Below are 140261 nucleotides of genomic sequence, written 5' to 3' on the forward strand. Positions count from 1 at the left end.
GATGCTCATGTCCCTCCTGCGAGGTGGCATGGTGTTCACAGAGGACCTGCCCACATCCTTCCGCAGACCTTGAATCATCTCTGGATGACTTGCTGCTTGATGTGATGTAAATGGTACGGAAATTGTTGTCATCCTGTATTATTTAGGGACTAGCGACAAGAAAGTTTATACCGTACAGGACAGGTGACATTTATTTATTTACACACACACACACACACACGCACGCACACACATATTTGAGACGGGGGTCTCATTGTGTTTCCCAGGCTGGCTTCAAATTCCTGAGCTCAGGGACCCTTCTGCCTCAGCCTGGGACTACCTGCGTGTACACCAGGCATTTTCTAAGAAGGTATCTGTTCATTGCAGCGGGATGGAACCAGACCCCGCCATGTGAGGCAAGCGCTCGCCCACTGAGCTGGACGCCCCGCTCCTGCATCAGCGTTTCCAGCGTGTGGTTCAGTGGGGTTCGGTACATTCACGGTGCCGAGTCACCGCGACCTCCATCTCTCCCGTGACGGGATCCTGGAGATGGGGTGATCTATGACGAACAGGCGTGTATCAGCTCATTGTCCGCAGGCTGGGGGTGCCCCAAAACGAGCTGTTGGCACTGTTGAAGGTCTTCCTGCCGCACCCTCGCTTGGGGGCAGGTGAGAGAGCTGAGGGCACAGGTGGCAAGCTCCTTCCATGAGGGCACCGGTTCCCCTCCTGGGGGTGCAGCCCCCATGACCTAATCACCTCGTAAGGCCCCACCTCTTCCTTTTAATTGACACATTGTTGTGCACATTTTGCAGGAAGAGTGTGATAATCTGACACGTGCGTCACGGGTGACAGTCAATCAGGTGAGTTGGCATTTCCATCTCCTGCTCGCTCCTCTGCGTTTGAGCTCGGCTCTTCTAGTTCTTCAGGAAAGATAGAATAGGTTGCTGTTGGCTACGCCACCCTACTGTGCTACAGGATGCTAAAACTTATTCCCTTAAGAGTGTCACCATGGCAACTGCATTTCAATGAGCTTTGGAGGGGACAAACTCCAAAAGTGCCCCCAAAATCTTTGCATCATCCATAAAAGAAACCACCTGTCCCCAGTCACTCCCCGCTCCCCTCCCCCAATCCTGGAAACCTCACCTCCACTTTCTGTCCCTCTGGATTCTCCTGCTCTGGACATTTCATGCCCATGGGATCACACCCCAGTGGCCTTGTGTGTCTGGCTTTTACTCAGCATCATGTTTTCCAGGTTTGTTCATGCTGTAGCAAGCCTCAGTACTTGGTTTCTTTTCATGGCTGAATAATATTCCACGGTTCGGGTGGACCCTATTTTGTCTGCCCACCTGTCTGTTGATGGACATTGGACTGTCTGCATCTTTTGGCTACCGTAAATAGTGCTGCTATGAACATGAGTGCTTGTAACACCTGTTTTCAGTTCCTCCGAGTATAGATGTAGGAGCGGAATTGCTGGATTATATGGTAATTCAACTTGCTGGATCATATAATAATTTATCACATGGTGTTTAACATTTTTAGGACCCAACAAACTGTTTTTCCCTGGTGGCTGAAACACTTTGCCTTCCACCCAGTAACATATGAAGGTTAGATATCAGCACGTCCTTGCTCATGCTTGGGGTTTTCTACTCCCCACCCCAACCCCACCTTTTTGTGCTGGAATGGAACCCAAGGCCTTGGGCCTGGTGAGTAGGTGCCTCCCTACATTTTTAAATACTTGTCTTACTCAGTGGGAGGTGGTATAGTTTTGATAAGAAGATAAGTAATATTTTACAAGTAATATTTTTAAAGAATCAAAATCAAATGCAATCCAAATCCGTGATGAACAAAACATCAAACATTTTTAAAGAAGGCTCCAACCCTGCATTTGCCGGCTTACCCCACTCACTATACTTTATTTAAAATTTTGACATTTTATTCATTGTGGATTTTTGTGTTAATTTTGATTTTCAAAAATATTGCATTAAATATTATTTATCTTTTGTCCACAACTTAAAAGTTGAAAGCATATTATTTGTCTTTATTGCTATTTTTTTTGTGCCGCTCCCCCCAAACGCTGAAACCTGGCCTTCTTCCTCCCCTCCGCCCCTTCCACCCCGCCCTGGGTTCCCAAGGCTCCGCCCATTCGTGCAGCAGTTCCCGTGCTGGCCTCGGGAGGGCGCTGCTGCCCAGCTCACGCCCCGCCGGCTCTTGCCCGCTGGGAGGTGAGATGGGCTTATTAACGTATCTCAGCCTCGATTTCTTTTCTGTAAGGGGGGAACGATGACGTCAGCCTTGCAGAGATGGCCAAGAGCTATCGAAAGGCCTGAGGGCTCAGTGTCTACTCAACGCATAAGGATTGTCACCGGCTATTCCTTAAGAATACTAATTGACAATTATTCTATTCTTGGCTTATGGAGAAACTCAAACGCTCACAAAAGTAGACAGAACAACATACGGAGCCCCCAGCCCCAGCCAGGACCACCATTATCCCCTGGCCAGCCCTACTCACGCCCACTCCATATACATTCTATCAATTATTTTGAGGCAAACCCGGGTCATCTCATCATTCCATAAACGCAGTTTCTTTGGATATCCAAGGGGGGTTGGCTCTTGGACCCCAAGGATACCAAACTCCTGGGATTTTGGGAGTCCCTGCTATAAAACGGCAGCAATTTGCATACAGCCTGCACACATCCCCTGTGGTCTTGAAATACCTAACACCATGCAAATGCTCTGGATGTAGTTGTGACACTGTGTTGTTTAGGGAATAATGCCAGGAAAAAGAAAGTTCTATATATGTTTAACCCAGATGCACATTTTCCAAATATTTTTGATTTGTGATTGTTCAATCTGCAGATGCCAACCCACAGATATGGAGAACTGTGTTTTATTATGTGTCTCTAAAAGATAGAGACTCTTTAGAAAACTAACCACAATCCCACTATCACATTTCAAAACCTCTGCCAAGAATTCTTCAACGTCCGCGGATTCCTGTTTGGTTAACAAGTCAGGTTTTAGAATTGTGCTTCCGTTTGACTCTCAGCTTACCGCCTTTGCCATGGGCACTTGAGCACGTTATATAACTTCTCTGAAGCTTATTTTCATCATTGATCAATCAGAGGAGCAAATTGAAGTCCCCAAGTTTGCTGGGAGAACTGGAGACAGTATGTGTATTTGTACCTAAAACTTGAGTCCATTCAAATCATAGTAATGGTGGGCTGGAGGAGGGCTCGGTGGTAGCGCCTAAAACGCCTGAGGCCAGGGGTTTCATCCCCAGCACTGCAAAAACAAGGAAAAAAAGATAGTAATATTGGTAGTGATCAGTGGTTCTCAGCTGAGGGGGGGATTTTGCTCCCGAGGGCAGCCTTGGCAAGGTCAGGATACATTTTTGGTTATCACCATAGGGGGAGGCCAGGGACGCTGCCCAGCAGTCCACAAAGCACAGGACAGCTGCCCACGATGAAGAATGTTCTAGCCCAAATGTCATCCATGTCAAGGTCAGGAAACCCTGGTCGGGCAACTTAGATTCCATTTTTTTTTTTTTTTTTTTTTTTTTGTACCAGGAATTGAACCCAGGGCTGCTTAACCACTGAGCCACATCCTCAGCCCTTTATTATTATTATTATTATTATTATTATTATTATTGTTAATTATTTAATTTTAAGACAGGGCCTCACCAAGTTGCTTAGGGCCTCGCCAAGTTGCTGAGCCTGGCCTCCAACTTGTGATCCTCCCGCCTCAGCCTCCTGAGTTGCTGGACTACAGGGGTGCGCCACCATGCCCGGCTGCTGGAATGTTTTTGACATTGGTGGCCGAGCTGGGCTTGATTCCTAACTGCCACGTGGTGAGTGAAGCTGGCGGTGGTAATGATGGTGAATAATCATGGCCAACATCTGGCGGACCCTCCTATGACCCAGGCGCGGTGAGGGACCCAGGCACTCTCTCTCCACAAAAGCATTTCACTCTTACTAGCCCAGGAGGGTCAGAAAACACATGTGACTTCATTTCTCTGGACCTTGTTTTCTGCACCTGTGGGATGGAAACCTAATGTCTGCCTCTTGGGCTTGTTCTTCGGACTGCTGGTGCCAAAGGCCAACTGGCTGGCACCTCCCAGACCCTCAGCAGACGGCACCTGTTGTGGTGAGTGGTAACAGCCCGGCACACAACAGTTAACCACCGTGCCTGGCTGAGCGCCCGGCTAAGCTGGTGCCCGATTGCCAGATGAGTCTTTTCATTAACCCAGTTGCTGGGAGAATTGGGCGGGGAAAGACCCAGAAAGCACCTAAGACAAAAGTTACTAGGATTGCAGGAGCCTTGTCTTCCGGTGGCTCTGGGCCCAGAAAACTTTCTTCTCCAACCTGCTTCTCCAGAGCGTTCTAAATTGGTCTTTATCTCACCAGCAAGGACAGGAGGGAGGCTGAAGGCCCCAGGGAAACCAAGGACGGACATTGCAAAGGGTTTCTGCCTTTCCCGGGGAAACCCGGGCTTGCTCAGTTGTCTGCCACCACAAATAGGAGTCAAGAAAGATGGGCGACTGTGGATGGACCCACTGAGGTGACGGTCATTTCCTGAGCACCTACTATGTGCCAGACAAGATCCTCACACCATGCAACTCACATTCTTGCAGGACAGACAGTGTACAAGTAGAATCATATCAACTGGTGGTGAGTACCATGCAGAAAAATCAAAAGAGGGTGACAGCATTGGGACTGAAGTGACAAAAAGGGTCACTGAGTGATGGGACAGTCGGGGAGAACCTCTCAGGAGGTAGCATTTGAGCTGAATTGTGACTGATATGAAAGAATGCAGGCTGGAGAGTTTTGGTATAGCATGTGCAAAGGGCCTGAGGCTGAAATAAGCTGGATGTGTTAAACCAGGGGTTCTTAACCAGGAGTGGTTCTGCCCCTTGCAAGGCATTGGCAATGTCTGGAGATGGTGTATTGTTTTATTTTGAGACAGAGTCTCACTCAGTTGCTCAGACTGGCCTAGAACTTGTGATCCTCCTGCTTCAGTCTCCCAGGTAGCTGGATTCTGGGTGTGCGCTACTGTGCCCAGCTCTGGAGGAACTTTAAATCACCATGACTTTGGTGTAGCAGGGATTGCTCTTGACATCTAGGATGCACAGGACAGCCCTCATGCAGAGAATGGCCAGGTTGTAAATGTCCCTTACACAGAGATTGAAAAACCTGGGCCGGAGAACTTGCCAAAATGTGGGGGTGGATGTCAAGGTCAAAGGTCACTGGTCCTCCTAGGCTGGTTGGGAAGCAGTGATCCAAGAGTGTGGCCACCTGATGGAGTGTGAGGGGGCCCAAGGGACCTGTTGGGAACCAAAGGCAATGGAGAAAGGGACAGAACTGCAGAAGAGGTCACTTCAAGGTCAGGAGGCTGGCAAGGTGGTGGAAGGAAGTGGGGGATGGACGCTGGCGTCTGAAGCAGGGGCCTAGGAGGGTCCAGAGGGTCTGGGTGGATGGCAGGAGGGGGCTGGAGGGCCAGGCTGGATTTGGGGTCTCTGGAGAAGGGACCAGAGGAACTCTATCCCTGATGCTCCCTTTAGGGCTAGTGAGAAGTTCCCACTCCAAGCCTTGGTTTTCTCATCTGTAAAATGGTGACAGTCAGCTCTCCTTACTGGACTTCAGAGTTAACACGAAATCCGCAGGCCCCGCCTGTCCGCAGCTGCACAGTGACCAGCGGGCCACCCTCCTGGGCAGATTGCGAAACTCGGGACTTAACGGGTCAAAGTGTAGCCCCCAACCTGCTTCTGAGAGGTGACCGCAGAGCCCTGGGAATGTCCTGGCTGATAAGAGCACTTTCAGGGTCACACCAGACTGTAACCAGGTGACCGACGGTGGGAACTTTGCATCACTTGGAGTCAGTGGCCTCAGGAGGGGCCAGAGACTGTGGTGGGCCGAGCGGGTGATAAAGCCCGTCCCTGTGACCAACCTCCAGTAAACCCTGGGCACCACGGCTTGGGGAGGTGCCCCGCTTGGCGGGACGTCATGTTTATTGTCACACATTGCTCCTGGAAGAATTAGATGATGGCTGTCATCTTCACTGGGAGGAGAGCCAGCACCTGGTCTCTCCTGGACCCCGCCCCCCCGCTCACCTTGCTGGTGGTATATAGACGTGTCCCCCCAGCCTGGACCCCGCCCCCCGCTCACCTTGCTGGTGGTATATAGATGTGTCCCCCCAGCCTGGACCCCGCCCCCCGCTCACCTTGCTGGTGGTATATAGACGTGTCCCCCCAGCCTGGACCCCGCCCCCCGCTCACCTTGCTGGTGGTATATAGACGTGTCCCCCCAGCCTGGACCCCGCCCCCACTCACCTTGCTGGTGGTATATAGACGTGTCCCCCCGGGGTGCTGGGGCTGGAACCCAGAGCCTTCAGCCTGTTAGGCGAGTGCCCTGCCACCCAGCCACACACCCAACCATATCCATTACCTATAAGTCCCAGCGGACACCTGATAATCGTAGATATCTGTGAGGTGCGGTGTACTCCAACGCACGTGTGCCACGCCCGCGAGCAGACCAGAGTGATCGCGTATCCACACTCCGATGCCCATCACTCATCTGTGTCGGGAACATTCAAATCCTCTCTACCAGTTGTTCTGAAAGACACAATTCGTAGTTGTTAGCCATCAGCCGGGCGCAATGGTGCACGCCTGTCATCCCAGGGGCTCGGGAGGCTGAGGCAGGAGGATCACGAGTTCAAAGCCAGCCTCAGCAACTTAGCGAGGACCTAAGCAACTCAGTGAGACTCTGTCTCTAAATAAAATACAAGAAGGGCTGGGGATGTGGCTCAGTGGTTAAGGGCCCCTGAGTTCAATCCCACCAAAAAAAAAAAAAAAAAAAAAAGAATAAAGAAGAGAAGAAATGACCTCCCCTCTCCAGCTGCATCCCTGGACCTGCTAGCCTCCTCCTTCCATCCCTCCTCCCTCCACCTTCCCCTGCGGCTGGTTCTAATCCGTCCACTATAATAAACCCTAACCATACCTATAAGAGCTTTTCTGAAATCATAAGTTCTTCTATCAAATCATCGAACCTGAGCGAGGTCTTGGGGGCTCCTGAGTGACAGGCGTTCCTGGGTGAACCAGGCGGACTGGGGAGGCTGCGGCAGAGAGGACAGCAGGAGCGACCCGGAGGCAGGAGAAGGCCGCCCGGGCCGTGGAGCCGCCTCCTGTGCACCCTGCACTCTGCCTGGCGCTCACAGACCCAGCTGCCCATGGCCCTGCCCACCTTTGCACGTCGTGGAGAGCTTGGCCCTCACTTTGACCTGCTCCCACGAAGCTCCCGGGCGGGCCAGCAAGATGCAGCCAGGCCCGCGGGTGCCAAGGTACGTTTGTTCGGGAGGTGGGCGGACAGGGTTAATGGCCAGGGTGGCCTCAGTGATGTCACCGTCACCTCGTGGGAGAGTCTCTCTGCTCACCCAGCCTGTGCTTCCCCTCCCCGCCGCCCTGCTGATCTCCTCAGGTTCCAAGTCCGCCGCAGGCCAGGATACCTGGCTAGAGTCGGTTTAAAGCTGGTTCCTCAGTTTCTTGGCACTGTGACATTTGGGGACAGACCATTTAACCTTCAAGGGGAGGCCGTCCCGTGCACTGTGGTTTGTTTTGCGTCTCTGGCCTCCACCGCCTCAATGCCAGGAGCACCCCATTCATGACAACCAGAAGTGTCCCCGGACACGGCAGGTGTCCCCAGGTGAGACTGCTGGCTTCACCATGCCCAGGTGCCCGGACCCCGGGCGCGTCTCACTGGAGTCGGTGGCGAGTGAGGGGTGGGGTGGGCTCTACCCAGGCTTGTCCCGCCGGCCGCGCAGCCCGAGCCAGGGCCGGGACGCCTCCCTCTGCACACCTGGGACCAGGCTCAACTTACAGAGGCCCCGGGGGACCCAGGTGTTGGAGAGACTGGCTGGTCCCCGGGTCCCAACACCCAGCACCAGGAAACCGCAGTTGCTGTGGCGACCACTGCGCTCTCGGGCGGGGCAGAAGGCTGTGGTGCTTGGAGGCACCGCACCCAGGGACCTTGGTGGGGAGGCCACGGGCAACACCTCCGTTAGTGCCGACAGACTCGGAGAGCAGAGGGGACAGCAGCCCAGTGTCCATGAGGCTGAGGTGACCAGGGCTGCCGATGGCCCAGGTTTCCATGGAGGGTGAGACAGGAGGCCCCCTCCTGATGGCTTTGCCTGGCTGGCCCCCCCACCCCTGGCCTGAGGTTCCAGGGCCTTAGACCCCTTCCCAGGGAAGGACCAGCTAGGTGGGTGGGCAGCATGAGCGTGGAGCCCCTCAGCCCGGGCACTCGCCGGAGGCTCCTCCACGGTCAGGCAGGTCCCCTCCCAGAGCCTCCGCCCAGCAGTGTGGCCATCTTCGTCAGCTCCACGGTCTCAGGTAAGGTGCAGGGCAGGACTGAGGGCCCCAGGCATGTGGGCAGCCTTGGGGGTGCCGGGGCATGGACACGGCTCACAGCGTCCCTGTGAATGCAGCTCAGCTAGTGACCCACGTGGGAACCAGGGAGGGGGAGCCTCCCGGACCCTCTGTTTCCTCCTCTATGAGCTGGACTGAAGCGTTGCTCTGAGTGACATATGATATTGCAATGAACGTTTGTGACAAATGTGCTGTATACCAGGCTTCAAAAGTGCCACGGTCTTGCCACAGCTACACGATCCTGTGGTGGGACCCTGTCCGCCTCCCTAGCTGTATCCCATATGATCCTCAGCTTGTCCCCACGTTGCAGCCACACTGGTGTCTGACACGTCCTGGGAGCCACGAAGCCCTGAGCCTCACGTCGAGACCCTCATCCCGAGTTCCCTCTTTCCTTGGTCTTCTCATCCTTGGGTTTCAGGGTAAACCCTGCTCCTGAGAGTCCCTGGTGGAGTGGGTTTGTCCCGTATTCTCCAGCCCAGCACACTACGGCTTTTCAAACAGCACTTTCATAAGCTGCAATTATTGAATTTGAGTCCCCTGCCACCAGGCTGTGACCTTCACAAGAGCTACCGCTGCATAGAGTCATGTCCTGGCAAATGGTTAGTGTTCTGTTCTCCAAAAGAGAAGACCCACCAGCAAACCCAGCCGTGGCAAAACACCCAGTCCGGATTAGCTGCTGATTTCCGGGCTGTAAATACTCCCCCACAATTCCAAGCTGCCAGGTGAATCTACCAACAGTGCAGCAGCACACCACGAGCTCCCTTTCTGTATCCCAAGTTCACGTTCATAAACCACCTCAAGGGCAGAGTGCATAGTAAACGGAGTCAAATAATTTGGAGGTTTGTGTATTTTAGAGTCTCTGTTTTCAGTGTACTGTATTCCACTGTAAGTTCAGGTTTTTAAATTTTTTAAACAATTTAATTTAATGTTTAATAATGACTGTGTTAACAACCAGCTGACTTTTTTGATTTAGCAGCTTTTTCTAGCCAGTAGGGGCTGGCCAAAGCATTCCATGTTGATTCTCTCTCTCTCTCTCTCCCCTCCCAGTGCTGGGGGTTGAACCCAGGTTTTCTCACATGCTAGGCAAACACTCTACCCCGGAACTACATCCCCAGCTCTTTTAATAATTTTATTTTCAGACAGTTGCCCAGGCTGGCCTCTAACTTGAGATCCCCCTGACTGGGCCTCTGAGTCTCTGCGATTCCGGGCCTGCGACCCCACACAGGTTAATTGTGTATCTGCCTCCCTGGCTATTGTACCACTGATGCTTACCAAGGGTCTGGGCCTAACGTAAGTGCCTGATAAATGTTCTATGGACACATCTAAGTAGCCTGTGGCATTGGGCAGGCAGGCATGACCTTACTACTTTGCAGATAGGGACCATGACAGAAGTGGGTAGGAGGCATTTCCAAGACTGGACACCCGGGTCAGCTACCAGGCTAAGGCCCCGGACAGACTTTTTTTATCAGTAGTCTTGAGAAACTCCTTTCGTGGGTGCTAGAGAGACATCCCCCTGACCACACAGAAAACAAAAATCTCTTCGCTCAGAGCTACCCGGGAGAGTCAGTGACCAGCTACGCTTCCTGTGTTGAGTGCTGAGACTTCAGCAATGGCCAAGGCAATCCATGGTCCTTGACTTTGGGGAGATTGCAGCCCTGCAAAGAGAGGCATCACCCCCATTTTATGGAAAGGGAAACTGAGGATGACCTGACACTTGGCACAAAGCTACACAGTGTAGTCACTGGTGGGGACAGTCTTAGAGTCCAAGTTTACACTGGGCACAGCTGTCAGATATAGCAAAAAGGAAACCAAACAACCCCATCACCCAGATGTCCAGCTCAATTTGCATGTCAGATAAATTACCAGCCATCCTTTAGCATAAGTCTATCCCAAATACTGCATGCCATGGGACATACTTATGCCAACGAGGTATTTCATGGCTTATGTAGAATGCCAGTTCACCCAGGCATCCTGGGTTTTATCTGGCAACCCTCATCTAGGGTGGGCCGGCAATCATCCTGGCCAGCCCAGGACAGAGGGCTTATGGGATTTGAATAGTCTGTGCTGGGAAAGTCCCAGGCAACCAGAATGGTCGGCCCCCCGGGCTGACTGGCTGGCTGGTTGGTTTGTGGTCGTAGATGGGCACCTTTACTTTATTTATTTTTATGTGGTGCTCAGGATGGAACCCAGTGCCTCACCCGTGCTAGGCAAGTGCTCTACTCCTGAGCCCCAGCCCCAGCCCCTTCCTTGGGTTTGCTTGATGATGTTTGTATCTTTGATTTGCTCCGATGGGCTCTGGCCTTGCTGGGGACAAACGAGGCTGTGAGCAGAGATGTGGGCTGGGAGGCCCCGGGGTCTCCCGCTGACCCCCTCGGGCGTTCCTTGCACCTTGCAGACATGGATGCGGAGAGAGAGGCCCTGCAGGGCACCGCCTACCCGGAAGTGCGAGCCTTCTGCCAGCAGCTCGGCCTGATGTTCGAGGTAATGGTCTCCTTGAGCCGCTTGGGATGTCACCCGGAGCCCTTGGCCCACATGGGCCCGGCTTGATCTAATGACTTGTTGGGTCTTGAACTTCACCATGATTCTGAGACAAGAGACCCGCATCTGTTTTGCTCGGGGCCCTGCAAACCCTCCTGCAAGGTGGCTGTGGAGATAAAGGTCCTTGGGGAGGGCTAGGCCACACGTCTGGGGTTGGCCGTGCAGGCGGCACCGCACAGTGGTGAGGAGATCACTTTGGAGCCCAGCTCCACCACTGCCCCCCCCCCAGCTGTGACCTTGGGCATGTCATTGAACTGCCTTGTGCTATTGCGTTTACCCTGATGTGGGCGCCTGATGCCCTGGGGCAGCTTTGGGAGGAGGGGAGAGTGTCCTGGGGTTTCGGGGGTGGGATGGCGTTGGGCCGTTCTTTCTTCCCGGAGCCTGATGCTGTGCTCGCTGGCACAGTCGCCATGTCCACACACGGGGACTTCCGTGACTCGAGCCAATCCCAGCCTGGCTGGGATGCGGTTTCTTGAACTTTTCAATGCAGAATCCACTGAACCGTCTTTGGAGTTTCGGCCGACGCGGAGGCCACCTCCTTGGATTCATGACAGTGACTCATGGCATCAGAGTCCCCTGGATTAAGAGATGAACCACCCTTTATATAGTACGAAGAAAGAAGTTAGGCTGGGACTTCCACTCCGTCGTCGATTGGGGGATAGAGTTCAGTGTCAGAGGGGCGAACGGGAAAACATCCGGACCCTGAACTGATGAGACGCGTGTGGCTCTTTGAGGCCCAAGCCGTGCTGTGTGCTGGTCCTCGTGAGCATCCTCCCCCGGCGGTCAGGCGACAGTGGTCCAAGGCAAAGCCCTTGCCTAGGGCTGCCCGACATCTCGCTTCTCTGCACCCAGGATGCGGGATCCCGTCCGGTGCTCCAACCCCTTCAGCCCGATCCTCGTCATCCCTTGCTGCAGTTGGTTACGAGTCTGCGTTTCTCTCTCTGAGCTAAAGATTTTAGGGAGCAAGGAACCGTTCCGGGTCCCCTCTTCTCCCCCTCATTCCAGTCTTCCACAGGGTCAGCTTGGCCTCTTGAGTCGAACCGTCCTGCCCAGCCTCCCTCTGGAGATCGGGCAAAAATGGAACGCGAGCGTGCGGTCGCCAAGGAGACCTGACTGCACCCAATTTCGGTCCAGCTAAATACCCTCCTTTAGAAAGAAGGATCTGGAAGCAAGCATGGACATGTCCTCGCTTAAAAAGGAGCAGTTTGACAACACCCAGATGCCTTTTTCAAAAAGTTTTTCTAATGTTGTTTTCAAGTAAATCTTTGGCTTTGGAATTTAGGTTGGCGGGAAGTTTGCCTAGACGGTACAGAGAGTTCCCATGGCCTGCCTCTCTCGCATTGTTAAGATCTTTCCGACCTCAGACAACTCCATTACCATAATTGTGACATTCTTTACGACCACGAAAGCCACGTGGGTACGTTGCTATTAAGCAACCTCCAGATTTTATTCCACGCTGCCAGTTCTTTCTGGTGGAGGATCCCATCCAGGGTCCCGACCCTCAGGCTGCCCCCGTCTGTGACAGATAGTCCTCAGTCCGTCCTTGTTGCTCATGGCCGTGACAGTCTTACGGAGGATGGGCTGGGCGTCCTGAAGAACTCCCTTCTCCCTATTCGGGGTCCATCTGATGTTTTTCTCATGAGTTCACTGAGGTTATGGATTTTTTGTCTAAATTCTTTTAATCCAGAAATTCCCCTAGTGTCAAAAATGGTTGGAAGGAACTTAGTGGCTTTTGTCAAAGGGAGTTGAAAAAAATCACCCAGCATGTCACCTCCCTGACAAACCCCGCCCTTTAATCCCCAGGTGGTGGATCTGAGGTGGGGTGTTCAGAACACGGAGGCCACTGACCACATGACCACCGAACTCTGCTTGGAGGAGCTGGAGCGGTGTCGGAAGTCGTCCATCGGGCCAGCTTTCGTTGTGAGTCGTGGGGTGAGGGGCAGGACGTGGGCCCTGATCCCTAGCCAGAGCAGACAGAGGAGGGGAGTGTGTGGCATTTTCGTACCTGGTTCCCGCAGCCTGCCCAGGGCAGACATTGCTAATGGATCACGCCCCTGCAGCCCTAGCTGGGATCCAGGCATGACCAGTCAAATGAAGCAGCAGAGGAGCTGGAGACTAGAAGGTCAAAACTGTAAAGAATCTTAGAATTTGATGGAAGCTTCCTCCTCCTTCCCCACCCCTCCCCTTGATGGTGTGTGACTTTGGGATGGTGGGAAACCGCAGGAAGGTAGAAACCCACAGGGGTCGGGAACTTTTTTCTCCATGTAGCTGTGGATGGCAGGTGGCTGGCCTTCTCTCCTGGCGCTCCCTGACGTACCTGCTTTCCATCAAAACAATCTGCCCACTGGGAACTGTCCGAACCTTTATCACTGTACTTAATGCCCTATGAGTCCCACATACGGGGAAGGCTGGCGCTACCCTCACAGGCCCTAGAGCAGCGGCCACGAGCGAGGCTACCGACTTCGGTCTCTGGGACGAATCTGGCCACGGCTTGTATTTGTAAAGACATTTTATTGTCACTCAGGTGCTCCCCGCCCCCTCGATTTACCTGTAGTCTGGGACTAAACAGTAGCAGAGCGGAGTCTCCTTGACCTGGACCCTCTGACTGCAGAGACCCCCTAGACCTTCGGGCACCTTCCAGAAAGAGTTTGACAACCCTTACTCTAGTTAGCAAAGAAGGAAAAAGGAAAGTATCTTTGCCCAACAGGCCTTAGTCAAATCACGAAGAGGCTCTTAGCAGCTCCAACTAAGAGGGAAGAAAGTCTCCCGGAGATGAGGTAGAACGGAGGAGAGGGCTGTTTGCTGGGGAAATAAAAAGAAACGGACACAGGCTCTTTGGCTGCAGAATCGCACTGTCCAAGGCAGGGGCCGGGAATCACAGGCAGCCATGCAAGCTTAGGTGAACTAAATCAAACAGAATTAAGATTTCAGCTCCTCCTTTGCGCTGACTGATTTCCAACAAGAGCTGTCCTGTTGGTCACTGCAGATTAATATTCTCCCAGCTTTGCAGAAAGTTTGGTTGGATAGTGCCGCCTTATGGATTTGACCTCCCTTGAGAGCAACAAACAAAACTAAGACCCAGACAGGTGATGAGAGAAGCTTTCTTGAGTATATATTGCTTCAGGCAGGGTTGGTCCTGAGCATATTTTTGCTGGGTACTTCTCTTTGTGGATTAGCACTGATTTATTTGAATTACTATTGCTTTAAAATGTGTGGTAACATTTGGAAGGCTCCACAGCCCCGCTTATAAATTCCCTTCACAATTATTTTTCTAGTTTTTAAAAAAAATTTTTTAAAGTGTTGATGGACCTTTATTTTATGTATTTATATGCGGGGCTGAGGATGGAACCCAGGGCCTCACACGTGCTAGGCAAGCGCCCTACCTCGGAGCCCCAGCCCAGCCCTCTGGTGTTTTAAATTCAATTTTCAGAAAGAACTCTAGGATCATGCTGTTGAGTTTCCAAGGGGGAAAATTGTTTGAAAAAAGAAAACAGAAAGAGAGGGAAAAGGAGGATGAGCAGGGGAGAGAGAAGGAGAGAGAGAGAGAGAAACCCCAGGAGGAATTCGGTTTTGCAACCCAAATCACAGGCAGCAAAAAGAGCATCGAGGCGTCCAGCTGGCCTGGGGGATGGGAGGGTGATCTCCAGCTTCCCGGCTCTAACCAACCCGCCCTGGGAAACTTCCAGAAGGGCCTCTGCTCACTTCTTGCTTCCCTCTTGAACCGGGCACTGCCCTTCCACTGTCGGAGACGCACATCATTGTCCTCCTCCCTGGCTCTGATTTGGAGAATTTTCCACGAAACCCAGAGCTGAGCTGGGAGCCCCTGGAGAGGTGCCTCTGGTAAACAAGCCACTAGGCAGCATCGGCAGGCACGGCTCCCCACGGGGCTCCCTTTTCCAGGCCTGGTCTCTTGGGCCACCTGTAGCTCCCGCATCTCCAGAGCCCCAAGTCACTCCTGCTGGGAACTCTTCCTCTTTCCCTGCTTCCATCCCACTAGCCAGCCTCTCCTTACCCTGGTCTCTGTGGTGACCGGCCATGACTTTTCCAGTCTTTCTTGCTCCTCCAAGACCATTACTGTTGAAGGGACCCTGGGAGGCCTTTCAACACTCCATCATCTCAGATTCTGTTCACCCAGCTTTCCCAGGTACACACCCCTGGAATATTCTGGCACAACAACCCAGTGGAGTGGGTGATTGCTTCCATCTTACCATGAGGAAATTCAAGACTTTGGCACCAGCCTGAAGTCCTAAGCCTGCTCCAGGTTAAGTCTTTTGCATTCCAAGTGTGTTGGGGCAGAAAGGAGCCTCCTTTGCTCTTGGCATTAAGACCCAAATCGTGGCCTTGACATACCCTATAACATCTAGCACGAGGGGACAGCCTTCTCTCTCTCTACTGTCCACTTCTGTTGGTGCCTTAGCCTCCTGGCTTCCCTGCACTGACCATGTCTCTTCCTGCCACAGGGCCTTTGCACATACCATGACCTTTGCCAAACTCCTTATACTGTTCTATTCTGAACCAGATCCTCACTTTCCTGGGTGAGTTTCCTTGACTTCACAGTCCACATGGAACCCATGTATACACTCTCTTCCTAGAAATTTGTTAGCTGCAATTTGACATTGGCCCAACTCTTGGACTGATGCCTATCTGTCTCTCTCATTAAGACTCAAATGTCCAAGAAGGCTGAGACTGAGACTGGCCCCTATATGAATTTTGGAGGACAAACCATCATCAAGCCTTGGCACCAGAAGTCCCCCACCACCCCAGCCGTACTGGGGCTGGGACCCAGAGCCTTCCGCATGCTGGGCAAGCGCTGTACCGCGGAGCCCCGGCAAAAACTCAAAAGACAGAAGTGAGGAGTGATCTATCAGCTGGGCTGAACCGTCCCTGGCCACGATGGCTCAACCTGAGTGGCTGTGGTTCAAGGTGGTGCAGACAGTCACCAGCAGCCGTCCATGTGGACGCTGACTTTGAACCGGGTCTGTGGCGGCTCTGGGAGCTGCGACCAGGCAGAGCTGCAGGAGGGCTCTTCCTTCACGCCCTCTCGCTTCGCCCACCTCTGATACGGGATCGATTTCATTCTGACGGCTTTCACATTCCTTTCACAATGCCGTCGGGGGCTGTTGCTCAGCCACCCCGGGTGCTTCCAGGAGGAGGCGGTGATGCTTGGGGCCTCGTAGGAATGACCCCACCCGCCTGGAGCGGGTCTGGCCCACACCCACAGCCCAGTTACCTCGGAGGCCGAGTCAGGAGAATCGCTTGAACCCAGGAGTTTGGGGCCATCCCGGAAAACAGCAAGAGCAGTCTAAAAAGTAATGCACCACAGCCTAACCCTCCCATGTCCTGGGCCGCCTCTGCACTTGGGTGCAGGTCGCGGTCTCCTCCTGTGGATGGAACCCAGGGTGCTTAGCCACTGAGCTGCACCCCCAGCCCTTTTTTATATTTTATTGAGAGACAGGGTCTTGCTGAGTTGCTTAGGGCCTCGCTAAGTTGTTGAGGCTGGCTCTGAACTTGCGATCCTCCTGCCTGGGCCTCCGGAGCCGCTGGGATTCCAGGGTGCGCCACCGCGCCTGGCACGCCCTTCTTAGTACTTATCAGCCTTGGTTTTACCACCAGGCCCATGTCGAGGGGATCCGCGCGCTCCTCTCTGGGCACAGAGCTGAGCGCCACGTGGAGATTGGAAGCCCTACTCCCCTCTCTGCCCGTCTCTCTGCCAGGCCCTTGTAGGTGACCAGTATGGCCCCTGTCCAGTCCCCTCAGTGATCGAGGAGAAGGAATGGGAGGCACTGAGGGTCCCGCTGACGGCCAGGCCACGTGACCTGGAGCTGGTGGCCCGACGCTTCCGGAGGGATGAGAATGCGGTTCCTCCCACCTACGTCCTGCAGGCAGCAGGGGATGTGGAGGCCCCTGGGCCTGAGGAGGCCACCCTGACCTCTGTCCTTCGCTCTGGAGCCCAGGAGGCCTGGAGGCTGGGCCTCATCAGCCAGGAGCAGTGTCAGCGCCACCACCGGTCAGGTGAGGCTGCAGGGAGCCCCCCCATGGCACAGGCGAAGTACACGGCGAATCCAGAGTTGCATCTCCCGGTGCCCCAAATGCAAGCTTGCTGTCGGTGCCAGTGCACCCAGCTCCCGACACTGGCTCTGGACGAGGTCGTTAGCTGGTGCAAGACCGTGCAGGCCAGTCTGGGTGACCCTCCTCACTTCCCCTGGACCCTTCAGCCTTTCTCCCAGTAAGCATCCCAGAAAGGGTGGGGAAGAATTCTGGGGCGACCACCATCAAGACCTGTCGTGCTGCCTGCCTGTCATCTCAGCAGCTCGGGAGGCTGAGGCAGGAGGACCTCAAGTTCAAAGCCAGCCTCGGCAATTTAGTGAGGCCCTGAGCAACTCAGTGAGACCCTGACTCTAAACGAAATACAAAACAGGGCTGGGGTGTGGCTCACTGGTTAAGCACTGGGTTCAACCCCTGGTACCAAAAAAAAAAGATTTGTGGTGCTACAACCTAGTCAGTCTCGGGCAGATTAGAAGAGTTGACCCCCTGTGGCGGCCCAAGAGCGGCCCCTGCCGAGAGGCCCTGAGCTGGCCCTGAGCGTGGGCTTCTCCCACCTGCCTCCCAGGCTCACGCGGATGGAGGAGTCTTGGCTGCCCATGGGGGCCAGTCAGGGTTCACCCTTGGGAACACTAGAGTTTGTCCCTGGCGGCTCCAGCCTGGGGTGGCTCCACCTCCCCAGAGAGGGCTCCCGTCCCTGTGAAACCCTCCGCTGCAAAGGATTCCGGCCCCTCCCGCCCTCCCGGCAACAGGACCCCACCCAGGCCTCCCTCCCCCTGCTGCGCAGATGCGCGGTGACACTCCTGCCGTCTAACAGAGACGGGTCCTTCTTAGTGACGAGTCAGCAGGATGCCAGCATATGGATTTTGAGGAGGTTGACATATCACAGTAGCCCTCCCTTACCCCAGGGGGTACCTCTCAAGACCCCCCAGGGGGTGCCCCCAACTGCCGGTGGCGCCACACCCTGCGTAGGCTGTGATTTTTCCCGCGCAGAACTCGAGAGAGTTCAGTTGAAAGTCAGGCACAGCAGTAGCGTAACGCTACCTGATGAAAACAGAGCATTTGCAGCAATAGACTGTGTGCACTTCGGGCCGTTACTAAGGAAGATGGAAGAGACTTGAACACAGCCCTGTGCTAGCCCGGTGGCAACGGGTGGGTAGCGCGCACAGCGTGGATACGCTGCCAGGGATGGTTCATGCGCTGGGCGGGGTGCAGCAGGGGCACGCAAGGTTCTCACACCAGCTGGAACCGTCCAATTTAAAACAGGTTGTCTCAGGCCACCATTGACCTCAGGTTAGCAGAAACACAGATTAGGGGAGACTACAAAACCAAAATATTGAATATATGCATTTCTACCATCAATGTGTTCAATACATGAATTTATATCCCCAACATTAAATATATGCCTTTATATAAAGATATTGAAAGAAGGAATTTTTATAGGGTTTTACTGTACATTTGCCAAAACTAAGAAATTAACCTTGGTACTTAGCGTTGGGACACTACTGTGGACCAGACTTGAGAATGTATTGGGATTTCGACAGTTTCCCACGAATGTTCTCCAGATCCCGTAATGCATTAAGGAGTCTCCTTGGGCTCCTCTGGTCTGTGACAGTTTCACAGTCTTTCCTTGTTCTGGGTGACCTTGGCTTCCCTCTCGTTCCTCTTTCCTTTCTTCTTTCCTTCCTTTTTCAGAACCAGGGCCTCACACATGCTGCTAGGCAAGTCCTGTACCACTGAGCCTCACCCCCGGACCTTTTTGTTCTATTTTGAGACAGGGTCTCACTAAATTGCTGAGACTGGCCTCGAGCTTGTGATCCTCCTGCCTCAGCCTCCTGAGTAGCTGGATGGCAGGCCTGCACGGTGCTTGGCAACCTTGATGCTTCTGAGGAAATGTGGTCAGGTCTGCTGTAGAGCGTCCCTCGGTCTGCGCTTGTCTGATGTTTTCCTGTGCTTGGACTGGGGTTCAGGTCTGCGTTTTCTCTCTCTTTCCTGCTGCACCCCCTTTTCTCCTTTCCCTTTTCCCCCTGCTTCCCCTTTGTAACCACACTCACTGTGTCCCCCGAACCCCAGCCCTTGGCCGCCACTCAGGCATCGCCCTCTCTCTAATGTGTTACTTGAACAATACACAATGGAGTCACAAGATCTTAGCCTTTGGAGACTGGCTTCTTTCCCTCCCACGCGGAACGCTCAGATTTTCGAAAGCATTGTTCCATAGAAAAGTCTCACAGCAGCGCCCCCATCAGGGTGGACTAGTGCACCTGGAAGGAAATAGGCTCAGAGAGGTACAGATGTGCCCAAGGCCACACAGCCTGTAGGTGTCAGAGAGGGTTGTCTTAGATGAGTTCAGAGCAAGATGTGTCCGAAGGTTCCATTTAGGAGTACAGTCGCCTTCATCCCACCTTCCTCCCCGGAGGCCAAGGGCTCTGCGGTCTCTCAGTGGAGGACTGTGTGTGACTGTGTTGTGTTGGGACTGAACCCAGGGGCCTTCAGCAATACGCCCAGCCTCTCCCTTTTCTCTCCCTTTCTTTCTTTCTTTCTCTCTCTCTCTCTCCCCCCTCCCTTCCTTCCTTTCTGAGAATCAAACCCAGGGGTGCTTAACTACTGAACCACATCCCAGCCCCTTTTTAAAAAAGATTTTATTTAGAGACGGTCTCACCAAGTTGCTTAGGGCCTCAATAAATTGCTGAGGCTGGCTTTGAACTCGCGATCCTCCTGCCTCAGCCCCCCGAATAGCTGGGATGACAGGTGTGCACCACATCTGGCTAAGGAGGCCTTTGGGGCGGCTCTTAACTTGACTGTGAGTTAGTCCTACCTCCAGGGGCCTGGTTCCTTCAGCCGCAGAGAGCTGGGAACCGCCACCGCGCCCAGAGCAGCTTCAAAAATAACTCCTCCTGTGGGACTCTTTCAAAACAACGGCCTCCGCGGAGGAGTCAGTGTGGGCTCTGGGAAATGTGGCGGCGGCATGCTGGGGGCCGGGTCAACAAGCTGTGGCCTCCTGGCCAACTCTGGCCTCCCTCTTGTTTTGCAAATGAAGTTCTGCTGGCACAGACCCAAGTGCCAGGTTGGCTCGCTCTGACAGCAGCGCTGATGAGCAGCAAGTCGCCTGACCCGCGGGGTGGCCGGCGGAGGCCTCAGGTACCTCCTCGCTGGCCCTTTACGGTTAAATGCACCCACCCTGCTCTCACAGCAGAGTGGATAGCTGTCTTCCCCCGCGCCCCCGCCCGGGAAGCCAGACTCTAAACTCATTAAAAACTCTTTTCCAGCTTCCCTGCTTTTGCAGATATATAGTACATTTAAATAATATATTATCTAAATAATTTTTTATATATACAATTTATTTATTTTCTTCCCCTTCAGCTTCAAATACCCGCTTGCCCTTCTCGGTTAGGAAAGACCAACTGGTTCTTCGCCAGCTGTCTGTCCTTTACACTGCCTTTCTTTCACTTAGACAGGAATGTCCCCTCTGCCAGGGCAGGGACCTTCTGTGTCCCCAGCGTGGAGAGCAGCAGCCAGCCCAAGTATAAGTGCAACAAATGTTTGTTGATCGAATGTGTGAGGGGGCATCTGGAAACAAGACACCTGGATTCTTTTTCTCTAAATATATATATTTTTAGTTGTTGATGGACCTTTATTTTATTTTATTCATTTTTATGTGGTGCTGAGGATGGAACCCAGTGCCTCACATGCGCGAGGCAAGCGCTCTGCCACTGAGCCACAACTGCAGCCCCCCTTTTTTTAAATTGAGGTGAAATTCACCAGCATGGAATTCACCTTTGGAAAGTGAACAGTTTGGTAGCTTTAGGTACATCCACAATGTTGTGCAGCCAGAACATTTTCATCCCCCTGAAAGGAGACCCCCTCCCATCTAGCAGTTGCGCCCCACTCCTCTCCCCACACACTTGGCAGCCACTGATTCACTTTCCGGCTCTATGGCTTTGCCAGGTCTGGACACTTGATTTCAATGGATCACATGCCCAGTGACCTTGTGCACCTGGCTTCCTTCCTTCTGCCTCCTGTTTGTGAGGTTTGTCCACACTGCAGCAGGTGTCAGTGCTTTGCTCCTTTTCATGGCTATATAATATTCCACCACAGGGCTGGACCACATTTTGTTCCTCCCTTTATCTGTTGCTGTGCATTTAGGTTGTCTTCATTTTTTGACTGCTGTGAATAAGTATCTGTTGAATATCTGTTTTCGGTTCTTCCGGGCAGATTCCTAGAAGTGAATTGCTAGGCCCAGTGGGAACTCAGGGCGAACTTTTTTTTTTTAGTAGTTTTTTTTTTGAGATTGATAGACCTTTATTTTACTTATTTATTTTTATGCGGTGCTGAGGATCGAACCCAGTGTCTCACACATGCAAGGCAAGCGCTCTGCCACTGAGCCACTCAGGGCTCGCTCTTTGAGGACAGCAGGGTTATTTTATGATGGGCAGCTTCCCGCCATCTACCTGCTGCAGAGGTTATTTGATTACCAATCGTGGCTAAGTCAGTGCTGCCCTCCTGTGGTCCCTGCACCAGCAGCCCCTGCAGCTCGGCGGGGTGCAGACTCACTGCCCCCTGAGCTCCGAATCAAAACTTCTGGAGGTGGGTCCAGGTAGCTCTGCCACAGGCAGACTTGCGCCCCTGCAGGCCGGTGGACGGCCATGGTGACCGGCCTTTCTCCCCGTCCTCTGCTTTTGCAGTCATGGAGTGGGAGATAGAGCGGGGCCTGCTCAGCTCAGCGGACGGGCAGCGGGGCGCCACGGTCTTCCTCCGCGAGATCCGCGACCTCCACAAGCACATCCTGGACGACTGTGCCCTCAGGATGGTGGACCGGCTCGCCGACGGCTGCCTGGACACCGACGCCCAGAACCTTCTGAGGGAGCTCAAGGGACGCATCGCCGACGCGCACCCCAGGGCCCTCAAGACCCACTGCCTGCCGTGGAGCCGGGACCTGGTGAACCCCAAGAACAAGGCTCACGCCCGCTACCTGAGGGAGCTGGGGGAGCAGTTTGCGGCCAGGGCCAACCACCAGGTCCTCGAGCATCTCCGGGAGCTGGAACTGGCCAGGCAGGACTTGGCGTGGCTCTACCAGGAGATCCGCCACCACCTGGCGCAGAGCGCGGAGGCCGCCGGGACCTTCTGTGGACGCCGGGAGCTCCTGGCTCAGCTCGGGCAGCGGCTCAGGCGCGACGACGGCCAGCCCCACGCCCCCCTGGTGCTCTTCGGCCCCCCGGGCGTCGGGAAGTCGGCCCTGATGTGCAAGCTGGCTGAGCAGATGCCCGGGCTGCTCGGCCACAAGACGGTGACTGTGCTGCGGCTGCTGGGCACCTCGCAGATGAGCTCGGACGCCCGCGGCCTCCTCCGGAGCCTCTGCTTCCAAGTGTGCCTGGCCTACGGGCTGCCCCCGCCCCCGGCCCAGGTCCTGGAGGCGCAGGCCAGGCTGGGCCAGTTTCTCCACCGCCTGCTCCACACCGTCTCCTGCAGGAACTTTGAGTCCCTGGTGCTGCTGCTGGACTCTGTGGATGACTTGGACTCCGTTCGAGGCTCTGGGAGGGTCCCCTGGCTGCCTCGCAGGTGTCCCCCGAAGGTGCACCTCATCCTCTCTGCTTGCTCGGGGCAGCGGGGGGCTCTGGACGCGGTGCGGCGGACAGTCACAGACCCGGAGTCCTACTGGGAGGTCAGGCCCCTCTCTGGGGACCAAGGGCAAGAGATGATCCAACTCCTGCTGGAGGCGGCCAGGAGGACCCTGAGCCCCATGCAGAAGGACCTGCTCTGGGCCAGCCTTCCGGAGTGCGGCCACCCGGGGCGGCTGAGGCTGGCTTTCGAGGAGGCCCGGAAGTGGGCCTCCTTCACCGTGCCCGCCCCTTTGGCCTCCACCGCGGAGGAGGCTACACACCAGCTCTGTGCCCGCCTGGAGCAGACGCACGGGCAGCTCCTGGTGGCCCACGTGCTGGCTTACATCGTGTGCTCCAGGTAAGGCTCCCGTTTTGTGACTTTATACATCATGAGTGGTGGTGGTGGGGGTGCAGGGATGGTGCCCGGGTCTCGAGCGTGCTAAGCGCGGGCTCTTCCGCTCAGCGGCCCCGGCCCTTAGCTGTTCTGGAAATCCAGATACAATTCACCTTTGGTCTCCTAGGCTGCTGCGGAAATCGCCAGCTGGGCGGCTCAGCGCAGTGGGGAGGTATTCTTTTTCTTTCTTTCTTTTTTTTTTAATTTTTAAAATTTTATTTACTCTTTTATTTTTTTTTTTTACTTTTTATTTTTATTGTAAACAAATGGGATACATGTTGTTTCTGTTTGCACATGGAGTAACAGCATACCATTTGAATATTCATACATTTACATAGAGTAATGATGTTTGATTCATTCCGTTATTTTTTCCTCCCCCCCACCCCTCCCACCTCTCTTTTCCCTCTATACAGTCCCTCCTTCCTCCATTCTTGCCCCCCTCCTACCCCCCATTATGTGTGATCATCCACTTATCAGTGAGCTCATTTGCCTTTTGGATTTTTGAGATTGGCTTATCTCACTTAACATGATATTCTCCAATTTCATCCATTTGCCTACAAATGCCATAATTTTATTATTCTTTATAGCTGAGTAATATTCCATTGTGTATGTATATATATATATATATATATATATATATATATATATATATATCACACTTTCTTTATCCATTCATCAATCGAAGGGCATCTAGTTTGGTTCCACAATCTGGCTATGGTGAATTGAGCAGCTATGAACATTGATGTGGCTGTATCTCTGTAGTATGCTGATTTTAAGTCCTTTGGGTGTAGGCCGAGGAGTGGGATAGCTGGGTCCAATGGTAGGTCCATTCCAAGGTCCATTCCAAGGTCCATTCCAGTAAGGAATCTCTTCTACACTGCTTTTCAGAGTGGCTGCACTAATTTGCAGCCAGTGGGGAGTATTCTCCCGCAGCTCTGGAGAGTCCAGAATCAAGGTGGGGACAGGGCTGTGTCCCCTCCAGTGACTCGGGGGTAGACCTGCCCTGCACCCAACAGATTCTACTGTTGCCAGCCTCTCTTGGAGTTCCTGACTGTGGGTGGGACCCTCCAGTCTCTGCCTCTGTGCACACAGCCCCTCCCCCTGAGGGGACGCCACTCACTGCGTTAGGCCCACCCTGGTTCAGCACGCTGTCATTTCACCTTGGTTACTTCTCCAAAGAGGGAGGCCAGGTTTGCAAGTAAGCTCACAGTCACAGGCTTTCCTGGGCGCGGACTCTGGGGGGGACTCTCCTCAACCTGTTATGGGGTGCAACTTAAGAACAGACCGATCACCACTGAGAAGTCCAAATTTAAGAGTCTTTATTAAGCCAGCTGGCTGACTGTCTCACACAATGCCCCAAACATGGCTATTGGGAGAACAGCCCTGACCACAGGGTTGCAGGGGTTCTTATATCAAAAATCACATCAATCATAAGTGTCTGTTGCTATGATTCAAAATTACACATTAACATCATGAGATCATCGACAGAGGGGGAAGTGGGTCAGAATGACCCTTACCTAGGTACAAACTAAAGAATGGTTACTAACATCCACACAGTCACTGTTCACATGGTACATTGTTTAGGAGCAATAGGAATCAAAAGAGAGCAATTTTTCTTTACATAGGAATTGTCATTCTGTTTTGTTAAACATGTCACACTAAGTAACTGATGATGGGTACAGAGGCGGGGTGTTCCCATGGGAGAAGCTTATTTCCTACATAACATGGAGTCTCAGAGCAAAATGGAGTCTGTTTAGTCATTTCCCTTAGAGTCTGGCCTATCACATTCTCATGGAGCCAGATCTGTCAGCCCATCACAAGCCCAGTGCAATTCATATAATGTAAATTCATTCTTTTAAAAACCATTTTAAAATTTTGATTAATTTCTAGCCAGGTGTGGTGGGCAGGCCTGTAATCCCAGCAACTTGGGAGACTGAGGTAAGAGGATCCTAAGTTCAAGGTCAGCCTCAGCAACTGAGTGAGACCCTGTCTCAAAATAAAAAAAAACACAGGGCTGGGGATGTCGCTCAGTGGTAGAATGCACCTGGGTTAAATCCCCTGTGTCCCCCCAAATTTAATTAATTTTATAATTGACGGAAAATCATTGCACCCATTATTGGGCACAGTGTGACATTTGGCTACCTGTACACATTGCATAATGATCTACTCAGAATCCTTAGGCCATCCTTCAGCTCAAACATTGATCATTTCTTTGTCATGAGAACATTCAAAATCCTCTCTTGTGGCTATTTTGATTTCACGATACAATATTGTTAACTCCGCTCATCTTTCTACGTGACAGTACTACAGAACTCATTCTTTCTGCTGGGCTGTGCCTTCGGACCCATGAGATTGAATACAATTCGGTGACGTTTAATGCCTTCACAATGCTGTGCAAATGTCACCAAAACTTTTCCATCACCCAAAAAGGACACCCTGTCCCTGTTAGTAGTCACTCCCCATTTCCCTTCCCTAGTCCCTGGCAGCCATTTATCTTTCTGTCTCTCTGGATTTGCCTCTAGTATTTATTTTGTAAAACTTTTACTTAAGATAACTTTAAATTTATCGATGATTGCAAGGAGAGTGCAGAGAATTTCTACACACAGGGAATCTCGGGGCTCCGGTGGCTGAGCCCATGGTCCCCTGCAGTGGAGGCTTCCCTGTGCCTTGCATTTACTGAGCGACCTCCTGGGTGCTAGTCTTACCATGTGCTGTGACACCCAAAGCATCTCAGTACGTTGGCAAGTGTCCCCACAGGCAGTCGAGGCCTTGGTGGAGGACAGTCCCCCAGAATCACGAGTTTGCATCGATTTACTGCATGGCCTTTGTCCTTCCCTGTCACTCTCTGCTTGTTTCTCATCTATCTATCAATCATCTGTCATCTGCCATCTTTCCATCATGAATCCATCTCGACTAATCTTTCTAGCATCTTCCTATCATCCCTCTGCCTGTCCATCACTCCCACACGCCCCCATGAACTCACCCGCATTTTCCCTTGAACATTTTCCTCCTAAATACTTCACACGATCCCCAAGAACAAAAGCAGTCAGAATCCCACGTTGCCCCGGGACGGTCCTCGTGATACTGACACACAGCTCGCGATGGAAATCTGCCGAGAGCGCCCCAGTCTCCCTCCCGCGCTGCTCCAGAGTCGCCTTCTGTTGTCAGAACTCTTCGCTCTCTGCCTTGGTGTGTCCAGGCTGCTCGACTGGAGCGTCACAGACCGCGTGGCCTGCCGACCAGCCGGGAGCCACAGCTGTCTGGGTACGCGGGCTCCGCGTCTGCAGATCCGACCAAGGGCCGGTGCCGGGGGCATCCGTGCTGACCGTGCAGCCGTGTGCCGCCATCTCCTGGGCAGCCCAGCACTGTGACTACTGGGGGTGGCTCGTGAGCACCGCCTCGGGTTCCCTGAGTCACGCAGGGGTGGCTTACTGTCCCCGGGAGGAAGCACAGAGGGTCTGGCAGACTCTGTGCCCTGTTCTGGAAGGGACCCAGCAGGCACCTGCGGGTTTCGTTATCATGGGGGTCCTGGCCCCCGTCACCTGTGGCTCCCAAGGGACGACTGTGGTCCCTGCTCGAGAGGCTGCAGGTGGTGAGCGGGCACAGAGTGGTGGGGCTCTGGCGAGGGCTGTCCTCCTCGTTCACCCCACATGGCACCACGGCGGGGAGCGCTGGGGGTGCTCCCTGTCACGGGAGCCCCACGTCCCGGACTGTCACACTGAGGGTCAGGGTGGATTCGGAGGAGACACGGACGTTCGGTCTGCGGCCTCTCTATTCTGGAACATTCTTCCTCCTGTCTTTGTTTGGAGAGGATAGGCCAGTTAGTCTCCGACCAACCTTCTTCAACCCTTACTGGGCCTGCACAGCACAGGACACTGAGTCGGAGTCGACGCGGGGCCTGGGGAACGGTTTCTCCCAAGCTCTCTGGCGACACTGCGGATCCAGGGGTCACCCTTCTGCCGGGGAGACCGTGGAGCGTGCCTCACCCGGTGGGCCTGACACGATTCCTCTGGCCACCGTTAACCCTGAGGGACGCTCAGCCTTGCCTGGGAGGTTTGGTTTCTCTCTGCTGTAACTTTGCCGTGTCCCTCTTTGGAATGAAGCAGGAAGGTTTCAGGAAAAAAAAGTTTTTAAAACAAACTTTTCCAAAGAATTGACCCCAAGGATGTGTCTAAGTTTAATTTCAGGCTTGTAGCATAGGAACCAACCACAAGCAAAAAGAAAAGTCTGATTCCAGTGTATTTACAGGGTCAAAGAAAGGGGAAAAAATTAAGCTTAAAGAAGTACAGAGAAGAGTGGTGGGTGCCAGGAGCTTGGCTGGGGCCGGGGGTATGAATAAGGAGGTCAGAGGGTGTCAACTTTCTGACGTTAGAGGAATCAGGCCAGGTGCGGTGGCGCCTGCCTATCATCCCAGTTACTGGGGAGGCTGAGGCGGGAGGATCTCAAGTTTGAGGCCAGCCTTGGCAACATGGTAAAAAGGGCTGGGGATGTGGCTCAGTGGTAGAGAGTCCCTGCATTCAATAAAAAAAAAAAGACTCAGTTCTGAGAATGAGCGTCTGCTCTTCAGCATGGTCACTACAGTCCATGACACTGTACTGTTGACTTGAAATTTTGCTGAGAGCAGAACTCAAGTCTCTCTGTCTCTCTCTCTCTCTCTCACACACACACACACACACACACACTGGTAGCTCTGGTAGCTCCGCCAGCATTGGCTAGTTTGATTGTGATCATCATCAACCTTACCCAAAGCACACCGTGTCACATCGTCAGGTTGTGCGTCCTGAGTAGACACAAGTTCTATTTGTCAATCTTGCCTCCATCGAGCTGGAGAAAGAAACAGGTACAAAGAAGGAAAGGACTGTTCAAGTGGCCCCTCTGCCTGATGAGCATCGCAGGGCTGTGACCTCCCAGCACCTGGTCAGGACGCTCAGGAGCCTTCCCTGAGAGGCCAGGTGTGGATGGGAGTCAGGGTAACGAGCCACAGAGCCCAGGTGCTCATCAGAAGCACCCGGGCACCCCAGCTCCCTCCTGGGAGGGCCAGGGGCAGGCCAGTCAGCAGACACCCAGCAACAAAACTGCCTTTGCCGCGCCCGCCTACAGGACGTTCAAGTCCACGTCTTAAACTCTGTGGCTGGGTTTGCTCCCGGGCAGTTTTTCTTGCTGTCTTTGCTATCTTGGGTCTTGATTGCCACAGTTCCTCAGTATGGTGGGGGGTTTTTTGTTTGTTTGTTCACCGAAAACCAAAACCCACCCATGCCTGTGTTAAGAAATAAGGGGCTGGATATGGTGGCGCACGCCTGTGATCCCAGCGGCTCAGGAGGCTGAGGCAGGAGGATGAAGAGTTCAAGGCCAGCCTCAGCAACCATGAGGCACTAAGCAACTCAATGAGACCCTGTCTCTAAATAAAATACAAAATAAGACTGGGGATGTGGCTCAGTGGTTGAATGTCCCTGAGTTCAATCCCTGGTACCTCCCCAGAAAGAGAGAGAGAGAGAGAGAGAGAGTGAGAGAGAGAAGGGAGGGAAGAAGGGAAGGGAAGGAAGGGAAGAGAAGGGAAGAGAAGGAAGGAAGGAAGGAGGGAAGGAAGAAAGGAGGGAGGGAGGGAGGGAGGGAGGAGTTTACTCTAAGGGGAAGGTGGGAAAATCCAAAGCCAACCCATAGCTGATTCCTGGGGGTGTACCCTAGATTTCATGTTGTGGCCAGATGTCATGACTGACCCGAACTCTACAAGAGTACAAGAGAGGCGAATGTTCCCAGATAGAGGTGGTCCCTGAGGCCACTGTGATGAGTGTACATGGAAGAAGCAGTTGTCATGGAAGCCAGAAGGTCATGAGTATTACTTTCTCACCCATTCACTCTTGGGGTCCTCTTTGGACATTGGCTCTTCTTCCAGAATCTTACTTTCTCTCCCTTGGAACTTAAACTTGCCTCGAACTTCAGGTGGCTGCATAAGCTCATATTTCAAGGACCTGACACCATCTCACTGGCTTGATCTTTGTGTCCCAATGCTAAAATCCTAGGGGGATCGAAATTAGTTGGCCCATTTGGCCCCGTGACTGGTCCAGTCAGGAAGGCGGGGCATCTCACGGGGTGTAGGATCCCCCCTCCCAGGGCTGATGGGGAGGTGGTGCATGAAGGTGTCTGTAGGGGCTCTGATTTGGGTCCCTGCCGTTCCCTGGAAATGTGTTATGTTTCCCCACAAGGTCACTGTGGCGGATGGCCAGAGGTCCACAGCACAAATGGGAGTCAGCTCTGAACCAGGGTTCTCGCCCGAGGGCGTTTGAAGGTGCAGACGTTTCCAGTTGTCCTGCAACCTAGAGGAGGAGGTGCTCCTGGCACTGGAGGAGGCCAGGGTGCTGGTCAACACCCGACGTGCGTAGGAGCACAGCTGCCACAGAGAATTTCATAGGCCCACGTAAACAAGTGTGCGTGGCTGCGTGTCCCACCTCTGTCCACATACCCATCTGTCTCTTATCTCTATTTACGTACGTATCATCTATCCATCCATCTGGCCATCTGTTCATCCATCCTTCCATCTATCAACCTATCCATCTGTCGATCTATCTGTCTTCTTCCTATCTATCTTCCTAACTGCCTGTCTATCATCTATCTTCCTATCATCTATCTTCCTATCTTTCTGTCTATTCATCTTTCTATCTACCTTTCTATCATTTTTCTATCTTTTTATCATTCTTTTTTCTATCAATATATCTTTCTATCTACCTTTCTATCAACCTATCTTTCTATCAATCTTTCTGTCTTCTTCCTATCTTTCTTCCTATCTTCCTGTCTATCATCTATCTTCCTATCTATTCATCTTTCTTTCTACCTTTCTATCTTTCTTTCTTTCTATCCATCTATTCAACCTATCTTTCTATCAATCTTCCTATCTTTCTATCAATCTTCCTATCTTTCTATCTACCTTTCTATCTTCCTATCTATCTATCCATCATCTATCAATCTTTCTATGTATCTACCTACCTTTCTATGTACCTATCTTCCTACTTATCTTTCTATCTCTATCTCTTTCTATCTTTCTATCTTCCTATCTACCTATCTAGCTACCTATCTTCCTACTTATGTATCTCTGTCTATCTATCTTTCTTTCTGTCTTTCTATATTTCTACCTTTCTATCAATCTTTCTATTTTTCTTTCTTTTTTAAAATTTATTTTTATTGTAAAAAAGTGGGATACATGTTGTTTCTGTTTGTACATGGAGTAACAGCATATACCATTTGTGTAATCATACATTTACATAGGGTAATGATGTTTGATTCTTTCTGTTATTTTTTCCTCCCCCACCCCTCCCATCCCTCTTTTCCCTCTATACAGTCCCTCTTTCCTCCATTCTTGCCCCCCTCCCACCCCCCATTATGTGTCATCATCCGCTTATCAGTGAGATCATTTGCCCTTTGGATTTTTGAGATTGGCTTTTCTCACTTAACATGATATTCTCCAATTTCATCCATTTGCCTGCAAATGCCATAATTTTATTATTCTGTATAGCTGAGTAATATTCCATTGTATATATATACCACATTTTCTTTATCCATTCATCTATTGAAAGACATCTAGGTTGGTTCCACAATCTGGCTATTGTGAATTGAGCAGCTATGAACATTGATGTGGCTGTATCTCTGTAGTATGCTGATTTTAAGTCCTTTGGGTATAGGCCGAGGAGTGGGATAGCTGGGTCAAATGGTGGGTCCATTCCAAGCTTTCTAAGGAATCTCCACACTGCTTTCCAGAGTGGTTGCACTAATTTGCAGCCCCACCAGCAATGTATGAGTGTACCCTTTCCCCCACATCCTCGCCAACACCTATTGTTGCTTGTATTCTTGATAATTGCCATTCTAATTGGGGTGAGATGGAATCTTAGTGTAGTTTTGATTTGCATTTCTCTTATTACTAAAGATGTTGAACATTTTTTCATATGTCTGTTGATTGCTTGTAGATCTTCTGTGAAGCATCTGTTCATCTCCTTAGCCCATTTGTTGATTGGGTTATTTGTATTCTTGGTGTAGAGTTTTTTGAGTTCTTTATATATTCTGGAAATTAGTGCTCTATCTGAAGTATGAGTGGCAAAGATTTTCTCCCACTCTGTAGGTTCTCTCTTCGCATTGCTGATAGTTTCCTTTGCTGAGAGAAAGCTATTTAGTTTGAATCTATCCCAGTTATTGATTCTTGCTTTTATTTCTTGTGCTACGGGAGTCCTGTTAAGGAAGTCTGATTCTAAGCCAACAAGTTGAAGATTTGGACCTACTTTTTCTTCTGTAAGATGCAGGATCTCTGGTCTGATTTCAAGGTCCTTGATCCATTGTGAGTTGAGTTTTGTACAGGGTGAGAGATAGGGGTTTAGTTTCATTCTTTTGCATATGGATTTCCAGTTTTCCCAGCACCATTTGTTGAAGAGGCTATCTTTTCTCCATTGCATATTTTTGGCACCTTTGTCTAGTATGAGAAAATTATATTTATTTGGGTTTGTGTCCATGCCCTCTATTCTGTATTTGGTGCCAATACCATGCCGTTTTTGTTACTATTGCTTTGTAGTGTAGTTGAAGTTCTGGTATTGCGATACCCCCTGCTTCATTCTTCCTGACCAGGATTGCTTTGGTTATTCTGGGTCTTTTGTTCTTCCAGATGAATTTCATGATTGCTTTTACTGTTTCTATGAGAAATGTCATAGGGATTTTAATTGGAATTGCATTGAATCTGTATAGCACTTTTGGTAGTATGGCCATTTTGACGATATTAATTCTGCCTATCCAAGAACATGGGAGATCTTTCCATCTTCTAAGGTCTTCCTCAATTTCTTTCTTCAATGTTTTGTAGTTTTCATTGTAGAGATTTTTTACCTCTTTGGTTAGATTGATTCCCAAGTATTTTATTTTTTTTGAGGCTATTGCAAATGGAGTTGTTTTCCTCATTTCCCTTTCAGATGTTTCATTGCTTGCATATAAAAATGCTTTAGATTTATGCGTGTCGATTTTATAGCCTGCTATTTTGCTGAATTCATTGATGAGGTCTAGAAGTTTTCTGGAGGAGTTTTTTGGATCCTCTAAATATAGAATCATGTCATCAGCAAATAGTGACAGCTTATGTTCCTCTTTTCCTATTCGTATCCCTTTAATTTCTTTGGTCTGCCTAATTGCTCTGGCTAGAGTTTGGAGGACAATGTTGACTAGAAGTGGTGAAAGAGGACGTCCCTGTCTTGTTCCCATTTTTAAAGGGAATGCTTTCAGTTTTTCTCCATTAAGAATGATGGTGGCCATGGGCTTAGCATAAGTAGCCTTTACAATGTTCAGGTATGTTCCTACTATCCCTATTTTTTCTAGTGTTTTGAGCATGAAGGGGTGTTGTATTTTGTTGAATGCTTTTTCTGTGTCATTTGAAATAACCATATGATTCTTTTCCTTAAGTCTGTTGACATGATGGATTATGTTTATTGATTTACGGATGTTGAATTCTGCCTATCCAAGAACCATCCTTGCATTCCAGGGATGAAACCCCACTTGATTGTGGTGCACAATTTTCTCAATATGTTTTTGGATATGGTTTGCCAGTATTTTGTTAAGGATCTTTGCATCCATATTCATCAAGGATATTGGTCTAAAATTTTCTTTCCTTGATGTGTCTTTTCCTGGTTTGGGTATGAGGGTGATATTAGCTTCATGGAATGAGTTTGGTAGGGTACCCTCCTTTTCTATTTCCTGGAATACTTTGAGAAGTATTGGAATGAGTTCTTCCTTGAAGGTCTTGTAGAACTTGGCTGAGAATCCTGGATGGCAGATTTTTAATGGCTTCTTCTATTTCATTGCTTGATATTGATCTGTTTAAATTGTGTATGTCCTCCTAGTTCCGTTTGGGAGGAGCATATGTCTCTAGAAATTTGTCAATGTCTTCGGTAGTTTCTATTTTGTTGGAATACAGATTTTCAAAGTAGCTTCTCATTATGTTCTGTATCTCAGTGGTGTCTGTCGTGATATTTCCTTTTTCATCACAAATTTTAGTAATTTGAGTTTTCTCTCTCCTTCTCTTTGTTAGTGTGGCTAAGTGTTTGTCTATTTTGTTTACTTTCTCAAAGAACCAACTTTTTGTTTTGTCAATTTTTTGAATTGTTTCTTTTGTTTCAATTTCATTGATTTCAGCTCTGATTTTAATTATTTCCTGTCTTCTACTACTTTTGCTGTTATTCTGTTCTTCTTTTTCTTTGAGCTGTAATGTTAGGTCATTTAGTTGTTGACTTTTCATTCTTTTCTTGAATGAACTCCATGCAATGAATTTTCCTCTTAGTACCGCTTTCATAGTGTCCCAGAGATTTTGATATGTTGTATCGTCGTTCTCATTTACCTCTAAGAATTTTTTTATCTGCTCCCTGATGTTTTTTGTTATCCATGTTTCATTGAATAGCATATTATTTAGTCTCCAGGTGACAGTTCTGCTCTTGGCAGAGGGAACTGAGGCAAAGAGAAGATGGGTCCCTTTCCAAGGTCCCTCAGCCAGAATTGAAGGTAGACCTGTGTGACCGTACACATAGTGCTGTTGTGCAGTGCCAGCAAGGGGGTCCCGCAGGGCGGGGGGCAAGAGGGGCAGCTGTCCTGGGGTCCATGTTGTCCAGGGGTGCCTTTGGGCTTGGAGAAGGGCTGCCAACCTCAGGGTTCACCTGTGATCATGGGCATGTGCCCAATGTCTCCCCAGTACCACACAGTAGGACCTCGGTGATAAGGACGATGTTCGGCATTGTGTTGGCCAGGACGGCCGCTGTGAGCCACACACAGGCTTGGAGGGCAGTTCATGCCATCAGGAACTGAAGCTTACGTCCTATTGATTGTTAATGAATTTTACTGTAAATGTCCCCAGGTGGCTTCTGCACTGGATGTCACAGTTCTCCGTGTGGTAAGATACAGTATCAAGAGCAGAGCTGGAATCCGGCTCTCCTCTGACTTTCAAGATCACAAACATACAAACCTCAGTCTCCTCTTCTGGAAAATGGGGTGCGCTCCCTGCCCTGCTGAGTCTGGAGCCTCAGCTGCAGGTGTGGGTGGGGAGCGGATCCCAAGGTCACAGTCTGTGGAGCCGGGCAGGAATCCTCATTGCAGTTAGCAGGAAGGGTGGTTGTTGGTGTTGTAATTGAAGAAAAATTCACATATGAAAGTCAATCATTTGAGAGTAACACCTCGGCGGCACCAGGGTCCTGCAGCCACCACCCCTGTCTAGATCCGGAACAGTGCACCCCCCTCAAAAGGACGAAATCCACACCTGTTGAGTGATTGCTCTCTGTTTTCACCCCCCAGTCCCATTAATCTGTTTGCACCACAAGGTGTGGGGATCGTCCACAAAAGGATCAGCACATTTGTTCAACAACCACGGACAGAACGTCATCTCCCTCGGAGGCATGGTGTTGATCTCTGGGGGACAGAGGGTTAGACACTGTGATAGCCCATTTTCTGTTGCCAATAACATAGTACCACAGACTGGTACCTTGTTAAAAAAAAAAAGCCCACATCTGTAATTCCAGCGACCTGGGAGACTGAGGCAGGAGGATCTCAAGTTCAAAACGAGCCTCCAAAAACTTAGCAAGGCCCTTAGCAAGACACTGTCTCTAAATTAAAAATAAAAAGGGCTGGGGCGTGCTCAGTGGTTCAGTGCCCCAGGGTTCAACCCCTGGTACAAGGCACCACCTCTGGCGGGGTTTTGTTTTGTTTTGCTTTTGTGGTACTGAGGCTTGAACCCAGGGGCACTCTACCATTGAGCTGCGTCCCCAGGCCTTTTAATTTAAGGCAGGGTCTTGCTAAGTCATGGAGACTGACCTTGAGCTTGCGATCCTCTGGCCTCCGCCTCCTGAGAAGCTGGGATTAGAGGCGTGCACCACTGTGCCCGGCTGGTGATGGCCGTCTTGCTGGCAGAGGCCTGAGGAGGCACAGGGCATCACATGACCAGGGACAGGGAGTGTGCCCGTGGGTCCTGTTCTCTCTCCTAAGAAGGAGCGTTTCCCCGTGGGCTCCACCCTGACGACCTGTTTAACACTAATCACCTCCCAAAGGCCTCCGAACACCAGTCAGGTGAAGTTTCCAGTCTTTAATTCCACACAATGGGATTGAATTTCAATACGTGCATCCTTGGGGACACTCCAGCCACATCCAAATTGAAGCAGGTCCCTCCTTAGTCTGGACTGTATGAGAGACACTGTAGACTTGGGGCCTGAACCACAGACATTATTTCTCATGGTTCTGGAAGCTGGGAAGGCCAAGACCAAGATGCCGGCAGACCTGGCGTCTGGTAAGGGCCTGCTTTCTGGTTTATGGACGACATCTTTTTGCTGTGTCCTCGTGTGGCAGATGGAGTGAGCAGCTCTCTGGGGCCTCTTTTTTTTTTTTTTATATTGTAAACAAATGGGATACATGTTGTTTCTCTGTTTGTACATGGCGTAAAGGCATACCATTTGTGTAATCATAAATTTACATAGGGTAATGTTTGATTCATTCTGTTATTTTTTCCCTTCCCCCCCACCCCTCCCACCCCTCTTTTCCCTCTATACAGTCCTTCCTTCCTCCATTCTTCTGGGGCCTCTTTTATAAGGCCACTAATCCAATTCCTGACCTAGTCACCTCTCAACAGCCCCACCTCCCAATACTGTCACCCCAGGGGTTAGAGTTCTATTTGTGAATCGTGGGGAGACACAGACATTCAGACCATTGCAACATTCCTGAGGCTTATCTGCCAGGGCAGGGGCTGGCAGGAAACACGCAAAGCAGCCGGGCCCTGTAGCACATGCCTGTAGTCTCAGGTACTGAGGAGGCTGAGGCAGGAGGATCACAAGTTTGAAGTCATCCTGGGCATCTGAGTGAGACCTCATCTTAAAATAAAAGTTTTAAAAAAGGGGCTGAGGGCTAGAGTGTTTGCTGATTATATGCAAAACCTGGGTTCAATCCCCAGCAGCACAAAATCTAAAGGAAAAAAAACACTATGAAGAGTTTGAGTAGTACCAAGCACCAGGAGGAAGATGTGCCAAGGCCTGTGAGAGACAGACAAGGTGAGGGGCAGGGGTCAGGGGCTTGAGCAGGGGACCCGGTCAGGCTGGGAACAGAGGGTGGAGCAGCATGAGCAGATCTCAGGTCACAGTGCTCCAGGTTGGGAACAGGAGGCAGCAGGTGGACCTTGGGAAGGAGATTGGATCCTTTTCCAAAAGCACTGGGAAGTCCTGTTACTTGGAACAATCTACTCTAGTCCTAGCACCCAAATTTATATTGCTCAGCCCATTTAACAATGGCCCCTGCCTCTAACCCAGTGTATTAGTTAGCTTTCATCACTGTGACCACTTCATGAGGAAAGGTCTATTTTGGCTCATGGTTCCAGAGGTTTCAGTATGTGGTCAGCTGGCTCTGTAGCTTTGGGCCTGAGGTGAGGTAAGACATCATGGTGGAACGGTGTAGTGGACAAAAGATACTCAGCTCATGGCAGCCATGAAGCAGAGTCAGAGGAAGGGTGGGGACAAGAGATGCCCTCCCAGAGCATGCCCCCAGTGACCTCTTCCTCCCAGTAATGCCATCACAGTGTGACTCCATCAATGGATTAATCCACCGATGAGGCCGAGATCCCACAACCGATCACTTCCCCAAAGCCCCACCTCTGAGTGTTGCTGCAAGCCTTTACCATGGAGACTTTCGAGGACATTCCAGATCCAAACTAGAACTCTGGGCCTTTTCTTAGGCCAGGAAGGATGCAGTGGACCAGGGTGGGGTGGAATAGGGGCAAGTGTTTTCTGCCACATATTCCTCGGGACCCCGCCTCCTTCCCTCCCTGTGCCCCGTCTAGACTGCTCTGAGCAGGGGAGTAGATGGCCCTCAGTGGTGCAGGTGTGCACGCAGAGGAAAAGATCAGAAAACGCGCGACTAGGCGGTGCAGCCCGGCTGGGCTTCCGTACCTGCCGGGCGCTGTCCAAATGCTGATCCTCAGGGCCGTGCGCCGACGTCGTGCAGGTGGCTGCGCCTCTCCCTCCTGGCTTTTGCGTCCTCCAAAGGCAGAAGTCCCAGGTGTGTTCCAAGCCCTGTCCGGTCTCTCCACAGGCACGGTCTCTCGGAGGCGGAGCTGAAGGACGTCCTGTCCTTGGACGACGAGGTGCTGCAGGTGGTGTACCGGGACTGGACGCCCCCCAGCAAGGAGCTGCTGCGCTTCCCGCCCCTGCTGTGGGTGCGGCTTCGCAGGGACCTGGGTCACTGCTTGGCCCGGAGACCCGTGGATGGCTTCACGCTCCTGGCTATCGCCCACAGGTAGGTCCAGCAAGGCAGCATCGGCAACGCAGTCTGGTTGGGACCCTGAAAACAAGGACTTTGACCAGCTCCTTTTTTTTTTTTTTTTTTTTTTTTTTTTTTTTGTCATATATATTTTTAGGTGTTGATGGACCTTTATTTTATTTACTTATTTATATGTGGTGCTGAGAATCGAACCCAGGGCCTCACACCTGCTAGGCAAGCGCTCTACCACTGAGCCCCAGCCCCAGCCTGGACCAGCTCCTTCATACTCCCCATTCCCAGGGGATTCGCTCAGAATTCCAGGCCCTCCACCCCAGGGACTCAACAGAACCAGCGTCCTCCTCCTGCCTCTCCTCCTCCTCCTTTTATTTTTCTTTCTGTTGTTGTTGAAGTGCTGGGGGTGGAACCCAGGCGTCCAGCGTGGTAGGCAGGTGCTCTACCACTGCGGTACACACCCACCCCCTGGTTTTTTAAATCGAGATAAAACTCACATAACATACAACTCGCCATTTAAAAGGCACAAGTCACTGGTGTTTCGTACCCTCCCTGTGCTGGCATCCGTCTCTTCCATGTCCTGCTGGATCATTTCCATCGCTCCAAAAGGAGACCCCCAGAGCCAGCTACGGTGGCGCACACCTGGTATCCTGGCAGCTCAGGAGGCTGAGGCAGGAGGATAGAGTTCAAAGCCAGCCTCGGGGACCTAGCAAGGCCCTAAGCAACTTAGAAAGACCCTTTCTCTAAATAAATATAAACAAGGGCTGGGGATGGGGCTCAGTGGCTACGTGCCCCTGAGTTCAATCCCTGGCATCAAAGGAAAAAAAAAATGAAAACAAAAGAAGACCCCTGTCCCCGCCAGCAGTCGCTCCCCACTCCCCTGCCCAGCCCCTGGCGTCACTGACCTGTGTCTGTCTCTCTGGAGTCACCTGTTCTGGACGTTTCGGTCCCTGGAGTCACACACTGGCCTTTTGTGCCTGGCTTGTCACTCAGCGTCACGTTTTCAAGGTCCATGCGTGCTGTGGCCCGGGTCAGTGCTTCCTCCCTCTTACGACGGAGTGATGTTCTGCTGCGTGGCCGGGCCACGTCCTGTCACTCCCCATCTGCAGGTGGACAGCGGTTTCTTTCCACTTTTTAACCATTGCGAACGGCGCAGCAACGAATGCGCACGAATAAGCTTTCTTTTATTTTTCTTTCTTTACTTTTATGAGACAGGGTCTTGCTGTGTTGTCCAGGCTGTCCTGACCTTGAACTCGTGGGCTCAAGCGATCCTCCTGCCTCAGCCTCCCGAGTGACAGGGACCACAGGCGTGTGCCACTGTACCTGGCTGTTCGAGGTTTTGTTTGAACCCATTTTTGGTTCTTTGGGGTCCCTACCCCAAAGTGGGATTTTTGGGTCATGTGATAATTTTTTTTACCTGCCGATGTACCCTAAGCCTCCTTCTATAAGTAAATTTACTTAAGAGAAAACAAGACGGGCCAATGGAGAGATAAACACATACTGCAGTCACCGCCAGCACCCCGAGGGTGGGTTGGGATGGAGTGGCGTTTGGAAGCTGCCTCCTGGAAGACTGGTGGCTACCTCTGAGCTGGCCGTGCGCTCTGGGCCATCAGCCTGTGTCCCCTCTCTGCAGACAGCTGGCTGAGGTGATCTGGGCGCGCTACCTGTCTGGGCCTGAGAAAGCCAAGCGGCACGGAGTCCTGGCTGACTTCTTCTCGGGTGCCTGGAGCCAGGGCACCAAGAAGCTCATCACCCTGCCCCTCGTGGGGAAGCCCCTGAACTTGGACCGCAAGGTGAGGTGCCAGGACCCCTGCTCCACCCAACGCCGCTGGGCCATGCCTGGTGGGACTCGCCTCCTTCCCCCCACCCCCACCCCCGTCCTTCCCACTGGGAAGCCCTCTGCATCCTTCTCTCCCCTTCCCGTGGAGGGTGAGGCGCCTCCTCAGTCCCTGAGTATAATTTGGGGAGCAAAGGAGCAGCAGATGAGGGGGATACCCGCCAGGCCAACTTCCCGAAGGAGAAAATCACCGCCTTTAACAATGCCCCAAGGCCCAGCATCTCAGGGTTTAAACTCACTGCCCTTGGCTTCCTCATGAAGCCTAGCACTTCTCCCACCCATCGATCTACAGCTGGGCTCTCTATCTGCAGATTTGACCAATCACAGCTTTAAAATATTTGAAAATAAAAATTGCATCTGGGCCCACCTGGGCCACTTAGCAAAACCCTGTCTCAAAATACAGTATCTATTTATTTATGTTTGGTACCAGGGATTGAAACCAGGGGTGCTTAACCACTGAGCCACATCCCCAGCCCTTTTTATATTTTATTTAGAGACAGGGTCTCACTGAGTTGCTGAGGCTGGTTTTGAACTTGCAATCCTCCTGCCTCAGCCTCCCAAGCTGCTGAGATTACAGGTGGCCACCACGCCCAGTCCGGAATAAATCATTGAAAAAGAAGGGTTGAGGAAGTAGCTCAGAGGTAGAGTGATTCAATTTCTAGTACTAAAAAAAAAGAAAAAAGGCATCTGTATTGACCACGTATAGACTATAGACTTTATTTTCTTGTCATTATTCACTGAACAATTCGGAGTAACGACGGTGCACATTGCATTTGCATCCATTCGGAATTCCAAGTCGTCTGGAGATGACTCAGCCTGGGAGGATGAGTAGGTTGTGTGCTAGCGCTAGGGATTTTACATAAGGGACTTGAGCATCCGTGGATCCGGTACCCGCGGGAGTCCTGGAGCCACTCTTCTGTGGACACAGACGGACCACTGTGTCTATTTTTCTGTCTTCTTGTCCATCGCTTCTTGGGCATTTGATATTTTCCTCTGTGAATTCCCTGGTACAGGCTTATTTCCAGTCACGAGGTCCCCAAGTGCATCAGGCCCTTAAAAAATAACATTTGATTTCCTAGTTACCACGTTCTGTGTGATTATTGTGGAACACACAGAGAAGCTCAAAGTGCAGACTAAAAACCGCCCAGTTCCCACACCCAGGAAGACCTGCCCCATCGCTGCTCCTCTGTGCATTTCCTTCTGGTCTTTGCCCTCACGTGCCCAGGAGCATGAGACCTGGGCATCCTTGGCCTGGGGATCACGCCCTTCTTCTTGCTTCTCCAGCATCTCAAGGCTCAGCCCAAATACCCCTTCCTCCAGGGAGCCTTCCAAGATTTCATCTCTCTTCAGTTGACAGGCGCATGCGCGGTACCCAGCAATGCCTTTGTTTCCCGACACGCTTTTGCAGATAGAGTTCTACTCTGAGGCCCAGGTCGGACGGCCCCACCTTCGGGAAACCTTCCTTATTCTCTCAGGAGTGTTGCCTCCCCTGGGGCTTGGACTGCTGACCTCAGGCCCCTCCCTTTGCCCCAGCCCTGTTTGTGGGGGTGTGTGGCATCTCTGTCCCCCAGCACCGGGCGGCGCCTGACCTGGCCCGTGTTGGTGGAGAGGGTGTGTGAACTTGCCTTCAGACTCCAGCCTCCTGTCCCCTCCACCAGGTGGCCCCGCAGCCGCTGTGGTTCTCAGACACGGTGGCAAACCTGCGGAAGCTGAGGGAGCTGCCCCACCACCTGCTGCACTCGGGGCGCCTGGAGGAGCTGAAGCAGGAGGTGCTGGGTAAGGCCCGCCCAGGGGACCCCCACACGCTCGCCTTCTGGGAGGGGCAAGGGGCGGGGGACCCCAGCCGACTCTAAAGGCAGAGGTTCTCCAAAGGGGTGCTTCTGCACTCGGGGGGCCTGGCAGTGTCTGCAGGTGTCTCCGGGGTCATGGCTGCGGGGGAGGTGCTGCTCAAATCCAGCAGTAGAGACCAGGGTGCCACTGACAGGCAGAGGGCGAGAAAGCAGCCTCCGCGTGAGCGGCCCTGACCGTCTCTGTCCACCCATCCACCCAACTAGGTGTGCATGCGTCCTTCCAGCCAGCCATTCCCTCCTCCCCCTCCTCTTCCTCCCCCTCCCCCTCCTCCTCCCCCTCCTCTTCTTCCTCCTCCTCCCCTTCCTCCTCCCCCTCCCCTTCCTCCTCCCCCTCCTCTTCCTCCTCCTCCTTGTCCTTCTCCTTTTTTTTTTTTTTTGGGTACCAGGGATTGAATCTAGAGGTGCCTAACCACTGAGCCACATCCCCAGCCCTTTTTATTTATTTCTTTTATTTAGAGATAGGATCTTGCTAAGTCACTTAGGGCCTCACTAAGTTGCTGAGGCTGGCTTTGAACTCCTGATCCTCCTGCCTCGGCCTCCTGAGCTGCTGGGAGGACAGGTGTGCACCATCGTGCCTGGCCCCCTACCCATTCTTTTGCGTCTATCCATCCATCTGTCTGTCTGTCTGTCTGTCTATCTATCTGGCAGTTGGGATGTAGAGCAGTAGCTGAGCATCTGCCTAGCATGGGTGAGGCCCTGAGTTTGATCCCCAGCACCAAATAAAAGTTATCTGTCTATCCATCTGTCTACCAGCCAGTCAGCCATCTTTATGTAATGCCTATCTACCATTCTTCTTTCTACATGTCCCTTGCTCCATCCATTCATCCACTTACCTCTATCTATCTAGCCATCCATCCAACTAGCCACTCAGCCATCTCTCTATCTAACCAACCCACCCATCCATCCTTCTGTGGATGTGTGTATCTCTCCATCCATTTCCCAAGACTTCCGTCCATCTATCTATCCGTGCTTCCGTCTCCATCTGTCTGTCCATGCATGCATCCACTCACTTATTCATTCCCGTGACTCTGAACCAAAGGGCGTTCCGCCCCGCAGGAGACACATCTGAGGGTCACATTAGTGGCACTTGAGGGTAGAGATGCTGCGAGCTTGTGGTGGGCGGAGGCCCGGTTCTTGCTCTATAGCCTACAGTGCACAGCTCGTCCGACACCCAAGAGCGACCCAGCCCCAAGGCCAGTGCTGCTGAGCTTGGGAACCTGGGCGAAACCCAGAGGCTCTCCCAGGAGAGTGGGCGGACGGTGTGTGCTCCCCACACTCTACCCGCTTCTCCCCACAGGCAGCATGAGCTGGATTTGCTGCCGGGGCATCTCTGGGGGCATCGAGGGCCTGCTGGATGACTTTGACATGTGTGCCCCTCACGTGGACTCCCCTGAGGTGGGCCTGGTCCGGGAAGCCCTCCAGCTCTGCCGTCCTGCCGTGGAGCTCCGAGGCCTGGGTGAGTCTGGCTGCCCTGGCCGGGAGGGTCCTGTGGCCTCGCCTCCTGCAGCGTCGCCTGGGTTGTTGCATTAAGCCTGGGAGTACTTGGGAGCAAAACCCACCGAAGCTGTGGTGCCTTCCGCCGCACCTTTCCTCTAGAAAGATCCAGATAGGAAAGATTTCAAGGGAAATGGAGGAAATTATGTTTTTGTTTGTTTGTTTGTTTGTTTGTTGCTTTTGTTTTTTTGGGTTTTTTTTTGTTTTTTTTAGTACCAGGGATTGAATTCAGGGGCACTTGACCACTGAGCCACATCCCCAGCCCTATTTTGAATTTTATTTAGAGACAGGGTCTCACTGAGTTGCTTAGGCCTCACTTTTGCTGAGGCTGGCTTTGATGCGATCCTCCTCCCTCAGCCTCCGGAGCTGCTGGGATTACAGGTGTGCGCCACCTCACCCAGCCTGTCTGTTCTTAAGATGGGAAAAAAAGAATCCCCAAGGTTTTTCATTGATAAAATTCAAAATATGATAATAACCATTGGGCACAGTGATGACTTTTTTGTAACTCAGGTATACTCTTGTGAAAGAAGTGAATTATTTTGGGGGACATAACATCATTGGGGTTCGCTGTTTCTGGTCATGGGTTGCATAGCAAGCGCATGGATCTATAAGAATTGTTCTTAACTCTGCTGGATCGGGCTGGGTCTGGACCCCAGGCTGCAGTTTTTCCAACCTTCCCCAGAGCTTGGAGAAATTCTCTTAATCTTGTTGCTCTGTCTATGATGGTGCTTTGTTCGTGTGTTTTTATTTCACTTTGAATTTAATTTAATATTGTTAGTGCTGTGATATTGAAACCAGGACCTCACACATGCTGAGCACTATTTTTAAAAAAAATTATAGCAAGCACAGTGGTGCAAACTCGTAATCCCACCAGTTCGGGAGGCTGAGACAAGAGGATTGCGAGTTCAAAGCCAGCCTCAGCAAAAGTGAGGTCCTAAGCAACTCAGTGAGACCCTGACTCTAAATAAAACACAAAATAGGGCTGGGGATGTGGCTCAGTGGTCAAGTGCCCCTGAGTTCAGTCCCTGGTCCCAAAATAAAATAAAATAAAACAAAAATAAAAATTATAGCAGATCCGTGTAGTGAATTTGACCATCGTAGCCATGATGAGTGTTGCTTGGTGGCATGGGGAGTACACGCTCTGCCGACCGGCGTCTCAGGCCTCTTCTGTCTTCCCCAGCTGAAACCCTGTCTCCACCAACACTGGCTCCCCAGGCTCCTCCCAGCCCGTGGCACCCTGCATTTCTCCTTTTGTCCAAGTGGCTTTGAGGACTCTGGGGCCCTCCCTCGAGGGGAATCCGACACTGTCCTTTTCTGTCTCTGAGCCGAGGGCTAGTCAGGCTGGACCAGTTTAGCTTCCGGGACGAGGCGACCTCACAGCACGGGTGTGTGGCCATGGTCCACGTCCTTTTTCTGACTTGCTTCCTTGAGCGCAGTGTCCTCGAGGTTCATCCATGTCGTAGCACGGGTCAGAATTTCCCTCCTTTTTCTGGTTGAATGACGTTCCATCCTAGGGAAATCTGCATGTTGTGTATCCATCCATCCGTCCGTGAATGGGCGTCTGGCTTCCTTTGACCTTCTGGCTCTAGAGACCATGCTGACCTTGTAAAATTACAAATGCACGGACATCTCTCTGAGACCCTGCTTTCAGTTCTTCTGAGTTTGTGCCCAGAAGCAGGGTTGCTGGATGCTAGGGCGACTGTTCCGCTTTTCAAGGAGTTGTGTGCCACCTCATGTAGGGAATGTTCCTCAAGCTTATCTGGCAGCAGTCGCTGACACCATGGTCTAAGTAAGCCCAATGGTCTGCACAGAGAAACTGAGGAATGTTCCCTACAGCCTCTCCCGGGGACCGCGCCAGTTTACCATCAGACTCGACCACAGCAAAGCTTTCTCCCTACCCTTTGAGATTCAGAGCCTGAGGCCTGGGAATTAAACTAGCAAAAGGTGAGCAGGAGAAAAGACACACAAATATTAATTGTATGCGCATGAATGTTTCACAGAAAAGAAAGGGAAAAGAATAAAAAACCCAAGATGTGGTTAGTCCCGGGGGCTTATATACCTTTTTAACAACGGGCGATAAATTGTGGAGCGTGTGAAGGAAGGAGGGGTTAAAGGTGTTCAGGTCCCTGTATCCAGAGCTCCTCACGGTGGCCCAAGGCTGAGCAGGGGCCTGGGATCCCCTTGCAGAGCTGCTAATCTTGGTCTGGGTCTGCGAAGCATCCTTGAGCTGCTTGCTTCTTTCCAGATGGCGCTGGAAATGACCAAGCCTGGCCATAGCCCGGGACATCCGCAGGGTCCCAGGTTGGGATCTGCCAGTCCCAGTCCTTCCATGGCCCCTTTTGGAGCTCCACCAAATCTGCTCCTCAGTGACGCTTTGTCAATCATAGCTGAGCTTGACACCCTCCTGTCCCCTCAGCCCCTGCATTTCAGCCCCTGCTCCTGTTTCTGTCTCTCTTCACTAATTTTTTTTTTTTTTTTTTGAGAGAGGATCTTGCTAAGTTGCTGAGGGTCTTGCTAAATTGCTGCATCTGGCCTCTAACTTGCGATCCTCCTGCCCCAGCCTCCCCAGCAGCTAGAATTACAGGTGTGGCCACCACACCCTGCTTCACTCCTCATTGTCATTGTGATTGGTTTCCTCTTGCAACACATCTGCCATGCCAGACTCGGTGCTTGATGAGAGCAACGGTATCATTTGTTTGCTCACTGCCAAACTTCTGCCCCTGCCCCGTAGACCAAATCTGGCTGTGAACATGGATTTTGAACTGCATGGTGTCAGTTAAATCTTGGCTCTGCCACTCACTGAGGTCCTCTCTGTCCCTGCATTCACTTTCTAGTCCTCCATTTCCCCATCTGCAAAATGGGAACACTCACCAACCATTCCATGGGGCTTCGTGGAAGGGTCTGTGAGTCCATTCATTCAGAGCCTGTCCCTGTGGTGCCATTAGGGTTCTGTCACTGTCACAGGAGAGTGTCAATGTTGTTGATGTGAATGACCTTGGATGAGTCCTTGCTGCACCCAGCCAGGGATTTCAACAGCTGAAAAAGGCAGACTTGAACTCAAGTGTGGAAGACACTGTCTGTGCAATTGGTCACGCCTGTCGGGTGCACCCGTGCAATGCTACTGACCACCTGCTGCTGTCCCAGCCACAGAGCCAGCTCCTACTGAGGCTGCTCCAGGGACGGCTAAAATCTGTCCCGGCTCACATGCCACTCCCCTTCTCTTCCACGGAACAGCACGGGGGATGTCTGGAAAGAGCGACAATGTAAGAGGTGCTCCCCAGGAACTGTAAGCCTCCCTGGGCTGACTTCCTAGTTTAAGGGAAGATTTAAAGGGTCAAATCCCAGCAAGATCTTTGCAAACCCCTTGACAACCTGTGGCTCGCCCTGGACAGGTGTAGGAACAAGTATCACCACCAGGGGTCGCTGCGGGACAACCATGCGTTCACCCTGGACGGTCCACAAGCTGGGGACAGGGGTCATCCATCTGAATAACCCTAGGGCCATTCCTTTGGATTTCTCCCTTTTGCTTCAGGGTCCAACATGACTTGGCACAGAGTCATTTCTGATCTTGTGTGTGTTTCAGTAGACTTTATTTTTTTGGAGCATTTTTAGGCTTAAAGGAAAATTGAATAGAAGTTAGAGATTTCCAGTACATCCCCTGCTCTGATCTTATTATTGAAAAAGTTACCATTTTGTTAATCACAGGTTTGAGGACTATTGATTTTGAATTTTTAAAAAATGCATTAAAGTAGTATTTATCTTGATGTTTGAGTTTATTGGCTCTACCTTAAATTTTGCACCTGCAGTAAATTCACTTCTGGTCTCAGGTCTGCCTCCATTCCACCCACAAACGACCAGCATGCCAAGGCCCAAGGAATTCTTGTCATTTTTCCCAGACTCCATGGTTAGAAAGTGTCAACAACAGAATCAGAATGAACAATCTACCTTCAGCATGCCTGGTATATTAGTCTGTTTTTCATTACTGTAATTAAATACTAGAGACCGGCCACTTTATAAAGAAAAGAGGTTTATCTTGGTTCACAGTTCTGGACCAAGGTTGATGGCCTTCTTGCTGGCAGAATCCTGAAGTGGTTCAGGGCATCACATGGTGAGAGATGGGAAATGTGAATGTCTTCTGCTCTTCCTCCCTGTTGAATCATAGGGCTCTGCCCTGATGACATCATCTAATCCAAATCACTTTCCAAAGGCTTCACCTCTGAAGGACACAGTCAGGTTATGTCGCTCTGTTAATACCTCACAAAGGGGATACATTTCAACACGTAAAACCTTGGGGTTGTAGCTCAGTGGTAGAGCACTCACCTAGCACATGTGAGGCCCTGGGTTCAATCTTCAGCACCACATAAAAGTAAAATAAAGGTATTGTGTCCACCTACAACCAAAACAAAATATTAAAAAAAAAAAAAAAAAAACCTTGGGGGACACACTCAAACCATATCCCAACCCTAGCACCTGGTCTTTGTTATTCAGGGCATTGGAATTAAATTTTTGAGGGTCAGATTTCTTCCTCTTGCTGTCTCTGTGACCTTGTGCATGTCACTTAATCTCTCTGTACCTTAATTTCCCCTTTTATAAATTTGGAATAATAATGATGGTGCCTCTGTATAGTAGGCAGAGAAAACAGCCTCCCCCAGAACATACGCTGACCTCTAGTGGCTGCACCAGTCACTACATGTAGCTACCGCCAAGGAACAACTGGAGTCAGCAGACGGTGAAAGCGCAGAAAGGATCCTCCTTGGGGCCCACGGAGGGGGCGTTGCCATGCCAACCCCCTGAGCCAGGCTTCTGGCCCCCACAACTGTGAGGGGTCCGGGCTGTTGTAGGACCCCCTGGCCCTCCGGATGGTCCCTGACTTGTGACGGTTTGGTTTGACGATGGTGGGAATGTGATGTGCCTTCAGTAGAAACTGGACTTCAAACTCTGAATTTCCAACCTTTCCTCCAGTTACGGGAAGCGTCCGACGCCCTGTGAGGCTGGGCTTCAGCAGGCCCACGGTCACCAGGGGAGGTGCCGGCCCTCCCGGCGCGCTGACTTGCCTTTCCGACTTAGGGCGGGTTTCCCCAGGGTGCAGCCCATCCTAAGTGGGGGGCGCCAGACCATGTGCCCTGCAGGGGAAATGATCCCTATTTCCCTCCCAGACACTCGCTGGCGTCTGAGTTCTGGGTCTTTCCGAAGGCAGCCATGCGCGAGGCAGATGCCCTCTTTGTTCTGGGAGCTGAGGTCTAGGGTGGTGGGGAGACCGGAGGCCCAAAGAAACAGAAGCAGAGGAAATGTCAAACTGCAGCTGAGGGCCACCCGAGGGTGGGGCGGCGCCTGGAGGGTGGCGCCTGAGGAGGAGAGGAGAGGGGGAGGAAGCAGAGGGTGGGACGCTCCAGGCAGAGGGAGAGCACGGGCAGGGCCGAGGGGCGGCGGGTGGGAACTGGCTAGGCCTGAGGTGCTGCTCCCTGTTCTCCTGCAGCCCTGCGGGGCCAGGGCTCCCGGGCGGCGGGGCTCCAGCCGCGACCTCACGCACGGCCCCTCCCCTGCAGACAGGAGCATCCTCTACACCGAACTCCTGGCCAGACTCCACTTCTTCGCAGCGTCCCATCCAGCGCTGGTGGGGCAGCTGTGCCAGCAAGCCCAGAGCTGGTTCCGGGTATGCCCGCATCCTGTGCTGGTGCCCCTTACAGGATTCCTCCAGCCCCCCGGAGGACCCCTGCAGGCAGTCCTCACTGGCTGTCACAAAGGTGAGTGTCCCCAGCATAGGGACATCCCACCAAGCCCTTGCCTGGCACCTGGCAGCACACGGTAGGTGCTTGGGGCTGCTCTCCCGGGTGCCGTCAGGGCGAGTCCTGGCTGTCCCCTGCTGGCTCGGCTCTCTGTCCCCCAGGGCCCGGAGATTACTAGTGTAAATGCTGCTAATGAGCCCCAGCCAGAGGGTGCCTCAAGGGTCCCCTCCCCGAGAGCCCGGCGCCATTGTACAGAGCGTCTGCAGTTTCCAGGCCTGTGCTGGGAAGCCTGGAAGCTAGGAGTGGATGCCTGGTGGCCCCAGGACCCCAGAATGTCAGGGGAGAAGAGAGTCTAGGGTAGCTCATTCGTTTGTCTTCCTTCCTTCTTTCCTTCCATCTGTCCATCCATCCATCCACCCATCGTCCATGCATCCTTCCTCCCTCCCATTCTCCTCCCTCCCTCCCTCCCTTCCATCCATCCATCTGCCACCCACCTGCCCTCCCCGTTCCGTCGGATTCCACCTCCTACCCACGTGTCCACCCGAGCCTCCACCCATCGCCCCCTCCGCCGCCTTCCAGCCGCCGGCCTGCCCTCCACCAGCCACACTGGCGGCCAGTCCGAATGCCACCTGTGCCCTGACCCTTCCTCCGCCCGCCCACCTGCTCATCAACTCCGGCTTCTCCGCCCCGTATCCGTCTCCCTCCGCCCTGCCTGCTCCCGCCCGCCTGCAGCTTCTCGCTCGCTGTGACATCTCCATCCGCTCACGGTTCGGAGCCGCCGTCACCATGGAGGCTCTTTCAGGACCCAGTAAAGTCGCATCCCCAGGCACTTGGTTTCCAAAAGGGACGTTCTGAGATGCTGAGTGGAATCGATTCCGGGGCGGCGGCCCCGATTCAGGGCGCTGCACTGAGGATCCGAGACTGAAGTTGGTTTAGTTGGGAAAGGCTGTGCGTTCGTTAGGATACAGGTTCAGATGTTGTGACAGAGAGCAAAATAACAGTGACTTAAATAAAATAGGATTTCATTCCTCTCTCCTGTAATAGTTTAAGCGTAAACAAAATAAAATGGAGTCCCTAGGGCCTTGGGAACTCAGACTCTTCCAATCTGGATGCTCTGCCATTTTCAATATGAGACTTGTTGGCACAAGGTGGCTGCTGGAGCTCTTTCCATCACGATGGTATTCCAGTCAGTGGAACGGGGGAAGGTGAAGCAGATGTCAAGCCCCTTCCTTTGAAGAGAATAACCTAAAGGCAGAACTTATCATTTCTGCTTCTATCTTATTGACTAGCACTTGGACATTTCTGACTTTCAGGCCTGGGCAGCTACCTACTCTTTTATCAGCACCTGGCAATGTTCCAGGCCCAGCTTAGGTTCAAGCTTACTGGGAAAAGCCCAGAGCTGGCTGCATCACAGGGCCGTCAAGGCACCCTTACGTTTGGGGATCCTATGACGTTCTAGGGTTTTGAGCAGCATCCCTGATCTTCACTCCCCAGATGCCAGGAGCACCTTTGTTCTCAATGGTGACATGACCCACTGTCCCCTGGGGGACAGATCACCCGTGGATGAGAACCTCCAAGGACAAGCTGTGGCTTGGTCCTTTCTCCCACCTAACAGCAACACAACTGCCACAGCAAGCCTCTCACTCTGGCATCCGACAACGGCAGCTGCATAATCCTGGCTCTGCTGCTTCCCCGCTGCGCGACTTGGACGAGGGGCTGAATCTGTCTGTGCCCCAGTTTTCTTATCTGTGAGGTGGGGGCTCGCTAGCGGATCCCCTGTTTGGTCACCTGGACATGGCACGGAGGCCACCACTGTCATTTTTGCATGGCTGCAGGTATCACCGCCATGGCATGGAGCCTGGAAGAGAAGCTGCTGGTGGTTGGCACCCAGGACGGCATTGTGGCCGTGTGGGACATGGAGGAGCAGCAGGTGACCCACATGCTAACAGGACACACTGGTGAGGCTCAGCAAAGGGGCAGGTTATGGTCAGTATCTTCCTCGTGTCCCACAGGAGTCTCCCCACAGGTCCACTTCAGGCCTTATTTCCTACATTGATTAGCTAGAGTTGCATAATGAATCTTTGCAATGCACACTCAGAGGATCAATATTTAGAAATTTTGCAATATCATGATATATTGGTATTTCATGTTGCATTTTTGTGAAGTTAACCATCATTTTCAAATGTTTATTGTCTACCAGCAGTATTTCGGTAAAAATCCTGTTTCTTTGTTCAAATTGTGAGTAGATCATCTGCATTGTTCTTGATTATTTGTAAGAACTCTTTGTTTATTAAGGAGAGTCTCTTCATTTGTTTTATGTCATAAATATTTTCTCCATCTCTCACGTACCTTTCAACTACATTTTATTCTCCTGAAGTTTTACATATTGAGGTAATCCAATTGGTCAATCTCCCCCTTTTATTTCTTCCAAATCAATTTCATGTTTTGTTTAGGATATATCTTTCCAAGATTATAAAAATTACAGGTGAAGTCTATAACCTTCCAAGAATCTTGCACTATTCTTAAAGCATGTTTATTAATTTTAAATATTCTCTGGATGCTGAACCTTTGTAAAATTCAACTGTCTTTTTATTACAAATTCAACACCAGGGGCGATTGATTGAATCCCACCCAATTTTGTCACTCTTAACTTTCTCAGTTGCCTTCCATCAATTTCACGTTGGACGACTTCAAATCCACCCATCTTTTCTTTGGTAAACCAAGGGATTTACAAGCTGATGGGCACTTCAATAGTTATGAGGACAAAATGTGTCTGGCTAAAGACTCTCCCCTTCACTTTCTATTGCAGGAGAGGTGAGATGCGTGAAGGTGTTTGCAGAAGGGATTCTTGCCATCTCTGCCTCCAAGGACCACACGCTGCGCTTGTGGAACCTACTCTCTGGCCAGGAGAAATTTGCCATTTGGGATGGAGGCTCAAAAAATTCCAGTGAACCTCAGATCTGGAACCTCCATGTGGATGAAATGAATAAAATCGTGTATTCAGCCTCTGGCTCCAAGGTAATGAACACCTGCCCTGTTTGTAAAGGAAGGCGCTGGAACCAAGCAGTCAAAGACGGAGCAGGCTTTTCCACACGGAAGGGCTCTCTGATTTGGGGTGGGTCTGAACAGGGTACACCACCACTAGAAGGGACATCAGAAGAAGTTCAAATGAGAGAGAGCATTTTTCTCTCAATAGTTGTGACTTTTCATCTTCTCTAATAGAGTTCTTTAGGGCTATCTGTTTCCCTCTAAGTACTGCTTTACCTGCATCCCATCAATTTTTGTTTTTCGAGACAGGAGCCCCACTCTCTTGCTAGATTGGCAAAACTCCTGACTCTGCTGCTTGTGTTTCTTGAGAAGCTGGGATGAGCAGTGTGCACCACCACGGTGCCAGCTCCATGCTGTTAGTATGCTGTGTTTTCACTCACGTTCGGTTCAAAATACACTCGGATTTCATTTTTGATTTCTCGTTTGACTGTGGGCTCTAGAGAAGTGTGCTGTCAGTTTCCAAAAATGTCAAGAATTTCCAGTGTTCTGTTGTTTTTTCCTAGTTAGATTCCTTTTATATGATATGAATCCTCACAAATCTGTTGAGGTGTTTTCTGATCTTAGTTGCGTTCCATGTAAATCTGACGATGACGCATGTTCCGCTGCTTCATTCTGTTGCCAGCTCTGACCCTGTGATCTGACGGTTTCATGAATAGACACACAACAGCATAGTGGCTAGAAACTCAGTAACTGAAGCAAGGGGGAAAAAACCTATAAAATCATCCCTTGATATCCAGGGAGACTGGTTTAGGACTTTTTCAGATGTCAAAATTCACAGTTGCTCAAGCCTCCTATATAAAGTGGCATGGTATTTGCATCTAACCTGTGTGTATTTAAAATTTTCTCCAGATAACGTATATACCAAATACAATGTACATGCTACGTCCACAGGAGTTACAGTATTTTTTTAGGGAATGATGTCAAGGAAAGAAGTCTGGACATGTTCAGTGCAGATGTAATTTTTAAAAGCTATCTTGAATCTGTGACTGACAGAATGCACAGTGTGGAGCCAGCAGATCTAGAAGGCTGAGTGTCTTTAACAACCAGCTGAGCTTCTTGGGAGCCGAATGATCTCGGTCATGTCACTCGGCAGAAGTTCTGACTCCCTTTTCCCCATCTACTTCTTAAGATAATGCCTGCAAAACACCTCACATACGGGCTTTTGCATGTGTGCATATGTATAAGATAAAATTGGATTAAACCAGATATGCAATTTTATGAAGCTATTTTCCCACTTACTGTTTTGTAAGCTCATGAGCATTTGCCAATAACTGAACATTCTTTAAAACCAGTGTGCTGGGCTGGGGATCTAGCTCAGTTGGTACAGTGCTTGCCTCGCATGCATGAGGCCCTGGGTTCAATCCCCAGCACCACCAAACAAACAGACAAACAAGAAAAAACATAGCGGTTGCACAAGATTCCATTACATGACTCCGTATAATTTATTTAATCCTTTATTGTTGGACATATAGGTTGTTTCCATTTCTTTGCTCTTACAAATAACCGAAATAACTTTGCTTACTCATGTATTTTATTCATGTCATTGTGTCTGTCCTTCTTTGTGGAGGGGGGATCTCACTCTTGTCCAGGTTGGTCTTGAACACCTGGGGTTCAAGCAATCTTCCTTCTCCAGCCTCCCGAGTAGCTGGGACCAGAGAGCCTCCTGCCTCATGCACACCACCCTGCCTGACTCCCTCCTTAATTCCTTAATATAAACTTTGGAAGTAGAATGAACAACAAGTGTTTAATAATCAGATGATTAATGCTCACAAAAAGATACTCGAAGTGAAGTGGAATATATAAACTGCTTTAATCAAGAATCGCTTGTAATGAACACATAGGTCAAGGCGTGGGGTACTGCTGACGTTTTTTCTATGTTTGAAACTTTTAAACTTTGGAACAACTTCAGCTTCTTGTAACAGCTGTGTGGTGGCAAGAGTTCCCATAATCCCTCCATCCAGCTGCCCTCGCTGCCAGCATTTTCTATAACGAGAGTAAGTCTGTCACAATCCAGACGTTAATACTGATAATCACTGTCAGCTGAACCCTGACGGGATTTGGATTCCATCAATTTTTCCATGTGTCCTTCTGTTTTTACAAGATCTGATACAAGATCCATAACTCCTCTTTGTGCGGGTGGGTGTGAACTGCTAGTGCTGAAAATAAAGAGCATAAACTATACAAGAGAACGGGTCTAGTCAGGCGTGGTGGCTGTGCCTGGGGTCCCAGCTACTCGGAAGAGGAGGCAGGAGGGTGCTTTAAATCCAAGGGTTCGAGACCAACCCGGGCAACATAGCAAGGCCATGTCTTAAAAAAATATGTTAGAAAGAAAGAAAGTAAAGGGGGGAAGAAAGAATGGGTCTTGCATTTGACTCTGGAAAGCTTGCAGCTTAGGGCTTCTGCTGAGATGCCTCTTCCTTTTCGCTGTTGCATCAGATCAATGCTTGGAATTTGGAAACTGCGGAACTGATTTTCCGCCTCCTGGGAGATGCCTCGGATCCCTGGATGAGCACAGCCGTGCTGGTGTCCCAGAACAGGCTGCTGACCGTGTCCAAGGGCGGAGAGGTCACTCTGTGGAACTCGGCCACGGGAAGTCTGCAGGGCAAGCACCATTTGTCCAGTGTCAAAGAAGAGACCCCCACCTGTGCAGTCTCCGTCCAGAAACAAGGAAAGCTGGTCACTGGGTTTAGCAACGGCTCCATCTCTTTGGTAAGCAACTTTGCTGCTTATGATGCCAGCATCTATTCATCTCAAAAGTATGAAATATCCTAGAAGTTGGGAGAATGATCTCGTCTTATATCTTTCTCTGTATGACGTGCAGCTTCTTGATTCTGGGGATTTGCAACTCATCACAGTTCAGGAAACATCTGTGGGTGTTTCCCAGGGCCTAGGTGATATGGCAATGGTCAGAGCTCCATCCTTCCAGGAAGTGCTGGTAGGGAGTGTAGAATATGCTCAGAGTCATCCTCATGAGGGGCCAGCAGCTGAATGCTGTCCACAAACTCCACAATGGTGGACAGATGCTCCCATGGACATTTATATATGAACCAAACATGCTAGGGAAGCTGGGAGGGGAAAAGTTTGCAGCTAGAAAGCTTTCAGGAAGAGAGAAAACCATGAAGGGGACCTAAATCCCATTCCAAAAGCTAGTTACATAAGGAGTCTTAATGGAGAAGCATAGGCACTATGCTAGACAGTAGATGAACTGTAGAAATATAAGAGCTCCGTCTCAGTCAACTTTGCATTGATCTAGTAAAATACCCGAGGATGGGTACTTTATAAAGAAAAAGGTTTATTTTGGCTCATAGTTCTGGAGGCAGGCAAGTTCAAGACTGTGGTGTCAGCACCTGCTCATCTTCTAGTGAGGGCCTCAAGCTGCAGGACAGCTTGATGGAAAGCAGAACAGGAAGTGACTGTGTAAAAAGGAGGTATGTGTGTGAGAAAGAGACAGAGGGGACCTGCTTTATAACAATCCAGACTTTCAGTAGTGAATTCAGCCCTGAAAGCCCCAATCCAGTCTCCAGAGAACTAGCCCAGTCTCTCAAGAAAGACAGTAATCCATTCAGGAGGGTGGAGCCTCCACAACCTAACCACCTCCCATTAGGCCCCACCCCTTAAAGGTCCCACAACCTCTCAGTAGCATTACATGGGGGTCCAAGCTTCCAGCACATGGACTGAAGCACATGGACAAACCACACCCAAACTATAGCAAACCCTGATACTACCCTCAAGGAATGAAATCTAGGGAAGGAGATGAGTTTGTTGGCAACTTATAGTGACACTAAAACGAACAAAATCTGTTTTCTGTAGAAGTAGAGGCAGGTTGCTCTTGGTTAGCTGAAGGAGCAAATGCTTTTAGAAGAGAATCTGGAGAGGCTTCCAGGAGAGGAACCTTGGACTCTGAAGGATTTTCAAGATGGAAAAAGGAATAGAGAATATTGTGGTAGGGAGGTAAAGCTGTGGCTGGCATTTTAGGTGAGAGAGAGGTGTGTGGAGACAGATCACACATGCTCTTGTAAGACCAGCTGGGCAGGAAAGAAGAGAAATAAGGCCATCGAAGAATCAGCCCAGGCTAGGGTATAGCTCAGCGGGGGAGCTCTCACCTGGCAGGTTGCAAGGCCCTAGGTCTGATCCCCAGAACTGAGAGGGAGGAGAGAAGAATCACCCCAGAGCTCTGGGCCCCTGGGAGCCCCTGTGAGATCTCAAGTTACCAACACAGCAACCAATGATGATCCCAAGCCCTTTTCTCCAAGTCTCTCTGTTTACCTCTAGTCCCCCTTCACTCCCTGACGGCCTTCATGAAGCCCAGAAAAAACCTGAACTTGGAGGATCAGAGGTAGTTGAATTAAAACCCTAGTCCTGCCTTTAATGCATTGCATTCTGGGCTGACTTAGCCCAGAACTACTCTGAGCCTCAGTTTCTCACCTTTTGGTAAGGGAAAACAGTCCCCACTTCAGAGCTGGGGCAAAGGTAGACGCGTGAGCACCTGCCCAACAAGCAGGGTGCTACGTGAGCACCTGCCCAACAAGCAGGGGTGCTACGGTATCACTGGAGTGAGTTGAAAATGTGGCGCTAGCTAAATTGATTTCTGCACTCACCACGCCTGACGCCACTCACTGGTGACACCCTCTCCTAGCCTCTCAATGTTCCCCTCTTCCTAAGTGTTGCTTATTGAAAACGCTGCAAGTCTGCACCCGGGCCTCTTGTTTCCTGACGCCCTCCTGATCCCCAGCACACTTGGCTCACGTGTCAGTGCTCCTGGGAGCAGCTGCCGTCAGCCACCTCGGTGCGGACAACTCTGAAGGTTCTGTGGCCCCCCAGTGCTACTGAGCTCCAGCCGCCTGAGCTGGCGATGGCTTGACGAGCTTCATTTAGTCACCTCCTTCCCTTCTCTGTCTCAGTTCTCCACTCCCTGCCAGCATGTCCTGGGATCCGCTCCCAAATAAACTACCTGCACCCAAAGTCTCTCCATGTTTCTGTTTCCGAAGGAACCCAAACAATATCCCTGGCAAAATGCAAGTCAGTGTGGAAGGATGTCGGAGGACTGGAAGGCAATCCCTGGCAATGCCGAAAGTTGATAAGACAGTAGACAGAAATTCCATGATTGTTTTGAACTGGTGGTTTAACTACAAAGAATAGCACATGGGCCTCGCAAGGGCCCAAATCCCAGCCCTACTGGAGGGAGATTCTTCATGCGACCTGTTTTAGCTTTTTCACTACTGTGACTAAATGACCCGACCAGCACAGGGAGGAAAAGTTTATTTGAGGGCTCACAGTTTCAGAGGTCTCAATCTATAGACAGCAGGCTGCATTCCTCAGGGCTCCAGGTGAGACAGGAGCAACATGGCAGAAGAGTGTAGCAGAGGGAAGCGGCTTACAGGGTGATCAGGGAGGCTGAGGGAGAGGGGGAGAGGGAGAGGGGGAGAGGGAGAGAGGGAGAGGGGGAGAGGAAGGGGGAGGGAGAGGGAGAGAGAGAGGGAGAGAGAGAAGGGGAGGGGAGGGGAGTGGGAGAGAGAGGGAGGGAGGGGGAGAGAGAGAGAGAGAGAGAGAAAAGGAGAAGGAGACTCCACTCTCAGGATACAAAATACATCCCCCATAGCCACACCCTCAATGAACCACTCCCTCCAGCTACACCCCACCTGCCTCCAGTTACCACTCAGTTAATCAGTGATCAATTCACTGATTAGGTTAAGACTCTCGCAACCCGATCATTTCTCCTCTGAACCTTCTTGCATTGTCTCACACGGGAGCTTTTGGGGGACACCTCACATCCAAACCATAACACAACCCTTCATACTTTTAAAGACATTGGTAAAATGAATTAATGAAAGATGCAATAAAGCCTGAACCCAGTAGGAATACAAATTGAATTAATTTCATTCAATTCCACACCAGAAGCTGAAGAGAAAGAGTATATTCTTTTTGAATGTAGGCATTATTTATTTTAGGTACTACTGTTCTTTTATATATGATTTCCCTTGTATGAGAAAAATTACTATACCCAAAGAAGAAATGGAATAGTAGTCAAGAGCAAAAGTAAGCAATAGAAGTAGATAAGCAGATGACTCCAGTGTTTAAATGATCAGACAAGAACTTTAAAATGTTTCTGATAAATAGCGGGGAAAGCGGACAACCTTTGTGAACAGACGGGGAGATTCAGAACTTCAAAATCAGGGGCTGGGATGTGGCTCAAGGGCAGAGCGCTTGCCTAGCACGCATGAGACCCTGGGTTCCATCCTCGGCACTGAAGGAAGAGGAAGGTTACAGATGGGTGGACAAGAGCCTGGTGTTGAAATAAATAGACCTCCGAGCAAGGGCTTACAACGTTGAGTAGGGCTCCGTCTCGCTTTGAGAGAAAGAGATCCACTTCTGGCACAGCTGTTCAGGTGCACATGTGCGTCCGTCAGCTTCTCGTTGCTGTGACAATGTACCAAGAAAATTAACTTGAAGAAGGAAAGACTTATCCTGACTCATGGTTTCAAAGGTGTCAGTCCATGGTCAGCAGCTGGCTCCATAGCCCTGGGCCTGTGTGAGGCGGAACATCGCGGTGGAAGGATACAAAATAAGCAGAGCAAAGCCACTCACCGCATGGCAGCTGGGAAGCGGGGGACGGGAGACAAGGTGCCACTCAGAGTTCCCACCACTCCCTGAGGCTCATTCAGCTGTCACTCCATCGGTGGACCAACCACGTTGAGGCTGTGATCCACTCACTTCCGCAGAGCCCCGCCTCTGCACCTTGCTGCACAGGGACCGAGCCTGAGCACAGAGCCTTCCAAGGCGTTCCAGATCCAAACCACAGCAGGGAGCCAGTTGCATGGGGCCACTCCAGACGGAAGTACCAGCTCTGACACCAGCGAGTGACTGTGGCCGACCTTCAGTCACTGCCATCTGCTGAGCCTTCAAATCGGACCTATCCGTGGAGTGCCACTTTTTATACAGGAATGGCAGCTCTATTTTATTATCTAAATGTTCATGTTTTTAACACCTCCCAAGAATTATCTGGTCCACAAGAAATGAGCTTTATTTTGAACACAAAAGTGTATAATTTTTAAATATTCCATTTTTTGGGCTCTATTTTATCTTCTAGTGGAGGTATGACTTGGTGAAGCTCTTTTAGAAAGCAAGCTTCCAGTGTCTAGCAAGACAAAAAGGCATTCCTATGGGGCCCAGAAAATCTTTTTCCAGGAATCTCTCCTAACGACCTGTATATGTGCACACAAATGTAAACACAGAGTAGCTACATTTTCTATGAATTTGAAATAGGCAACTTTCAAATAAGACTATAAAAGTATTCAGACTCATGTGGAAATTTGAAATAGCAAAAGTGCAGAAACATTTAGAAACTTGTCTAGCTTTTCATGATATCACAGCCAGAGGTGGGGTGGGCAAATGGCAGACTGTGTTTACACTACTGCCAATAGCAGCAGCACTGGAGGTGATGAGCAGAAATACCTACTGGCATCTATCAGTCCTAAGGTGAAATCCTTCTTAAACCTACTCTATTTTGTGTTACCTGAGGTCCTCAGGAACATACCTGTCTTCATCTGCTATAACAAAATGCCAGAGGTTGGGAACTTTATTAAGAAAAGAGGTTTTCTGTCTCACAGTTTTGGAGGCTGAAAGTTCAAGGTCAGGTGACTCCCTCTAAATAATTTGGCCTCTGGTGAACCTGCACACTCCCCTCCCCACTGACTATATCACAACATGGTAGAGAAGCATAGAGAAATGACTAGATTCAGAAGGGGCCGGGTCCATGGGGTGGACTTGCTTTATAACAATCTGCTTTCTCTCAAGCTAACTCACTTCACCAAACCAGCATTAAACCCTGTGGAGATGATGCCTCATCACCTAATACCTTCCACTAGGCCCCACCTCTTAAAGGTCCCATGTCATCAATACCAACCCACCAGGGACCGAGCCTCCAGCACATGAAGCTCTGGGGACCCCTGCTCTGTATCCAAATGATAGCAACGTTCCTCCCTTGAAATGAGACAAGCCTGCACGATAAGATTTACTAGAGCACTCTTCTGTAATTGTAAAAGATATCATCTCAAATATTTATACATGGGAAGTATTAAATAAATCAAGGAACTTCTGTAGCAAGGAGATGATGGGATTGTAGGAAAATCATACAGGCTAGAGCAGAGGGCAGCGAGCCATGGACAACCACCTGTTTTGGCAGCCCATGAGCTGAGAATGATCTTCATGATCTTGCATGGTTGAAAAGAATATTTTGTGCTATGTGACAGTTCTATGAAATCCATATGGCAGTGTCCACAGATAAAGTCGGATCAGCACGCAGCCATGGCCATTTTTTAAAATGTTTTGGGCTACAGTGTCAGGGCTGGGACTTTCTGACCCACCAACCTAAAAATATTTGTTTTCTGGCTCATTACAGAAAAAGTTTGCTGGCCTCTGGGCAAGAGGTGCTTTCGTGAAATAACAACAAATTCTCCTGTGGTGCTCACTGTTCTGAGGACTCCATGTCTGGAAAGTTATTTAATCCTGCTGGGTGCAGGGGCGCTCACCTGTAATCCCAGAGGTTCAGGAGGCTGAGGCAGGAGGATCTCGAGTTCAAAGCCAGCCTCAGCAAAATTGAGGCACTAAGCAACTCAGGGAGACTCTGTCTCTAAATAAAATACAAGATAGGACTAGGGGAGTGGCTCAGTGGTAGAGTGCCCCAAGTTCAATCTCTGGTACCAGAGAGAGAGAGAGAGAGAGAGAGAGTTATTTAATCCTGAAAACAACATCGGCAGTCGGCCTGCGGTAGAGGAACCACACAGGGGCAGGGGCGGGGAGGTGACGCTCACACACATTCCAGGTAGTTCTTTGTTTTTGAATCTGATACAGAATTACTGTTGAATTTAAGAACTTTTAAAGAATCATCTAGCTCAGTGGTAGAGTGGAGAGCTTAGCATGTGCAAGGCCCTAGACCCAAAAAGAAGAAAGAAGAGAAGGAGGAGGAGGGGGAGGGAGAGAGGGGGAAAGGGGAAGATCACTTAAAAAACCTTGTAACAACCATGAAGAAATTCACTTTGCCCTGCCCCTACTAAATAAATATTGAACAACTTATCTTTAAAATATTGAACTGGTGCAAATGACTTACTTTTCAGGGCTACCTGTGCCTTCCATCTGCCCAAGATAATGAATGTAAAGCTTTCAATTCAGGGCCTGTTGTAGGTCAGGTGCCCAAAAATCAGTAGCTGAATTGGGAATGAATATCAGGATTGAGGGATAAAACTTCCTTTCTGGTGCGAACAAATTCAGTTTGTTTCTGTCACTCAGAGTATATGGTTTGTTGTTTTGTTGCTGTAATGGTATGCCTGAAGCTGGGAACTTTATAAAGAAAAAAAAAGTTCATTTAGCTCGCAGTTGTGGAGGCTTAAAGTCCAAGGTCAGGCGGCCTCATTGAATGGCATCCTGGCAGGAACGCAAGGGAGAGGAAGAGACGGCATCAACGAACAGAAAGGAGAAAGTGGTGTCTGCAGTCCCACAATACGTTAGTTCCTCTTCTGTTTCTACAACATGATACTGCAGACAGGGTAAGCTATATAGAAAAGGGGTTTATTTTGGTTCATGGTTCTGGAGGTCCAGCTTCTGAGGCTTCACGTGGTGATGGTCTTCTGCTGGCAGGGTCTTCAGTTGGTGCAGGGCGTCAGGTGACAGGCAGGGAGTTGGCATGTGTGTGTGCGTGTGCACGTGTGTATGTGCAAGATCTCTCCCTCCTTATAAAGCCACTGGGATTCGATCATGAGGTCCCCACCCTGATGACCTTACCTAACTCTAATGGCCTCCCGAAGGCCCCCCGTCTGGACACTGTGATCAGATTGAGTTTCCACTCTTAATGCTTCACAGGGAGACTAAATTTTAACACAAGGACCCTGGGGCCACACTCAGACCCACCCAGACGGTAGAGGAAGGCCTGCCCCTGCTGACCTGAAGACTGTCCACCAGGCTCCACCCTGCGGGCCTCCCTGCCTCCCAAGGCCACCAAGCTGCCAACACATAAGCCCTGGGGACACGCTCAAACCGTGTCCCAACCACGTGGTTTCCTGTGGCCCCAACTTGTGCTGATCTTATCTGAGATCCAGAGCTCCTGCAAGGGCAGAAAATGTGCTGGAATGTTCCCTGGGTCCCGAGTGGTTACGACAACATCCACGCCACGGCCACGTTGGCAGGGCGACTACTGGCCGGGAACCAGTTCCAGCACACCTCCGCCTGCCCCAGCCTTGCAAGGACCTCCTGCTATCGTCTCCCACTTAATAAGGGGAAACCGGGAGGCTGAAGGGTCGAGGATCTGCTTAGCATCACGGCTGGCGAGTGGCAGGGCCCTGGGCCAAACCCACGCTCTGTGGAAATGCTTGACCTTTCTCCTTGGCTCTGGACAGGTTTCCTCTGAAGGAGACAGGTTGCTGGAGAAGCTTCCAGATGCCTTGGGATTCCTGGTGGTCTCTGAAGACGAGTCCCTTCTGGCCGCAGGTAGCATTTTGACTTTCATTTGCAAGTGTTGAGGAAGAAGTCAGAATTGGGTGGGAAGTGGGGAGGGGCTTGGGGACAAAGGGGGTTCCTGGGTCAGAGGTCAGCAAGCTTCTGCAAAAGGCCACAGAGCAGACGCTTTTTGGCCAGGATTGCCTTCCAGGCCTGCCTGCCCCTGGCGTTCACCAAAGCCTCGTTGGTCACACAGGTAGAGCTGGTTGTCCGCATGGCTGACCTTAGTCTCCAACCTTTCCAAAGTCAAACTGCCAAAAGCTTTCCTTTGACTTATGACCACGCTGACTCAGTCTTGGCCTCTGTCTTCACATTGACTTCTCCATGTGGGTCTCTGTGTCATTTTCTCTGCCTCTGTTGCTCTTATAGCAACTTGTAATCTCCCTCCCTCTTTCTACCATTCCTTCCTTCCACCTCCTTTCTCTCTTCCCTCCTTCCTCCTTCCTTCTTGTACTAGCCAGCTTCATATCACTATAACGGAATACCCGAGTTGATTAACTTATAAAGAGAAAAGGTTATTTTGCCTCACAGTTCTAGCGGTGCCAGTCTAAGACTAGGTGACCCCATTGCTTTGGGCCTCTAGTGAGGACCCCAGATGGTAACAGCAGGGAGCGTGTGACCCAGTAAGCCACTTGAATCATGATCCAGGAAGAAAACAGAGAATGAGCCAGGGACCTAGTCCCCTCCAGGGGCTCTATTCCCAGTGATCAAGAGGCTCCCACTAGCACATCCCAAAGGCACCACCCTGGGGACCAAGCCTTTAACACATGGACCTTGGAAGACAGGCCCATATTTAATTTGTAGTGCTTCCTCCCTTCTTTCTTCTCTCTTTCCTCCTTCCCTTTCTCCTCCCTCCCTCCCATCCTATTTACTAGGGGTCTGCTCCTTGTCAAGCTCTATTCTACTTTGATGAACCCAGACAGACACAGAGACTGTCCTTTCCTCCACTACCATGTAGTAGGTGCTTTCCAAAATCTTTGGCGATTGTCTCAGCTACCCTCTAGACGCGTAACCCAGGCCCTGCTGTTTCAGGCTTTGGAAGATCCGTGCGGATATTCTTGGCCGACTCGCAGGATTTTCACCGTTTCATGGCCACCGACTTGGAACATGAAGACGTGGTTGAGACAGCTGTTTTTGGTGCTGAGAACAACCTGATTGTCACAGGGTCCCGGGATGCACTCATTCAGGTGCAGAGAGATCCAGGAATCCATATTCTCATTTTTTCCTCTGGAGTTGAAAATGTGGTTCTTTAGGAGTCTTTTGTCTGCACTGCAAGAAACTACAAACACGAGTTTGGGTGAAATAGGGCAGTTCACTGGGAGGATATGGAGGGGTCTGCTGGGCCCTAGGAGCAGGCCTGGGTGGGAACTACTACAATACTCAACCAAAGAGGCAGATTTCCTAATCAGACCTGGATCGCTGGGAGGACTTTGTCTTTCAGGGTAGACCCGGGTGGTGGCAAGGAGAAATTCTCAGTGAGTCCAAAGTCGTCAAAGCTGGTGAGGGAAGTTGTGGCCAAGTATCAGTTTCCCAATCTCTTGGTCTCAAGCCTTCTTTGTTATTTATTTATTTAATTGAGCGATTGATTTTGGTGTACTGGGGATTGAACCCAGGAGCGCTCTACCACTAAGCTGCATTCCCTTCCCTCTTAAAATATTGAGACAAGGTCTCACCAAATTGACGAGGCCGCCTCCAACTTGCAAGTCCTCCCGCTTCGGCCTCAGTGGCCAGGATTTCAGGCACATGCCACCGCACTGGCTCCTCTTTACATTCTTACAGATGACCAGGCGCCTCAGAGCGCTTATGTTTACGTAGAATTTTATACATAGATGCATATTTTACAGTTGCATTTTTTGTTGCTATAATGAAATTGCTGATGCCAGATACTTTATTAGAAAAAGAGGTTATAGCCAGGAGCCATGGCACATGCCTCTCTTATCAGATACTCAGGAGGTGGAGTGAGGTGAATCACAAGTTTGAGGCCAGCCTGGGCAGCAACGACACCCAGTCTCAAATTTTTTAAAAAATGTTTAAGAGGGCCTCTGGAGTAGAAAGTGTGGTTCTTTAGGGATCTTACCTAGCATGTGCGAGGCCCTGGGTTTAATCCCCAGCAGCACGCATGCGCACACAGGCGTACTTAGCTCAGAGTCTTAAAGACCCTTGTCTCTGGTGAGGGTCAGCCAGGCTGCCTCACATCATGGCAGGAACCTGTGGGAGAGGAAGAGGTCACATGGAGAGACCGGTGGCCAGAGCAGAGGCCAGGTTTGCTCTTCGATAGCCTCCTCTCATGGGAATTAATGAGGGTCCCCTGACTGTGACATCATCTTTTCCCAGGACGGTGCCTCCAATGATAGGCACCGCCACGGGACCCCACCTCTTAAAGGTCCCAAGCTTCCAACACTGAGGGGACAAACCACAGCACGGGGTGTGTGTGTGTGTGTGTGTGTGTGTGTGTGTGTGTGTGTGTGTGTGTTCTGGGCACACCAGACACATGGACAATGCCTTTTGGAATGATCTTAGGTTTGGGGAGCATCCCAGAGTCCCCAGTGTGAACACGTCACCTCACCTTCACATGTTTCTCATGACCAAGAGCACGACAAACATCAGCATGAGGACCATCCTGTTGACTGATCCACAAACTCTGTTCTGATTTCACCAGTTTTCCTACAAAGGTCCTTCTCCCATCTGGGATTCAGCCTGGGATCCCTCATTGCTTTGGGGTCTATTCATATTTACCCTTTTAAAAATGAAGGAGGAGGCAATGTGGAAATACGTAGCCAGGAATTCACTAGCATGACATGTTCACCTGTAACACTTTCATGAAAACTGTCTCCTGAAACAGATGTATGTATTTTTTATACATACGCATATTCATGAGGAAAGTGACATAATTTCAAATGTTCTCAAAACCTCTTGAACATTTGGCTTAGTGGAAGATAGCCTGGATTCTAATATTCAATTCTGCATTCTTATATTTGTTGTGGTGCCAAGTGTCACATAGCTTCTGGAATATTCCAAAGCTTATTTGCAAGAGGAAGGGAGTGAAAAAGACCCATACTCTCTTAGGATTATTATGAAAATCATTTTGATCTTGAAGACCCTCTGACAAGTTCTCAGGGGCACCCCTCCGGGGGTTCTCCAGAACACCCTTTGAGAACTGCTGTGACCGCGGTGAGGTGTGGAAGGGCGTAAGGAGCTAGGGAGAGGTGAAGGCCCTTTTTCAACTTGGGTGGGTAAATGGGCTTAAGGACGTTCCTGATCTGGTGGCGTGAGGAAGACGTCAAACCTGCCTTCCTGTTCTCTATGCTCAGGTGTGGAGTCTGTCGGAGCAGGGGACCCTGCTGGACATCCTGGAAGGTGTGGGAGCCCCTGTGAGTCTGCTGGTCCGGGGTGGGGCTCTGGTGGCCTCTGCCTCCCGGCAGTCTTCCTCCTTCAAAGTCTGGGATCTGACCTACACTCAGAAGTCCCGGGCCTCCGCTCCCTTCCTGGACCGCACGGGCCTCACCGCGGTGTCCCACAACGGAAGCTACATCTACTTCCCCAAAATCGGGGACAAAAACAAAGTCACCATTTGGGATGTGGCAGAAGGTGTGTAAGATATGGCTGTGATCGTTTTTGTGGGTAAGAACCGAAGCCCCCCCGCATCTCAGCTGGGCTGTGACAACAAACCACGGTGAACTGGGGACTTCAGCTAGGGACATTCATTGCCTACGATTCTGGAGGCAGAAAGTCCATAATCAAGGTGTCAGCAAATTTGTGCCCGATGGGGTTTTTCAGTTGGCCATTTTCTTGTGCTGTCCCCTGGCAGAGACCAGGGGAGAGAGCAAGCTTTCGTGTCTCTTCTTACAAGGACGCTGATCCCATCCTCAGGGCTCCATCTCATGGTCTAGTCATTTCCCAAAGGTCCCACCTCCAGATACACTCGCGCTGGGCGACAGGGTCTGAATTGGGAGGGGAGGACACAAACCTTCCGTCCATCGCAACCGTTGGGTTACATGCCTCTAAGCAAGACCCCTGGCTTCTGCACCTGACAGAGGCCTATCAGCGGTCATGGACTGTGGGCTGGCCTGGGGAGGGACAGAGACCCCGGATGTTTCCAGAGAAGTGGCTTCCTTCAGGAGATGCCAATTTTCAGTAGAAAAATGAGGCCAACAGTCCACTGGGTCTGGGTGGACTGCGGTGAAGGGGTCTCTGAGCGGGTTACCAGCAGTACCCCAACGCCCCACTGGAGTGCTGGAGGCGTAGCATCTCCTTGTTAACGAGAAAACAAACAAGAGAGCAACTCTGGCCCTGGAGTTCAGACTCAAGTCATTCATTCACTGACTTGGCTCTGACGTCAATGGGCCAGGCAAGGGGTGTGCGGGGAGCGAGTCAGGCGGCAGTAGCTCAGTGTTCTCGAGGTGCTTACCTGCTAGTTAAGGGGTGAAGCAGGACACAAGAAATGGAGAGGGGTGTGGGATGAGGCAGGAGTCCACAGACTACAGCCCCGGCCCAATCTGGACGCACACATTTGAGTACTTCCTGTCTGCAGCTGCTTTTGAGCGACGGCGGAAGGGCTGGCCCTGTCCAGGGGTTGGTGAAGGGCAAGTTTGGGATCAAATCCGAGTGGTCCTGGAGACTGTGGGAAGGAGCTCGCTCCGTGGTCTTAGGGCGTAGGAGAGCACGGGCGCTCTCAGCAGGACAGGGTCGCAATGCCATCTTCATTGTAAGAACCTCAGATGGTTGCGGAGCAGGAAGGGACTCAGGAAAACTTGCAGTCCCCACGTTGGGATTATGGGTAATGCGCCTTAAAATCCTCAAGGATCCGTTCTCCCTGTGGCAGGTGAGGAGCAAGATTCCCTGGATACTTCCAACGAGGTCAAGTGTCTGGAGGTCGCCGAGCAAGCCAAGCTCCTCTTCACGGGGCTTGTTTCGGGAACTGTGCTCGTGTTCCCCCTGGACTCCCGGCAGGATGTGATGTGCATCCCCCCACCTGAGGCCCGCAAGGCCATCAACTGCATGTCCTTGAGCAAGAATGAGGACCGTCTGGCCATTGCCTATGACAACATCGTCCTGGTGCTGGACATCAGCCCTGGAGACCCCTGTCCGGTCATCGATGGGCCGACATACACCTTTTATACCCAGCTGCCTGAGACCATAGCCCGTGTGGCTGTTTTGGCTGACCACCGAGTAGTCTATGGCATGACCAATGGTGACCTCTTTCTGTACGAGTGTGCGAATTCCAAGGTGTTTCCCTTGGAGGCCCACAGGAGCCGAGTCACCTGTGTGGAGGTCAGCCACAAGGAAGAGCTGGCGGTCAGCGGGTCTGAGGAGGCCCTGCTGTGCCTTTGGGACCTGCAGGCGTGCAAGTGGAAATTCGAGATGAGCTATACGGTGCGTGTCCGGCCATAGCACATTCCTGCCAGGTCTTGGCTGTAGAAAATCGGGGCACAGCTGTCATTTATTAAGGGCATACCATGTGCCACTGTCATGGGCGGGGACTAGGGTGCGGTAAGGGAGGCACTTTCTTTGTGAACAAAGTTCAAGGGGATGCCAAAGAAACCTCAGTCATCAAGAGAAATAGAAGTTAGGTGTCCCTCATCCAACATGCCTGGGACCAGAAGTGTTTTGGATTTTGGATTTTGTCAGATTCTAGAATATTTGCATATCCATAGTGAGATCGCCTGGGCATGGGACCCAAGTTTAAGCAAGAAATTCATTCACATATACCTGGTGACTTCATGTCAATTCTCACAAAGTTTCAGATTTTGGAATTTTGGATTAGGAATTCTCAATGTGTAATCCCCGCTTCTAGTTCTAGGATCTAACCTGGGAACCAGTAATGTTCTTAGCACAAATTTTAATTGAATTTGATCATAGTTAACACTTGTATAAGCAAGGCCACTTACGAAAGGAAATCTTGTAGTTTTCACTCTCCAGTGCAAAATGTCCATGACCACTCAATCTAATCTCGATGAAGATGTGCCTTGGTCCTGGGGAAATCTCCCCTCACTCCCGCCATCTCTTTGGGTTTCCTTTTGATCCATGCCCTGAGGAGGGCTTCAAAGCCTGCCTCCATGAGGTTGGTCTCCTGGCTGTGTTTCAGTCTGGAACCAGGATCACATGGTCTGTCTTCCACAGAGTTCCTTCTGCAGAGGGATCCAATGTGCTTGCTTCTCCAAGGACGACAAGTATGTGTACGTGGGCCTCAAGGACCGCTCCATAGTTGTCTGGAGTGTGCTGGATGGTGAGTTATTTTGCTTTTAGGTCAGGACTGAGCTTTGATCTGGACAGAAAGTGCCCTGGTGTGGCACCTGCATCTGAGAAGCCCTTGCTCTGGCCTTGTTTCACTGGGTCCCTCAACTTAGGGAAGAGTCTCTGGGCCGAGGGGATGGGCCTACAACCTCTCTGCCAGATACATGCTCTAGAACTCCAGAACACCCTCCCTGATGGACTTGACCCTTCTTTAGGGCCTATCCACAGTCCTGCTGCCTAGGGCATCCTTCTGGGGATGGACTGTGCCCCTCCTGTGTGCACACCTATGCTTGGGAGGTGACCAAGGGGTGGTGTGGATGGAGTTCGTATGTCGGCGCTGGGGTGAGGGATTCATGTGTGTATATGTGAGGCCCCTCGAGGTGTGGATGGAGCTGGGGATGGGAAGAGAAGAGGGCCAAGCCCACCCTGGGCGCTGGCTCTCCCATCCTGTTACAGCCCAGCAATGAGCGCTGAGGTGCCTGAACCTGACCTTCCAGGGGGCTCCTAAGGTACCTTCTTCAATGCAGGAGGATAGAGCATATTTTTATTAGTCTACATGCTAACTTTGCTATGCTTATATATTGTGTCTTATAGGAAGTGGGTCTTGATTCAATTATTCTCCAGCCCCAGACTCTATAAATGCTAGGGACAACCTATTTTAAGACCATACATTTTGAAAACCCCAATGTCTTTTGATCTTTTCTTTATTACACTAAGGTCATATTCACAAGTTATCATTTATTATGTATTAGGTGCTATTCCTGAGTGATTTAATTCTCTCAGGCAAAAAATGGAGGCTCTGAGAGGCTAAGTAACTTTCCCAGCATCACACAGTGACCAACAGGTAGGCTGCAGCCTGAAGTTGGCCCTCCTGATTCCAGTCTCACTTTTTTTTTGTACTAGGTATTGAACCCAGTGGGTGCTCAACCACTGAGACACACCTCCAACCCTTTTTTAATTTTTTTTTTTTTTTTTTTTGAGAGACAGGGCCTCACTAAGTTGCTGAGGCTGGCTTTGAACTCACAATCCTCTGGCCTCAGCCTCCAGAACTGCTGGGATTACAGGTGTGTGCCAACATGCCTGGTTCTAATGCTTGCCTTTGTCACTTTCTTATGTGGTCTCCTATAGAGAACGCTCACATCTCCTCTCCCTTATGACATCAGTAGGCACACAAGTGTTATTGCTATCCTTGTTTGACCAATAAAGAAGCTGAGGTTCAGTAAGGTTAGGGATCAAAAAAACAAGTAAGGGCTGGGGCAGTAGCTCAGTGGCAGAGTACTTGCCTTAGCACACGTGAGGCACTGGGTTTGATCCTTAGCACCACACAAAAATAAATGAATAAAGGCATGCTGTCAGTCTACAACTAAAAATTATAAACAAAAACAAGTAAGTGACTGAATCAAGATTAGGTCGAGTCCAAATCATTATCATCTGATATATTGGAGTGGAACACTGTCATCTGAGAACATTGCAATCTAACACACTGTAATCTGATACACTGTAGTCTAGCACACTGTAGCAAAGATACCTGGCAAAGAGTCACAGATGGCTCACATGCTGAGGGCTGAGGTCTGTGACCTTAAAAGCCCATCCTCATACCCTTTCTTTCTAGTCCTCCAACAATAATATCGGTGGAGCTTACTCTGGGTCAGAGACCTATACTAAATACCTTGCACGCATTATGTCTTTAAATATTCAAAAAACCTTTTGGCAGATAGGTTCTGTTATCATTCCCATTTTGCAGATGAAGTGAAGGGACTCTAAGAGATTGAATGCCATGTCTAAGCTAGTAAGGAGCATGGCAGCCATGCAACCAACTCTGGAATGTGTAGCATTGGCCTTTGCACCCCAGTTTTCTCATTTATGCCCTGCCCTTGATCCCCACAGGTACCCTGCTGGCTTTCCAGTTTGTCCATGCAGTGGTAAATAGAATCATCCCCACCTCCAATGGCTTTATTGCTCCCACGAGACATGGCTATCTCATCCGAGAGCGTTTCCACTGCCCTTCATCAAGAGCCTCACAGCAGGATCCTCTCAAGAACTTCAAGAAGGCAGTGTGGATAGTCAAATCCAGGCAGAAAGAAGAGTTGGCTGCAGAAACACCCCAGGACTTGACATCAAAGACTGGCCAGGGAAACAAATCCAAATCGAACAAACATTCGCAAGTCTGCCTGTTAGTGTAAAACCCCCCATGGGAGTGTGAGGTTCCAATGAGTTTACCCTATCAAATCTGCTTGAAGCAAAGAGAGTGCATTTGCTGGTGCACATGTGGACCCAGGGCCTCAGATCATGAAACTAGGCCTCACTTTTTTTCATCTTTCCATCTTTCCTTCCTCTTTTTTGGTCCATCCTCATATCTGTCACCCTCAGATTAGCAACAAACATGCTACCATCTCCAAGTTCAGTAGAGAAGACAACTTCCCTTTCCCCAGAGTTTAAACCTAGTTCTAGCCCTGGCTCTATTGGCTCCAATTGACTCAACACTCATCCTTGAACCAATTACGGTCTCTAGGAGAATGCAGTGCTCTGATTGGCTGGCTTGTATCAATCAGAGCTGAGGATGGAGATAATGGCTACCCAACCATGTTGATTGAGAATGGGAGAAGGTATTTCTGGGAGGGAAACTGGGATGCTAGGACCAGGATGAAGGAGGGATGAAAGAATGTGAGACTGACCAAAAACACTGATGTGGACCACAGAGGTTTACAGTCTATGAAGCAACAGATGCTGTTATCTGAGCCTCATCACAACTCATACTTTAGGGAGGGCAGGAATTTCTGCATCCATTTTACACAGGAGCAAACACAGCCTTGCAGAAGTAACTAGGATTTGCTTCAAGTCACAAGCCTTTTTGTACAAAAGCTGTGAGAAATGAGATCCAGGAAGCTTCGTTAGCAGTCCTCGTGGGACCACCTCTCCAGTTTTAGTCTTGGAAGTACGATGCATCCATTCCATGGGGTGGGTGCACACTCAAATGCCCACAAGGGCCAGTGAGTAATCTAGATGACTCCCACACACCTGAGCGTACCTCAGGGAATGACAGCCTGGGCACACGGAGGGTACGTGTTCTCTCTCAGGTGGGCATGAGCATCCCAACGTTAGCCCAGAATGGCCACAGCAAAAGCGCCCTCCCGTTGCTAGATCTTCTTTTCTGAAAGCCAGACATCTAGGCTTTTATGCAAAATGTTCCTATTTCTTAAAGTTGGCAATCGTCTCAAATTTATATCTATAGGCACATTTGGCCTGCCTGTCTCTAGTTCATGAGCTGACTTCATGATTCAAGCTACATTACAATAATAAACATGTTATAATTCTCCCAGCACTATTCCTTGGCTCCCAAGCATCTAGGATAAAGATGCTTTTTTTATCTTGAAAACTGGAGGCTCTTGGAAGCAGGCAGAGAGAGCGAGCTGTTGACATCTCTGCTCTGCTTTTGGACCATCTGCCTGTGCAGGTTCAGCAGCTGAACTGATTCATTTCACTGACATGGATCTTTCCTCTTTGCCCATAGTCTTCTAAAAAGCCCTGCTTGCCTCTGAAGCCTTTGCTGTTATGGTAGGGAGTCCAAACCTTTCAGGTGCTGCTCCTTCTCCCCTCCATTGGATTCTAGACGCTTTCAGTAAAAGCAACCTGGGAGGACCGGGTGTTCTTGTGGTTGGTGCTCAGGATGGAGGCCTCGCACATGCTCAGCAAGTGCTGTGCCACAGAGTGACAAGCCATAGCGCAGAAAATGAGGCTTTCAGGTGGAGCCTGACTATATTGCTCATTTGTTTCCCAAACCAGGGTTCCAAGGTGGGCTCTGGCAGTTCTGTAAATGTTAACATCCACTTCCACTTTAAAATATTTAAACTGTGATCTTAAAATGTATACTCAGGTGCACTGGGCATCAGCTTTCTTTTAGGTTTTTAAAAATTCTATTTTATTTTTATTAACATGTATTAATTGTACATAGTTTTGGTGTTCAGTGTGATATTTCAACACGTGTGTATAACCCACCCTCCCATCCAGCCTTCCTGACCTCTAGTAATCACCGCACTGCACTTGACACATTTATTTTATGTTTAAGCTTCCATATACGAGAGAGAACACACAGCACTTGTCTTTCTGTCTGGCTTAATTCACTTAACACGGTGTCCTCCAGTTCCACCCACTTTGCACAAATAAAGAACTTCAATCTTCTTTATGACTGAATGATACCCTGTTGTACATATATACCACATGTTCTTTGTTCATATCCATCATGGGCACCTAGGCCAAGTTCATACCTTAGGAGCAGCTTTTAAGGTGCTGGAAGTCACTAATTTAGGGTTGCTTCACCATCTCTGTTTAACTAAAGAGCACACTTAGCTTGTGAGGGGACCCTTAGGGCGGGAAGCAACTCTTTGCCAACATGTCTGTGCATCAGGTATTAACTCAGTACAGAAATAAAGTGGATGCTTAACACAGGGAGATCTCATCTATAATCTCTGCTTTAAAATTTCTGTGTCCATCTTAACAAAGTCAAGAAATCAAGATTGATTGATTCCGTGAGAAGCAATTACTCTGCGTTAAATACAGTCACGTGTCCCTGACCGACAGGCGCGCACTCTGAGACGTGTTGTTAGGTGAGTCCAGGCTTGTGTGAACATCATAGTGTGTGTTATGCAAATAAGACAGCTCTGATGTCACTAGGCCACATAATCTTTTGGGATCACTGTGGTGTATGTGGTCCATCATTGACTGAAATGTCATTATGCAGCATGCGGCTATATTAATAAGAACTAATAAAATGCCCCTCCAAATAGTTGCTTTTGTGTGTATACAAACATATATGTGTGCATATGTATATATATATATATATGTAAACATATGTAAACTATATGTAAACTTGCATCTATATGCTTGTGTATATATATACATATATGCATGTATATATCTATTATACTTATTTTATATATGTATATATATAATTTTTGTAATAGTTTTCATTCAACAAAGAGTCTGCTTGCTATGCACCTTTGGCATTCACTGTGCTTTGGAGAAGACTAGCTTATGTGAGGTCTCCCAACTCCCCAGCAGCCATGACAGCATGGTTATTAGAATGGAGGGGACACGTTTTCTAAAACCAGGGATTAAACCCAGGGGACCTTAACCACTGAGCTACATCCCTAGTTCCCCCCGCCCTTTTTGAGGGTCTTGCTAGGTTGCTTGGGGCCTCACTAAGTTTCAAACTCACAATCCTCCTGCCTCAGTCTCCTAAGTCACTGGGATTAAAGGCCTGCACCATTGTGCCTGGCTTCAAGGTGAACATTTTTAAAAAATAGACTTTATTTATTTTTTAGCATCTTTAGGTGAGTGGAAAGTGTGGATGTTTCTCATATCCGCCCCCCAGCCCACTGCTCCACACGTGCACAACCTCCCCTCTAACCAACATTGCCCACCAGAGTGGAACATTTGTTACAATGCAAGAACCTGCACTGATACCTCATTGTCACGGGCAGACATATTTCACAAGGACACCTTATGGTGTATTAGTTTTTAATTTCCAGATAACAAATTACCGCAAACTTAGCAGCTGAAAATAACATCCATTTATTACCTTATAATTTCTGCAGGTCAGAGGACAGGCACGGCACAAATGGGTTCTGTGTTGAGTGGCTCACCAGGTGCCAGCGAAACTGGCTTCTCGTGGGGAAGCTCGAAGCCAGATCCAAGTTCATTCAGGTCATTGGCAGAATCGAGCTCCTTGAAGCTGTGGGACTTGGACCTCAGGGGCTCCTAGAGCTGCCCATCTCCATGGACAGGTTGCCAAACAGCCAGTTCCTCTTTCAACACCAGCAGGACTGCACTTCTATGATCCTTTCAGTCTCTGATCTCCAGATTATCTTTTAAGCATGTCCTTTATTAGGACAGGCCCACCCAGAGTAATCGCTTCTGATCAGCTCAAAATCAACACTTACATATCTGCACATATACCTTCCAAATCCATTCGCCCTCACTCCTTGCTACCATGATGTTTGGATCCTCCAGGAATCATGAGCCAAATAAACCTCTTCACCTTACGTTAACTGGCTTTGGGTATTTTGTTATAGCAACAGAACATGGACTCATAGATTGACATGGGGTATGTGCAATACTTTGGCTCTTGAGTGTCCTCCAAAGGTCTATGTGGTAAAGGCTTGGTCCCCAGAGTGACACTAGTGGGACATGGTGAAATCTTAGAAAGGCAGAACCTAGTGGAAGGCCTTCTGTGTCATTGGGAGTGTGCCTGGGTCTTTGCTCTTCCTCTCTTTTTCACTTCCGGGTCAGTAGGTGAGCTGTTTTGTTCTGCCACAAACTCCATGGGGCCACAGGGCCAACCAATCTTGGATTGAACTCTCTAGAACTATGAGCCAAAATAAACCTTTTCTCTTTATAAGTTGATTTATCTCAGGTGTTTTGTTCAGTGACAAAGTTGACTGACACCAGCATGCATTCTGGGGAGTGGGAATCTTGGGAGCCACCTTAGAAGTTTCCCTACTGTAACACACAATCCCAACTCCAGAGAGTTGAGTCATCAAGTTTTCCATTCAGGAAGACTAAATCGGTTCATAATAGGATCTTCTGATCTTGTCTTTTCAACTTTGCCAAAATACTGTTCCACTAAAGACCTACCTAAGAATCTCATCTTAATGGCACATTACATGTGTCAAAGGCTGGGGAAATTTGTGTTCCAAAGCTGGTATATCTAAATTGTCAAGTCCTTTCAACTTAATCTGTGTAGATGAGAATAGTAGAGAAAAAAGAAAAAAAAAAAAGCTAAAAAAACCAATTTTTTATTTTTTGGTACTAGGGATGGAATCCACTGAGCTGCATCCTCAGCTCTTTTTTTATGTTTTATTTTCAGATGGGGTCTCACTAAGTCATTCAGGGCCTTGCTAAATTGCTGAGGCTGGTCTGGAACTTGTGATCCCCCTGCCTCAGCCTCCTGAGTTGCTGGGATTACAGGCATGCGCCACAGCACCTGGCTTAACATAACACTTTTTCATGTTTGTTAAAAATAAGGATTAAAAGATGTGTGAGTACAACTATGTCCCACCTGACAGCATTGGAATTAACGGAAGAGAGCATACATGACAGTGGTGATGGGGTGGTCTTGGATTATATGCCTGGTGACACCGCAGCCATCTCTGTGTAAGTACACACCATGATGTTTGCACAATGAGGAAAATCACCTAACACCACATATCTCAGAACACATCTTCCCCATCAAGTGACCCACGACTGCTTTTGTCTGCCTGGTGAACACACATGCACACACGTAAGTACACGCATGCCCCCATGTGTCCCAAATGGAAGTGACTTGTGGCTTCCTGTTCTCTGAAAGAGTGACCACTTGGGAGAAAACTGAAAGTCATCCTTGAAATATACGAGAAGAGGGGGCACCGTGGGCTGAGCCTGTCAGCATGTCCTGATAGTAGGCAAGCTGTTGGTCCCGAGGACAGTGAAGCAGCAGTGTTCAGACATCTGGTGGCCAGAGAGGGTCCAGGCTGTCTTTGCTGCTGTTCCCACGGAACTCCCTGAAATCGATCAGAATCCCATTCCGGGTCGGAGACACTATCCTTGAGTTTCCTTTCCCCTCCTCCACGCGTCTCCCCTGCTGTACCTTCTACAGACCCCTCCCTTCCACCCCGCTCTCCTTCTTCTAAGTGACCATCGTCTTTTGCCTGAATGATGAGATCAGCTCCCTGCACCCTCCCTGGGTCCCCTCCAGCCTCTTCCCTTCTGAGCAGCCAGACCATCACTTGCAGAGCGACCCTGGTGGTTCAGGCATCTCTGCTCAAAACACACGCTCGCTTCCAGCACCAAGGCTAAGACCCAAAGCCTAACTCATCCCGCAGCTGCGCGGTCTGCCCACTCTTGACCACAGATGGTTGATTTTCCTGCGTTCTCTTTTTCCCCCTCCTGCTCTGCAGTTGAGGAATACAGATCTTTTTCTTTTTCTTTTTTCTTTAAATGTGCCCTTCTCCCTCCTGCCTCAGGGGCTTTCGCCAGCTGTTCCCTCTGACTTTTGGCAAATGCCCATGGGTCTTTCAGGCCTCACTAAAATACCACCTTCTCTGGGAAAACTCCTTCGAGCCCTACTAGACAGGGTTGAGCCTCCTGCATGGCAGGTGGTACTTCGTAAAAATAGTCACGGCAATATCCTGTGTTCCACAGGATATTGACATGGCTATTTCTCAAGTTCTGAAGTATGTTTGCCTTCCTCTTGAACCTGGGAGGGATCTGTAATGGCTTTTAAGGAAAGAATCCAATGGAAATGATTGATTCTTTGTGACTTCCAAGTCTGGATCAGAAAAGTTGACATGGGTTCCACCTGGCTGGCTCATTCACTCACTTTCAGGACAATTGTTCTCGGACCCCAGTGGCTATGTTGTAAGGAAGCCCAAGCTGCACCTGGAGATCACGTGCAGGTTCCAGGCAACAGCCCAGCAAGGGGCTCAGCCACTGAGACATGGGCGAACAAGTTTTCAGGTGACTCCAGTCCACAACCTTTGAGACATCCCAGGGGACACCTAGGGGGCGAAGGATGAGCTATACCCACTAAGCCTGCCCAAACTGCAGAATGGAGAATAAAATAAGCATCCCTGTCCCCTTAAGTTTCTTATTTTTGAACTGGCTTGTTACACAGGCATAACAACAAAAAATTAGTAATTGTTACCCTTTGGACCTTCTATTTGAAGCATTTGAAATTCTACTTTCTGCATGTGATTGATTCCTATCTATCCTGAAAGCTCTGAGGGTAAATTCCACATTGATTTTCACAGTTCTGTTCTGGACACCTAGCACAGTGCTAATTTATTCTCAACCTTCCTGCACCTCTTCACATATAAAAAGACACTTTGCTTACTCACTGAATGATCATTTATTTGATACTTGCTCACTGATGAGGCTCTGGGTCAGAGATTTGTGTTGCAGATGAACCAGGCAATGATTCTGTACTAGGACTAGGGACTGTGGGAGGATCAGAAGTTTCTAATGGGGAGTGGTATTTGGTTTGTTCTTTGAAGGATGCATATGTGTTTTCTGCAAGATGAAGAAATGGGAAAGCACTTCTGACAAAGGGAATGTTTTGTGCTGATGCATGGGGCCAGGAAGAAGGGAACAGGGAGGAGGGTCTGCACCAACAGAGGGTAGTTTTTTAAGATGGAAAATCCTGCAAAAAAAAAAGTTTGCAAGGGTCAGGTTCTGGTGACCTGCAATGTTGCATGTAGATGCACAGCTTTCTCTTATAAGAAATAGGAAGACCTTGGATATTTGGAAGCAGTGGGTGAATGATCTATGTTCTTAATACCACCTGGTCTGGGAAAGCTGGTTGGGAGGCCCATGATTCCCTGAATTGGTCCTTTGGGATGGAATGGGATAAAGACTAGGGAAGTGAAGATAGGAGGAGTGGGAATAAATGAAGGGCCATTTAGTAAAAATTCACATGGCATAGGGCCCCATATTAGGGTGTTGATGCTCAGATTCCATTCTCACATCAACCTTATAAGTAGGAGTCTAGAAAATTCTTTCCATAAAGGGCCAGACAGTAAATATGTCAAGATATATAGGCCCTAGACTCTCCCAGTTATTCACTCTGTTGTAGCAGAAAAGCAAGTTGGGCTGGGCTGGGGATGTAACTCAATGATGGAGTGCTTGCCTGACATGTTGAGGCTGTAGGTTCAATCCCCAGTATGGCAAATAAAATAAAGAATATAATAAAAGGCAAAAGCACCTAGAATTCCAGTTATCTATTAGGGCTGGGGATATAGCTCAATGGTTAAAACAATCGCCAAGCATGTGTGAGGATCTGGGTCCCATCCCCAGTACAGAGAGAGAGAGAAAAAAAAGCAGACTGAGATGCTTGATAAACGGGTGGGTGTTCCTGTGTTCCAAAAAAACTTAATGCAGAACCCCTAAAATGTGAATTTAACATGTCATGAAATAAGGTTTGGATTTTTTTCCCAACTATGTAAATATATAAAAACTATTATCTGAGCTTGCAGGACCGTACAAATTCAGGCAACAGGTCTAGGTTTATCTACCCCAGTTTTATGAATCATTAGTTAAGTTTCCAATTATAAAAGAGAATGGCCTCTAAGGAGTCCTTCAGAGAGCCCCGCCCATCTCCTGACGTAACCAGGCCCCACCCCCGGGGCGGGGACTGCGCATGCGCGGACGACCCTCGGGCGGGGGCGGGGCGGGCCAGGGCTCCGACTTCCAACATGGCGCACGCTGGTAGCGGCGGCGGCGGGGGCCCCGCGGGCCGGGGGCTGAGCGGCGCCCGCTGGGGTCGCTCCGGCTCCGCAGGCCACGAGAAGTTGCCAGTGCACGTGAGTGGCGTCCCCGCGCTCTTTCTGGGGTCCTGTCCTCCAGCCCCCGCGGGCCGGCGTCCCTCACCCGGGCCCCGCCCGGCCCTGGCGCGGCTCTGCCTCGGCCTCACTTCTGCGCACCCCGGAGCCCGGACCCTTCACTCCTCACCTTGTCCCCCTGAAGGCCCGCTCGGTCTCCTCAGCCCACCAGGGACCCCGACTCCCTGTCTCCTCCTCCCGCGATCCGTCTAGAACCCTCCCCCTCCCCGCAGGTCGAGGACGCCCTTACCTACCTGGACCAGGTGAAGATCCGCTTTGGCAGCGACCCCGCCACCTACAATGGCTTCCTGGAGATCATGAAGGAGTTCAAAAGCCAGAGGTAGCCGTGGGGCCTTCCCCCATCCCCGGAGAAGTACCCCCAGGGCCTGAATCGGACCGAGCAGGGCGGGACTCCTCCCACCTCCTATAGAGGATGCCCCCTTCCCCTCAGCTGGGTGACCTTGTGCAGGGTGTGGAACCTCTCTGAGCCTCAGTTCATTCTGGTTAAAAAAAAAAAAAAAAAAAAAAAGGAGGGGGGAGGGGGATTGGATAGTACTCACCTTATGGAACTGTTGGGATTCCTGGAAGGAGGGGCAGGGATGGGGGAGACCTGGATGGTGAGTCCCAGAAAGGAGATCCTGTCTTTATTTAAAATTCTGAATTTTAAATAAGTTTTGTTCATCAAAGAATCAGAGGGATTAATTTTGAAATTTTTGTTTTGGAGCACCGCATTAATATGTTATTTACCTTGATTGAAATTTTGGGGGCACCCTCTCACCTTTAAATGTTTCCAAGGTGCCTCTTTTGGCTCTCTCCAATCCCAGGCCTACTTGAGAGGAGGGGGCATAAAATGCTTAGTAAGGGATCTGGCCTACAGAGAGTGTTGAAACACCTGAGGTGTGTTTGGAAGGATGGAATCAGGGTGAGAGAGAGGTGGGGAACCTCAGAATCATGCCCTTGTTTTACAGAACACATACTGGGGCTTGCAGTCAGTAAAGGACCCACCTTAGTGGCAGACGTAGAACTAGAACTCAGACCCTCAATCTGTTCGATCCTTGTAGTCACATACCTACCACAGTATTGTCCTCTCCTAGGCAGTGTTTTCATTCTGTGGATGTGAAGTACTAAGGCTTGGGTGGTAACCACAGCCAGAGAGAGATCCCATTTCTCCCCTCTGTTCTTAGCTATGTCCCACGCTCGTACCACCTTTGATGTTGCAGTCCATTGCTCAGATCAAAACCTGTGTCATCATTGATCCTGGTTCATAGAAAATGAAGGAACTTATCACATCAGTGAGAGGATTTTGGCATCCTGCTGTTTCTTGGGTTCCAGGACTTAATGGTCAGCTCTCCTGACATTTTCAGAACCAAATGCATGTGCTTGGGATGTTTGGGAAGCTGTGCTGTGTCAGTATCCTATAGTTCTCGCCAAGAGGGCCCAGGGAGCCCAGGCCCTGGCACTCAGGAAGCAGATGATTATCTGCAGATCATGCCACACTGGTCACATTTTAGACTGCCTTTCTGCCAGTTGAGAAACCTGTTGAGATTTGAAAGCTCCTTGAAACCCTTTTGCCCACCGGGTCCTTCTTTCTTCCAGCATCGACACTCCTGGAGTCATCAGACGTGTCTCTCAGCTCTTCCATGAGCACCCTGACCTCATTGTTGGATTTAATGCTTTCCTTCCCCTCGGATACAGAATAGACATTCCCAAGAATGGCAAGTTAAACATACAGTCGCCTCTGACGAGCCAGGTATGCCGTGTGGTGGTGGGTGAGCTGGACCTTAACGTGGTACACCCTGTTACTCAGTTTGGGCATTGCGTCTCAGTTGTGTCATTGCCAGAACTCTGTGGAAGGCCCGTTCTTTTTCTAGATGTGCTAATTGCTTCTAGTGCAAATCAAAATAGATCAAAACAAGCAGGCAGCCTCTACCTCCCAAACTGATCTGTTTGGAAGACGTACAATCAAAAGTAGGAGCTGGAGGTCCAGCTTAGTGGTAGAGCATGCGTGAAGGTTCCAGACCAACTGGAAAAAAAGAGTGGATGTCAGAACATCATCTTCCTAACACAGAATTTTTTGTTAAGTCAAAATAACCGCATCAGTAGTTGCTGAGGTCTTGGCTTGAGGCTTCCTGGTGAGCGTACCAGGCAGGCTTATCCTTGAGCTGGGGCATTTGCTTGTCTGCATTAGATCGCTCTTAGTGCCACCAACAAGATAAAGTGGATGAGCTGTGTAATGTGTGAATAGTTATGTTTATTGTTACTGTGCTTCGTTTAATTGCTGACAGGGTCATTGACTCAGCTCAGGTGTGTGGCTTTGATAGCTTTTCTCTCAAGTGACAGGTTGTTGCCCTTTCTATGTCTGCAGTTCTTTCTTGCTAGAGTTCATCAGACTGTTGGAGAAAAAGAAAGCGCATTTGCATTTAACTTTTATAAGGTAACCAATGTCTTTTTCTCTCTCAGCACAGTTGCCTCGTAGGCCACAATTCTGTGTTGTGCGGGGCTGCCCAATGCATTGTAGGATGTTTCGTAGTGTCCTCAGCCTCCACCGCCAGACTCTTATCCAGTCATGACAGCCAGAATGACCTGCAGACATCGCCAGATGTCTCCTGGGGCACTGTTGCCTTTGCACATTGCTGGTCTACGCGAGCCAGCGCTCCCATCCTCCGGTCCATGCTGAGAGTCTTAGCAGGAATGTGACAATGCCACCGCCAGAAGCTCTGTTAGGGTCCCCTTTGATGGAGGAGGTGCAGTGCCAGACCGACTGGGACTGGGAATTTGGAAAGGGAACCAGGAAAGGTGATGTGCCTGTGACCAGTCTGTCGAGTTTGGCTCCTGTGTGGATTCTGCTTTTTCTCTGTGCGCAGCAAGGCCCACTGTTAGCAGCTTGTCTCACTGAAGCCAAGGAGCTTCAGTTTCACAAGGGAAACTTGGAAACATGTGGCCTCTGAGTTCCGAGGAGCTTCCATTTCATATTTGCCCCAGGATCCAGGTGTAGGGCTCACGTCTCCAGATCAGAAAAGCCTTAGCAGGATGAATCTCTGGAACAGTTGCAGCCAGGGCTGAAAACCAAGCTCATTTGCAGGTGCAGCAGCCACGAGAGCCTTTCGTAAAGTCTGTCTGCAGGATGAATGAAATGCTGTATAAAGGCAGGATGTTTTCACCATCACTTGCTAAGGAAGAACTGGAGTTGGAAGAGCTAAACCATCCACTGTCCCTGTGGAATTGCCCTTCAACAGTCCCCTGACCATGGGCATAACCTGCTTTCCAGACTGGATCTTAACAGGAACCATGTGGTTGTATTCGGACCAGCTCTTCCCTGAGGTGACGGAGGGGTCCCTGCTGTTCCCCATGCACCACAGAGGGATGTCGTACAGATAATGACACTAAACAGAGTTTTGTGTCCCTGGCAGGTAGCTTAGGTGACCAGAGTGGTCCATTGACTTGAAGAAAGTTGCCAAGGGCTTTCGTTGAATAGCCGCAGAGCAGGGTTTGCAGTCTCGCTGCAGCCAGGAAGCACCCTCTGTAGGGCCTCGTCCCTCAGCTGGGTAGGGCCTGGAGCCCACACGCTTCTAGCCACCAGTGAGACCCATCAGTGTTGCCTTGCTTCTCAGCAGTCCAGGCCGTTATTTGCGTCTTCATAAGAGATACATACAAGGTGTTCTTTTGGCTTCCTGGAGTCCCATGAGAGGCCCGAACAGGCAGGAAGCTGTACAGGGCTCCCCACATGCAGATGCACCTGTGATTTTCTTTTTTGATTTGTTTTTCTAGTTTCATATTTTGAAATACAGCTTTTGGTTGGTTTCTTTGTTTTTGTTTTGTCCTGAAGCCTGCCACCCAGGGACAAGGAAGAAGTAGCTCTTAGGTGCTGAGGATGATGGTCGGGCGTCCCTGCCCTTGGGAAGCCTTTGCTGTGGGTTCCTTCACTTCCGTACCATTGCCCTTTGGGGGCTTCATCTCCTTCTCATGGGGGGCCATCCTGCGCACTGCAAGGTGTTGAATAGCATCCCCGGCCTTCATCCACCAGGTGCCAGGAGCATCCGCTCCCCTAGTTGTGGCCACCAAAAATGTTGCCAAGTGTCCTCTTGTGAGCAGGACTGCCCAGTTGAGAACACAAGTCTCAAGGCACAGACACACCTGACGTGACCAGCAAGGACCAGGGGCCGTGGTGGAGGAGCATTGTCTTCCAGGGCCTCAGCCCCCAAGCTGGCGTCATTTGGGATCTGGTCATTCAGGCCTCAGTTGCAGGGTCGCCTCAGAGAGTCGCTCCCTTCTGCCCCCTAGTCACTCCCACCACTCTGGGTTCTGATTCAGAATGGCAAAGCTAGGAGGAGGTTGGGCTCCGTGCTTTCTTGTTGGTTCGCCTTCCCTGGCAGATGGGCCTCAGGGAGGCAGAGGCCTCCTCTGTCCTCACAGCTGTCTGCACTGCAGAATGTGCTGGGTGGGGAAGGAGGAACGGGATTCAGTGGGAAAGCGGTGGCACTCAGCCCCGGGTCCTCAGGCAGAGCCTTCCCTGGGAGGTGACAGCCCTTAGAGAGCAGCCAGTAAGTGACCTGTGGGCAGTCAGGAGAGGCCACCCTTGCCTCCTGTGGGGGTGGGGTCGTCCGTCTTTCCCCGGCTGGTGGGTTCTGCAGCTCGTCTTACTCCAGCAGGGGCAGGGGTTTGGAGTCCAGCTCTCGCTGTACCTGCGTGGTCCCGATGGGGATCAGCCGAGGAGCAGGAAGACGGACTGCGGGAGGAGCTTCAGTGCGTGGAGCAGGGCTGGCAGGGCCAGGCCGAGCAGAAGGGGCTTGTGAGGCACAAGGGGAAGGGGAGCCGAGTTGTGAGGGCATGTTTGTGGCAGGTGTCAAGGGCTCGGTGGAGTGAGTGGGTGAACTGGGGGGCCAGCGGGGTTGGGAGCTGAAGGAGAGGCTGCCGAAAGTCAGGCAGGGGAGCCACTGAGAGTTCTGGAAAGCACCTCTTCTGTGTGACAAGAACAGACCAAGGGGACCTGGGCTTGTGGCACAGTGGTGGAGCCTAGCTCGTGTGAGGCACTGAGTTTGATCTTCAGCACCACATAAAAATAAAATAAAGGTATTTTGTCCATCTACAAGCTAAAAACATATTAAAAAAAAAAAAAAAAAAAAAAGACTTATCTTTCCAAAAAACAAAAATGGGCCAAGGGGTCAAGAGATCCCTGAGAAGTCAAGGAGGGAACCCTGAATGATCTGGGCCCAGTGAACAGTGAGGACCAGCAGGGCCTGTGCGACGGGACGAGGACCAGAAGTGGGTCCTGGGGAATAGGGTGTTTGGTGAGTGCAGGGTGCCTGATCCTCTGGGGACGGTGGTGTCCCCTGCTGAAGGGAGTGAGGCCAGGTGGCATCTAGGGCCACTGGTGCTTAGTGCTATTGAGGCGTTTCTTAAACACCCAGGGGGCTGCCATGGACACTCAGGCGGAGGGCCCAGCCATGCAGTGGCTCAGTGTGTCCGAGGCCAGAGGCCTTGCTGACTGTCGAAGCTGCCCAGCCAGGAGGGAGAGAACGAGTTGCTTGTTCCAGAAGTTTCAGGACAGCGTCCATTTGATGTGGTTTGTAAACCAGAGCCAGTTTGGCTTTGAATGGCTGGTGGTTTTTATATTTTCCAAGGATTGCATTAAAATATTTTTTTTAGAATGTGGTAGAATTCATGTAACCGTTTTGAAATGCACAATTCCATGGTATTTAGTATATTCATACTATTGTACAACTGTCACCACTAATTCTAGAACATTTCCATCACCCCAGACAACCCGGTTCTTCTAGTTCTTACCTCCCTCCAGCCCCTGGCAGCCTCTAGTCTGCTTTCTGTCCCTGTGGCTTCCCCTGCTCTGACATTGTGTGTCAGTGGACCCCCACACCGATGTGGCCACATATGGGCTGCTGTCATTCGGCCCTTGAGGGTCCCCCACACTGTAAGCAGTGTCAGCGCTCCATTCTCTTTGTAGCTGACTAGTATCCACTGTGTGGATGGGCCACGTTTCGTTCATCGTTCATCTGATGGACATGCGAGTGGTGGAGTTTGCGCCATTTGGCCTTAGTGAACTGTGCTGCTCTGCATGTTCACGTATAAGGATTTGTTTGAGTTCCCGCTTTCATTTTTTTGGGGGTCTGTCCCTAGGCAAGGAATTTCTGGCTCCTGGGGTGATTGTGTGTCAGATTCGTTGAGGAACTGCCACGCTGTTTTCCACACTCTCGCCCCTTTTGCCGAGCACTGATCTAGAGGGGCAGTTTACCATGATGCATGTGGAGCTTCAAAATGCCCCCTTGGAGCGGTGGGGACTCCCAGTGAGCCCACAGTCTCCTCAGGAGCAACCCTTGGTCCCACAACTGCTTCCTTCCAGCCCCTACCCCTTCCTGGCTCCTCCGACTCCTTCCCTGCTTAGGAACACAAATGCTAGGGCGTGGGCAGGCACGTGCCCGGAGAGTCTTGGAACTTTGGAATTGTGGCGGCTCTGGATCTTGCGTGTGTCTGTTTCTCTGCTCTGGCTCTCGAGAGCTGTCCCTGTGCCCTCTTCTGGGGGCTCAGTCGTGCACCCCCTTCATCTGTTGAAGCCTCACACTCCAGTGCTTCAGTGTGACCGTACTGTCCGCCTTCTGTATCTGTGGGTTCTGCCTCAGATTCAACCAGCCACAGGTTGAAAATATTCAGAAAAAACAAACTGCAGCCATACTGAGCATGGACGTTAGTAGGATGGAACCAGGGCCCACGGTTATATGTAAGGAGTACGCCGTTTCTCTCCACGGACTCTAGTGCCCTTGGTTTTTATCACCTGAAGGGGGTCTTGCAATTGCCTGCAGATATCAAGGGACAACTGTTTTTGGAAGCAAGCGCTTTAATCAAGAGAGGCCATCAGAGTGGACTCAAGTTAAATCTGGTGTCCTGTAAGGAGTGTTTGGAGCTGGCGTGCACAGGGGAAAGACCCGTGCGTGGAGGCAGCCCTCTGCAGACCCAGAGGCCGACCTGCCAGCACCTTGATCTTGAACTCCCAACCTCTGGTACTGTGGGAAAATAAGTGTCTGCTGTGTAAACTCTCCAGTCTGTGGCGCCGTGCTAGGCAGCCTGAACTTCTGCCTACCCAGGTGGTGGCTTGTGTCCTGCAGAGGTGCCCGTTGCAGTGACAGTTCTGCCACGGGCAGCAGTTGGTGCCAGGTGCAGCGTTGGGTACCACGGGGCAGTGGGAGCAGTGGTCACATCTTTCATTGCTTCATCCGTTCACCTGGTCACCCCAGTGGTGGACTCAGCCGGCTCTGTTCCAGCCTGTTCCAGGCACTGGGGATGGAGCAGTGAACAGAACCAGAGCCCTGCCCTCATGGCCTGTGCCACCCAGTCAGGGCCGGATGGACAATAAAGAAAGTGTCACATAAAGGAAGGTGATAAGTGCCTTGGAGGAAAAGGACAGGAGGAGCTTTCAGGGTCATTTCACTTTGGTTATAGATGTTCCAGAAGATTCGCTGAGATGTCGTCTGAGCCAAGACCGCCAGCCAGGCTGGCCAGGGAACCTGACCCACCCCAGAACTGGCCGCCTCATGCTGGGGGCTGTGCAGGATGATTCTGGTTTAGAGGCTTGACATCCCCTCCTTCAGGGGCGTGATGTGTCCCAACATGAACCCAGGTTCTGCATGTACCAGAGAGGCGTATTTATTGTCTCTTATCTGTCGTGACAGAGAAGTACACTAAAAAAAGTACACTGAATGGTTGATCAGGGGCATCTCTCTTCTCTAAAGTGACCAATGACCTTGATCCCAGAGTTCTGGGTGTGGGAATCCCTGCAGTCCTCAGGGTGGGGGTGCCTGTAGCCTCCAGGGTCCCCACCTTATCCATTCTGACTTTCCCACAGGAGGGGGGTCTCTTACCTGAAAGCAGTCTTCGTGCCCTGGGATCACAGAAGGCATGGGAAGACTTTTTTATACACCACCTGAAACCAGTCTCTGAAAAGGATTTAACATCCAGGTTTTGTAAATTTCTCTCACATGCTGTTTTCAAAGCGTTAGGGCTCATTGAACTCATCTGTTCACACGTAGATTGGAAGGATCAGGTACAGGTGAGTTAGTGAGACTCACCTGGGGACCTGCAGACGCTCAGACACTGAGCAGAGCTGTCGGCATGTTCTCTGTGTGCCCTGCTTGGCTTCCTCCCATGAGGCCCCAGAAGTCCCCCTTCTCTGCATCTAATAAAACAGCAACTTGGCTCTGCTGGGTTTTGTCTGCCCTGGCTTAGACCGCAGCCAGGCCTGGTGTGTCTCAGAACCCGGTGTTGACTCGGTGGTAACTCAGTGTCATGTTGTTGTCAGGAGAATTCGCACAACCATGGCGACTGTGCAGAAGACTTCAAGCAACAGACGCCATATAAGGAGGACAAACCCCAGGTGCCCTTGGAGTCAGATTCCGTGGAATTCAACAACGCCATCAGCTATGTGAATAAGATTAAGACCCGCTTCCTGGACCACCCGGAGATCTACAGGTCGTTCCTGGAGATACTTCACACTTACCAGGTGAGAGCCTCCAGGCTCACCCGGGCCATCCTTCTTGGTCACAGGCACTGAAAATGTCTGGATTTTCTTGCCTGAATTCACGTCCCATGAAATTCTGCCCTTTTTTTTGAGTTGGAGTCTTATTACGTTGCCTTCTGGGCCAAGTGATCTTCCTGCCTCAGCCTCCCCCGGAACTGGGACTGCAGGTACACTGCATCATCACACCTGAGTCTGCATCCATTTTTTTAGTATGGTAGTAGTGATCCATTTACATATCAACGATAGGATACCCTGCTGTGACTGTCTTGAAGTGTTCGACTTAGTGCCACTAAGTACACACACATTGTTCAGCTGTCACCGCCAGCCATCACCAGAGCTCTTTACGTCTTGTAAAACTGAAGCTCTACATCACGTATAACCAGAAGAATGAGATGTTATACTCCATTATTATGATGTATCAAAGTGCCTTTTACTGTCATGTATAACTAATTAAAGCAAATTTAAAAAATTTTTTAAAACCCAGAAATTCTGCATCTAGAAATTACTCAGATTCAGAACTCCCCCCACCCCAGTACTGAGGATTCCAGATTGAATCCAGCAGTGCTTTACCACTGAGCCTCATCCCCACCCCTTTTTATTTTGAGACAGGGTCTTGCTGTGTTGCTTAGGGCCTCACTAAGTTGCCAAGGCTGGCCTTAAACTTGTAATCCTCCTGCCTCAGCCTCCCAAGTCACTGGGATTCTAGGTGTGCACCACTGCACCTGGCCAGATACAGAATCTTATTCTTTTCTTTTTCCATTTTTGGTGGTGCTGGGGATAGAACCCAGGGCCTCACACATGCTGGGCAGGTGCTGTACCCCTGAGCCACACCCCAGCCTGAAACTCTGTGTCTATGAAACGCTCACTCCCCTTTCCTTTCTCCACAACCTCTGCCACCCACCTTTTTCCTTTCTATGAATGTGACAACTCTGGGGACCCCACAGAAGTAAAATCACATGATGTTTGTCCTTCTGTGACTGACATGTCTCACTGAACATAATGTCCTCAAGGTTCATCCATGCTGCAGAATGTGTTAGGATTTTCTTCCTTTTTTGAGGCTGAATGATATTCCATTGTGTGCATGGGCCACTTTTGACCTGTCTACTCTTCCATTGATGAACTCTTGATCTCTTCTACCTTTTGGCCATGAGGAGTAATGTGAACAAATACAGTGGCTGTTTAATTCTGATTTTGCTCCTTGAGGCATCTTTGCATCCAAGAAATTCTGGGAAACACACATTAGGGGAATTAAAAGGAAAAAAAAAACAAAGGCAATCTTATTTTTATAAGACAACTTTGTTGTTGTTTGAACATTGCAACTCGCCTTTATTTCTGCTGATTACAGCTGGGCCCCGTGCCAGAAGCTGGAGTGACAGGGACAAATGGTGGCTGTTGCTCAGAATTCAGTCTAGTGGTAGAGGAAATTCAGAGACAGCCTGGGTTGGGAAAGAAGGGATGTGTGTAGGAAAGGTGTGTTAAGGTTAATAGCAAGCCCACGGCGTCCCAGAGGGATCGCCAGCCAGAACCTTGGTAAGCCGATCAGAACCATTGGGCAGATGAGCATGGATGGGGGACGGATTGTCTTATGCCAAGAAGACTTGTGGAGAGTCCTGGGGCCATGGACCAGAGCAGACGACTGGCATCTGCAGGGGACTAGACAGGAAGTGCCAGCGGGCTGGTGGCAAGCAGGGGTCTACATCACATGCAGGCTTAGATGTCGTCCTCACCCAGATGTGGAGTTTCTGAAGTTTATTTTTTCAAGCAGCAGAGCCCACTTTTAAAAATGAAAGCTGCATGACCTTGACATTCAGATGAAGAAGTGAGATTCTTTTTAGCACACATTTATAAGATTGACAGCATTTGCTCCATGTGAACTCAGCAAAGCCATTTTGATAGACCACAAGTTTGCCCACATGGTATGGGTGATCTGTTGGGTCCTGTCAATGTGGGGAGGTAGCAGGTTTGAGTTACACAAGGGTCTTTTAAAATCCAATGGGTCATTGTGACCTTGTACAGTGATAGGCGGCAAGTCACCCAGTATTACTCCTGGACAAAATCACACGTGTGTAAATGCAAAGTTCACACTGTGCTGAAATATTCCCTGGCACAGGTATTACATTCACACAGATTCGTGTGTTCAAAACAAGCTCTGTGGTAAGAGTGTTTGTTCCTGCAGGATGAGTTCCCAGAAAGTGCATTCCAACATTGAGGATGTGCACACGTCGCCAGTTGCAGCCACAAATTCCCCTCCGAGAGCTTGCACTGATGTCTTCTCTGCCTTGTGTTTGAGCACCAGGTTCCCAAGTCCTCCCGGGAAATTACCAGCCCTTTTCATGTGTCAATCTTGGGAGCCAAAAAGATATCCAGAGCAATGTTTAAAATTGTTTTTCTTTGAGCATCAGGCAGTGTGGGCATTGTTTGTATGCAGATCATTCACGTTCAGTCTCTGAATTGAGTGGCCTTTGCTTATTGTTTATTTGGTTTTCAAGTGTACTGGCAGCTTTGTGGGGAGAGATTAGCTCGTCTTTCCTCTTCCTGAGTAGGTGCTATAAATGCCAAGACTTCAGCTTCTTTCCCTGGGCAATGGGGGTACAGCTTGGTGGTAGAGTGATTTCCTGACATACGGGGTCCCATCCCCAGTACCTCTGCCCCTGACCAAACTTGTTTTCCTTCTTACAGGGCACAGTGGGCCCGGTGGGAGGGAGCTGCCACCATGTAAATCATGCCACTTGGCAGCCATGGTGGGAATATAGAAAGCTATGCCCTGCACTTCCGGAGGGTCCCCAGCGCTGCTGCCTCTTGCTGTGTGAAGTTCTCAGGAATGAAGTTGACAGGGACATATTTCTAAAGGTCAACCTCAGTTTTGCGGGCCAGATTCTGCCTTCCCACCTGTGTCTCCTGTCCAGTCCTCCTCTTGTTGCTTTGGTCTCCAGGTCAGCCTGTCTTCTCCAGCACCTCAGTTCTCAGCGACATTGAGCCTGCACATTTCTCGGCCTGGAGTCCCCTTGCTTTGCTCCTCGCCTCCTTTCCTGCACCTCTCTGCTTCTGCTGGCCCTTGGCAAACTTCGGATCCCCCGACCTCGCACTTCCCCAACCTGCCCCTGATTCAGCCAGGCTCGTTGTTGCCCTGGCCCCCCTGCTTGGTGACACACATAGCCTCCCATGTCCCCTCCACACTCCATGACCAGGGCTCAGACCGTGCTGTGCAGGAAGCTCCAGATGCAGACACATGGGCTGTCATCTGCAGGCCGTTCCTGTTGTGAACCACCCTCTGTCCCTGCACAGCGGGATGCCCGTGTGTCCCTGCCCTGGGTGTCGTGGGTCTTGCCTAAAGTCTCCTTTTTCCTTTCCCCAAACCTGCAGAAGGAGCAACTGCACACGAAGGGCCGGCCGTTCCGAGGCATGTCCGAAGAGGAGGTCTTCACTGAGGTGGCCAACCTCTTCCGGGGCCAGGAGGACCTGCTCTCTGAGTTTGGGCAGTTTCTGCCCGAGGCCAAGCGGTCCCTGGTGAGTACAGAGCCCTACCAGTGCCTGGCCAGGCTTGCCTGCCCTCTAGGACACACTGGGTTTAGCCTGGAAGCCACATGGGGCACAGGCACCCAGCAACCCCCAGAGGCAGTTTGTGGGAAGGGGAGCATCCTCCCTGGGAGACGAGGGGACGGTGTTGGGGCCCAGGCATCCCACCTCCTGTGCCCCCTCAAGAGCTACCTCCCCACCCACACCTGGCCCACGTATGGGGAACACGTATGGGGAGTTGGGCCCAGTGCCTCTCCCTCTGTCCAGTGGGACTCTGGTCTGGATGGGAGGGTTGGGGTGACCTGAGGCCTGCTGGGCTGCCTTTTCCATTTCCTTTTTTTTTTTTCATGAACGTAGACTTTTAAAGAGAAATTACATGAATTTCATGTAACATAGAGCTCACCGTGGACAGGTGTTGGTTTAGCACATCATGATGTTGCACAGCCACCACATCTGCCTAGGTCCAGGATGGTTTCGTGACTGCCAGAGGAATCCCTGTCCCCCTGAGCTGTCACCCCTGCCCTCTCCTTCCCAGTCCCTGGCAACCACTCATCCACTTCTGCCTGTGGATTTGCCTGTTCTGGACATTTCATATAAATGGAATCACACATGATGTGGCCCTTTGTGTCTGGCTTCTGTCACTCAGTGTCATATTTTCAAGGTTCATTCATGTCGTAGCAAGTCAGTGCTTTGTTACTTTTTGTGGCTGAATAGAATATCCCACTGTGCAGCTGGACTGTATTTCCTTCATTCTCTCTTCTGATAGACATTTGGATTTTTACCATCTTTTGACTATTGTGTGGACAATTGTGTATAAATATTTGTCCGAGCTCCTGAGTCCAATTCTGGAGGTCTGTACCTAGAGTGGAATTACTGGACCATTCGGTCATTCTGTTTAACTTTTTGAAGACCTTCCACCCTGTTTTCCACAGCAGCTGTACCATTTTACGTTCCTACCAGAATCGTCCTGGAGTTCCAGTTTCTCCATGTTCTCATAGCACTTGTAGTTTTCCATTTTTTGTTTCGTAGCTGTCACAGTCAGTGTGGAGTTATGTCATGTTACAGTTGTGACTGCATTTCCCTGATGACTAATTGCGTTGAGCCTCCTTTCGTGTGTTTATCAGGCATTCGTGTAAGTCCTTTGGAGAAATGTGTTTGTTGAGTCGTAAAAGTTCTTGACGTGTTCTGATACTGGATTCTCCCAGATAGATCATTTGTAAAGATTTTCCTCCATTCCATATGTTGTTTTCACTTTCTTTTTAGTGTCCTTTGGTGCACAAAAGCTTTCAGATTTGTTGAAATTCAATTTATCTGTTTTTTCTTACATTGTTCTTATTTTTAGGGTCAATTCTAAGAAACCATTGCCAGTTGAAGTTATGAAGCTTTTCCCTCATGTTTTCTCCTAACAGTTTTAAAGATTTAGCTCTTATGCTTAGGTCATTCTCCTATTTCAAGTTAAATTTTGGCATAAGGCAGGGCCCAGCTTCCTCCTCTGCTGTGGAGCTGTCCGGCACCATTTGTTGAAGAGATCACATTTGCCCACTGATGCTCTGGCACCCTTGTTTCTTGTTTCAAATCATCTCGCTGCGGTTGTATAGATAGATCTGTTGTGAAGTCTAACTTCTTACCTGTTGACTTATAAGTCTGTTCTTATGTCAGTTTGACGCTGTTGCTATTACTGTTGCTTTGTAGTAAGTGTGAACTCGGGAAGTGTGAGTCCTCCAACTTTGTTCTCTCCAAGATGATTTTGGCATTCAGGTTCCCTTGCAGACCTTTTCCGTTTCTACAAAACAAAGGCCACTGAGATTTTGATAGGGATTGAGTTGACTTGAGGTCACCTGAGGGATGCTGCCGTCTCAGCAGTATCAGGTCTCCAGTGGACACCTACCTCCTTCCACTCACTCGTCCTCAGTTCCTTGCGGCTCCGGTCACGGTTCCCTGGTTCTCCGTGTTCAGGTGTTGCACACTGTGCTCAGCTCCACTCGTGAGTATTTCTTTTTGATGTCATTGTAAATGGAGTGGTTTTCCTTTCTTTAATTTCTAGATCGTGCATTGCTGACCTGTTGAAGCACCACTGGTTTTGTGTGTTGATCTCGTATCCTACAACTTTGAACTTGTTTATTAGCTTTGATAATTTTTATCGACACTAAAATTTTCAACATATTGATCATGTCATCTGTGGAGAGAGGTCATTTTCCTGCCCCTTTCCAGTGTGGACGGATGATGCCGTTTGTTTCTTTTCTTGCCTCACCACTGTGGCTGAGATTTCTGGTGCTGTGTGGATCAGAAGGGGCAACGCAGGCCTCCTCCCCTTGTCCTGGCCTTTGAGGAAAAGCTTTGGTCATTCATCAGGAGTGTGATGTGAGCGGTGGGTTTCCTTCCACTCTCTTTCTTTTTCAGTGCCTGACGCGGGTCCGGGGCTTCACTTGATGGCCGAGCTCTGCGTCGCTGAGCCACACCCCAGCCCTGGTATTGGTTGCAAGCCCTTTATTAGGTTGAAGGAGTTCCCTTCCATTCCTGGCTTGTTGAGGGTTCCGTTTCCTCTTCTCTTCTTCCTCTTTGTCCTTGGTGACCACAGGGCTTGTGAGCACATGAGAGTGTCCCTCTCCCCCACCCCAGCCTACATTGTCAATGCTGCCTGGTCCTTCCTCTGAACGGAGATGTAGTGGAATGGATAGGGCTGGGGGATGCAGGTCTGGAAGGGAGGGGCTGGAAGTGACAGGGGTCTGGGTTTATATGACAGGCGTCAAGGTCCTGGTTGAGTCTGGGAGATTTCCACTGTGTTTTCTTGGATCTCCCCTTCCCACTCCCAGACCTCCTCTTCCCTTGGCCTTACTCAAAGTCTCTTCTAGCCTCTCCAGGCTAGTGGGCCAGAACTTGTCCTAGGCGTCACCATCTCTAGGATCCTGAGCACCATCCCTAAGCAGAGGTGACACTGGGAAAGACTTCTTTACTCCGGCTCAGAAACTGCTCCTGGTGGGACTAATGTCCCCTCTGGGACTGTGACCTGTCACCTGGTCTTCACCCCAGCCCAAAGCCTTGGTGCCCTCAAGGTTGTGGGGGCTGGATAGAGTCCTGAGACCACCGGCGCCTGGGCTGGACCTCAGCCCGGTGCTTAGGCAGGACGAGCAGCCATGTCATGTCACCTCTTACACAGGAATGGCCGTCCCTCCTGCTCAGGTGGGACCCCGTGAGCGCTACCCTGGGGGTGCTCCATGCAGCACCCACACGTGCCCAGCGCTGTAGAAAGGGCTGCTGCATTCGTTTGGGAAAAGCAGGTGTTGACTCCAGAGGCTGGTCCCCTCCTCCCCCTCCCCAGTTGCTGCTCCAGGAGGACAGACACCACCTCCCCACCCCGTGTCCCGTGTCGCCTGGCTGGCAGGAGGCCGGTGCGGAGCCTTGTCTGGAATCCTGGTGGTGACGGGGAGCCCTCCTCTCCAGGCGTCTGCACTGGGCCTCCCTCACTCCCAGCCGCTCGAGTCCACTCCGCCCGTGCGTCTCTCTCAGGGTCAGTCTCCTGGATTTCCCCTTCCTTTCCACTTCATGCTTACCAGAGATCCTCCTAACTTTGGTTCCAGGGGCCAGGGGCCCATGCAGAGCACAGGGGCCAACCCAGCGACACCCCTTCTCGTGTTGGCTCCTTCTGAGCCCCCTGGCAGCTCAGGCTAAGTGCTGACCCACACTGCCCCCTGCCTCTCAGTGGCTTGTCACTGGGTGTCATTGTCTGGGACCTGGGGCTTGGGGTATACCCTTTCTCCACGCCCCCCAGAGCTCTGGATTGCCTCTCAGTCCTGCCTTGGTTCATGTCTTGACTGGTCACCTTCAGGAACCTGGCGGGACCTTTCCTGAGTCTTATCCAGGAAGTGGCAAGGAGGGAAGGAGGGTACCTCCCCCTAGGTTAGTCCAGAGATTCCTTAGGAAAGCAGCTGGCCAGTGAGCCTGGGCCTTTTACACTGTAATAGGCTGCCTGAACTCAGTTCAGCCAATCCCATTCTGGACCTGAGTACAGCCAGTGGGGAGCCCCATCTGCTGGGGTTGTGGGTGTTTGTGGCTAGCAGCTACTTGGTAATTGATGAAGCTGGCCATCTATGCTGCTCGCTGGTGCTCTTGGTGGTTTGTGGCAAGGACAACCTTATTCCCATGACTTCGCATCCTGGTGGTACTTTTTTTTGGTATGAGGGATTGAACCTGGGGTGCTTAACCACTGAGCCACATCCCCAGCCCTTTTCAGATTATGTTTAGAGGCAGGTTCTCACTGAGTTGCTTAGGGCCTTGCTAAACTGCTGAGGCTAGCTTTGAACTCACCATCCTCCTGCCTCAGCCTCCAGAGCAACTGGGATTACAGGCATGTGCTACCATGCCTGGCCCTGGGGGTAATTCTTAAGTCACTATGAGGCCTGGTCATCTTGGAGGGGCCTGAGTGGGTCCTCCCATCCTCTAGAGGCTGTGACCGCAGCGCCCTCTGGTGAAGTGACTTGGCATTTGCTAAGTTGGTCCTTGACAAAGCTCATCTTCAAAAAATAAGCATTTCCCTCTGAAAAGTGCTCCCAGCCACCCCTCCTTTCTTCCGCTATATTATGAGTGGCACCAGGACCTCATCCATGCTGGGCAAGCGTTCTAGTATTCTCCGGCTGTACAGTTTCTTTAAATAGCATTTGTGATCAAGTCAGCAATGTTTTTTTGGTGTCTTGAGTGATTAGAGCTATCTTGTGAGAGTAGTTGGATCAGTTTTTTAGATTCTTAAAATCACCCACTACACATTCTGTGATATAGTATGAGTTAACCTTATTGTGGTGCTTTCCCAACCTTCTTTGTATAAAGGTAAATGGTTCTGTTACCAGGGGTTCGAGACAGCCTAGTTTTGTTAGAGGCTGTATTGTCGGAAAGCCTGCGAGGGTGTGTCAAACGCTGAACCATTCTGAAGGACTCAGACGCTGTCCCCAGAAGAGCAACCTTTATAATCTTTATATTAAATTGTGGACACCTATTAAAATGGCAGGAAGAAGGAACCAAAGATGAAATTTGCCACTTTCCTAATTAAGTTTGATTGATCAAGAGTCAGCAGCTTTCTAGAAAGGGCCAGATATTAAATCTCAACCTTTCTGGTCATTTGACCTCTGTTACAAGGCTCTGCTCTGCCCTCGTAGCTTGAGAGCAGCAGTGGAGGCCATGTGGCTATGTGCCAGTGACACTTCATGTATGAAAGCAGGCCGTGTGTGACTGATCGCTTCGCCTCTTGTGGCCCTTGGGGTCCGTCTAACCCAGGTGCTCACAGTTTAGGACACTTAATTGAAGAGTCGGAACCACGTGAACCGGGAGGGTTGGTGGTACTGGCCTTGCTCTTTCCCCTGAGGAACTCAGCTGGGTGAGTAGAGGGTCTCTCCTTCCGGTTCCCTTTTCCCACTCAGCACAGATCATATTGTTCCCTCTCTGCCTCTTTCTGGAATTGGTGTTCCTGTTTGGGAATCTACAAAAAGAAAAACCAGTGGAAAATTGTCATGTGGGTGCCAGTTTCTCCACTTCATGGTTCTTGGAGTAGCATAGAATTTTTCTTCAGTTGTTCTCTAGGTTTAATCCTTTAATTCTAATCTATGGCTAAACAACAGGTCTGTGTTATTATTATTGTAAAAATAGCACACATACGTGAAAAATAGTAAGCGTTAGAAAGGATGTCCAGTATGAAAAGTAGACTTCTTCCCCCATCTCCACTCCCAGTCCTTCTCTCAGAAATAATTCTTACATCTTTCTAGAAATTTTCTCTTCTCTTGCACTTATTCTTAAAAAAAAAAAAAAAAAAAAAGTAACAAATGGCATCCCATCAGCTCTGCCCTTGGGTTTGGGGTGGGGGGAGTTGGCCTTTGTGTTTTTCACTTAGTTTGTCAGGTACGCCTTGTCGTGACAGCGGCAGAGCCAGCTCATCATTTCTCACCGCCGTGTGACTTGTCCATCTTGCCCATGCTTTGGGCCAGCAGCACATCCTTTTTGAAGTATCTCTGTGTCCAGGTCCTGTAGGGGTGTGATTGGTGGCTCAAAACATCGTAGGGCCTCTCTGGCCTTGCCCACGGCCTGCAGAAAAGCTGCGATCTGTCCTCCCCTGCCCTCTCTAGCTTAACAGTGTGTTCATTCAGGTGCAGATCCTGAATAGGTTGTTCCAGAATCATTCTCCGTGGGTACCTTCAGCTCCCTGTAGGTACCTTGCTCAGGAGAAGCATCCTGACTTATTAGTCAGTGACTGACATAGAGCCAGGGAGATGAGCCCCAACCAGCCGTGAGCCACCCACCCCACCCCTGCAAGTGCTGACGTCACCCCCAGGACACATTTCATCACTCATCACAAGGAATCCAAAACCTGGCTCAAGGCCCCCTTGGTGACCAAGCAGACATCAGCCTCTTCTTGCAGCCAGGGCTTTGCACAGCTGCCTGTCTCTCTGCCCAAGATGCTGTGCCTCTCCGTGGCACTTGCACGTGCAGTGAGAGACCCCATCAGATGGCTGGAGGTCTACAGGGTGGGTCCCTGCGCAGGAGGATCCACCTCAGGTGTCTCCCTGCTCAGGTGTCTCCCTGCTCAGGTGTCTCCTTCCTGAGTCCCTGGACCCCTCTTCCTGCCTGTGCCCATCAGGTCCTGGCCCATTATGGCCTGTGTGAGCCTTCTCCCTGCCTTGCGGTGTTTAATGATTGGGTACGCAGGTCTCGTCTCTAGAAAACGGGAGCATCTAGTGAACCGGTGTCACCTTGTGCACAGAGCCCCTGCGTGTGGCAGACAGCACCTGCTTGGGCTGTGGTCTGGGCCAGAGCAGCTCCGTGTGGCCAGTTGTGCAGAGTCAGCATGGGCAGCCCAGCTGCCTGTCCCCACCAGGACTCACCTGCTTCCGTGTCCTCAGTTCACAGGCAGCGGACCGTGCGAAGTGAACAACGTCCAGAAGAACGAGCATGACAAGAGTCTGGATCACAGCAAAAAGCGCTCCCGGCCCTCTCTCCTCCGCCCCGTGTCTGCCCCAGCCAAGGTACCCATTCACGCACGTCAGTCACCGCGTGCGTCACCCAGCAGCCTGGCCTTCTCTACTGTGCAGAGGTCCAGGCAGCAGGCCAGGCGCTGAGGCTGGGCCCTGTTGTGGTTCAAAATTCTCCATCAGTGGGACTTGAGAAGTTTGCCACCCCTCAGGTGCTTACCTGTTCTCCTTGTTTCACGAAATTGTGAAGAGGAGCATTCTTCCTCCAAGTCCTGAAGAAATGGGGTGTAGCACTGTCTACTTTTTACAGTCAACCCTTGTGGATGGGGCTGCCAGGTGCAGTTGGTTGGGTTGGTCACGGCACAACTGCAAAGCAAGAGTGACTGAGATCCGGCTCCTGTCCCACTCCTCGCCCCATGATGGTAGTCATCTAACTCCATCATTCTCGTGCAGTTACTGGTTGACTGTACTGCAATACGTCACCATTTATGGTCACACATCCTGATGCAGACTCTGTGAGCGCTCCGTTACTATCATTGTGTATCTTTGTGCTGAAACTGTCCCAGCTTTGGCCAGTGGGGCCCCTCTGGCCAGCTCCTGCACCCTCTTGACTAGCCTCATTGTTTTCCAGGCACTTTGGAGGTGGTTTTGGCAGCACAGTAATGTCCTTCACACCATGGGTGAGCAGCTGAGCTCAGGTCCAAGTCCATCTTGGAGACAAAAGTCTTCACACAGATGTAAAAACTGACTTCTCCAGGATCCTTCCAGTGCTGTCCCCTTCTTGTCACTATCTCAACCTGCAGGATAAAAGAGGCACAGGGAGAGGTTCCCCATGTCAGAGTATCCAGGACCGCACTCCCTGTTGCAGAGGGGCCACCGTGGGATGCCCAGAGTGCTAACTGCATGGGATTTCTCTCCACAGAAGAAAATGAAGCTCCGCGGTACCAAAGACCTGTCCATCGCGGCCGTGGGGAAGTACGGGACCCTGCAGGAGTTCTCCTTTTTTGATAAGGTGAGAACGGGCCCTGGCTTCCTACCTCGGGTTGCCATATGCTGCTGGCCGGTCCATCCAGTGCTGCCTGGGCCTGTTCCCATCCAGGCAGGGCTCGCTCAGCTCCCATCTGCAGGGGGTGCTCCTGGGGAAGGGGAGGCGGTCTGGGGAGAGGGCTGCCTCCTGCTCTCAGCACAGAAGGGGTGGGCCGTGTGGACCCATGGCCAGCCAGTGGCAAAGCCATTGCTCCTTCCAAACAGGGTTCAAGGACGTGTTTGCCACTCTACCCCTGTATGGCCTTTTCTAAATTCAGGGTGGCCCTGGGTTCCTCCAGGGTCAGTAGGCAGAGCCGCTGAGATGGCCGTGTGCATGACAGAAGAGCCCAAGCTGAGAGTCGCCCGGGTAGTGTTCACACCCAGGCCACAGCCTTTCCTGCAGGGCACCTGCTGGAGTGGGTGACTTGCAGGAGCGCCTCCTTACGTTCCAACCACCCGCTGGCAGAGGGACGGTCCCCAGCAGCCCCTGACCGCTCTCTCCACAGGTGCGCAGGGTGCTGAAGAGCCAGGAGGTGTATGAGAACTTCCTACGCTGCATCGCCCTCTTCAACCAGGAGCTGGTGTCGGGCTCTGAGCTCCTGCAGCTCATCAGCCCATTTCTAGGGTGAGTGACGGGCTTCCCAGGGACAGGGGTTGGGGGGTGGTGTTCCTGCAAGTTCCGTCGGATGCATGCGTCTTATGGTTTCATTTTTTAATTGAAATTGTCATGGAGTTTGTTGTAGCTATACATACTTTTGTCAAAAACACCGCAGAGCAAGCTAGGGTACCCTATCCCCTGTCCCCCTGGATACTGTTACAACCAGGATATTGACAACTAAGCAACCCACCAAACCCCATTGTACCCATTTTTGTGTGTACAGAGGGTCCCACTTAATGGTGGTTCTGCTTACAAATTCTGACAGTTTGCTAGTCTGTAAGCAGTACACGTTTAGTGGAAACTGTGTTTGGGACTTTGAATGTGGTTCTCCTGGACTTGTGGTACGTGTCCCGTCTTGTGATGCTGGCAGTGAGCACCGTCCCCAGGCAGCCCTGTGACCACAGGGAAACACTGGTACGGCACTGTGCTCTGTGGCGAGGCTGGGGTGCATGGCAGGTTATGCGGATTCCGTTCATTTTTTCCATTTAATAAGCCCGTTGTAACTTGAGGAGCAGCTGGATTATTCTCACTGTTTCTCCCCGTGACGGTTTGTGTGTCCACTGCAGTCTAGACACTAAGCCAGGTATGCACCTCGAGGTTCCTTGCCCTGGCTCGTTACGCCCTCATCCCCATCGCTCTTGTCCCCTACCCTAACCCGGGGCCATTTCCTTCACCTGTTCTCCACTGTAAATAAGTGCTTTTGAGATGGAGTCTGGATGTGTTGTCCAGGGCGGCCTCAAACTCCTGAGCTCAACCAGTCCTCCTGCCTCATCCTCCAGAATAGCTGAGACTGGAGACGTGTGCACTACCGCGTTCAACTTCCATCTCTGACGTCTATGACAGCCAGGCACAGTGATGTGCACGGGTAATCCTGGTGGCTTGGGAGGCTGAGGCAGGAGGGTTACAAGTTCATAGCCAGCCTCTAAATAAACTTAGCAAAGCCCTGTCTCTAAATAAAAAAATTTTAAAAGCGGGTGCTGGGGAAGTGGCTCAGTGGTTAAGTACCCCTGGATTCAATCCCTGATGCCAAAATGGAATAAAGTTGAATAAAATTAAATTTATATGACAAAAATGTTACATAAATGGTACCATGTACAGATGTAACCTTCCAGGGTGGACTTTTTTTTTTTTTTTTTTTAAACCCAACAAAATTTCCTGGAGATTCATATTGTACATGGAATAACAGCATACCATTTGCATAATCATACATTTATATAGAGTAATGATGTTTGATTCATTCCGTTATTTTTTTCCTTCCCCCCACCCCTCCCACCCCTCTTTTCCCTCTATAAAGTCCCTCCTTCCTCCATTCTTGCCCCCCTCCCACTCCCCATTATGTGTCATCATCTGCTTATCAGTGAGATCATTCGTCTTTTGGATTTTTGAGATTGGCTTATCTCACTTAACATGATATTCTCTAATTTCATCCATTTGCCTGCAAATGCCATAATTTTATTTGTGGCTGAGTAATCCATTGTATATGTATACCATAGTTTCTTTATCCATTCATCAATTGAAGGACATCTAGGTTGGTTCCACACCCTGGCTATAGTGAATTGAGCAGCTATGAACATTGATGTGGCTGTATCTCTGTAGTATGCTGATTTTAAGTCCTCTGGGTATAGGCCAAGGAGTGGGATAGCTGGGTCAAATGGTGGGTCCATTCTGAGTTTTCTAAGGAATCTCCACACTGCTTTCCAGAGTGGCTGCAGTAATTTGTAGCCCCACCAGCAATGTTTGAGTATACCTTTCTCCCCACATCCTCTCCAACACCTATTGTTGCTTGTATTCTTGATAATTGCCATTCTAATTGGGGTGAGATGGACTCAGCGTAGTTTTGATTTGCATTTCTCTTATTATTAAAGATGGTGATCATTTTTTCATATATTTGTTGATTGCTTGTAGATCTTCTTCTGTGAAGTGTCTGTTCATTTCCTTAGCCCATTTGTTGATGAGGTTATTTGTATTCTTGGTGTAGAGTTTTTTGAGTTCTTTATATATTCTGGAAATTAGTGCTCTATCTCAAGTATGAGTGGCAAAGATATTCTCCCACTCTGTAGGCTCTCTCTTCGCATTGCTGATAGTTTCCTTTGCCGAGAGAAAGCTATTTAGTTTGAATCTATCCCAGTTATTGATTCTTGCTTTTATTTCTTGTGCTATGGGAGTCCTGCTAAGGAAGTCTGATCCTAAGCCAACAAGGTGAAGATTTGGACCTACTTTTTCTTCTATAAGATGCAGGGTCTCTGGTCTGATTTCAAGGTCCTTGATCCATTGTGAGTTGAGTTTTGTGCAGGGTGAGAGATAGGGGTTTAGTTTCATTCTGTTGCATATGGATTTCCAGTTTTTCGCAGCACCATTTGTTGAAGAGGCTATCTTTTCTCCATTGCATATTTTTGGCATCTTTGTCTAATATGAGAAAATTGTATTTATTTAGGTTTGTGTCCATGTCCTCTATTCTGTACCATTGATCTACCTGTCTATTTTGGTGCCAATACCATGCCGTTTTTGTTACTATTGCTTTGTAGTATAGTTGAAGTTCTGGTATTGCGATACCCACTGTTTCATTCTTCCTGCTAAGGATTGCTTTAGCTATTCTGGGTTTCTTATTCTTCCAGATGAATTTCATGATTGCTTGCTCTATTTGTGTAAGGTACGTCATTGGGATTTTAATTGGAATTGCATTGAGTCTGTGTAGGACTTTTGGTAGTATGGTCATTTTGACGATATTAATTCTGCCTATCCAAGAACATGGGAGATCTTTCCATCTTCTAAGGTCTTCCTTAATTTCTTTCTTCAGTGTTTTGTAGTTTTCATTGTAGAGATCTTTTACCTCTTTGGTTAGATTGATTCCCAAGTTTTTTTTTTTTTTTTTTTTTTTTTTTTTGAGGCTATTGCAAATGGCGTTGTTTTCCTCATTTCCCTTTCAGATGTTTTGTCGCTTGTGTATAAAAATGCTGTAGATTTCATATGGTGAATTCTTCAAAGAATTCTCACGGAGCTGGGAATGTGGCTCAGTGATAGCATGCTTGTCTAGCAAGTGCAAGTTCCCAGGTTCAGGCCCCAGCACAGTCCGTCAGTCAGTCAGTGAAACAAAGATTGTGCCCCTGCTGCCAAGAGGGGGGCAGCCGTGCACACACACTTCCACACTCAGGTCCGTGTGTACATGTGTTCCCCCTCCCCCTTCACACACGCAGGCAGGTGACTGAGGGCCAGGTGAGTCCCAGGAGTCAGGTGGGACCAGCATGGCTTCCCATGGGATGAGTTACTTTGCCGGTCTGAGCCTTGGTTTCCTTATTGTACAGCAGGCATCTACCTAGGCAGGGTTTCCAGAGAGTTCTAAGAAGGCTCCGCATGGACACCCTTAAAAAGCATCTTTAAAAAAAGAAGAAGAAAAAGAAAAAATGGTTTCTTTAGGCAGAAGGAAAATGATGTAAGTAACAAACTTGCATCAACCTAAAACAAGGAAGAGCATCACAGAAAGATATAAAACATATAAATATGAAAATGTAAATGAACAAAGTTTTAGCTAGGTATGGTGGCCATGCCAGTAGTCCCACCTGCTCTGGAGGCTGAGGCAGGAGGATCTCTGAGTTTGAGACCAGCTTGAGCAACATGACAAGATCCTGTCCCAAAGAAAGTTGTTTTTAAAGGGCTGAAGATGCAGCTCTGTGGTCGAGAACTTGCCTGGCATCACCACCCAAAAAAAAAATCCTACACATGGTGGGTGCATATGATACGTTGCTATTCTGTTCGGCTCTTAAAACAACCCTGGGGGTGCTGCTATGTGAGTTCTTTTTGTTAATTAAAAACAAACTTCACACTTCTTTCTTCCTGTGAAGTGAAACTCGGCCCAGGAAACCTCCAGTGGTAAAGAGTCATTATTAGGCAGACCCTCGAGGACCCACCACTCAGGTCGCAAACAGGTGCTCCAGCGCCTGGGGCTCCTTCAGGCCACGCGGTCCCTGCCTGCTCCTGACTTGGCGGGCACTGCCTCCTGGGCTGCCCCCAGCTGGGCGTCTCTGAACACGGCTTCGCCTCACCCTGTCGCTCGGGGTTTGTTTTCTAGTGGAGACACTCTGAGACCCCCCAGCGAGAGCCTGAGACAGCAGAGCAGCAGATCCCATGTTGTTGACCCTCGGTAAGATGGCAGTATCCCCCTGGCACCTCCGCACCCCCCCGCAGACGTCAAACCTCTCCAGAGAACTTAGGAGATCCAACGTGACGTGCAGGCTGCGCACATGACTGCCAGACCTTGTCATCTAGGAAATAATGACAAGAAAACGTCTATACTTGTGCAGACACAAACTTTCCTGGGGTGTTTTAATACATTTTCTTCTTTTCTTTTTCTTTCTTTTTTTTTTTAAGCTTAGGAAGCCAGAGCCCAGATAAATACTTACCCAGGACAAGCACTCACAAGTGAACTTGGTGTGCTATATTAGGCAGAGTCCCAGGTGCTCCAGCCCCGGTGCCTTGCCCTTTGCTTCTGCTCTGTCTTCTGGATATGCATGTGGCCGTGGAATTTGACATAAATGGTGTTACACGGTCAGGCGGAGCCATGGTATCTTTTTTTTTTTTTTTTTGACGGTGCTAGGCAAGCCCTCTACCACCAAGCTACATCTCTAGAGCCCTGTTATTTACTTCATTTTGAGATAGGGTCTCCTTAAGCTATCTAAGCTGGCCTTGAACTTGGGATGCTCCTGCCTTAGCCTCCCAAGTAGCTGGGATGACGGGCTCCACCGCAGCCAGCTCACTGTGTCTCTTTCAGACTCATTTCTTAGACTTCTCTTCGTGTCAATTGTGAGTCCACATCCTCACTCTCACTGGCTGGTGGCATCACCTTACCTCTGTGAACCAGCAACAATGGGCATTAGTCTGCCCTGCACCCACAAGCAGCATTGACCGCGTACGCCCTGGGCTGCGAAACTCAGGGCCGGCCACGGCTGCGGGAAGATGCTTCCCGGTGTCCCACAGACAGTAGGACGTGCGAGGGTGATCCTTCACTCCCGCGAAGGCCTTTGTGCTCTGAAGAACAGTCCAGAGCAGGACGGCAGTGTTCTGGCCTCAGCTAAATCTCACTGGCTTTCCATGTGGACATGGAACACATTCGCACTCAGGCACCTCTCCCAGCTCAGAGTACACTGAGCCCAGACCTGATGGGGGGACAGACCGTGCTGTGGGTGAGATAGTCAGCTGCAGTGTGTGGGGACGCAGGAGGCACCCACGCATAGCTAGGGTGTGGCACATGTGTGACCAGCCCTGTGCCTGAATCAGGACCCTGCTTCCCACCAGGAAGGTGACCTCTATGTCTGCATCTGTCAGATGGTCATACCCCTCCTGGAGAGGTCAGGAGGATTAAAGGAGAGGAATGAAGGACTGTGAGGTGTGAGGCGCTGGACAGACGGGCACTGCTTGGCCAGGGCCACCTGTTTGGTTTCCATGTCCCTGCAGTAGCAAGATATGTATGAGGGAGGGTATCTGGGGTTCTGGTGGGGCAGGGTCCACGAAGAATGGAGCAGGCCTCTGCTCGCTCGTCTTGCCCCGGGCCAATGTGGCTGGAAGTGTGTGCCAGCTCCAGTCAGGGGGCAGCTGCAGCTGTGCGTGACCCAGGAGCTCCCACCTGCTCCCTACAGCCACACAGCTGGAGGGGGCGAGGTGGTTTGAGCGCTCCCATCTGAGGTACCTTTGTCCAGTGACCTCCAGGCACCCTCTGTGCCGTTTGCCTTCCAGTCTTTCCTCCCCACGTTGCCATTTGCCTGGGGATCTCCCATGAGCAGAGTGGGATATGGGGCCTTCCCACAGGTGGGTGCAGTGCACAGCAATGTCTCTGAGGGGAATTGCCCAGCTAGGTCACAGCAGGATCACCATGCAAATGAAGTGACCACATCCTTTTCAGTAGGATTTGGTAGTTTAAACCGAAAGTCAAGTGGCATTAGGGTTCAACTGCAGTAAAATCCTCCTGGTGACTGCATGGTGGTTACGTCTTGGCTTCTGAGATTGTGTCCCTATAGGGACTCTCAGGGAGAAGTCTCCCCATGAGGGAGGAAGGCTCTATATCAGGAGCAGCAGACTTGATCTGTGAAGGGACAGTCACTGTGGAAATTTCTCCACTCTAGTCCTACAAAAGCAGCCACAGGAGTAGTAAGCAAATGCACTAAACTGTGTGTCAATAAAACTTTATTTACAAAAGCACAGTGGCCAGATTGGCATCTTCCATCCAAGGAATGTGACTGGTTCCTGGGCTCCTGCCTTTTGGAGCCCCAGTTTCTGCCTTGTTAGGTCATTATTTTATACCCACAAACCTGGGACCAGATATGCCTCAAAAGCAGCAATAGGGTCCCACAGCAGGGCCCCAAACCATCCCAAGATTGGACCAGTTGGGAATCCAACCCTGGGGTTATCAGTCCAGAGCATCTGTTAGGGACCCTGGAGTGCTGTAGTGTGTCCCTGTGGAGCAGGGGAGTGTCCCACCTGGGCATGTGTAGCTTGCCCTGGGGTGGAGTTTATGTGAGGGCTTCCGGGGCTTAGCTCAGGACTGGGGTTGGCTTCCTCCCATGTTTTGGGCAGCAGTCTGGACACCGTCTCCGTCCCTGGGAGTGTTCTGCTGCAGGTGGGGCTCAGTCTGCCGTGAGGCCTGCAGTCTGCAGGGTCGGTCACAGGACCAACAAAGCACTCCGTGGTTTCCTCAGTCGCAACACAGAAAGAAAGCGAAGAACTGGGAGACCTGTGTCTTCTCCAGTGTGTTTCAAGGCCCCCCAAGAGTGGCAGGGTCAGTAGCTGCTTTTGGGTCTTTGACCCAAAAGGCTGGGGGCAGATTTGCTTGCACCCCCAGGGTGGATGAGAGACCTTATGGGCACTGAAGCTGTGTTCTGCCTTCTGCTCCCAGCCCTGTGTTCAGTTTGACTCTCTTTAACCTCAGGTGTCCCCACGAGGCCACTCAGATCTCTAGACCACTCTGAGATAGCCCCAGGGATGCCAGCTTACATTTTATCTGTCTTTGAAGGAAATTTCCAGAACTCTTTGCACAATTCAAGTCTTTCCTGGGAGTGAAAGAGCTGTCGTTTGCACCGCCCATGAGCGACCGATCTGGGGATGGAATAAGCCGGGAAATCGACTATGCATCTTGCAAGCGCATTGGATCCAGCTATCGGGCTCTCCCCAAAACCTACCAGCAGCCCAAGTGCAGCGGGAGGACGGCCATCTGCAAGGAGGTAGCGTCCAGGGCTCCCTCCCAGCCCTCCCATGCCGCAGATGAGGGACCAAGTGCTTGGCCCCCAATTGTGGGAGAACAGGTGGGGAAGGTTTTGGCCATGGAACCCCCCTGAGCAGAAGTCACAGTTTCCTATCCCAAAATGCAGATCTGTGGTATCCGACTTACTCCTCCATCTTTCAGACTTGGGTTTATTGCTGCTGGGATCCTGCTGTGTCCCTGGATCACTGACATCAGTATGGCTTAGCTTGACCCTTAAACACTTCTTCAGAGTTTGTGGACAGAGGATTGCTGCATTTCCAGAATTCGGGAGTACCTGCTGGTTTTCAGAATATTTATAGTCCAGGGGTTCGCAAAGTACCATCAGCCGAATCTGGCCACCTGCCTGTGTTTGCAAAGTTTTGCTGGCACACAGCCATGCCCATTTGAGGGCCCGATCCCGATGCCTGTGGCTACCTTCTCAAGGCACGGGCAGAGCTGAGTGTTCAAGGCTGAGCCAGTGGCCCTCAAAACCTAGAATATCGATCATCAGGCCTTTCGACAAAGTTCGCTGACCCCTGGAATAGAATAGTATGGCCAGTTAACAAAAGTCCTGCGTTTCCTTAAAACCTACTAAAAGTCAGTTTTACCAAGTAATTACCTATAAATGAGAACAGTGTCCACCTCTTCTGTGCCAAGTAGTGTAGTCAGCACCTGGCTGCTGGCGCCTGCCTTGCCTGTCACTCGTTTCCTCCTGGTGCAGGTTCTGAATGACACCTGGGTCTCCTTCCCGTCCTGGTCAGAAGACTCCACCTTCGTCAGCTCCAAGAAGACGCCCTATGAGGAACAGCTGCACCGCTGTGAGGACGAGCGGTTCGAGGTGCGGGCACCCCTTCGTGTCCTCCTGGGCTGCATCCCTTCCTCCTCCACACCTCTGTTGGCTCTGGGGGCAGGGACGCCAGCACTGCCCAGCAGGGGGCAGCTCCCCAAGGCTGCCCGTGTCTTCTGGTCCTCGATGGCTCCCTCGCCGGCCACACAGTGATCTCTCCCCCGTAGTAGTAGTAGGGCTGGAACCCCGGGCCCCACCTGTGGGTGGCTGCTCTACACCATGCTGCACCCAGGCCCTTGTAGTTCACTTTATTTTGAGACAAGATGTGCTCGGTTGCCCAGGCTAGCAGTTAATTGTATTTTCCTCATGGACATTCTGGTGAAGATCGTCAGCGTCATAAGCAGCTAAGGGAGAGCCAGTCCAGGTTCTTCCACCTTCCTTCCCCGCGGCAGCCGACTCATAAACCTCCAGGACGAGACCACAGCCTGGGCCCCGACATCGAAACGACCTCCCGTCTCCTTCAGATCCCCAGCTGGACTTGGGCTCGCCACGCGCCTGTGCGTGTCTCGGAGCTTCCCCTGCTGTCCCACCCGGTGGGGGTTGATAGCCAGCAGACACGCGCGGGCCTGGGGTTCCGCAGGCTGAGAAGCCCAGTGTTGGATGCCTGAATCTGGCGAGGGCCTTGCGCCATCACAGGGAAAGGCAAAGCAGGCAAGAAAGATGAGGGGTGGGACGTGGCCTTTGGCAGCACACCCACTCGAGTGACGCCGTCCACCAGCCAGGAGGGCGGAGCCCAGGTGCTCATCCCTGCCTGGCGTCCCGCTTTGTGGCACTGATGTGCTGCAGTCCAGCTTCAGCGTGCGTTTGGGAGGGGGCATGGAGACCGTAGCGGAGCGCGCCTGTGTTTACCTGTGTGCCTGGCGTGCACGTGCTAGGCGCGTGTGCAGTCTTCTCACCTGGGGCCTCCCGTGTCCACCAGAGTGAGATTCTAACCGTTCAGGTCCTGCCTAGACCCCTCCTTCTGCCCTGATTCATAACCACGTCAGCCCTTTCCCATCCCCACCCTGTCCCTAACCCTTGGCAACTGCCAGCCTGTCCTCCCCTCTGTCCCTTTGTCATTTCAAGAAGTCGTGTATCAACACAGTGTCCCGAGTGTCTTTGGGGCTGTGCCTGTGGTCCTTTCCTGTGTATTGTTGCGAGTGACCCTGCTTTTGATGCCCTGGAAGTCAGCCTTGGGGACCATTCCTCCTCAGATGGGTCTGTGTCCTGGCTGCTGGCTGCTCATGCTGTGGTGGTGCCACTGCTGGGGTCCAGAGCCAGCCGGGCTCTCCTCAGCCCTCGTGAGGAGCACCACTTCCCCGTGCCAGGCCCCTCCCTGGAGGCTCCCCGAGTGCCTGGTGACCGACCTTTCCTGCCTTCCTCCCCGTAGTTAGACGTTGTCCTGGAGACCAACCTGGCCACCATTCGTGTGTTGGAGAGTGTGCAGAAGAAGCTCTCACGGATGGCGCCGGAAGACCAGGAGAAGTTCCGGCTGGATGACGCCCTGGGCGGCACGTCGGAGGTGATCCAGAGACGCGCCATTCACCGCATCTATGGTGACAAGGCCCCCGAGATCATTGAGAGCCTCAAGAAGAACCCCGTCACCGCCGTGCCTGTGGTCCTGAAGAGGTGTGGTAGGCTTCTGCCCGACCTCCCGGGAGCCCCCGCCGCAGCCTGGCAGTGTTTCCCAGCGTCCGCCACCACCCTGCTCCAGCTGTGAATGGTGTCTGTGCGCGTGGTCATCCCTAGACGTAGGTGTGGTCATCCCCCCGTCCGCAGGGGTTAGTTCCAGGACCTGCGCGGATGCCAAAATCCACGGCTACTCAAGTCCTTATAGAAAATAGTGGAGTTTTTGTACAGAACTTACCCATAGCCTCCTGGGGACTTCAAATCCTCTCTGATGTCTCACGACACTTAGTACAACACAGGTGCGCGGCAAACCGTCATGCTGTTTTATTTAGGGAATCACGAGGAGAAAAGTCTTTGTTTTCAGTTAAGACACTGTCCTCTTCCCTTCAAGCGTCTCTGTCTGCAGCTGGTTGAATCTGCAGATCAGAGTCTGAAGGGCCGACGCTCACTGCTTCAGAACTCCAGTGCGACCCCCAGCGTCAGGGCTTGGTTTTATGTAACAGCACCTCTTGGAAACTGTCCCGCGCTAGCAGGTGGTTTCCTCAGTGGCCTCTCGCAGGCAGGCGCCGTGCTTGGCCCTGGGGTGCAGACCTGACCAGGCCGCCGTGGCCCCTTCCTCAAGGACGCCAGTCGAGCAAAGGAGCTGAGTGGGGACCAGCAGCTACTGAGCATGCTCAGTGCCCAGAGGGAGAGAAACCTCAGCTGCCGTGCTTCCGCAGCCCCACCGCTCCTTCCCTTTTGTGTCCCGCAGTGTCCACTGCACAGACCAGGCTGCCATCGGCTGAGCCTGAGTCGTGGCTGTCCCTGGTCGAGTCAGGCTTGTCCTCTAAAGGGAAGGTGCCCTGAGGTGTCCCCAGTGCTGAGCGAGTCTCATCCCTGCAGGCTGAAGGCCAAGGAGGAGGAGTGGCGGGAGGCCCAGCAGGGCTTCAACAAGATCTGGCGCGAGCAGTACGAGAAGGCGTACCTCAAGTCCCTCGACCACCAGGCCGTGAACTTCAAGCAGAACGACACCAAGGCCCTGCGCTCCAAGAGTCTGCTCAACGAGATCGAGAGCGTCTACGACGAGGTGAGGGCCAGCCCCTGGGCCACTGTGCCTCAGGGGGCTTGGTGGCATCACCCTCGCGGGGCCGTGGTGGGCGAGCTGTCGTTTCTGGGTGCCGTGGCCCAGGGGAATCAGGGACTCTGCTGTTTGTGGGGCGAGGCTCCTCCCTGGGCATGGAGGACTTCGTTCAGGTGACCAATAAGAGCGGCTTTCGTCTGTCATTGCTGCCCATGTGCCAGGCACCACCAGGGCTCAGAAGGAACATCACAAGTCTTGCTTGCTGTGCTCAGCTGTCGTGCTGATTGGAACAGGGAGACCGAGGCTCCAGACATCGCCACTTGCAGGCGACCAGGGTCCTGAGTCCTCGGATCCCTCCGACCCTGGGCTTTGCCTTGTCCCTCGGCAGATTGTGCCCGTCAGGCTCACGGGCCTGAGATACAGAGCTGTGGCAGGGCCGCGCCCTCTGGTTTCAAGAATTGGGCCCTTTGCACAACCTGCACCAGTAGGAGCCTGAGGTGGGAAGCTTGGTGGGACAGTGGCCACTGGGTGCGGTGGCAGCCAGCTGCCACGGAGGGTGGCTGTGACTCTTGAGAAGGTGGGAGGGAAGGGGCACTGCTTCTCAGGCAGTGTCTGGATTGGGGAGGGGACTCCCTTCCTGCCCCGATGTCCACCGGCGCTGCCATCTGCTTCACTCCGTCTCCTCATTCCACCGGGTCACGCCTGTGATCCCAGCTGGAGTCTGAGGCAGGAGGACCAGAAGTTCAAGGTCAGCTGGGGCAGCTTAACAAGGTCCTGTCTCAGAATAAGCAGTAAAACGGGCTGGGATGGAGCGCGGTGTGGAGCTGCTGGTTAGGTTCCAGTGTCGCATAAACAAACAAACAGACAATCATTCGGTCCCCTTACTCCCCACGTAGCCACGCAGTAATGGTAGTACCTCGACTTACGGTAGGGAAGTCGGAGGCAGAGGAGCCAGGAAACTGGTCCCAATCCTCCTGCTCTGCATGGGGCACAGCCGGACAACCCGTCTTTGCCCAGAGCCCTTCCCTCCAGGGCCCACCCCATGGCTGCCCTGGCTTCCTCACTCTGGTCCTGAGGTGGGTCCTCTGGCCCGAGACTCCGTGGGGCTAGAGACACCTGCAAGGGGTGGGGGGTGATGGCCGGACCCTCAGGACCACCCTGGTATTGCTGCGTTCCTGGGCCTCTGCCGGGGTGGACTGATCTGGTGCCGGGGTCTAGGGGCCCTGCCGCCTGCCCCTCCTGGTGGGTCCTGCTGCTCCCGCCTCGCCGTCAGCAGAGCACCTTTGCGCTCATGCTCACCTGTTCCAAAGAGGACTTCTTAAAGTGCTTTCCGAGGGTGTCTGTGGTGTAGACGAGACAGGGCACTTAGGAAGCCCAGGGAGCTCAGGTCACCAAAGAGCCCCGGCAGGGCAGGGCCGGGCCTGCAGCCCACCATGGGCACCAGCTCCCTGGGAGCAGCCCTGCCCGGGCACCTTGGGCTGCTGGCACACCCCTCCCGTTGTGACAGGACCCAGCTCTGATGAGGAGCGGGACTCCTCTGCTCCAGAAAGCTGGGTCCTGTCCAGAGACTGTGGGCAGCCCCCCTTATACTGTGGGAGGAGCCCCGTAGCCTCCCTGGACTCGCCACTGAGCGCCTGAGGGACTCCCAGCCCCGCCACAGGGACTCACTCCACAGGAACCTGGGCACTCTGCCTCTGCCTGGAGTTGGGAGGATCGTGTGCTCCCAGGAGAGGTCTGGGTGTCTCGGGCGTGCTGGGGAAGTGGTGACTGTCTTTAGGTTTGGGGAAGAAAGTCTGAGGCCAGTGGCGAGCCCAAGAGGGCAGTTTTCCAGGGAGAACAAGTGGGCAGACAGGACATGCGGAGGCCCTGCACACAGCGGGGAGCTTGGAGGCCCAGGGCCTCGGGAGAGGAGCAGGGTTCCTGTGAGACCTTGGGGGCTACGGCGGTGCCCAGAGGCTGGGGTGTTCCCAGGGCCTGGGCAGGTCTGGGTGGTTTAGTTACATAGTCCTGCTGCTGTCACCAAGTCTCCCTGGACATGGCGAGGAAAGTGGCCAAGTGGGTGAGGCTGGTGGAGGGGAGAACAGACGGGATGGCAGGGGCTTGGTGACCCACATGGTGTGAAGGACTGAGAGGGGGGTTTCGAATGTACATAGGCCTGGGTGTCACTGAGCATCTGCGCTTGAGTGACGAGAGGGCAGCGAGGCCCGCTGTGCACCCTGGCGGGAGGGCTTGGTGCAGGCCGCTCGGGTCAGCTGGGCCCAGGGGCTGGGGTGCTGCTCACCTCCTGCACTTGGCTCTAGCTGCCTTAGGCTTTGGTGGTGCCAAGCTGGCCTTGCTGGAGGCTTGCCTGGCAGGGAGCCACAGCCCTTCAGGTACGGAGCTAGGCTGAGGCTCAGAATGATGCATCGGAACCCTGTGGCCTCAGGACCCCCGTCTTGGAGTTCACCCATCTTTACCGCCTGGGGACCCGTGACCCTGCCTCACTTCAGTGAGAAGACCAGGAACCTGGGCTACAGGGGAGGTTGAGCAGACGTCCCTCATCCTAGGTCCTACAGTGTCCCCACACGGGTCCTCGCCCTCTCTGGGCCGTGCAGGTCCACCCTGGGGTCCTGGCCCGTGGTGACACGTGTGTGAGGGCGGGGCCTTCCTCGCGCTGGGCTGCTTCTGCCTAACAGTTGCCCTGTCCCCTCAGCACCAGGAGCAGCACTCGGAGGGCCGCAGTGCCCCCTCCAGCGAGCCGCACCTCATCTTCGTCTACGAGGACAGGCAGATCCTAGAGGACGCGGCGGCCCTCATCAGCTACTATGTGAAGCGGCAGCCGGCCATCCAGAAGGAGGACCAGGGCACCATCCACCAGCTGCTGCACCACTTCCTGCCCAGCCTCTTCTTCTCCCAGCAGCTGGACCTGGGGGCTTCTGAGGAGTCAGCCGACGAGGACCGCGACGGCCCCCCAGGCCAGAGCTCAGACCCCACTGAACGGAAGAAGCCGGCACCAGGGCCACAGGGCAGCCCCCCAGAGGAGAAGGGGACCTTCGGGGACACACCAGCCACTGAGCAGCCGCCCGCGCCGTCACCCAAGCCCCTGGACGACGTGTACAGCCTCTTCTTCGCCAATAACAACTGGTACTTCTTCCTTCGCCTGCACCAGACCCTGTGCTCCCGGCTCCTGAAGATCTACCGCCAGGCGCAGAAGCAGCTGCTGGAGTACCGCTCGGAGCAGGAGCGGGAGCAGCTGCTGTGCGAGGGCCGCCGGGAGAAGGGCAGCGACCCCGCCATGGAGCTGCGGCTCAAGCAGCCCAGTAAGGCCCCTCGCCGCCCGCCGGGGCCCCGGTTCAGTCTGTAGCTGGCGAGCACGCCAGGCTGCGCTCCGGGTGGCCCTTCCAGATGAAGTGCAATCAGCCCTCCGTGTGCTCAGGCCACAGCCTCAGGTGCCCCAGCCGCAGTCAGAAATAGTCCCCCTAAAAAGTACGTCTGTGCCAGACAAAGCAGACGGGGTCTTCTTGTCCCGTTCCCTGAACAATGCAGTGTGACAGCTGTGTACCTGGAATGTGCCTGGAGGCAGGTATTCGGAGGAGGCTGAGGTGATTCAGAAGTACGGGAGATTGCTCCTGGGTCCTGTCAGATGCTGCCATTTATAGAGGGACTTGAGCATCTGTGGGTTTGGAACCAGCCCCATGTGGATACCAAGGGACGAGTGTTAAGTAACGGTTTTGAGTGGGAAATGGCTACTGGAAAGTTAAGTCTCAGACAGAGTCTCAGGCCCCCTCCTTGCTCCTCCGCAGTGACACCTTCTCTAGATGTGATCACATCCAGGCACAAGTAGGCATTGCTCGTTATCCCCCACCACAGCTTTCTCTCACCAGTCTTCCTGGTGCGTGTGAGGCCACCACAGCCTTCTCTGTGGCACTTAGTGCCACCCCCAAGTCTCGTGGCTGAGCCGTGTACCCAGAGTAAGCAGCCTCAGTGGAGGGTGGCCGTGCACGCTGGCTGCTCGTGTTCTCATCCTGGTGGTGGCTGCACGTGCGCCAGGTCCTTGGCCAAGGCTGCCAGGCCCACAGTGGGTTTCCTGGGGCTCCCCAGGCGGGAGCTCAGCCCACGTCTGCTCACGGCAGTGGCCATGGGGCATGAGCGGAGCCTCGCCGTCCGTCTTCCCTAGGCGAGGTGGAGCTGGAGGAGTACTACCCGGCCTTCCTGGACATGGTGCGGAGCCTGCTGGAGGGGAGCATCGACCCCACGCAGTATGAGGACGCCCTGCGCGAGATGTTCACCATCCACGCCTACATCGGCTTCACCATGGACAAGCTGGTGCAGAACATCGCACGACAGGTGAGCGGGGCGGGGCTGACTCGCCGTCCCTGCCCGTCGGTCTGGACTCGGGAAACCAGTCCTTCCTCCACCCAAGGAGGCTTGACCCGGGGTCGGCTCAGCAGACTTTCCACTGTTTGAATTGAGATGAAAATCAAATAGCATAAAATTAATCATTTTGAAGCGCATGGTTTCATAACACTTAATACAGACCCAGCATGCCTGATGCAAAAATCCAAAATCCGAATGCTCCAACATCCAGAACTTTGATGCCAGAGGTGGAAAATTCCACATCACGTAACACTGTTTTATGCACAGAATGATTTAAAATATTGTATAAAATTGCCTTCAGGCTGTGCACATGAGGTATAAGGAGCACAGGTGAATTTCTTTTCTGGACTTGAGTCCATTATGCACATATAAATATTCCAAAACTGAAAATACCCCAAATCCAGGACATTCCTAGTTAAAAGTATTTGGAAAAGGGAGACTTACCTGTGCCATTCATGGTGTTGTGCAGCACCCCCTCTTTCTAGTCCCATAGCATTTTCATCCCCCCCAAAAAGAGACCCCCCGCTCCCCTCCCTTGTCCCCTGGCACGCAGCTGCTGACCTGCTTCCTGTCTCTGGATTCGCCTGTTCTGGATGCTGCGTATCGATGGACTCACTCGCCATGTAACCTTTTGCATCTGGCTTCTGTCACTTGGCATCATGTTTTTGAGGTCCATCCACTTGGTGGCCTGTGCTGTCCCTCCTGTGGCTGCCTGTGTTCAGCCATTCTCCACTGCAGGTGGTTGGGTCGTGGCCGCCTTGTGGACATTGGGACCAGTGCAGCAGCATCTGTGCAAGTTTGGGGTTGAGTCCCTGTGGATCTTTCTGGAGGCTAAGTTGACAGCATGTGTAAACCTCAGCCCCCCACCCTGGGGGGCATCAGCGGGGGCATATTGCTGGTGGAAAATGGCCACAGCTAAATGTCAGCAAAGGAAGTGGGTCATAAACAGCCGAGCTGGAGGTGGCCCCAGGACACGAGTCCTGTCTGGTGGCAGCCAGAATTGTTCACGGTGACTTCTGTTTCCTGATTATCAAGTAAGGCTGTTTATTGTAAACAGAAAGGCAGTCGGGGGAGAAAGCGCGTCGTTAACTCTCCCATCCAGACACAGGCACGGGAAGCTTTTCAGAAAAGGCACTTCCTCCGGGCTCAGCGCCCGGGCCTTGCATTCCCAGGCGCCCCACCACTGCCTCGCCCCGCTCCAGGGGCTTCTTCCTGAGCCACCCAGGACCGTGCCCAGCTCAGAAGTGGGCAGCTGGATGGGCTTTTGCAAATGTAACGTCCCTACCTCGTGTCCCCTGCAGCCGCCCCCTCCTGCCGCGGGCTTCCCCCATTCTGATTTCTGCACCGAGGTTTGAGCCACGTGTAAAGGTGTGTCACGGCCGCGTCCAGGAGTGGCATTCTGGGAGATTCCTGGTTCCTTCATCCCCACGCCTACTAGGGATGCCATCCGGGCTGTGAGCAGCAGCAGGGGGTCTCAGGGTGTCGTCTGCACGCGCTCTGTCCCCTTGCCTGGTGCAGGGTGCGGGTGTGTCCAGCCTCAGCACAGGCCTGCCCTTTCCCAGTGGCTCACCTGTGTCCTCGCCAGGGCTCCCCATCAGTGTCTTTCTGGGGTGCCTCGGGGCTCAAGTTGTGGGGCCATAGTTATGGCCTGAGGAGAGCTGTCCTCAATGTTGGCCCTGACGCTCCAGAGCCTGCCCTGTGCCACCTGTGACTGGGAGGCCACGGGATCTGCAGGGCAGCAGCAGTGTCCTGATGCCCTCCCTCTTTGCCCTCCACTTTGCTGGGTGCCAGGGATGGGTCTCCGTCCCTTCCTGACTCCAGCCGCGGTAGTGACCACTTTGGCTGGGTCATAGAGAAACAGCACCCAGGTCCCTGCGCACAGTGCCACACAGCTTCTGGGACAGCAGCCTTATTTGTGCACCAGAAGGTTAGAGCAGATTGGGCACTTTGATGAATACTTAAAAAAACAAACCAACCGAAATCCTTCTCTGCAGACATCCTAGAACCTGTCGCAGCAAAGACAAGCAGGCACGGTCGCGCCGCGCAGCTGTACCTGCAGTGGACGGACCCCAGCCTCTTGCTGCCTGCCGTCCCCAACTGTGGCTGCACTGAGCCCCAACTACAGCCCCGAGGCTAGGTCCCCCCCACCAGGGCTCTTCATGCTGCCACTTGTGACCTACCTTGTCCAGGTCGGGTCTGACCTCTTGGCCTCACTTTTTACAAAATTAGCATTCCTGCTTTTTAGCAGCCTCAGCTGGTCTGCGTTGGGCACCTGCAGTGTGTCAGGTACCCCTCGGGACCTGTGCATGCCTAGATGTCATTGCACTTATTCAACAAAGTGACAATTAGGGAGGATGTGTGTTGTCCCCCGAGGCCCAGGACCCCTTGTCAGAGCCCGTGGCTTGTGCCTGGTGGAGTCTGCTGCCCACCAGCTCAGTCTGGCCCCACAGCCTGCTGTCCTCGTCGTTTTCATGAACATAAAGATAAAAATGATGAAAATGACTTTAAGCCAAAGGGTGAGAGGGAGAATAGTGACCGTTCTCTGTCTGGCACATTTTCCTCCGTGTCTTTTCTGGGTATTTCTCACATCCAGGCAGAGGTGGTGGTGGTCTGACCAGATCTGGCCTCGTGTGTCAGTTTGGTCTGGCCTGGTCTGGTTTTGGGCTGGCTTGGGCTGGTCTGCACAGTGGCACGAAGGTCACCTTGTGTAGCCCATCAGGATCCTGGTCATTGCCCCCATGTCACGTATGTTTCTGGCCTTTGCCAGCTTCCTTGTGGGTGGGGTGGGGACTCTGGCAGGAGGTGGGGCTGTAGTGCCACCTGCTGTCCCTTCCTGCCAGCTGCACCACCTTGTGAGCGATGACGTCTGCCTGAAGGTGGTGGAGCTCTACCTGAACGAGAAGAAGCGGGGGGCTGCTGGTGGGAACCTGTCTTCCCGCTGCGTCCGCACCGCCAGGGAGACCAGCTACCAGTGGAAGGCGGAGCGGTGCATGGCCGATGAGAACTGCTTCAAGGTGAGGCCGCCCCAGCCAGGTGCACAGCCGGGGTGGGCGGGCTGCGGGTGGCCTCAGGTGCCACCGCTTCACTGCCAAGACTGACGCTGGCCTGGCCCAGGAGTGTGAGGGCAGAGCCCGAGAAGACGCATCGGGCCTGGAAGGTGGCCGAGCAGGTGATCGGTGTCCTTGTGACCTTGTCCTGTGCCGGCCAGGCTGTCTTGGTGGCTTCAGGCTTTTTTCCCCCCACCTCCACCCCAGGTGATGTTCCTCCAGCGCAAAGGACAGGTCATCATGACCATTGAGCTACTGGACACTGAGGAGGCCCAGACTGAGGACCCTGTGGAGGTCCAGGTGAGGCCCCAGCCCCCAAATCCGCACATGTGCACACAGCACGGGGGAGCGGACAGCATCTGGGGGCGGTGTGGCGAGGCTCCCGGACACACACTGGCCAGGGAGGCCACCTGGCAGCCACCCAGCAGTGGTGCCCGCAGCCCGCCCTGCCCGCCACCACAGGCTGTCCTCCATTTCCAGAGCAAACACGACTGCCCCTCAGAATCCACCATGTCCCAGGGCTGCAGGGTGGGGCGAGGGCTGGACGCCTCCCCTGAGGGCACACTCACTTCCTGGGGCTGCAGCCGGAGGACCTCAAAGGACAGGACCTACTCTCTCATGGTCCTGAGACCAGAAGTCCCCGATCAAGGTGGTGGCAGGGCCACCCTATGTGCAAAGGCCCCAGGGGAGGCTCCTTCCTGGCCTTTTCCTTCTCTGTGGAAGACCCCCTTCCAGAAGTTGCCAGGAAATGTGCTTTTCCTTAGCACGAGTCTGATTTCAGCAGGGTGGGAGCAGGTGAAACGTCCCTTGGGCCACCACTGGCCATGTCCACCCTGCTCAGCCCCAGGTCCTCTCTTCTTCCTGTCGTCTGTGTCCTGACATCCATTCCTCCCCTTCCTCCGTCCCGGACCCCACTCCAGCTGTGAGGAGCCCCTCCCTCCCCACCCCGAGTGAGGTCTCTGTGTGACAAGCACCAGGTCACCTGCAGCCTGACTTCTCCGGAGGCCTGGAATGCTGGTCACAGGCCTTGTTTGAATGTGACCTGGTTGTGGTGTCTCCTCATGGCCATGTCCTTGATTGCAGGCAGCAGTGTGGTGGTCTCTGTCACCCATTGGGCCCTTGGTGACTTCTGGCCCCCTTACGCTTTGGGGAGGGAGGGTGGAGAGCGAGGCCTGTGACCTGACGTGGAGCAGTCACGGCTGTCTCCCCGTCCTCAGCACCTGGCCCGCTACGTGGAGCAGTACGTGGGGACCGAGGGCGCGTCCAGCTCACCCACCGAGGGCTTCCTGCTGAAACCCGTGTTCCTGCAGAGGTGAGGGACCCCGAGGCTCAGTCTGGAGCGAGCAGAACAGTAGTCCCAGTGGCAAGGGAACCAGGGGTAGGGGCCGTTCCAGAGGCCCCAGCTGACGGGCAGCCTCGCCAGCCAGGGAGCAGAGGAGAGGGGCCGGAGCCCGAGGAGCCAGTGGAGGCCCCAGTGGAGGCCCGGGCACCAGCCCCGGAGGGAGGAGCCTCTGCAACTGGCGGGCCCAGCCCCGGGGCAGAGCCTGACCCAGACGGGCCTTGGGGGGTCAGGTTTGGGTGGTTTCCGGTTACTTCCACGCCCTCTCCCCGGCGTCCCTGGCACCCCCTTTTGCTCCCAGGAACCTCAAGAAGTTCCGGCGTTGGCAGTGCGAGCAGGCGCGGGCCCTGCGCGGCGAGGCCAAGAGCTCCTGGAGGCGGCTGGTGGGGGTGGAGAGCGCCTGCGACGTGGACTGCCGCTTCAAGCTCAGCTCCCACAAGATGGTGTTCATCGTCAACTCCGAGGACTACATGTACCGCCGCGGGACCCTCTGCCGGGCCAAGCAGGTGCCGCGCTCCGCCCCCCAGCGGGTCCTGATTCCAGTCCCGCCCTCTGCCCTCTGCCCTCTGCCCTCTGCCCTGGGCCCCCCTCACTCCCCTCCCCTCTGCAGGTGCAGCCCCTGGTGCTGCTGCGCCACCACCAGCACTTCGAGGAGTGGCACGGCCGCTGGCTGGAGGACAATGTGACCGTGGAGGCGGCCAGCCTGGTACAGGACTGGCTAATGGGTGAGGAGGACGAGGACATGGTGCCCTGCAAGACGCTCTGCGAGACAGCGCACGTGCACGGCCTGCCCGTCACCCGCTACCGCGTGCAGTACAGCCGCCGCCCCGCCTCGCCCTGAGCGCGACAGTGACGTGCCCTCGGCCACAGCCGCCGTCCTCGGGACGTTTTCCTGAACGAGTCGGCCCACGTCCCCCAGCCCTACTGCTGCGGGACAGCCAGCCCGGAGCAGGGCTCTGCCCCTCCTCGGCTCCTTGGCCCGTGTGGGCTTGTCCTGTGCCAAACCTGAACCCTCTGTGCTTGAGTCCTGGGCCTGGCCCATGTCCCAGGGCTGGGCAGCCGGGCTGGCCAAGGAGCAGGGACCACGTTCATGCACCTGCCCTGGCTGTTCGTCAGGTGCCAGATCCCTGCTGGGTGGGCACGGCCATCACTGGCCCTGTAGTCACAGTGTCTTGGAAAAGCCACAGTGACAGACACGCAAGGCGTGTACGTGGGAGGGGCTGGGTGTCCCAGAGACCCTCACACCAAAGCAGCTGGGCCCTGGGTGGACCTGCTTGTAAAGCAAGTCCTTCCCCAGTACCCCAGAAACGTCACCTAAGGGTCTGGGTGTCAGCTCCACAGCCATGCTTGGCACCCTCGGTCGCTCTGAGAAGAGCCCCCAACGCTTGGGTCCCACTGTGACTGATGTCCAGACCCGGAGCAGGCAGGCCGTGCCTCAGAAGACCCCTCTCTGGATCAGTGATGCAGGCCCCCTGCCGGTCCAGCGGCCAGACCCTGGGCCCACGAGGGGAGGGGCTCAGACTGTTCCCCTGGAGCCCTGTGGCCCACCTTGGTGGCCCTGTGCCTGGAGGGTGTTCTGGAAGCGCACACACACGCACACGTGTTTGCTCCTCTACGCGCATAGTGGTCATTGCCTTCTGCAGCAGCCAGGCCCCCCAGCTTCTTGGGGCTGCAATCTCGGGAAGCCCGAGGCCACCCTGATGCCCCTGCCCTGCACCACCACCCAGGCAGCCGCACAGCCCTCTGCCTGTCCGGGGCCAGCCCAGCTGCTCCCGGAGTCATTTTCTCCCTTCGCGAAGGACTGAGGTGACTTGTCCCTCCCTGGACCCCGGGTGTGGCCAGACCCCAGGTGATGGGCTGGGCCAGCTTCCCAGGCCCCTCCACCCGAGATCCTCGCTCAGCCCTGTGCCACCGTGGTGGAGCTGGCCCGCCACATGCCCTCCCGCTTGTGGCTGCAGCACCCACCCTGCTGCTGAGCTGAGCCACACTTGAGGAACCAGGAAGCAAAGACTTGTTTCCAGAAGTTTCCTGCGGGAATGAGTCTCCCAACACCTTTGAGCCCAGGCCCGGGCAAGGCAGAGCTGAAGGGCCCACCAGGGCCCCTCCCGTCTCTGGAGTATCTCACAGGCGCGTGGGACACGTCCTTGTTTCCTGAGGGGACTGGTCTCAGGACTCCTGAGCAGCCTCCCTGCAGCCCACGACCCTCCTGCCCCTCTCCCGTGGCCAGAGGGGAGGCCTCTGGGCCTGGGTGCTCTGGAGGCCCCGAGCCCCTGCCCGCAGCCGTCCCACCTCCCGCATGCTTCTAGGGAGTGACTCTTCCGTTTTCAAGGGATTTCTGTTCCGGGGCTTGTCCTTCTTCGCAGCTGTTTTGAATGTAGTTTTCCATTTCTATTTATTTGCACATTAAAGTTAAAAATTAAATATTGATGTAAAATCAAGAGGTTCCTTCAGTCATTTCCTATGAGAATCCAGATGACTCACCACGGAGTGAGTCATCAGGTGTCCCCATGTGCCCGCCTAGGGGCCCCTCTCAAGCCCCCCAGTAGGGCGGGACCCTGCCCCTGCAACCTGGAGGAGTCAAAGCAGTGCTCAGGTGGCAGTGCTGCCCGCCCCAGGTGGGAGCATTTTCTAGAACATTCTTTCCTGATTCCATTTCCACATTCAGTAGAAATGAGAATCTTCTCCTTTGCCTGAGTTTTGAGTCCAAACCCTGAGGTAAGGCTCTGAGCCTTGTGCACCCGCCGTCATTGGCCACCTGGCCCACATACTGAGACCAGCACCACCACCACCCTCTGCTGCCCGGCCCGGCCCTCTACCAGCTGCCCGCCTCCTCCCCTTGCCTCCTGGCCTTCCAGTCTCGTGTCCCCTTCCCACCTGGACAGCCCCTGCCAACCCCCACCTGTCTCCAGGTAGCTGCTGCCCACAGCTCTGCTTGATCCTGGCAGATGCCACCCTCCCCCGAGGTTCACCTCCCCTTCCCCTAAGCACTTGTGCTCATGAGTTGTCCCTTGCCTCCCCCAGGAGCTGGTTGTCCCCCAGGACCCACGTGCACCCCACACCTGGGCTGCCCTGGCAGCGTCTGCCCCGGGTGCACACCAGCGGCTCGGGGCTGTGGACAGGCTGGGAAGGTCAGCTGAAGGTGGTCCTGTCTGTCTCCGGCCTGTATCAAGGGGTCCAGGGTCCCCAGATCAGCCTTCCTGGGCTGCAGCTCCCAGAGGGGGTGCCTGGTCCCGGGAGAGCAGGTCTCTGAGGCGGCCCTGAGGATCTTAGCCCAGTGGATGTGCTCAGGGAAGTCCCCTGCCCTCCAGTGGGCGGGGTCTGGCTGACCTCCTGACAGTGGCGTGATTTGGGTCACCTGCTGCCCCCAAAGGTGTCTGGAGGGGGGCTGTGCAGCAGGTGTCCTGAGCTTGCTAGAGCTCCGACTGCCCACTGCCTGGACCCAAATTCTGCCAATAGCCCTGGGGCACAGGAAGCCCTAGGCTGTAGAGGAGGACGCAGCCCTGCGGACCCCTGGGTCACAGCCTCGCGAGCCCCGGAGCAGACTGTTTGTGAGTTGGATGGGCCGGACCCCAGACCCTGACTCTCCCATAGCTGTCAGTGCGACGCTGGGCATGACCTTTGGCCCCAGTGGTCAGGACGAGCACTCTCTCCTCAGGTCAGTCTCACGGGTTAAGTGCTGATCCTCAGGGCGATGCCCGCCCTGAACAGGGAGGCAGTGGCCAGTCTGTGGGTGCCCCTGGCATCTAACTCACCCCTGCAGTGGGGCAGACGGGCAGGAGAGGAGGCGTGGGGACCGTCCCCAGGGGCTTCGCGGGGTCTAGAAGGACTGGAAGACAAAGAAATCTAGGCTAGACCTGGTCCATTTGCCAACTTTTCTCTGTTTAAAAAAAGTTCTTAAATATATATATATATATAAAACAAATACAGATAACAGAAAAAAATAAGCATAAAACTGACCACGGTGACCGCTCTGCAGAGCAGTCAGGGCATGGAGCAGTCACGCTGCCGGAGGCCGTCACCGCGCTCTCCAGAAGGCCCCTGTGCCACACCACGTCTCCGTCCCAGGGAGGGCTCAGTCCCCGCGCCCCACCCTGCTTTCTGCCTCTGGATTGACGGCCCCAGGGACCTCGGAGGAGTGGAGTCCGCAGGGTTTGCTTTTCCGTGGTTTGTCACTCCGCGTCCTTCTTTCGTGAGACTAATAGTTGGCATTTTTAAAATAACGTCAGTTTTCATGGCAAAGAACGCAACGGAAGTTCCACCAAAAGAAGCAAATGGAGAAGAGCAGTCGGCGCCCAGGGAGACGCCAGGGCCCTGCTCGTCACCAGTGGGACGTCACAGCGTCCTCCCAGGGGGCTTGGCACCCTTGCTTGTGCTGTCACAGCATCCTCCCAGGGAGGGGCTGGTGACGGGCACATCCAGGCCCCTGTCCCAGGGTGGCCGTGAGCACCCTGGGCCGGGCGTCTTCGGGAGCGTGTGACTGTCACCTAAACTCCCAGACGCAGGACCCAGTCTGAGGGCGGGTAAGTCGCTATTCCGCTGCATGGTGCCAGCCACCCGCCCTGGCGCCTCTGGGCCACCGTGCCCCGGTGCTGCTCACACCAGCCTCCTTCTGCGTGTGGGGGACGCCCGCCCTGTTACCGGTGGCTGGGGGACGCGGGCGTGGGCTGAAGGACACTAGGTGCTGCTGGAGAAGCTGCTCAGAAACGGTGGGGGTCCCTTGCCCCGGCCAGAACGCTCCAGGCCATGGCCTCCCCTCTCCATGCCAGGGGCCGGCTCTGTCCAGGACTCTGCTCCGTCACTTCCTGGCTGGCCCCTGTGTCCTTGAATGTGTGGCTAGATTAGGACTCGATGAGGCCGGAACCAGCCAGGCTGGACCCCTTCCGCCTCGGTCAGCTCCGTCGTCCCAGGCCCCAACCTCCCCTGGCTGGCCCTCCTGCTGCCGGGCACCAAGAGTCCCCAGAATGGGTCTCCTCCAGGGCAGGACGGGTGGCATCTGTGTGGCAGGGTGGGACAGCACCGAGGGTCACCACCCACCCCTCTGAGGCTGCTTTTCACGTGCACGGTGTCCCCGGATCACCAGGAGCTGGGACCTGGAGGGCAGGAAGGGAGGGGAGGGCACCCTGGGCGGGTGACTCGGTCCCTTTCCCTCAAGTCACCCAGGGTCCCCGCTGGGGTCCAGGCAGAGGGAGGCAGGAAAAAGCAGAGGGGCTTGGAGAACCGGGCCCAGGGCCTCTGAGGGGGCGCCAGCCAGGGTCCCCACAGCAGAGGGGCCAGGGTCGGAGCCCCTCAGTGACCCTCAGCAGGCCCCACACTCGCAAGAAAGCTCCCTCTGCTGCCCTGGCCCTGCCCCTCCCGAGGACAGCTGGGACGGCGTGGGAGGCGGTGACAGGCGGGCGGCCCCGAGGCCTGGGTGCTCAGGGGCAGGGCTGCTCACCTGCCTTCGACCTCTGCCCGGACAGGGAGGCCAGGCCCTTGTCCTGCCCACCACAGGCAGGAAATGGGGGGGCTTCAGGAAGGACCGAGTACCCTGATGCGGTAGGGACGTGGAGGGCCGGCCTGTCACCAGAACAAGAGCTGTGGACGTGACTGGCCGGCAGGAAGTAGCCACTCAGCCCACAGTTGCTTCCCTGGGCGGCAGCCCATGACCACCCCCCGTCTGCCCGTGAGATGTCCCGTGGGACAGTGACCCGAGGCTCCCGGCCCCCCAGCCATGCCCAGGCCTCCCACGGGCCGGTGGGGAGCACTGGGCCCCGGGGCCTGCGTGGCGGCCGCGCTGCCCGCTTATCTCCCTGCGGGCCTCGGCGGCTCCTCCACAGGCTCCGGAAGCTGGGGCGGGGGCTCCGCAGGCAGGAAGCCCAGGCGGCGGCCAGAGCCGTCGGAGCGACCCCGCGGCAGCATGCGGGGGCTGCTGCTGTGGCCCCTGGTGCTGGGGCTCGGCCTGGTGGGCAACGCCCAGACCCCCAGCGTCTACGACGAGGGCGACAGCACAGGAGCGGGCAGTGGTGAGGGACCCGGCCCCGGGGCCCGGGAGGTGGGGTCCCTGAGACAGAGCTGGCCCCGGGGCCAGAGGGAGGTGGGCAGTGCGGGGTGCTCTCGCCCGGTCCCGCCCTCTGCCCCGGCCTCCTGGCCTCCACCCCGCCGGCCGGGCTATTTGTCCATGTCATCGTCCTGCTCTCCCGCCACCCCGGGGGTCCTGAGAGCCGGGCGGGAACATGCCGGCACCCCAGCACCAGCGGCCAGGGCCTTCCAGGGCAGAGGGGCCCCTCGGGACTCCCTGCGGTCAGGCCAGGGGGGCAGCCCGGGCCCACTGACACGGCCTCTCTCCCCAGGAGGCCCGCTGGGGCCCTGGCCCGGGTCCAGGGAGGTGACGCCGCCCACCCAGCCTCAGCCCCGCGGCTTCCCGGGCCTCCCCTGCCCCAACGACAGCAGCTCGCTGCGGCTCCCGGACAGCTCCCGGGCGCTGCTGCTGGGCTGGGTGCCCACCAGGCTGGTGCCCGCCCTCTACGGGCTGGTGCTGGTGGTGGGGCTGCCCGCCAACGGACTGGCGCTGTGGGTGCTGGCCACGCGGGTGCCGCGGCTGCCCTCCACGGTGCTGCTCCTGAACCTGGCGGCCGCCGACCTGCTGCTGGCCCTGGTGCTGCCGCCGCGCCTGGCCTACCACCTGCAGGGCCAGCGCTGGCCCTTCGGCGAGGCCGCCTGCCGCGCGGCCACGGCGGCCCTCTACGGCCACATGTACGGCTCTGTGCTGCTGCTGGCCGCCATCAGTCTGGACCGCTACCTGGCGCTGGCGCATCCTCTGCGGGCCCGCACCCTGCGCGGCCACCGCCTGGCCGCGGGGCTCTGCCTGGCCGCCTGGCTCTCAGCGGCCGCCCTGGCGCTGCCGCTGACCCTGCAGCGGCAGACCTTCCGGCTGGCGGGCTCGGACCGGGTGCTCTGCCACGACGCGCTGCCCCTGGGCGCCCAGGCCTCCTACTGGAGGCCGGCCTTCACCTCCCTGGCGCTGCTGGGCTGCTTTCTGCCGCTGCTGGCCATGCTGCTGTGCTACGGCGCCACCCTGCGCGCGCTGGCGGCCGGCGGCCGGCGCTACGGCCACGCGCTGAGGCTGACCTCCCTGGTGCTGGCCTCGGCCCTGGCCTTCTTCGCGCCCAGCAACGTGCTGCTGCTGCTGCACTACTCGAACCCGAGCCCGGGGGCCTGGGGAGACCTCTACGCTGCCTACGCGCCCAGCCTGGCGCTCAGCACGCTCAACAGCTGCGTGGACCCCTTCCTGTACTACTACGTGTCCGCCGAGTTCAGGGACAAGGTGCGTGCCGGGCTCTGCCGCCGGCCACCCGGGGCCACCACCGCCTCCAAGGCCTCCGGGGAGCCGGGCGGCCCCGGGACAGCCACCCGCTCCTCCTTGCTTCTGTGACAGGCTCGGGAGGGTGACCGAGGGGAAGGGGCCGCCTCGGGTTGAGGAGGGTCTTCCCCCCAAACTCACGTCCCTCCAGGACCTGGGCGTGGCCTTATTGGAGACAGGGTCGTGTCACTGTCCTCAGTTAAGACAAGGTCACCTTGGAGGAGGGTTGGATCCTCTGCCTGGTGACTGGTGTCTGTCCATGAAGAGAGGATGGAGACATGGGGAGCGGCCCCGGGGAGGAGGCGGGCTGGAGTGACGAGACCGGGAACCAGGAGCCCGCGGGCGGAGGGGCCTCCGCTCGGGAGGAACCAGCCTCCCAGAGCGTTGCTCCCGGGTTTCTGGCCCCCAAAACCCAGACAATAAATGCGCCTTGTTTTGTCTTAAGCCACTTGGTTTGAGGCGGTTCTTCCAGCAGCTGCAGGGCCGCGGAGGCTGCAGGGCCACAGAGGCTGCAGGGCCGCGGAGGCTGCAGGGCCACGGAGGCTGCAGGGCCGCGGAGGCTGCAGGGCCGCGGAGGCCAGGTGCAGACCTCCAGGCCCAGCCGCTGCCCAGCTCAGCTCCCGGGTGGCACCGAGTCGACAGGCTCCTCAGGTGGGAGGCAGGGGTGAGTCGGAGGCTGGCGCCCCCCAGGCCTGGGAGGAGGCCCGCGCCAGCTGCCGGCGCTGGGCCCCCGTGGCTCAGGGCCTGCGTGGTTGTCCTTGTCCCCGGAGGCCCAGCTCTGGGTGGCACAGCCCCTGAACCATGGGCGGGGGGTGCACCCTCCGCTCCCCGGATCCCGGTGTTCTAGAACCCAGCACCAGCAAGGCTCACCTCCTGCTGTCGCCACGGCGACCGAGGACCTCCCCCCAGAGAGCAACAAGGTGGAGCCACGGGAGGGTGGCCATGTGCTCGGTGGCAGGGGCTCCAGCTGCCCTGAGGTGTCGGAGGACCCGCGGCCACACAGTGCCCGTCAGGGATGGCAGGTGTGTGCGCGAGGGATCTGCAGTCCCTGGCCTACGCCTCCACTGGCCCCCCACGCTGGCAGCTCAGGGACTGTGGGGAGCCCCACTGGAGCCGACTGAGCAGCCTGGCTTTGGGCAGCTGGTCACGCCTGCCCATGGTCACCGCTGGGGAAAGCTGGGTGCCAAGTGCCCCACACCTCCTGACGATCCCCACGACCCTCCCCCAGTGTCCGCTCTGGAAGGCCGGGCCTGGGGCCCAGCCACCACCCAGCTGCTGTGTGGCCGGCTGCGGGCCCCGGGTGTGGACAGGGCTGTACCCTCGGCGCGGACCCGGAGGCCCCACTTCCTGCAGGAGGTTGAAAACCACCTCGGAGTCTGGAAATAGCTTTTATTTTTATCAACAACCCCTACAGTGAGTGGGACAGGGCTTCAGCCTGGGGGTAAAGTCCTGTGGCCTGTCCCTCCTGGGCTGGCAGGTGAGGACCCCACAGGCCGGAGCCTTTCGACCAGGGAGGGGTCTGTGCCGGGTCCCTTGATCAGAGAAATGGTGGCTGAAGTAAATGCCACCTTGAAGAGGCACGTAGGGAACAGATACCAGGACTGAGGCCACCAGTCCTGAGGAAGAGGAAGATGGTCAGGGTGCGGGGCAGCTGGAGGGTCCCAGAAGGACACATCCCGGGGCTGGGGTTCCCTCAGAGCTGCTGGGACAGGACCCGCCCCTGGGTGCCAGGCCGGGGAGACGCCGCGGAGGCCCCAGGGTCGCCCAGCCCAGGAGGCAAAGTGCGCTTCCAGGAGCCGGGGCCACAGCGCCCTCTGCTGTCCAGGACGCACTCTCACGGTCTCCTGGGGCCAGAGCAGAGGGAACAGGCAGCCACAGTCCCCGACAACTTGAGGTCCTGGTCCAGTGGCTCAGTGGCCTGAGAGCCCAGAGTCCAGGGCGCTGTGTTTTAGAGAAAGGTGTCTGGTTTCGTCTCAAGGTTACGGACAGGGATGGGGATGCTGTCCTCCTCGCTGGCTCAGAGCATCTTCTCAGAGAAGCCTCTGGGGCCACGACACCTCCCGGGATGTCCCTTCTCCAGGGCGACGAACGTCAGGCTGTGGAAGCTGCTGAGGCCCCAACCCTGGAGCTGGGAGTGGGGCGCCTGGACGTCCTCCAGCCGCGGAGGCAGGGCTGGCTCTCCCCTGCCAGGCCCACTGCCTGTGGTCCCAGGGCGGGGCAGGTTTCTGTCATCCTGCTCATCAGACATCTAGAGGCAGGGGTCACCTGGGGTGGGAGCACGTCGTCCTGCTTCGAGCGTGGTGGCCGTTAGGAAGAGAACCCGCTCTGACTGACCAGAGAGGAGGAGAAACGCCTGTGGGGCCGCCGGGCTCTGCCCTCCCACGTCTGCCCCAGGGGCTCCTCAGCGGAGGCCGGAGGCCGGGTCACCAGCACAGCACCTGCGGACCCCGCCCTCGGGACAAACCAAACAGCTCTCCAGAGGCGCGGCTGCAGGAGGCGCAGGGGCTCAAAGCCGTACGTTAGCACAAGGGCTGGTTAGGGACGGCAAACGGACAGTGGTGGACACTGTGACTCCAAAGTGCCTGTGCTTTAGGCGACCTGAACGCGACACTAACGCCAAGTACGCACAGAACGTTTAAGGACGTGCTGCGGTTCCCAGGGTGGCTACTCCTTGTTCCCTTCTTCCTTCCTTGCCTGTTCTTTCTCCCTCCCTCCCTCTCTCTGCCCCTCACCTGGTGTGTGTGTGTGTGTGTGTGTGTGTGAGTGTGTGTGTGAGTGTGGGAGAGTGTGTGTGTGAGTATTGTGCGTGTGTGTATGTGAGTGTGTGTGTGTGTGCGTGTGTGTGAGTATGAGAGAGTGTGTTATTGAGTGTGTGTGTATGTGAGTATGTGTGTGTGCGTGAGTGTGAGAGAGTGTGAGTGTGTTATTGAGTATGTGCGAGTGTGTGTGTGCATGTGTATTGCTAGTTATGAAACAGGGTCTTGTGCACACTAGGCAAGTGCCACTGAGACACCTCCAGCCCTACAAAAAAATAAGAATGCTGAAAGACAAAGGCTAAGCTAAAATGAAAATATTCTGAAAATACCTGACTAACTGAAAAGAGGACACGGAAGAGGCGAGACACAGAGCAAATACTGACGGGCCTCTCAATAACTGTATTAAACCCATCACGTGCCAGCATCCCACATACAGGACACCTACCCCAAACCCCCAAACTTAAATGGAACAACGCAGTCTCCCTGCGCATACGAGGCACGGACCCTACCACTGAACTGCAGCCTCTAACCCCGACCCTAGCCCCTCCTGAGTGTCACTGGCACGCCATGCCTGCTCCCCACCTCCCTTCCCACACCCGGGGCTGGGGTCTGACTATGTTGGGCAGGTGCAGTGTAGGGGAGAATGGATCCCCTCCACCACCCCAGAAACTTGTGGGGTGACCTCTTAATTGGGGTCCCTTCTGCCTGCACGGGGTGGGCCCACACTCACCTCTCCTCGGCCTCCCCCTCAGGCTCGGGGGCCCAGTGCAGGGCTTCGAGGCCAGGCACGCTCAGCCTCACGCCCTGCTGTGGGCCTCCAGGGTCCAGTAGGGCTGGGTCATCACCGTGGGAGGCCGGTAGCTGCTGCTCTGGAAGGAAGGGGGACTTGGTCCAGGAGGTGCTGCAGGAAGGGACAGGGGGCTGCTGGCAGTCCAGAGGGACTCAGGCTGAGGGAAGAGGAGGAGCGACAGAGAGAAGTCCCTAGACCAGGGAAGGGGACACCCAGGGTCAGACGTGGGGAGGGAGTGCAGAAAGACTCAAAGATGGAGTGAAGATGGGGAGGGACTCAGCAAGACAGGTTCAGAGACGGGGGTGCAAAAGCCATGGGGTGGCCAGCCAGCCTAAGGGACAAGGGCGTCCACCCAGAATGAAAGGCAAAGAGGGAGAGGGAGGCGTGAAGGGTCAAAAGATGGGCAGAAGGAACTGGGGCAGGGGAGCAGCCAGAGGCGGGGGAGCCTGCAGGGCGGAACCTGGTCACTACCTGATGGCCAAGGTGGAGTGAGGTGGGACTGAGTCACAGAAAGACCGGAAGAAGGAGGAGGAGGTGCAGGGCAGAGACAAAGTCTGGCGCCAACTGGGGGCGCCTGTGGGCGGGTGAGTGGCACGCGAGGAGGACACCGCAGGGCGGTGCAGGCCTGCAGTGGCCGCCAGAACCGGGAAGTGAAGAGAGGGGAGAGAAGAGCCAGAAGACAGACGATCCGGGCCAGGGCGGGAGAAAAGGAAGGCCGAAGCCAACGGGTGGGGCCCGAGGTGGGGCCCCAGTTCCGGGCTGGAGTGGAGTCCTCACCGAGGGCGCAGAGACCCGGGGGCGCGGGTTCCAGGCGCGTGCGCCGGCGGCAGGCAGCTTCCCGCAGGTGGCAGGCGCTGGCGTAGAGGATGCCATCGGAGCCGCACACAGGGTGCACGCGGGCGCCGCAGTCCCGAGCGCAGCCGCAGCGTGCAATCGCCTCCCCCTCCTCAGGGGCCACCGCGGGGCCCAGCTCGCCCGGGGACCAGCCTGGGGGACGAGGTAGGGTCTGCTAGGCAGTGGACCCAACCCAAACCTTGTCTGCACTAACTTCCAGGCCTGGAGTGAGGGAAAAGTCCCTGGGGCCAGGACCGCTCCTCCCATAGGGGGGGGAAAGGGAAACGCGACACTTAGTGGGCGATCCTGAGCCCCGACACAGTGGAATTTCATGCAGGTGTCTGCCTAGTACTTAAAAAAATATACATATTTTTTTAAACGCCTAAGTTAAAAACAATCAATTCATTCTAAAAGCAGTTTGGAAATTTAAAAATAGGTGCCCTAAGAGACTCAGGCCGACTCAGCCTTTTGCTGCGGCCATTCTGCGCCACGCACGAAAACCTACAGGCTTCGGGTGAGAAAGGTGACAAAGGCATACGGTGCGCGTCTGCCAATGGGTTCAGCTCCGCACGGTGCTCATTCCCGCCCCACCCCCTTCACGCTCGCCCTCCTCTAAGCCCCGCCCTACCACGCCCCCTTCGCTCTTGCCCTCCTCTAAGCCCCGCCCTACCACGCCCCCTTCACGCTCGCCCTCCTCTAGGCCCCGCCCCGCCCCTCACAAGGCAGCCCCACCCAGCTCAGCCCTGCGGCCCTGCACCCGCACTGCACGGGCCCACCACTGTGCTGCGTCCCCGGACTTCACTGTGCAGTCCCCTTCTGTATCTGACGATCCCTTCTTTCTCTGATCTCAAGAAGACGCCCTTCCGGGAGCCCGCGGGGGTGGGGCAGGGTGGAAGGAGGTCAGTGGTGGGGCGACAGTGGCCCCGTGTACTCACCGCGACCCTGGGCTGGGGCGCGCTCCACCTCGTTGCACGTGGGTCCCACGCACAGCTCCCGGGCAAGTGGGCTGCGCGCGCTGACGTTGTAGAAGCGCGTGGCCTGGAAGGCTGTGAGACGAAGGATAACCAGTGAAAAAGGCAGGGTGAGGAGCAGGCAGGGGGTGCGGGTGGGCGCTGGCCTACCAGGCTCGTAGTAGTCATACACGGAGACTGGCAGCGCCGACGTCCTGCCCACGACGTACTCACGGAGCGCCTGGAACCTCACGCACGTCAGGCACTGGCTGGGGATCTGCAGAGACAGCAGGCAAGCTCAGGCCCTGCTAGCACCACCAGACCCAGGGGGCTGAGCTCAGCCTGTTATGCTCTGGAATGCCTCAAACGTGGGTCCTGAACTGATTTCGGGGTGCCTAGGAGGCACGCAAACCAGAAACCTAAGCCCATCCTCAGTTCTGTGGGTCCATCCCACATGGAGAAAAGTCTCCATGGGAGCCCTGTGGCCTCATCCCGCTGGCTGTCTTGTGTGCACGTGCATGGTGTGTTTGCCCTGCTGTACTCGGGTCTCCCGCATGCTTCTATCCCCCCACAGGAAACCCCCCATCGGCAGTCACTACCTGTTCCCCTCCCCCAGCCCCTGGCAGCCACTGATCAGTCTCTATGATTCGCCTGTTCTGGACACTAGGATGTCAACAGAATCATACACGAGGGGCCTTGGTGTCTGGTTTCTTTCCCACAGCATGGATCAATGCTCCATTCCTGTTTATAAAAGAACACGATTCCGCTGCTCCCCTCCCCACTCTTCCACCAAGATCCATCCATCGGGCACAGAGCCATCAGCAGCACCAGCTCTGCCTGCAACTCTCCCGCCCGTGTGTCTTTGAGGGCATGAGAGAGTTGCTCGACCTGGAAGCCTCTTCCATGACTCCAGCTAGCCGTACCTCATCAAAATAGAAGAGAACCCTGCGTCCGGCCACCTCGTACCTCTTCATCCCGACGTGTCTGTCAAGCAGCAGCTGTCAAGCAAGAGAGAAGCAGGTCCATCCTGGCGGCCCCTCTGCACCTCACTGATCACTTCTTCCCTGATCTTGGGGCCCTCACTGGTCAGCAGGAGGCAGGAAGCCAAAGCTCTGAGATATTTGGGGGTCTGCCCATGGCCATCCAGCAAGCCCTCATAGGCCAGGGTCTAGGTGGGCCTGGCTAGGCCTGGGGATGATGGTCAAGGCCCCCCAGCCATGGCAGCCCCTTAGAACTCAGGAGAGGGGATTGAAGACTGAGTACCTTTGCCCAGAGCACCAGCCTCCCCTCCCTCCAGCTTCCTCTAATTCAGCCGTAGGCTCGCCCAGGTCTCTCAGGGGTGTGATGCGCTGCCTGGTCCCTGCTACCTCCTCCTGCCTCACCTGTACCATGCAACCTGCCCCCTCGGTCGGGTTTGTCTTTTCAGTGGTTGACTGACACCCGGCCGACATGCCCAGGTCTCTGAGCTACCTGCCCCCGCCAACCACGAAGTTCTTCCTCTGCGCCCCACCGCCTTCCCCACCTTCCTCTCCCACACTGCAAAGCTCCTCTGACCCCAGGAGTCCTTGCTTCTTGCTGCTCTTCCTGCAAGCCCTCCCCTGGGGCTCAGCTGTGGCCTCAGGCATGACAGCTAGCTCCCTACGCCCTTCTTTCTTCCCCTGCAAAACAGCAACGTGAGACTGGTCTATCTTGAGGGTGGCAGCCAGTCTCTGAGAACCCTGGCACTGCACTCCAGCCACATCTTTGCTAAAGTTAGGGCGGTCCAAGGGGAGATCTGCCTGAAGGAAGAGCCACACTCTGCTCCACTGTCCCTCAGGAGGCAGGTGACCATCTTTGCCCAGAGAAGCAAAATAAACAAACAAAAACAGAAAGTCAAGATGATGCCCGCAGAGTTGTACGAGAGGCTTGAGCTACCAGCCAAGGTGCCCCCTGGTGCTCAGGCCCTGCCCACTCGCTGCTCAGAGGCCCTCTGCCACCTACCTGGCCTCCTGGCCTTACCTGCTCCAGGCTCTCAATGTCAGCCCGAAAACCCGACAGCAGAGGTACCTCGAGGACAGCCATGTTGGAAGACCCCGTGTGCAGCCACCTTCCAAGGAGAGGAGAGGGCGGGGCTGCGGGCCTGGACTCAAGCCCCTAGGTGGAATTCATGGTCCCCCTTGTCCCCTGAAGTCCACCCTGGGCCTGGCCAGCAGGCCTTTTGTGCCAGCTCTGTCAGCCTGTTCCACAGCCAGGAGGCCAAGGCCACAAGGAAAGAGCCTCGTCCAAGTCTCTCAAAGGGGGACATCCCACCCTATGCCCCAGCCTGGGAAACAGCAGGGAGCCCTACTCGGGAGGTGGTTCCATGGGGCAGCCAGAGCCCAGGTACTGGACCTCGCCTCCTCCACAGGGGACCCAGGCAAGTCACCCCCTAGCTCCCGCCCTCACCTTCTTCTATGGCTTGGATGGGGGTAGCTGGAATCTTGGTGTTGGGGACAAGGAAGGGGAGGCTGACCAGAACAGAAACTGCAGGCTGTGAACCAGAGGGAAAGGGTGCTGCAGCCCCTGGGGTGGGGGCGAGGCCAGCCTGGATCAGCGTGGCGCACAGTGAGATTTTTCTAACACCTCTCGGGAGGAACCAAGGCGTCCCCAGCAGGGCTGAAGTGTCCAGCTGGATCAGACCCAACAGCCTCCCCTTCCCCTGCATTCTGAGTCTCACACTGGGACAGAAAACTGTAGCTGGGGGGTCAGGGAGCCAGGATCCACTGCTTGGGGGCTTGAGCCTTCTGGTCTTTATTCACCAGACGGAACTTCTAAGACACGGACAGACCTTGGGCATACGAGGGTCACGGTCAGGGCAGGTGCTTGGACAGCTTGATGTGCCACTGGTACCACGGCAACCACTCATCATCCATCCTCCTCTAGAGTCCCAGGTCTTTGTAGAGGCAACAAGCATCCTTGTCGCCAAGGCAACAAGCATCCTTTTAGGGTGAGGACCACTGTGGTTGGGTTCCAGGCTCACGATCAGAAACCAAGGGCCCTGGAGCTGGTGTATCAGGCAGGGACCAGCGTGCCAGCCACATATGGCTGTCCCCACCCCGCCCGGCTACTCTGATCGTCACTGGGTCTGTTGTATCCAATCGGAACATCTCCTTTACTTACTTTCATGTCAAAAACCGTCACTGAGCACTTGCCTGGTGAGAGACAGGAGCCAGAAGGTCCCTGGGCAGCCTGGGCTGGGTGCCTGCGGCCAGGCAAGCAGCTCACCTGGTGCACACCTCCAGCAGCACCTTGTACTCCTGGCGATGCTGGTCGGCGGCTGGGTCGTCATCCTCAGCCAGGCGCCGCTCCCCACCACGGAGGGCCTCAGCTGAGGCAGGCACGGGGGACGGGGGCCCCTCGGCCTCGAGTTCCTCGAGGCTCACAAGCAACTGGAATGCAGGCTTGGTCACTGGGTCGGGCACGTTGTAGGTGACCTCGATCTGGGGGTGTCACAGGACACGCTTAGGGGACCCAGTCCCTGCCTAACAGGCGTGGGCTGGAGGAAGAGAAAGTGGGGTGACTGGCAAGGTGGAGGTGCCCCAAATTATGACACCAATACCAGTGACAGTTCCAAGGACAATGATTAGCCAGCCACCAGCCTGGGAACCACTGACGTGGGTGTGGGCACGACTGTCCGTCCAGCTTCTGCTCTTTGGGTGCAGAGCTGGGCTCACAGCTCCATCGGGTTCTCCTCCTGTCCTCTGAGGGGTCTGGGCTCCCATTTTAGAGCTGGGAAGGCTGAGGCCAGCGAGGGCCACGGAAGACAACTTGCTTTCCAACCACCAGCCAGAACTCATGGACTCCCCTGCCCCAGTCCCGTCTGGGGTAAATCCCAGAACGTGACGGATGGTGAGCTGAGGGTCAAGGACCAGCTGGACTCCAGGCTGAGCTTCCCTGTGGAGGCCACTGCAGGGGGATTAACCTGTGCCACTGGGCGAAGCCCACAGTGTGCAGCTGGGGTCTGTTGTGCTCAGATCTACTGGGTGAGGATCAGATGGGTTTTCCTGGGGGATCGCCAAAGACCCTACATCTGAGGGGACCCGGGCTGCAGCTGACAGCCTGCCCTGGAGTCTCGCACGTCCTTCCACACGCCTGAGCTGAGGCTGAGCTTGAGCCCAGAGGCCCGCAGCCTCCCACAGCCTCACCTGCATCAGGCAGCAGCCGTCTCCCTTGGCGCTCACAAACAGCCCGGTGGGGAGGCTGGGGATCTGGAGAGACAAGACCCGTGAGGCACCGCCCACTCCTCTGCCAAGACTCGCACCCCAGCTCCGGGAACACGCACCGCCGCCATCCGCAGAACCTTCCGGTTGGCCCTGTGCAGCTGGAAGGTCTCCTGGTAGTCCAGGTTGGTGGAGGCCAAGGAGACAGTGAGGTTGGTGCCACCAGCATAGGACAAGATGGCATACTCTGCCAAGGCCTGCAGAGCCACGCAGGTGTCCTGGGAAGAGACTGCTGTTAGCCCGGGGAGGAGCTGGCCGGCCGCCCCATCCAGGGAAGCCTAACAAAAGACGGGGCTGGAATGGAGACGGAACCAGGTACAGACCCGTGGGACTGAGATCCCAGGAGAGTTGAGTAGGTGTCCCCATGGAGGCAGGGGCTGGGCTCCCATGGAGGGTCCAGGACCCCTGTCCCTTGACCCCTACCCACTCTTGGGTTCTGTGACCCCAAGGCTGCAGCCCTGCAGTGACCCTGCCCAGACCCAGTCCCTTCCACCGGCCCTGCCCGGCTCACCTGAGTGGAAGAGAAGCCCCCAAGCGCGTTCCGCTGCTGGGACAGCCACTTCACCACTGGCAGGGCAGCGGCCACGTCACCCAGGAGGGTGTAGGTCAGCAGGGCATAGGCGGTCATCTCCACCTCTGCCGAGACCACTGCAACGGAAGAGCCAGCTGGGCACTGGCAACCCCGGAACCCAGGTCTCTGTGATACAGAGGCAGCCACTGAGGCAGGCCCAGCGGGGCTGGGACAGCCGGTACCTGACTGGGAGACCCCATCCCCGAAGCTCAGGAATGCGTCCTTGTCCACGCCGCGGGAACCTGTCAGGCTCCAGTGGGTGACCCCATCTGCAAGGACAAAGCTAGTCAGGAGCCAGAACCCCACCCGGCACTCAGCCTGGCCTCCCATGGTGGGTGTCTGTGTGCCTGGTATGAAGAGGAGATACTGGGGGACTAGGCCTCAGTGGGACAGGTGCCACGGGAGAGACGGTTGAAGGGCCTCAGGGTTCCAGCTCACATTTTCAAACACAAAGCAGCCCAGTCTTTCTTGCGCCCTGGCAGACATCACTAATCAATGGCCACCTTCACCTTCCCCAGCCCTGGGAAGACATCACTAATCGATGGCTGCCTTCCCCTGCCCTGGCAGACATCACTAAGCGATGGCTTTCTTCCCCTGCCCTGGCAGACATCACTAATCGATGGCTTTCTTCCCCTGCCCTGGCAGACATCACTAAGCAATGGCTTTCCTCCAGGCTGGGTACTGCTGCAGCCCCAAATGCTCATAGTCCAGGAGGCCATTCCCTCTTACAGGTGGAGGAGTCCTCCAAGGACTCTGATCTCCTGTGAGGTGTCAGGCCCTCAAACCTGGAGAGAACCAGCCCTGCCCCCAACCTCCCACCCTAACCCCTGATCCTAAGCATTAGGTCTTAAAGAGACAATGCATCAGCTGACTTTAGCATTCTACATTTGAACCTCTCTCCCCATAAGCAGTGAAAGCAATTCTTCAGCTGATGCCGAAGCAAAGAAGGGGAGGCAGCAGCGGCTGAGGGCAGGACCACTGAGTTGGGGGTGGGGGAAGGGATTTGGTTGGGAGCATCTGGACAAATGGGGGCTTGATGACCAGGGCTCCCTGAACACAAAGGGCGATCATCTTGCATTTGGGAAATGACACCCCAAAGATGGACAATGCATTCTTCCGGAGGCTCACCCACGTGGAGGGGACAGTGGGGGTCTACCTCAGCCCTCCCAGTGACCCCGATGGGGTAGTTTTTAGGAAGTTTGGGTGAGTCTCTCTCCAAGACCGCTGACACTGCCCTTCCTGGGGGGTCAGATCCCCACTTCACAGGCACGGGAAATGCTCGGGCATGTTCAACCTTGGACAGAACACTTCATCCCACCAAGTGGCTGGCTGGTCGGCACTGAGCCAGCGAAGGATGCCTCCTGAGTTGCACACGTGGTTCAAGAGCTATCTAGGGGGCTCCGAGTGGGCTGTCCCACACGGTGGCCTCCAGGCAGGTGGGTAGGGGACGCCTACCCTGCGTGATGGCGAGGCTGCGGAGCTTGCGCAGTGCCTCAGGGGCCGCGGGGCTGCGTAGCAGGGTCAGCGCGTAGGCCATCAGTGCACGGCTGTAGGGATCGGTGGCCAGGGGCCCCCTGGACTCCAGGAAGCGTCTTGCTTTGGCAATGGCGGCCCTCTCCTCCTGCAGAGTGGGGTGACACCCACAGCTCTGGGCGCTCGCAGCCCTTCACTCGTCATCCTGTGGCTCCCTCTGCCTGCAGAACCTGAGGTCAAGCCCCGCCTCCTTCCTTCTCAGCCCCTTCTTCCAAATGAAGTCTGGGCAGGATGCTCGAGGATGCGCCAGATGGATGCAAAGACGCTCCAGGGGAGCAGGAAGAGCCCTGGCAACCCTGTCCCGCTCCCACCCATGGCCAAGTCTTCATGAAGACATCTGGCCTCTAAGACCCCCAGCCCAGGCCCTCTCCCCTCTCCAGGCCCAGAGTCAAGAGGTGCCTCTGCAGAGACCTCCTCAGGTCCCCTAGAATATGACCTGCTGGAAGTCATGGGCACAGTCATCACCTAATGACAGGCTTGGTTCAGAGGAGGTTCCAAATAATTCGACTTCATGGGAAAGAATGACTGTTTAAAGCAGGAACCAACTCAGCAAATGAGCAGAGATGCTCTGGTGGCCCCTGGTAGAAGCCATGGGGTTAGGATAACGCTGCTTTAGTAAAGCTGTGACCACAGAAGGAACACTTCCCAACGCTTCTGATCTTTACCGCAGGACAAAGCATGCAGACCGTCCCTGTGGCGGGGTGTGAGCTGAACCTCCCCAGACAGGAGGTGGGGAGGAAGAGGGCAGGGTAGCAGAAGCCAGGTCTGACCCCCGAGTCCAGCACTGGCCCCGACACCATTTCAGGGGCAGAGACCCTGCCCATCTGCTGCTGTTGCTAAGAAACTCCATTATCTACAGATGAGTGTTCACAGCCAGGCTCAGAGGAACCGAGGCCTTTTTTTTTTTTTTTTTTTGGGGGGGGTGGGCAGTGCCCCAAGCTCATCTGATTCCAGTGCAGGTGCAGTGGGTTGAATGGCCCCCCCCAAAAGATATGTCCCCTGGCACCTGGAAATGTGCTCTTACTTGGGTAGCCTCTGTTTTCTTTTTGGCAGTGCTGGGGACCGAACCCAGGACCTCACACATGCTAGGTAAGTGCTCTACCACTGAGCCACATCTCAGCCCAGTGTGATCTTATTTGGAAAGGTCTTCACAAAAATAGTTAAGAATCTTGAGACGAGATCATTCTGGATTAGAGTGACCCTAAATCCAAAGACAAGTATCCTTAAAAGGAAAGAAGACAGACTTAAAATCAGCATATAGTGTCACAGCCACGTCAATGTTTATAGCAGCTCAATTCAATATAGTTAAGCTATGGAACCAACCTAGGTGCCCTTCAACAGATAAATGGATAAAGAAAATGTGGTACATATACACAATGGAATATTATTCAGCCTTAAAGAAGAATGGAATTACGGCATCTTCCAGTAAATGGATGGAACTGGGGACTATCGTGCTAAGTGAAATAAGCCAAAACCCCCCAAAAAACCAAAGGCCAAATGTTCTCTCTGATATGAGGATGTTAACACACAAAAGGGGGTGGGTGGGTGGAGGGAAGAATAATAGTTCCCTGGGTTAGACGAAGGGGAATGAAGGGAAGGGAAAGGGGACGGGAATAGGAAAGACAGTGGAACGGATCGGACCTCACTTTCCTAGGTTCATGTATGAATACACCACAGTGAAACTCCACATCATGTTCAATCATGAGAATGGGAAGTTCTACTCCATGTGTGTACAATATGTCAAAATACACTCTACTGTCATGTACAGCTACAGAGAACAAATAAAATGAAGTCGTTAAGGTCTTTCAAAAAAAAAAAAAAGGAGGGGAGAGGAGGAACCTTGGAGGTGATCTTGGAGGCAGACATTGGAATGATGTGGCCACAAGCCAAGGAATGTCCAGAGCCACCAGAAACTGGAAGAAGCAAAGCAAGCCACTCCCTAGTGCCTTTGGAGTTGGGGTGGCTCTTCCAGCACCTCACTTTCAGACTTTGGGCTTCAAAGCTGTTAGAATGGATTCCTGTTGTTTTGAGCCACCTCGTTTGCTACAGATCCCAAGGAAACTAAGACAGCATGTCCTGCCTCCTAGGGGAGCCACCTCGGAGACTCGGGGCCCGAAGATTGGGGAGAACTCAGTTTTCCTCGGGGTGGGGAATAGAGTTGGGAGGACCTGAGAAGGCAGAGAAAGAGTTTTGTGGGCACTGGGGTGTCCTCGGGATGGGAGGGGGTGGAGAGTTTGCTGAGGGCCAGGTGGCTCGACTCCGAGAAGGACAGTCCAGAGCACAACGACGAGAGTCTGAGGAGGTTCCCTGCAGAGCTGCCGTCTAGGGCGTCCATGTCGGCAAACCACCCGCATGTCAGCGGTGGGAGGCACAGTGACCTGGGCAAAGGCCGGGGGTACCGGGGCCCGTGGTGAACCGGCCTCCCTTTCTGTAAACTCCATAGCCTCAGATGTGACCAACCATGGGTCAAAAGTATTTCATTAAAAAATGGTGTCTATCCTGAACATGTACAGACTTTTTTCTCATTATGATTCCCTCACCAAGACCACATAACAACTATTTCTGTGACACGTCCATTGTGGTGGTGTTCTAAGTCATCCACAGATGATCTAAAATCTGTGTGCAGGTCCCGTGTAAATACTCTGCCATTTTGCAGAAAGGACTTCAGTATCTGCATGGGTCCTGGAACCAGCCACTCATGGATGCTCCGTGGAGGACTGTATGAGAAACAGCATCTGCAATAGAGCTTTAGGATCGATTCCTAGCAAAGAGCTGTGCATGTACGAAACACTCTTTCTGTCTCTCTCAGACAAGTAGATGTCATCTCTGGATAAGGACAGATGAAGCCAAGC

At 53.0% G+C, this 140261-nt stretch overlaps 4 protein-coding genes across 4 annotated transcripts in view; 3 read left to right on the forward strand and 1 right to left on the reverse strand.

The window, feature by feature from the left end:
• The first annotated feature begins 6869 nt into the window (after positions 1-6869).
• Nwd1 (NACHT and WD repeat domain containing 1) lies at positions 6870-74176 on the forward strand. Its single transcript, XM_047531858.1, is given in 21 exon segments — positions 6870-7308; positions 10788-10839; positions 10842-10873; positions 12734-12850; positions 16645-16942; positions 21655-22927; positions 37031-37234; positions 38844-39003; positions 40706-40823; positions 42195-42353; positions 47938-48135; positions 49953-50075; positions 50927-51135; positions 53602-53874; positions 61554-61644; positions 62686-62840; positions 64965-65241; positions 66476-67026; positions 67774-67879; positions 69775-72491; positions 73482-74176. Coding segments are annotated over 20 exon segments (4803 nt in total). The 5' UTR covers positions 6870-7197; the 3' UTR covers positions 70071-72491; positions 73482-74176.
• A 3918-nt stretch (positions 74177-78094) lies between these two features.
• Positions 78095-120830, forward strand: Sin3b (SIN3 transcription regulator family member B). The gene is made up of 19 exons (XM_047531223.1): positions 78095-78221; positions 78473-78579; positions 79836-79989; positions 86545-86745; positions 90127-90270; positions 97161-97283; positions 98152-98241; positions 98762-98880; positions 105914-106121; positions 106863-106979; positions 108358-108596; positions 109479-109662; positions 112349-112955; positions 113813-113982; positions 116853-117026; positions 117267-117359; positions 118277-118371; positions 118700-118904; positions 119009-120830. The coding sequence occupies exons 1-19, from the start codon at positions 78114-78116 to the stop codon at positions 119237-119239; spliced, it is 3369 nt and encodes a 1122-aa protein (XP_047387179.1). The 5' UTR covers positions 78095-78113; the 3' UTR covers positions 119240-120830.
• A 3464-nt stretch (positions 120831-124294) lies between these two features.
• F2rl3 (F2R like thrombin or trypsin receptor 3) lies at positions 124295-126048 on the forward strand. The gene has a single exon (XM_047530506.1). It carries the CDS (start codon positions 124295-124297, stop codon positions 125807-125809), a length of 1515 nt encoding a protein of 504 aa, XP_047386462.1. The 3' UTR covers positions 125810-126048.
• A 1778-nt stretch (positions 126049-127826) lies between these two features.
• Cpamd8 (C3 and PZP like alpha-2-macroglobulin domain containing 8) overlaps positions 127827-140261 on the reverse strand; it is a 76722-nt gene continuing 64287 nt past the window's right edge. Inside the window, exons 30-42 of the mRNA XM_047531901.1 lie at positions 137332-137497; positions 136059-136145; positions 135817-135953; positions 135368-135523; positions 135231-135293; positions 134311-134525; positions 133066-133153; positions 131991-132065; positions 131239-131344; positions 131053-131163; positions 130061-130270; positions 129224-129362; positions 127827-128066 (exon numbers count right to left, since the gene is read on the reverse strand). Coding sequence (XP_047387857.1) covers positions 128045-128066; positions 129224-129362; positions 130061-130270; positions 131053-131163; positions 131239-131344; positions 131991-132065; positions 133066-133153; positions 134311-134525; positions 135231-135293; positions 135368-135523; positions 135817-135953; positions 136059-136145; positions 137332-137497 — 1575 coding nt within the window. The 3' untranslated portion in view covers positions 127827-128044. The remainder of the gene's footprint in view (positions 128067-129223; positions 129363-130060; positions 130271-131052; positions 131164-131238; positions 131345-131990; positions 132066-133065; positions 133154-134310; positions 134526-135230; positions 135294-135367; positions 135524-135816; positions 135954-136058; positions 136146-137331; positions 137498-140261) is intronic.

Source organism: Sciurus carolinensis, chromosome 17 (genome assembly GCF_902686445.1).
Source record: "Sciurus carolinensis chromosome 17, mSciCar1.2, whole genome shotgun sequence".
In the NCBI taxonomy this organism is placed as follows: domain Eukaryota; kingdom Metazoa; phylum Chordata; class Mammalia; order Rodentia; family Sciuridae; genus Sciurus; species Sciurus carolinensis.

Excerpts from the sequence above, each read along its gene's own strand:
- Sin3b (XM_047531223.1), top strand. The coding sequence starts at position 78,114 with ATGGCGCACGCTGGTAGCGGCGGCGGCGGGGGCCCCGCGGGCCGGGGG. Across the intron at positions 112,956-113,812 it reads GCTGCGGCTCAAGCAGCCCA|GCGAGGTGGAGCTGGAGGAG; the intron begins GTAAGGCCCCTC and ends CGTCTTCCCTAG. Across the intron at positions 117,360-118,276 it reads AGGACCCTGTGGAGGTCCAG|CACCTGGCCCGCTACGTGGA; the intron begins GTGAGGCCCCAG and ends CCCCGTCCTCAG.
- F2rl3 (XM_047530506.1), top strand. The coding sequence starts at position 124,295 with ATGCGGGGGCTGCTGCTGTGGCCCCTGGTGCTGGGGCTCGGCCTGGTG.